Source organism: Lygodium microphyllum, chromosome 26 (assembly GCF_053477565.2).
Source record: "Lygodium microphyllum isolate KBCC chromosome 26, Lygodium_microphyllum_v1.1.10, whole genome shotgun sequence".
NCBI classification, from domain to species: domain Eukaryota; kingdom Viridiplantae; phylum Streptophyta; class Polypodiopsida; order Schizaeales; family Lygodiaceae; genus Lygodium; species Lygodium microphyllum.
Genome location: NC_141160.1, coordinates 105,124,368 through 105,268,546, shown reverse-complemented (window position 1 = coordinate 105,268,546; position 144,179 = coordinate 105,124,368). Strand labels below are relative to the sequence as shown.

The 144,179-nt window shown below is 41.3% G+C and overlaps 3 protein-coding genes across 14 annotated transcripts; 2 read left to right on the top strand and 1 right to left on the bottom strand.

Moving 5' to 3' along the window:
• Window positions 1-15,430: 15,430 nt before the first annotated feature.
• On the top strand, window positions 15,431-34,501 carry LOC148013637 (uncharacterized). Of its 12 annotated transcripts, none has more exons than XM_087668640.1 (8): window positions 15,431-15,776; window positions 15,856-15,973; window positions 16,121-16,164; window positions 16,245-16,355; window positions 16,478-16,570; window positions 17,400-17,450; window positions 33,680-33,849; window positions 33,926-34,501. In XM_087668640.1, the coding sequence occupies exons 1-8, from the start codon at window positions 15,649-15,651 to the stop codon at window positions 34,048-34,050; spliced, it is 840 nt and encodes a 279-aa protein (XP_087524766.1). In that variant the 5' UTR covers window positions 15,431-15,648; the 3' UTR covers window positions 34,051-34,501. The 12 variants fall into 12 exon arrangements, with proteins under 12 accessions (XP_087524766.1, XP_087524773.1, XP_087524767.1 ...); XM_087668647.1 differs by lacking the exons at window positions 33,680-33,849; window positions 33,926-34,501 and adding exons at window positions 18,603-18,730; window positions 19,813-19,827; XM_087668642.1 differs by having other exon boundaries at window positions 15,433-15,776; window positions 33,731-33,849; window positions 33,926-34,499.
• Window positions 34,502-36,832: 2,331 nt separating this feature from the next.
• LOC148013636 (uncharacterized) lies at window positions 36,833-38,015 on the top strand. The gene is made up of 2 exons (XM_087668183.1): window positions 36,833-37,067; window positions 37,493-38,015. Exons 1-2 carry the CDS (start codon window positions 36,938-36,940, stop codon window positions 37,813-37,815), a joined length of 453 nt encoding a protein of 150 aa, XP_087524309.1. The 5' UTR covers window positions 36,833-36,937; the 3' UTR covers window positions 37,816-38,015.
• A 37,531-nt stretch (window positions 38,016-75,546) lies between these two features.
• LOC148013635 (uncharacterized) lies at window positions 75,547-120,617 on the bottom strand. Its single transcript, XM_087667992.1, has 7 exons — window positions 120,600-120,617; window positions 119,843-120,510; window positions 112,023-112,096; window positions 111,768-111,917; window positions 107,257-107,542; window positions 106,888-107,121; window positions 75,547-76,289 (listed from the first exon to the last, which is right to left on the bottom strand). The coding sequence occupies exons 2-7, from the start codon at window positions 119,987-119,989 to the stop codon at window positions 75,774-75,776; spliced, it is 1,407 nt and encodes a 468-aa protein (XP_087524118.1). The 5' UTR covers window positions 119,990-120,510; window positions 120,600-120,617; the 3' UTR covers window positions 75,547-75,773.
• Window positions 120,618-144,179: the final 23,562 nt, after the last annotated feature.

The window sequence follows — 144,179 nt, the reverse complement described above, 5'->3', positions numbered from 1 at the left end:
TCCCCCTCTCACCATATATTTAGAAGTTGTGTGACCATTTCCAGGCGGAGGGCATGCACCCCTCATTGCCACCATGGGCATCCCTGACCAACATCTCTGATGATGTAGGCAGGGTGCAATGTAGGCAGGGTGCAGTCCCTTCCTATACACCTTTCCCTTTCCGGTCTATCCTTCTGAGGATGAGCCATGTCCCAATCCATGACCACCAGTCCACGTAACTCAGCGTGAGCCAAGATCTGCTAATGGCTAGAGGCTAAATGAACATCATCACGAGGGCCATCCCTCTACAACAAGCACTGCACGTCCCACCCCTCCCCTTCTGGTCATATGCGCTTGATAACCCACAGTATAATCCCTCCCATGTGAACGGTTTTATTCCATATCAAGGCCTAACCCTTGGTTCGCATCTTGTAGGTCCCCCTACGAGAAAAACATGGAGAACCTAGGGCAGCTGGCTTGCAGAGACGCTCTCCGCGGATGACAGGAACATGCAGCACACGTCCCTCCGCTGATGCGCTACGCGCCCACACTCAAAAGGTATGCAAATAAATAAGGTCCCAAGCGACACCGCCCCGAACAAAGGCCGAAGAATCCCCGGGCTGGGAAAGTCGAAGCTCAAAGAAGCACACAAGATGTGGCAACACCAATTGCACAAACCCCCAACGGACGCTCGGGAACCAGGTGCTCAAGGGCAGCTCGGGACAGGGAAGAATTCAATGAATTGTTTAAAGTCATTTTGGAAATGGTGGCGGCCAGAGACTACACCATTTATGTCCCGGCCGACATGTTCCCTGCCCAACCTCACAGGAGCCCCAGTCGCCTGACCACCCAAAACTCACCCTGCCTTGTGCAAATTGACTAAGCCCCTATGATGTACAAGTAGCTTGACAAGTCATCATGCCATAACTTTTTGTCTTTTGATGAGTAAAGGAGCAAGCTCCCCACTTGTGCACACTTCCTTTACCTATCGTTAATGTATACCATGTCTTTAACAAGCAATGGAATAGGCATCGCAATTAACATCATAGCATTTTGAAAACTTATGTCTTAACATGATTGCATTTGTTCAATGTACTTAATGTAAGCAAGCATATATTCTCATGAAGAAGTGACAAGTGGATGCAGGATGACACAGGTCTTCGTGCAAACGTGTTCAACGCCTAGGTCACCGCAAGACCACCAACCATACAAAGAACCGCGACAAAGCCACACTGCTGAACGCAAAAAATCACCCTTGCGAGTGCCCACATCGCACGAACCAAAGCATTGTCATGGGCTAAACTCTCTTCTTGGGTCAAGCTCTACAGTGAGCTCACGACGGGTGTCACCTCAATCGCACCAATATCACAACAACGGCTCCTCTAACAACGAGGCTAGTGCACAATCATTACTGTCATATCCATTTCCTGAGCCTTCGAAGCTTGACATTTCCCAACCCATTGAAAGGCTCATAGCCTCAACATTTTGCAATGGTTGTACTTAGGCAAAAAAAAACAAAAACAAAAAAACAAAAAAACGAAAAGATAAGAAGCACCCACGATCACAGCACCGCACCTAGGGGTCCTCAAATTAGGTGCGTCCAGTGACCTTGGTTGGCTGGCTCCATCCCTAGTCCCCTAGCATCCCCCACAATAATTTCGGCACATCAAGGGCAGGACAGACCTAAGTGAGCTTGTCTCACCTATAGTTAGACTTGTCACCCTGACCCATTCTCACAATTCCCTATTGCACTCTGCCTTAATACCATTGCAATCAATTGTGGTAAGCACTACACGAATGGCCATGAATAGTACACTGTCCTCATCACACAGGCCCAATGCATACGAGCTACCGATAGTGCAGTATCTCTGTGTCCTATTCTATTACGTTGTGCAATCACAATGCACAGGATGTCGCATACACTTTCACATGTACTTCTTCCCACCATGGACGACTTTGCTTCATCCACATGCCGTTATGAGAAACCCGCCCGTGGTCTTCTACCTACGTAATATCTAAGTATGCACGAGCACTCACATAATATCTGCACCCAAGTATATACATAGTTTGGGTCCTCGAGTGCAGGACAATACTCTCAGCTTGCTTAGAGTTCCGACCTGTCTCCCAAACTAATTGAACTATGTCTTGTGCATGATAAAGAAGACTAGCACTGCCCCTAGGGAGAAATCACCTATGAGAGGTTTTCAATTGCAGGTATTAAAGACTCCAACGAGGGTGTCGTTCCATCTTCATCAACACTCGACTCCGCATTCCTCTCCGTATCACCCTGTAAACTTACCATTATACTCCATCAGGGAAACCCCCCAAAGAATAGCCCTACCACCTACCACTTAACCCACCAACGTGCTCTCAATGATCTTCCTCCCCACCTCTACCAACACTCCGCCATGGCAACCACAAACGCCCTTTGCACCCACGTCTTCGTGCATGCTAACGCTTGCTACCTATGACGATGAGTGCCATGGGACTGCACTCGTCTAGGAGGGGGTAATATTAACCCCAACACGAAGAAAGCAAAAGGAAATAAAAAAGACGCAGGGCAAAGGCAGAAAAAAGATAGCCCGACAGAAGAAAGAAGAGGAGAAAAGGCCAAAAGCACAGGGGCAACCTTAAAAAGCCCAAGGCAAATGCAAAAGGGGAAATGTGCATTTTAAAATACAAAGGCGTACCCTGAAATCTTGTAAAAGAGTGCCAGGCGGTGGAAAATCCGGAAAGATAAAACAGAAGACAAAGACAAAGGCCAAGGCAAAGAGAAACGGAAGACAAAGGTGCACAAGGAAAAGCACAAGTCAAAACTTTTGTAAAAGAGCGCAAGCGCATCATGGTTTAATTCAAGGAGCGCCCGGCTCTCACCTATGCAATTTGTAAATGTAGACGGGCGATGGAAAGGAAGCTAGGAAGATAGAGGGACAATGGGAAAAGGGCCTAGGCCATGGCCGGCCATGTAAAAAAGGGGATAACCGCCCAAAAGGGATTTAGGGTTTTGTATATAAAGTTAAAAAGTGAATGAGAAGCTCATTCTTGTGTGTGGCAAAAAGTGGCTCTCCTCTTCTTCTTCTTCTTCTTCTTGTTCTTGCTTGCTTGAGCTTGTGCTTGAGAGAGGGAGTGTGAGAGTGTGATGGAGTGAGTGTGTGAGGGTGAGGGACCGTGGGGTGGAGAAGCTCTCCATCTTCTCCTCTCTTCTTCTCTTCTCTTCTCTTATCTTCTCTTGCTCGCGGTGATGGAGCAAGAGCGTGGGGCTTGAGGATGGAGCTTGCTTGAAGCTTGCACTTGGATCGTGGAGCCACCGGAGTGCGCGAGAGAGGAGGTAACTCGAACGGCATGGAGGTAAGCTCACTACACCCGTAGATATGGATGGCGCGTCGGCTATGTGAGAGGTAGCCATTAGTGCTCGGCTTGGAATGCTTGAAACAATAAGCCGTCCGTGGGTCTTGGCAGTTGAGCGAAAGCTCCCACACAATGCTTCATTACATCCTATGACAAGAGCATTGTCCTTGCCCCATAGACCAAGAAACCTAGGAGTTAAAACAGCTCATTGACATCGACTCCTCTTTCTTGAGGAAATGGTATGCTCTTTGACTTTAATGGGAGCTAGAGGGCTACCAAATCATGACTAACGTTGAGCAACGACGTGCCATCAAAACCTCAAAGTATGACCCCACTTATGTAGCTCTAACCCCCTATAGGGTGTTGACTACCATTCATAACTAACCCCTAGAAGAGCACCTCCTAACCCACCCGTATTTAGATCGAATTCTAACTGAGTTATGCATTGCCAGTCAAGTAGACTCTAGTGGCTTCCTCATGGATATTCTCACCTACATCACTCAAGTAGGCACCCATCCTTTTGGCATGGACCATTATGCTAATCTAGAATACAATCCAAATTTATATGCTTGGCTCATGAGGAAGTAAAGCACCAAGAACGTGCGTTGAATGCCCTTGACCTCTCAACCTCCAATCCTAGGAAGAATTATTCTCATTCCCAAGGGGGGAGGGGGTAAGGTGAAGTAAGGTGAAATCAAAAAGTGAAATCAAACATGTAAGGGAAACGAAACATGCAAGGAAAATTTTAATGTCTCAATCAATATCCAAAATAGATGAAAATTAACTTGTAATTGAGAAAAAGTGTCATTAAATTTTGAAAATGGATAGAACTTCTCGAAGGAAAATTCTCTTTTTGTGCTTAAGAACGTTCTTCTGTCCATAAATGCATGATCAACTCCTTCTTATCTTCTAGTAAGAGTGTCTTAAGAACGCTAATGGTGAACCATGGTTTCATGACAGGAGTTGAAGATGGCAGCACAACAGGATTGTGCCAACTGTCTTTCGTTCATGAATGAGAAAAGAACGAAGTATGGCCTTTCCCTTGAAAATCGTGCCTATAACCAACTCAAGTTTCGAAGTATCCACAATATTGAAGAGATGATGGCTAAGGAGGAGGCTGCCAAAAGGGTTGTTAAGTAATGCAACCTAGCCAAGTACCTTGAGAAATTTGAACATGAGCCTGACCATACCAAATGTGTGGAATTTTTGAGGACGTATAACCATGACAGGGAATGTGGAATGATGAGATTGTGGGGAGGGGAGAAGGAGCTAAGCAAGTGCAGATTCAGCTCAGTGAGGCCTTGGTGGAGAAGGCATTGGGTCTAGAATCCAAGGTGGAAAGGAGATAAAAGTGAGACGTTTATGTCATGTTGAACATGAAGAGGAGCAAGTCTTGACAATTGATGGCATAAGAATTCAAGACATCCCTGACCCAAAAATCAAGATGCAAGCAAAAGTCATCCATTCCCTCTTCTCTAGCCAAAGATACAACTCCCTCATGCACAGAATCAATGTGCCCATGCTGGATAGCTTGGCAACTCACTTGTTGGATGAAATAGACTGGAATGGCTACGTGCGGAAAACCATCGATCAATCCACTAAGGCACTAGCCCTGGGAAGCAAGCCAATTGGTGGAGAATCCCCGGCATAAAAGGGAGCTGAGAGAAAGAAACCGTCGTCCAAAGCTTCATTCATCGGATATGGGGAATTTTTGACTTCTCTTATCTAGGAAGTAGTAAAGGAGGTGCAAGATGGAGAGGGAATTGATGAAACACCTGGAAGGTCACCTCCCCATCATGAACGAGAGAAGTCAAGCAAGAGAACGATTCGTGAGGAGGAGGGAGAACCAGAAGCCTAGTCCAACAAAAGAAAACCAAAAATTCCCAAGAAAAAGACGACACAGAAGTAGGAAGAAGAAAGCAAGAAAAAGGAGAAGGCAGACTTGCAAAAAGCTAAGAAAGAGTCGAAGAAAGAGGTTGAGGAAAGGAAGAAGAAAGAGAAAGAAGAGTCTGAGAGATTGAAAGAAGAATCGAAAAGAGCTGAAGAGGAGAGAAAAAGAAAGTCTATTTGAAAAGGAGGAGGAATTGAAGAGAAAGGAAGAGGAGGACATCGTGCTAGCTACGCGCTTGTCTAGCAAGGCAGGCAAGACGAGCTGGTTGCCTTAAGCCTACGAAGAGATGAAGGCCTGGGCTCGAGTGCACATGTACCAAAAACTACACTACCTACCTGCAGGTGACTGAGGGAAATGGCAAGGCCCCTATCAACCCCATCCCGCCCCTCTTAATACCCATCACCGCAGCAGCAACTCCTACTCAAGGCACCCGACCACTGTAGATGCTAATTATCTCATGGTTTGGGTGCAGTACTTTGTCAATAAGGAACTAACACAAGGGAAGAGTGTGGAAACCACAACTGTTAGGCAAAAGAGTCTGACAACAATAGATGCCAAGTCAAGACAAGATGCAAAACGACAAAAAGTGAAAACCTCCACGACTCCCATCCCTACAACAATGACGCCAACTGCTGACTATGGTGAGTATGTCAAAGAGCTGCTTTCGCAGTAAGAGAAAGTGGAGAAGAAAATAGTAGTGTGGCCGAGTTGGAAGCTGAGAGGTGACTGTCTTCTAGGCATTGTAGAAGATCAGATAGGTGACCATGTGTCAAAGGGAAATATATGAGCTGAGAGAAGAGCTCAAAGAAAAGGAAGGAGAAAACAGACAATGGGAGGCAAGGTTGGCCGAAGAAAACTGGAGCTTCACGAGGATGCAGCAAACTGTTGCGGAGCTAGGAGAGTTATGTAAAGAACTATAGGCCAAAATGGCAAATCTCAAAGATGCCATGGCAACATTGGAAAAATATAGACAAGAACAAACCCTCAAATTACACATAGAAATAGAAAACTTGAAATAGGAAGCATCCTTGGAGCAGGAGGAGCAACAGAGACTGAAAAGAGAGATTGAAGATCAAAAGGAGAGACTAATGGTACTCGCTCGGAGGCAAGGGGAAAGCCTTGAGGAAATGAAGAAGATAGCTGAAGGCTCGACAAACCACAACGAGAGAAGAGTCAAAACCTTGCCACATCATCTGGCACATGTATAAAGAGATAAAGTGCTAGCTGAGAGCAGAGCAGAGGCCGCCCAAGTGGGCTTGGAAACCAACAACATGCCTTCCTCAACACCTTGCTGGATGTCACACTCTTACAGAGGAAGGGGAGGCCATTGTTGACTCCATAAAGAAAAAGGTAGGGATTGCATGCAGGGCCCTGTGAGCAGGCCTGTAGATGCCATCGCAACCCGTTGGAGGCAGCTTAACCCTTGAAGAGCAACGAAGATACTTACTGCAAGTAGGCTTCACACCACAGGAAATAGATGCACTAGGGTTCGCAAAGGGAGCAACATAAGCAGATCAGCAACAAGGAGAAGGGGTTGGACCGAGCTTTGAGTTGGGACCTCAAGAAGAGGAACTAGTCCCATAGCCTCCTTACCTACCACGGCCATAAGACTAGCAGACACCACCACACAAAGAAAGACTGCACTTAGATAAAAGAGGAAACAGATGGTGGAGGAAGCATGGAGGAGAGTGAGTGCTAAACTAGTTGTAGGGCCATCCGCACCTATCCCACCAAGCAAGGACGACTTTCTAGGAAGCTTCCATGGTCACCTAATAGTATGGGAACAATTAAAAACTGCTAGAAACCCCTTTGATCTCAGTTTTCAATTCCCTACCAACTTGTGCAGGGTTCTACCAATCAAGGTGGTGGAAAAAGTGATTAATCGAAAGCAGACTCGAGGAGAAATGGCTAGTTAAAAGAGAGCAGAACCCCATCCTATGGGGCACAAAAGACGCCAAGTTTTGGCAAAATAAAGTTTTTGAAGTGCCTAGATCTGTGCTTGGCTATGAGTGCCAACCCACATGGAGAATGCGCATCTCTGATGTGAATATTGACATTTGGGTGGCTTTTTGTAACATCCTGTCCTTTGAGCAAAACAACCCAACATTCATGTCATACCCTCGAAGAGTAGAAGGGGATTTTGACCCCAATGTCCACGGTCGATACAACTTCCCTATAATCTACAATGTGAATTGTACTAAACTTGAAGAGGCCCTTTTCGTCACATCCGAATATTTGTATGACTCTATAGTCCGCTTTGTAGATGAATTCTCCTCTTACCCTGACCGCTTTCATCACTGCATGTAATTACCTTAGACTACTTAGAATACTACTTAGGCAAGATCCCACTCCACAAGAATGTGGCCTTCCAACCCTCTATTTTGATCCCAATGCCATAGACAGTTGCACCATGACTTGATTAATGATGCGAGCTGCTCTTCTCCCTTCATTTTGCTTTTTCCTACTCGAAGATATAAATGATAGCCGCTTTACGCGTTGCAATCATCCAATTCTTTCTACTACCACTCTACAAGTCTGCCTGAATCTCAAAGGGTACTTGCAAAGTTGGCACTTCTTTAATAAATCACTTAGGCAACATCTCCACCCCACTCAAATGATAAAGGCTAGCTCTCGTCATGACTATGTAATTCAAAAAAAAAAAAGAGAACAAAGAGGAAAGAGAAGCACCTCATGAGCAAAGCAGTTAGACCACCTCACTTCACATAGGCCACAAGCATTGCATCTAGGGGTTCTCAAGTTAGGTGCATTTGGTGGCTTGAGTTGGCTAGCTCCATCCCTAACCCCCTAGCCATTTTGATTTCCTACTACACATGCTTAGGGCACATCAAGGGAATGACATACCTATGGAGGTCACACTCTAGACCTGTCTCCCTAAGCCGCACCCACCGCACCTCTCTTATGCACGAACTGGGTCCTCAAGTGTGGGACACTACCCAGGCATGAGACCTAGCTCCCAGTTCCACTCACATGAGCACAATGTACCACACAGTAAGGTAGACACACCCCCTAGGTAGCGCACTTCTTCTCTTTCAAGTAATGACAGATGCTACAAACCACCAACATTGGAGGCCTTGCCATCCACGCAACATATCCTCGGCCTCCAACAACACAATCATTTGCCAACCTTCTCACCCAGTACTACCCACCCACACAAGGCCCATCATCACCTCAATAACCACCTTTCAAGCACCAAGCCCTCGTTAACAAAGCCTTGCAAGTGCCATGGGACTAGCACTCATCTAGGAGGGGGTAATGTTAACCCCAGCTCGAGACAAAAGAAAAAGAAGTCAAGAGTGCAGATGCAATGGAATAAGTAGGATGGAGAACAGCTAAAAGCGGAAGCGTGGCCTCAAAAATCAAGTTAAAGGCAAAAGCGCATTTTTAAAGGCAAGGTCCCCCCTAAAACTGTTGTAAAAGAGCACTAGGCTCCCTCCTGTGCAAATTGTAAAAGGTAGCGGGCATAGGTAAAGAGATAAGGCAAATAGAAGAAAACGGAAAAGAGGACCTTGCCACAATGGCCGGTCATGTGAAAAAGGGATGGGTGCCCAAGGGATTTAGGATAAGTATAAAAGCCAAAAAGTGAATAGAGAAGCTCATTCTTTGGTGCGAGGCAAAAGTAGACTCATCTTCTTCTCTTCCTCTCTTCCTCTCTCCTCTTTGCTTGCTTGTGTGTGTTTGAGAGAGGGAGTGTGAAGGAGTGAGGGAGTGAGTGTGTAAGGGCAAGGGATCTTGGAGGTGAAGCTCTCTATCTTCTCCTCTCTTCTTCTTTTCTCTTCTCTTCCCTTCTCTTCTCTTCTCTTGCGTGCGGCTATGGAGGATGGAACTTGGAGGTGGAGGCTTGCGGGTGCTTGAGCTTACATCACAAATCGTGGAGCTATCGGTGTGCTTGAGGGAGGAGGCAACTCATTTGGGCATCGAGGTAAGCTCATTACACCCTGGCAGGATCAAAGGCGCATCGACTAGGTGAGAGATGGTCATAGGTGCTCACTTGAAACATTTGAAGGGATAAGTGGTCTGTGGGTCTTAGCGATTGAGCGGTGAGCTCCCTCTACATTGGATGGCACTTGAAAATCCCTTACTCTATAGTGGATAACAATATGCCTCCAGAGCATGTTCCTAAGAAAGATTGTATTACACAAATGAAGTATTTTACCTATCATCTTCAAGTGCAAGAAGACACCATTACATGCATGTTGCGAGATGGGAGACTATTGTAGCAAATTATGGTAGATGCATACTGCAACATTGAGCAGTGTAGGTTAACATGGTATCATCTTAATCAATCCACATTGTGTGCAAAGGTTTATTTGGGCCTTGCGGATATGATTGCTTCTAATGATTGACAATATATTGTTTCTAGGAGATCTGTTGGTAAATACATTGTTCTTACATCCTCGTTTACAAGAGGCCCTTGGCACATGTACTGATATATTAAGATGTTATGGCCGTAGTTCAAAGTATAGGTAAACTTTGATCTCTTCATTACATTCACATGTAATCCAAGGTGGGTGGAGATAAATAATGCTTTCTTTGCCTAGTTAGGTAATGCATGATAGGCCGGACTTGAACGCTAAAGTCTTCTTTCAAAAACATAGGGACATGTTGAAAACACACTTCTGATATTGCATGAAGCTTTTAAGCCAAAGGATGTTGACCATTGCGATAGAATGGTTTGTGCAAAGCTTCCAAACCAAGAGAAATTCCCTAAGTTGTTTGATGTTATTGTTGCTTGCAACATGCATGGCCCATGTGGCCATCTTTGACCAAAAAGTCCATGCATGGTAAACGACAAATGTTCAAGGAATTATCCATGTATTTATGCAAACTCTACGATGGAAGATGATCATGGATACTCAATTTGTATGTGAAGAAACAATGGAAGACATGTTTTTCTTAGAGGTGCTTACATTGATAACCTCTGGGTTGTGCCTTCTTACAATCCTTTATTGTCTAGAAAATACAAAGCACACAATAATGTGGAGGTTTGTTTTACCATTTTTGCTGTGAAATATCTCTACAAATACATGTACAAAGGCCACGATTGCGAGACAATAAAGTATTGATCTACAGGGAGAAACAATTATGATGCTGCAAATGGATCTACCATAGTTGAAACAATTAATGAGATATAGATGTATCTCGATGCTCGATACATCTTTGCTTTAGAGGCATGTTGAAGAATCTATGAGTACAACTTGCATAATGAGAAGCTTGATATCATACACTTGCATGTGCACTATCAAGGGAAAATGTGGTCACCTTCCATGACAATGACAATATAAGACAGTTGGTTTCCGATGCCAATATGTGGCACACAACTTTGATCGAGTAGTTTGTTTGCAATTAGAATCATTCAAAGGAAACAACATTATTGTGCTAGGAGTTCCCTCAACACATGGGTTTGGAATGCAATGAGAAAAATTTGGATAGAGTGAAAAAAGGGAGATGTTAGTGGTTGCATATATTTTGTTTCCCCTCCCATGGGTGAGCTCTACTACTTGAGGATGCTTCTTACAAAGTGCAAGAGTTGCAAGTCATTTGAAGACTTGCATACAAGTGACATTGTTCTATATTCTACTTTCAAATTAGCTTGCATAGCCAAGGGCTTGCTTGAAAATGACTAGGAATGATACACGTGAATGGAAGAAGTTGTGATGGTCCAAAGTAGGAGACAATTGCGCTCACTCTTTACAAGATTGCTAGTTTTTTATGATCCTATGCATCTAAGCTAGTTTTGGGAGCAATCTAAAGTGATATGACAAATGATACACTGCATGGGTTGATTTCTTTGCATGGCCAAGGTTGATCTGTTGAGGATCTAGCATACAACTTGGGTTTGATGCACTTGGAGGACATTTTGTGTCAACGCAGATGTAGTTTGGCCTAGTTTGATGGAATGCATGAAATTGATAAATCATTGGTGGCTATTTTTAGTAATCCTTTGACCTGCAAGGAGTTGGATATTGATATCATGTGCTAGCAAGATGCACCATGTTCTATGGAATCAAGTTTGAATGAGTGCCAAAGAATGGCATACTTGGTTGTGTTGGATGCTATTGCCTCCACACGAAAAGTTGTTTTCTTTTTGGATGGGCCAGGGGGATTAGGCAAAACATATTTGTACACTTGCTAGCAAAATTGAGAGGGGAGGAAAAAGTTATGGTGGTGATAGCATCATTTGATATTGTTGTTGTGATGTTACCAAAGGGAGGTACTGTGCATTTGAGGTCTAATATTCCCCTTGAGTTGAAGAGTACTTTGTCTTGCAACGTTCCAATACAGTGCCGACTTGAGGTCTAATATTCCCCTTGAGTTGAAGAGTACTTTGTCTTGCAATGTTCCAATACAGTGCTGACTTGTGGAATTATTAAGAGTAGCATGTCTAATAATTTGGGATGAGGCACCAATGATGCATCAATATGCTTTTGAGGCATTGGATAGAACATTCAGGGATATAATGAAGTGTGTATGCCATTTGGAGGAAATGTGATTCTTTTTGGTGGAGATTTTTGTCAGATGTTGTCTGTGATGCCAAAGGGGGATCGTGAAGAGATGATTGATGCACCTATTTACTTGTCTCCTCTATGGAAACACGTGCACATTTTGCAGTTGTCTCAGAATATGAGAGTTTCGGTGCAAGATGTTCATAGAGGAAACTATGATTTTGTTGAGTGGCTTCTCTCTCTGGAGGATGGTCGAAATTATTTGGATGGTGATAATCGTGTTGTTATTCCAACATGTATGGTTTTGCAAGATGCAACCATGGATGATCTCATCTCACATGTTTACATGGACATCATTTGCAAGCAATATTACACATATTTTTTCAAAGGGTGTGCTACTCTGGACTCAAAAAACAACGATGTTGATATGTTGAGCATTGCTACCTTGCGTAAATGGCCAAGGGATTCTCATATGTATTATAATGTTGATTGTCTAGCTAAGACTGACACAATTTGTTTCCTTTACTCAAGCGAGTATTTGAATTCCATTGATTTGGGAGGTGGTTTTCCTCTACGTTGTTTGGTGTTGAAGAAAAATGCTCCAGTAATATTGTTAAGAAATTTGAATCCTACCATGGGCCTTTGCAATGGCACAAGATTGATATACAAGCATTTTCATAGAAAGGCCTTGGAGGCTGAAATCATCAGTGGGACCAATATTGAGGTTGTTGTCTTCATACCTAGGATTGTGTTGCTATTCATCATGCAAAGAGGACAGTTCCCTAGTAGGCTCGCTTTTACTATGACTATAAACAAGTCGCAAGGTCAAACATTGACTTTCCTAGGTCTATGTCTCAAGACACCAATGTTCTCCGATGGGTAGGTTTATGTTGCTTTCAATTAGGTGAGATCCATTGATTCCATAAGGGTTTTACTAGAGGACAGATGTAAAAAATCTCTTACCACTACGAACATTGTGTACCTCAAGGTGTTGCAAAAAGTTAGATGATTTTGCCACTTTGTTTGGTGTTGCAAATCAAGCACTTTTCAAATGGCATCATAAGAAAATACTTATTGTATAATTTTTTTTTGAATATTGCTTCAGATGTTTTCTATTAGTTATCTATTCTTTTGTTTGCATGGTTGTCTCTTGTTCTGTGAACTTACTTGTCATGTCAAGGTTTCAACACCTTTTTATTGAAAAGTTACATGTAACTATCCAGTTTTGCAGTGCTGATTAGTCTTTCATATGACAATGGAGTGTGGGAATCCTCTATTCGTACTATGCATGTTGCAATTTCAAACATATGCAATCTTTCGCTAAGGAAATACAAATGCAATTTGCATGCCTACATGATATTCTACGTGAGATGAGAAGTGTACATCTTCACCTCGAAAGGATTGTTAGTGAGTTGCACTGTGAATTGAAAGGTGTAGTGGAGGGAGTGTATGAAACAAGGTAGTTGGTAGATAGCTAGTTGAAGAGAGATGGGCTTGATTTAAGGGGATTAGATAGTGGAATGAGCACATTTCCCACTAGGGAGTTTGTGGAGCAATTATTGATTTTGAAAAACGAAGTGGCATGATTGAAAATGTCAATTGCTTGATTTAAGGGGCTTTTGACACAAATGAGTCGATGTCTGCAATCAGCGTCTCCAAATGAAATGAGGCATAAGATAGGCTCTGCATAAACACTTATGGAGCTTTGGTGTCTATTTCTATGTTCAATGCTCTATTCCTCTTGCACCATTGGAATTCCTTATTTTGATGTGATTTAAATTGCTATTTGTGAACTTGATCAAAATTTAAAATCATATAATCATTTTATGAGGCAAATCTTGCCCCTTGCAATGTAAGTTGCTAAGTTCAATGAATTTTTGGCATGAATGGTGTTCTTTGAATTGAATGAGAAAGTTTTCATTATATATGCTTTATTATTTTCCTTGCCAAATAATGTTCGAATTAAAGGTTTGCTTGGATTGTTTGTTTTTCTGAAAGCCACTTATTTGCATTGGTGCATTGTACAATATGGATTGATAATGTCAGTGAATGATATGATTGACATTATCGATAAATGTGTGTAATTAGGGTTTGCTTCAAAAAGTTTGACCTCTCTTGCTTAGTTTTGCACTCCTCGGTGTATTCTAAATCTCTCCTTTAACCATTGGCTTCTTCAAATGTCTATGCATGTCTACATATATTACCTTGCATTGAAAACTAAACTACGTCTCCAAGAAAAATTCCTCTCTATTGTCTGATCCCATTATGTGTAGGACCCTTGCTCCCATTGTAGAGAGCAGTGATTGGCTCTTCCATATGTAGATTCCTCCTGTACAACATTTGTGGAATTTCAATGTGGGAATTATGTCCAATGTTTCTTCCCCATTGGGAGAATTCTCGGTTCAAAAAATATATTCATCACACATCTTGTGACATTGGGAGCATCATGATTTCTTTGATCATTCATACTTGGTTAGCATGCATCAATTAGACCTTGGCATTATTGTATCCACTAGTGCATCAAAGATGCATGCACCTACTTCTAATTCAAGTGACTACAAGTATATTTTCTATTTCATTTCGGTTCTTCTTTGATACAAGTATCCTTCTAATAAGCAATCTACGTGTTCATTTCAAGAAAAAGGAAGTGAAGAGAGATCAATGATTGTGCCCATTCATGTGGAATAAGCACGCAGAGTTTACCTCTATATAATGTGATGGATGCTCTTGTGCTTGGTGTCCTAACGCATTTGAGGATAATAAATTTTTTTTGAGTTATTTTGATTTCTTTTCGTGTGAGTGTGCATGGTGTCATCTTTTCTTTGAGCTCTACTACATTCTTATTGTGGTCGCGTTGTTCCAAAGAACTTTGAGCTTGTAGTGATTTAGATAGTCTATGTTTGCTAGTGCACGCGTCTTTCATTGATATGTAATGTGCTCTTAGAAGGAGAGCAAGAGAGAGGGTTTCTTTTGTGATCATCAATCTAATCTAAATATTATTATTTTGCATTTTTATGTTGGAACTAACTCCTTTTGGTAAGCTTGTTAATCAACTATTTTGGATCGATCCCTTGACACACACACACACACACACAAAATGCAATTGAGGAAGAGAGGAATTGCTCGCAATCATACCAAAGGATGTTGTACTAATGTTCTAATTGCATGGGTATAGTTACATGGCATAAATACTCACTTATTTAGAACTTTGCAATTCAGAGCAATATGTATTATTTATGACCATGAGAGAGAGAGAGAGAGAGAGAGAGAGAGAGAGAGAGAGAGAGAGAGAGAGAGAGAGAATGTGTGCATGCACGTGCGTGCACATCTATGCTATATAGGTACCTTTGACATTGTTGCTTGCATGTAAGTAGCATGGTGTTGTGTATTTGTTATGAGAGGCAAGCTACAAATTTGTAAGACAAAGTTAGTAAGGAATGTGTTTTAAGAGAGATGTAGAGAGAAGTAAGGGGGATGTGTAGACTACATATTCTTGCTTTATAACGCTTGCATGCTGGTTCTTCAATATTTTTACTTTTTAATTGTAAACATGTATTATTTTGTTGTGAGAAAGAATGAGAGAGAAAGTATTATGTTGTTTAAGTGTTGTAAGAAGTAAGTTCAAAATTTGCGGTATAGTTACCAAGGTGTTTAGAGAGAGAGAGAGAGAGAGAGAGTTGCAAGAAGTAAGTTCAAGTCGGGTATAGTTACCAAGGAAGGTGTTTAGAGAGAGAGAGGGGAGGAAAAAGAGTGTGATGGAGAGGCAAAGAGGAAAAAAGAGGGAGGTTGGGAGAAAATGCGAAGCGAGCCGAGCCAACCACGCGAGGTAGTGTGTGTGTATATATATATATATATTCAAGGCAAAAAGACGGGGAAAACTTTTTTTTTTGGCATCCCATGGAGAAGGTGCAGTTGTGCTGTATGTGCATGGATTGTCATCTTGTGCGCGCCCGCTAGCTCTTCTTTATGCGAATATATCTGCATTCAGTGGAGATGCTGTACAGTTTCTTCTCCCATCAGCAAGTTCGAGCTGGTATTGCAGATGCTAACTTACCTTCGCAACTTTGTGCTTTGCTCTCAGGCCCTCCTCGCAGGTGTTTCTCCGCTCTCTCCAAACGTTTAATTTTTTGAAATGCCTTCTGCCATTGGCTTACCTGTTTTCCTTTCTTCAAGTGGCAAAACTTCCCTTCTGTATCAGTTTGCTTACAACTGTGCTAGACAAGAGTCCTCAGAAGTTGTCTTCATATGCAAGCGGCAAGTTTCGGAGAGGAAACCTCCTGTTTTGTCCCAGGCACAACCCGAAACCTCATCACTTGATCTTTTCTGAAGCTTGCTTTGTTGTATTATAACATCATTTCATCTTATTCAGGATGTTGATACTGATTCGGAAGTATTTGAATGTGTTCACATTACTTTAACATAATTTCATCTTATTCAGGATGTTGATGCCGATTCAGAAGTATTTGAACGTGTTCATATGAAGTGAGTAAAAAAGAGCTTGTTTGCCTCATCTGCCTCCACTACCTTGGAGCCTTCATCTATATTTAGGTGCTCCTTTGCAGGTATGCTGAGGATCATGAGGATATTCAAAAATATTTTGCAGCATTCCACCTGCATGAGAATCCACCGAGAGCAGTTATCATTGATGATTTCTGCGAGTTTTTTGATGACTGGTGAGTAATCAAAGCTTCGTCCGATTTATCATTCAGAATTGATACTAAGCATTATAATGCAAATTGTTTATTCGTATATTGAGAAAGTGATAATTATTTGTCTGTCCTTCCAAATTGGAAAGGAAATGCAGAAAATTGTATGGACATCTGCGGTCAAGGGAAATTGCTATAATTAAGACCCTGGCACTTTGTAGAGATGCTGTGGATTATGCAAAGTAAGTGATCTTTATTTATGCTGTTAAAGTAAAGGCAAGATATGGATGCTTTATAATCATGACAATCAGAAACATTTCAATCATATGTACAAACTTCCTCTCTTCAAAAACAGGCAATGTTTGGAAACACAATAGAGTAGTTGACCTGCTTGCTGCCCCACCGGCCAGGTCCAACATCTTCATGTGTTTGCTGCCCTGTCTAGTGCTGCAGCATCCATGGCTGTCCCTGCCATGTAAGCTCTTGCCATGACATTAGGGGTGATGCTGGTGACTTTCTTTGTTCCCCTGATGCTGGTGACTCTCTTTGTTATGTCCTTGGACATCTAGATGGGCACTAGTAGCATTGGTCACAGTGGTCATGAGGTGGCTTAGTGCGAATGCACCAAGGGCACCTTGGGGTTAGGGCAGCCGAGTCCTATAAGTAGGACTTAAGACCCTATTGTGCACATTCATTGTGTGATCACCACTCTTGGATGCTTGGCCCATTGGTTGACACATCCGTACACTGGGATGGCATGGGCTAGGGGTATGGAACACCAACCCTTGGGATGTGGTTGTGGCTTGGAGTGGTGCTAGCTCCCAGGCTTGGGGGTGAGCCCGTTTGGCTCTACAGTTGGGAGGTGAGTCTAATGTTGAGCTTGGCTTGTGTCCTATCTCGTGTGTAGATTGGATCTTAGGGGGATGTTTTATTGGTATTAGAGCATCAAATTGCAATTGGATGCAAGATCCGATGATGTGCACAAAACCACTTATGCTCACAGAACCATGATGGTTCACGCCTAATAGGTATGCCTTTATCTCATTAAGGGTGGTATGGGACACTTGGCAGGACATGCGCGCTCAGGGGACATGTGTTGCAGGTGGTGGATACAAGAGCAAGGTATGTTTTTTAATTTTGTACCTATGCTCATGTTTTGTATTGGGGTGATGCTTGTGCGCAAGAGTTTTCGGTTGTTTTGATGGTTGGAGTTCAGGGAGCTGCCACTCTAGGACTATGGTAGACTATTGTTGGAGACTGAAACCTTATAGCTTGAATGAGCATTAGAGAATTTTAATTGGTAGTAATTTAATATTTAATATTAATGTTAGTATTGATTTTAATATCAGTGCAATAATAAAGGTTAATGGTGACTTATCATTTAATGTTTATATTAATGCTACAATTAATTTTAATGTTTATGTTATTATTATTGTTAATGGAGAGAGAAAACGATGAAAAAAAATTCATGGAGAGAGAGATGGACTGAAGTTGACAAGGGGGGAGAATTTTTTCTCATTGAGTGGGTACAGTTGTCATTTGCATAAATAGGCCTAGGTGCCATGTAAATAAATACTAGAGAGAGAGAGAGAGAACGAAAAGACCATGGTATGGTTTTGGTTGGCAAGGATGACATGGGCGGATAGGGCAGGAGTATCTTGCACCAAGATCTAGATTGACAAGGGTGACGTAGGTGCATAGGTGAGGAGTGTTTTGCTTGGCATAAACGATCAAATTGGATGCGAAAGAGGAGAGTGAGTTGGTGCTTAGGATGGATTTATTATATTGATGTCTGAGAGACGTCCGTATGGTCAAATGGTAGCACCTAAATCTTCCACGTGCAATACAAAGAGAGGAGAAATGATAATTTTTCTCCATGTTTTCAATTATCCAAATTTGGTGTATATTCGTGTATAATATATAAACTCAACTCTCTTCTTTATAATAGTTCTATCGTTTATAATATTTGAAATACTCTTTGTTTTAAAGACAAAGCAAAAATTTTAAGCTATCCCCTTGTGGCCCCTCAACCCCCAAAACCCCCCTTCTCTCTCTTTCCCCCCCCCCCCCCCCCCCCCCCCCCAAAAGAAAAGAAAAAAAGAAGAATCTAGTTTTGCATTAAATGTATATTGTTTCTGCTATTGCTCTTCTCTCTTGCACTCCAAGACCTTTAAATTGTCACTTTTCTCTCTCTCTTTGAAAATCTCTCCTCTTGTTGATACCATGTTTTCACATATATCTTTCTTTGATGCGTCCACTTTCACTGAACTTCAGTACATGGAGGACGTTCGTTTGGCTTCTCTTGAACTCAAATACACGCATGGACAGAATCTCGAACTTTTTATTCTTTTAGGTTTGAGGGAGACTCATCCTTTGTGGCGGTCCTTCAAGCTTCGGCAAAGGTGATGCAATAGTCGTTAGCTGAGTTACACGCTTCTTATTTTCTATTTGTGCTCACAGCCATGAGAACATTATCTTTTCAATTCCAACTTGATTGCTTTAAAGGGGTGAAGAAGAAATGTGATAAGATGAACATTAATTTATCACTGGCTAAATGGATAGTGTATATTGATTTATATGAGTTCGATGATGCTCAATACATTGGGTAGATACAAATCATGTTATAGGGAAAGGCGTATGCTTGGAGGGCAGGCCTATGTTCTAAGATGGTGACTTGGCTATTTTCAATCCATTTTTTGAAAACATTTCGTGATTGATGATTGGATTAAAAAATTTCAAAAATTATTTGAGCTCGATATAAAAAGAAAAGCTTGGATACATACTTGCAAGAATTTAAAGATTTATTGCAAAAACGAAGGCTTTTGACGATTCTTAAGTGTTGCTCTATACATGATATCTCTTTGGATTATTGTTGTTGGATTACCAAAATGAGGTGCTTTGCAATTCTCTTCACTTGCTCGAGAATATCTAGAGGTATGTAAAAAATTATGACAATACTTTGACTGTAAGTAGAAGTAGCTAGTCGATTGGGGGTTCCCATCAAGCTGTCTTGGTCTTTAAGTTAAAGAAGTCATCTACCCTGGCAGCAACTCATCAATTGATCTCGGAGTTGCATAAGAAGAAGGACGGCAGGCGAAAGATCATTTGTAGTGAGGATTGCTTAAAGGGCTATTATTTCACATGTCAAATAGATGGGTCATTTTTGCAGTGATTGTGGGTGTTCTTAGAACAAAAAAGTGAAACCGACTTTCAAGTTTTCAATAAATACTCTTGAGGCTCTAGGTTTTTTTTTTTGAATTGGAAGAATGTTTTGTTAATGCTAGTAATAGCAACAATAGTGTCATTAGTAAAACTATGTTTGACTCGCATGATCTTTCAAAGGCCATTGGGTTTATAAATGACTAAGGTGTTATAGTTTTATTAGAGAATGATTCTACTCATAATTTTATTTTTTCTTGCTTAATGTAGAGGTCGCAACTCCACATGATAACTGTTGATCGAGTTTATCGTGTTTGATGTGTAGAGGGTCTTACGGTGGATTGTTGAAACTGGATGGTGTCACATTATCTAATAGTATCATTAGATCATAGATTTTTGACTCATGAGCTTTCATGATATAGATATTATTCTTGGCATGCCATGGTTCTTTGAAAAGTATTTTTTGTATATTGATTATAAAAATCATGTATTTTCTTTTGAGTTTGATAGTCATTTTCACGTGATCGAGGAATATTTATCCTTGGGATCACAGAAAATGATGTACATATGATTTCAACAATGGAGTTTACTCAATGTTTTTTTGATGCAATAGTTAGCATTTATATTTGTTTGATTGAAAAAGTTCAATCAACAGATTATTAATGTAATTCAAATTTTTTAATAATAATCTTAATATGCGTTTAAATATAAGTGAGTATTTGGATCCAATATTATTTAAGCAAGTGTTTGGATTCAATATTACATAAGTATATCGATGTTTTTCTGTCTAAGCTACTTGACGTATTTTCGCATCTTGCAAAGACTTAGACCACAGGATCGAAATTTCGCCCGGTAGCCATCCTGTTTCTTGGCAATCTTATAGATTTAGCTAGAAAGAGGAGGACGAGGTAGTTAGGCAACTTCAAAAGTATTTGATTAAGGGTTTTATTGTACTAAGTAAATCCTCATGGGACACGCTTGTTCTTCTCATAAAAAAGAAGGATGACACGATGCATTTCCGTGTCGGTTATAAAGGTCTCAATAAGGTGACTATCAAGAATAAATATTTGTTGTCTATATGGATGATCTTATTGATAAACTTTGTGGTGCATGTTATTTCATTAAAATTGATCTAAGGTCTGGATACCATTAGATACAGACAGCTTCGGAGGATGTTTTGAGAACTGTGTTTTAAATGCGGTATGGATATTATTAATTCTTGGTTCTACCTTTTGGATTGACCAACGCTCTCGCAACTTTCAAATAGATGATGAATGATTTATTTCGTACGTATCTTCAAAAGTGGATAGTCGTTTTCTTTGGCAATATCTTTATTTATAGTAAATCGTTGGAGCAGCATGCTAAACACTTACGTATCGTCCTACGTGTCTTTAAGATGAGAGCAATTGTTGCTAAATTATCTAAGTGCAAATTTTTTTGCATGGAGCTGTTATATCTTGGTCATGTCATCTCAATTGATGGCATTTGGATTGATGTCAAAAATGTATAAGTAGTGCTCGATTGGCCTATTTTGGGGACCTTAAGGTAAGTAAAATCTTTTTTAGGTTTTACGAAGTTTTTCCGAAAATCCATATACTAGACTTTGGCCTTGGTTACCCATTATTTTTTATTGGTGGCATGTTAAGAGTATGGTTGAGTCTTATGTGTGTGAGTGCTTAGAGTGTTGGCTTAACAAAGTTGAACAACATAGACAGGCGGTGATGTTGTATTCTTAACAAATCCTTGATAGAAAATGGAGTAGCATTTCTATGGATTTTGTAGAAGGATTGCCTATATGAATTGAGATCATGACACAATCTAGGTTATAGTCGATTCATTTCTACAAAGATGACCGTGAAAGCCATGGGTCGATTCATTCTCACAATGACGACTGTGAAAACCCATAACACAATCTAGGTTGACGAAAATGGCTTGATTTATTCCTACAAAGACAACTGTGAAAAGCCATGAGTTGGTTGGTCTCTTTGTCGAACACCTTTATAGACTTTATGGTTTGCTCAATGAAATAGTCAATGACTGAGATCCTAAGTTCACTGGCCATTTTTGACAAATGGTCTTTTAAAAATTGAAAACTTGATTGTCCATGTTCTTGGAATATCCAAAAATCGATGGGCAATCCAAACAGACGAATTAAACCGTGGAGGATATGCTTCATGTATATGTCTCTTGTAGGCAATTTGATTGGAAGCATTATCTTCCTTATATTGGGTTTGCTTATAATAGTGCTAAGTATTCAACTATTAGCTATAGCCCATTTATGCTAGAAGTGGTGTAGCAATGGAAGTATAGACAAGTATTTAAAATAAACCGTTGAACACAAGATAGAAAAGAAAGGAAAAAAAAAAACAAAAGAACAAAATGACACTACAAAAGAAGAAAACTCGGAGATGTGCTCGGGAAATGGAATCCACATACTAAACACAAGAATGACATATACAACAGTGAGTCATTGGTTGTGTGGATACTGGCATTGGCTCCTCTCTCCAATACGAAGACCACTTGAAGAATATTGATGAGTGAATGAGAGGGGGAGGAGCCACTGAATAAATATGCCCAAAATATACCAAATATGATAGTTGGTTGGCCAACAAATAATAAATGCCTAATTAATCACTAAGATGACCACCATAAAATGCCTAAAATACCTAGTAATGTCAAGCATAGCCCAGACTCACAGATGAATTGACTAGATTGCTAACACCCTCTCTTAGTTCATGGGTGATCTGAAACAATACAATTCCGAAGAGTTGTGAGGGACGATTGCATCTTTTGGACTAGAAAGTAGCAAAGGAAGGGGCGATCAAGCCCTTCCCGTGGTTTGAAGAAGTGGATCCCTTCTACGCCGCAGACTTCTCCTTGGCCGAAGGATCGGAGTCGGAGTCCAAGGAAGAGGACGATGTGGCGGAGGGGTCTGCATCTTGCTTCTTCTTCTTCTTTCGTGAGTTGCTAACTCCTTACAGTCCTTCCGCAAGTGACCCTTCTTACCACAGTGATAACAGTGGGTCTTCGACTTCTTCCTGTCACTCCTCTTTGAAGCTGTTAAGGTCTCATTGCAACCGCCATAATGAGATGAGAGTCTTTTGGAGAAACCCTTCACTACCTGTCACCCACAATTTTTGTGTTTTTGCGTTTAGGATTTGCAGCCCCAAAAAGGGGCACCATCCTAGACTGACTATGCTTATTTATAGGCCACTCTCTCATTCATTCACCACGGCTGATTCATTCAGTCCGTAACTTCTTCTCTTCCGCCTCTCCACTACCCTTAACCCCTTTAGGAGGACATTGCAGTTCGTGGTTCATGGTTGTCTTCATCATCTTCCTTGTGCTACGGCACCCTTGTTCCGTTGTATCACATTTGCTCCATGTTTCACTACTTCATCATTCCATTTATCAGAGTTTCTTCTCTCTTCTCTTCTCTTCTTCATATTTGTGGAGTTCACTCCGTATTCCTCCTCGCAGACCTTACTGTCTCACTGGTACATCATCTTTTGACATGCTATCAGAGCTGGATCTGCTCACCTAGCAACGAAGATCCTCACCTAGCTACGAAGATCCTCCACTCTAGTGAGGGCAAAGACTGGTGGCGGGTTTGGCATCCACTTCTCTTTTTCTTCGGCTGTATCAACATCCTAATTGGCGGCTGCTCCTTCCTACGTTTGCTGTTTCCAACCTTCCACCTGTAGCAACTGTTTATAGTAGAGTGACTGTTGTTGATTACTCTCCATTCAGAAAATAATCTCGTTTTTGCAGATTTCAGGTATTTTAGCTTGTTGCCCACACCTCGGACGCGGAGGACATTGTGGTTCAAGCTGGCCATTGTTGTCTACAATAGTCTAGTGCCTGTTTCCAGCCTATCACACACTGTTTGTAGCTGATTTTAGAATGCTGATTGCTACTGCTGGTTTTTCTTGCGTTTTTAGTCTTTCTCTCTCCTCACCTACGTTTTTAGTCTTTCTCTCTCCTGCACTGTCGTCTACATCAGGTCCAGCCTTCCTTGGCTGCGTTTGCCCACAAAGATTCTTCTCATTAGAGAAGACAAAGACCGGTGGTGGGTTTGGTATCAACATTTGATTTCTCTATCATTTCCATTGCGCATTGGGAGATATTGTTTTTCTCCCTCCCCCACCCACCCTTCTCCAGTTTGCCACACCGATACCATGGCGTCTCCATCGATAGATTGCCCTTCTATTGGGTGCTCCTACTGCGGCACAAACGGTCATCCGACCAACGATTGTCAACAACGACCTTTGCTCTCCACCCCTCCGGAGTATATGCATCTTCCGCCAGGCACTCCTTGTGCCACCTCTCTTTTTTGGGCCACAGAGATCGTTCTGCATCGGCTATCAGATTTATTATGCCCAAGGCAATCCTTTTCTCTACTCATACCCAAGATCTAGAGGATCTATCTAGATCGTGGCTCTTGGGTCTTCAGCAGCGACTTGGTGGCTAGGCCTTCGTATTCCTTTCAGCATGGAGTCACGGAGCTAGCGGCTTCTCTCTCGAGGTTGAGTTTCGGGTTCTATAGCTCATCCAGTCTTCTAACTATCTTCAAAGGTCTCCTTTCAAGTGGTATTCTTAGATTACAGGGGTGAATCTTCTTCGCCTCTTGGTCAGCATGGAGCCAACTCTCGAGATCGAGTACAGGCATATCCTTATGGTTCTCGACACCACACAAAGTCCGACATGCCTCCTATGCATTGCATGTTTTCATCATCTTTATACTATGGCACTTGGGCAAGTGAACAATTTCCCCACGAGGGACACTGTCTAAGTGGTACCTGCTGCATGAGCATTCTTCAACATGTAATATTGCATCTCCACCTGTTTCTTCTCTTGTTTCCCTTTTTGGGCCTGAGAGGGAGTGTTGAGAAACCCTTCACCCGCAATTTGCGTTTTTGCGTTTTGCGTTTAGGGTTTGTAGCCCTAAAAAGGGGCGTCATCCTAGATTGACTGTGCCTATTTATAGGCCACTCTCATTCATTCCTCACGGTTGATTCATTCAGTTCGTCACCTATTCTCTAGTCTCTCCACTACCCTCATACCCCTTCAGGAGGACATTGTAGTTTGTGGTTCGTGGCTGTCTTCATCATCTTCCTTGTGCTACGTCACTTTTGTTTCCTTGTATCACATTCACTCCATGATTCAGAACTTCATTTCATTCATCAGAGTTTCTTCTTTTCTGTTCTCCATGTTTGCCAAGTTCACTCTGTGTTTCTCCCTACAAACCCTACTGTCTCGCTGGTATGTCATCTTTTGACAAGTCTCCCTTGTAAACGCAAAGATGTCTCATGCTCAAGCAGCATCTAGGATGTGTAAAGCTCATAGGTGTAGAGGATGTGTGCGCTCTCAAAGCATTTGCCACTCCATCAAACTCTGGGGGGAGCTTGTAGAGTATCGTGTCCACTAAATGTGCCTTTGGAAGGGCAAATTTCATGTGTTGAAGCCGGTCTTGTACCTGTGTAACATGGAGCAAAAATGACTGTCATTGGACTTAAACTTCATTTGCTGAAGCTATCCATAAAGGTTCATAGCATGCATGGGGGAAGGGGTCTTATACATATGAAGCTTCAATTATATTTCTAGTAATGTCCTACAAGAGGTAACCGCTAGTAGAACTTCTTTAGAAATACATTGAAGCAATGCAGAATACACGCGGGTATCGTCCGAATCCCATGTAAGCATAGCTTTCTCATGGTTGTCCTCATCAAAATCTTCGGGAAAAGGAAAAGGATGCTGAGACCAAGGAATAGCTCCATATATAATGTACCAAATCCGCTTTTGCACAAACCAAGCTGTCATCATAGCACTCCATGTAAGATAGTCAGGTCCATGTAACTTATCATTTGTAGAAGTGCACGGAGGAGCCATTTGGAGAGGAGAAAAAGAGAAAATAGAGGGTATACAGAGAGAGAATACAGCCAAACCAACAACAAAGACTTCACAAAATGAGAGTTTATATGCAGTGTAACCAAAAATTTGATAAAAAATGAAGGCCAATTGTTGCAAAATGAAGGAAAAACAGTCAAAAACAGCAAAAACAGCATGTACAAATAGTCGCCCAGCCACGGTTAGGGTAAGAAAGCCAAAAATACAGGTTGGTTGAGGATTGAATGCAACAAACTGATGATTGTAGGCTCAGGTGTAGACTCAAAACGCAGGTTGCTGGTCAGAAAAACCAGGCTTGAAAAGCAGGGGGAAGAAAGACTTGTAATCAGCAAAGAAATCACAACAGAAACCTAGATCTTGCAATCTAATACCATGTCAGAAGTTGTGCAGCAATGGAAGCATAGACAAGTGCTGAAATAAACAGCTGAACACAAGACAGAAGAGAAAGGAAACAAAAGAACAAAAGAACAAAATAACACTACAAAAGAAGAGAAGTTAGAGATGTGCTCGGGAAATGGAATCCATATATCAAAGACGAGAACGACGCGTAAAATAGCGAGTCATTGGCTACGTGGGTATTGACACTTGCTCCTCTCTCCAACAGGAAGACCACTTGAAGAATGATGATGATTGAATGAGCGGAGGAGGAGCCACTAAATAAATAGGCCCAAAATATGCCAAATATGGCAATTGGTTGGCCAGCAATAAATGCCTAAATAATCACTAAGATGACCATCATAAAATGCCTAAAATACCTAGTAATGTCAAGCATAGCCCAGATTCACACGAGCTAACTAGATTGCTAATAGTTTATGCTTATGTATGGTTATGAGCCAAAACCATGGGTTGCTACAAAGCTTTGGGGGGTGAAAATGCAGTCTGTAGTTAACTTTCTACACAATATGCAAGAGATGTTGACAATTGCTAGGGAGAGCATTAAAATGGCCTAGAATCGTGCCATGTTTTATGCATTGGAAGAAATTGTTCTTACAGGGACTTGTAATTTGTTACATCCAATGGATGAAGGCAAAATATGTGTAGGACGAAGCCTTGCTAGTGAAGCTAACGTTGGTGTTATAAGTAAACACAAATGGATGAACACTTAGGTAGAATTAGAGCAATAGAAGTTGCTTCGTCTAATGCTCCATTTGTTTGTGGACAATACAAAGATGAGAGCTTGAAGAAGTACCCATATTCTCAAAATCCCTCTCCAAAATAACACATCATTTTGGATCTATATCATTGATGACAAATTGTGGCATACCATGATACTTGAAGTTGTTATATATAAACAATTTTGCCATATGGTTTGCTTTTATCTTCTTTCTCATTGGAATAATTGAGCATGTTTTCTAAATTTACTTATGATAGTCGAAATCCCACCATTCCTTGTAGGTATCCTAGGAAGGTCAACAATAAATCCATAGCTCTACTTTGCCATGGTCTATTCGGAATAAACAATGGATGTAGCAATTTGATGCCTTTTGTTAGTCATACTTAATCTTTAATACATTGCATGTATGCACAAAGGCATCAACATTACACCTCAAAGCCAGCCAATAAAAGAAACACCCCACTACTTTTAGTGTTGCATCAATGGCTTGATGCCCTGCATATGGTGGAGCATGACTTTCCAATTGCTAATTTTGATTGCAATTGCTTTGTTATACATAGCTGACTATGCATCGTAAGAAAGTCATCCTTGAGAGTACACATGATGTAACCATTAGTCCATGGATCATATATCCTTCCAAAGTCTTCATCTTGCACATATTTTGTCTTCATCTCATCCAATTTGTTACGATAAGTGATGGACACAAATTGGAATTTGTGGCATCTTGGATAAGGATCATTTGTAACATTATTCTTTTCATCCACATGAATAATTTGGAAGTGGAACATGGACTATCTCATATGCTTTTGAGACAACTTTGTCAAAGTGACAATATCACAAGTTTTGATGATTAATATAAACAACAAAATCAGCTTCTAGCACATAGTTCTTCCACATAGGAGGAGCATGAATGATACATAATAGGTCTTTCTCATAAACCTACAAGTTCTTTTCAGTGTCCCCAAAACTCTACTCTCATAGACCACAATATAACCGTCTTGCACAAAAACTTCTCTAGTGCTGCCCACATGCTTCCCACTATACCGCAAAAGCTTTTTGATGATCAAGCAAAGTCTAAATTAGTTGCGAAGTAAGCTTTTTCTTCAATTGGTTGAAGGCTGTCATCTCTTTTTCATCCCATTTGAAAGGTGCTCCTGTCTTATGCAAAGCATGATGAGGCAAGTAGTCTTTGCAAAATAGTAGATGACTTGGTTGTAATAGGAATGTGATTCGAGGAAATTGCAACATTATCTAGGTTCTGCAAATTGGGCCAAATACAAATAGCCTTCACTTTAGCTAGATCCATCTTAACACTATCCATAGAGACTATGTGCCACAATAAGCGAATCTTCTTCAAGAAAAACTTCCTATTTTGCCATTGATGTCCAATTGATGCTCGAGAAGTTCTTGAAAGGCTATAGGTAAATGCTTCTTGAATCTTGATATCATTAAAGAATGTCTCCGAAGAGGGACTATGTTGACGAAAGTGTCATAAGTAGATGTAGCAATGAAAGCATAGAAGAATGTTAAAATAGACTGTTGAACACAAGATAGAAGTGAAAACACTAGAACATTGCAACTCAAAGATTGGCTTCGAAAATGGAATCTATATACCAAACGTGAGATAGTTGCATACAACAGTGAGTCACTGGCTCTCACGAGGACGTGAAATGTTTTTGCTTTGCTTAGCACTTATTTAAAAGTTAATCAAATGTGCTATGTGACTTGCACCTGTGAGGTGCAAGTTAATTGTTTCACATTGTGGGACCCAGGACCCGAAGATATCAGTTGGTCCCAAAGGCAAAAGTTGTAATAAGTTATGCCTGATAGGTACTAGGTGGTACCCGGTGTCAGATTTGGGCCTAGACCAATTTTCTGGCTACTAATGTCAGTGGTGACGTTAGAGACTAGGCGTTAATTAATTAATTAATGCCAGTCTAAGGTGCAGTCAATAAATGCTCAAGGATACTTGAAAGACAATTTGGCCTAGCCAATTTAATTATTGGCTAGTGGAATCAAATTTTTGAGTATGAGAATAGTTATTAAATTAATTATAAAAATTAATTTAATAAGCTAGATAATGCTGAAAAATGGGATCAGAAGGCTACCACTTGGCAAAACTTACCAATTCAAGTGGAAAAAACGTTTTTGGGGTTGGCGGAAATCTATTTCAACCATTGTGAGAGAGGAGGAGGCTGATAGAGAGCAAGGAGAGGTTGTTGATGTGATTTGTAGCCACTAGGGATCAACTTGTTAGCAGGATTGTTAGCCCATGCATGTTAGTTGGACTGGGCACACTAATAATTGTTTAGGCATTATTTTAGCGTTTTTTTGTTTGGCATTTTATGCTAGTCAGCCAGCATTAAATATTGGCCGATTAGCTACCATATTTTGCGTATTTTGGGCCTATTTATTTAGGGCCTCCTCCTCCTCCTCATGTAGTCATCATCATTCTTTAGGTGGTCTTCCATTGGAGAGAGGAGCTAGTGCTAGTGCCCTTGAAGCCAGTGACTCATTGTTGTATGCGTCATTCTCGTGTTTGATATATGGATTCTATTTTCCAAGCAGATCTCTGAGTTCCCTTCTTTTGTAGTGTTCTTTTGTTTTCTCTCTCTTCTATATTGTGTTCAGTAGTTTATTTCAGCACCTATCTATGCTTCCATTGTTGCACCACTTCTAACATAGTATCAGATTGCAGGATCTAGGTTCTTGTTGCAAATTTTTTGCTGATTACAGGTCTTTCTTTCCCTTGCTGATCAAGCTTGCATTTTTCAGCCTAGCTACCTGCATTTTTAGCTTGTGCTTGGATTCTAGAGTGCAACCGTCAGTTTACTGCATTAAATTCTCAACTAGCTTGTGTTTTTCATTTTTTGCACCTGACTGTGGCTGGGAAACTGTTTGTACATGCCGTTTTTGCCCTTTCTGGCGGTTTTTGATTGTTTTTTCTTCATTTTGCAGTAGTTAGCCTTCGTTTCTGATCAGATTTTTGGTTACATTGCATGTGAACTTTCGTTTTGTAAAGTCTTTGGTGTTGTTGGGTGTATTCACTCTCTATATACCCTCTTTTCTCTATATTCTCTTTTTCTCTTCTCCAGATGGCTTCTTTGTGCATTTCTACAGATGATAAGTTACATGGCCTTGACTATCTTACATAGAGTGCTACGATGAAAGTCTGGTTTTGTGCAGAATGCAGAAGCGGATTTGGTACATTGTATATGGAGCTATTCCTCGGTCCCTACATCCTTTTTCTCTTCCTGAAGATTTTGATGAGGACAACCATGAGGAAGTTGTGTTTACATGGGATTCGGAAGATGCACATGCATATATGCACTGCTTTGGTGCATTTCTAAAGAAGTTCTACCGATGGTTATCTCCTGTAAGATATCACGAGAAATATGGTCGAAGCTTGAAATGTTGTACGAGGCACCTTTCTCCATGTGTGCTGTGGCTCTTTATGGACAACTTCAGTAGATGAAGTTTGAGTCGAAGGACATCATTCAATCATTTTTACTCGGTATTACATAAGTACAGGACCAACTTCAACACATGCCGTTGGTCCTTCAAGAGGCTCATCTAGTGGGAACAACACTCTATAAGTGCCCTTTGGCGTTTAATGGAGTGGCCAATGCTTTGTGAGTGTAGATATCCTCTACACTTGTGAGTTTTACACATGCCCTCAATGTTGCTGGAGCATGAGGTATCTTTGCGTTTACAGGGGACATCAGGTTTTCTTCGAGGCATCTTGGTGATTGCTTGATCGCCCATTGCTTGGGTGCCCATGGTTCTACTTTGGTGATTCTATATTGTATGGATTGTGATGAGTCATTACCATTGTATTGTATTAGAATACTCATGATCTGAGAGAGGGTATTAGCAGGATTGTCAGCTCATGTGTGAGTTCATGCATGCCAGTTGGGCTGGGCAAACTAGGCATTATTTTAGTGAAATTTTGTGTGGCATTATATGCCAATCTGCCAGTATTAAATGGTGGCCAACTAGCTTTCATATTCGGCATATTTTGGGCCTATTTATTCAGGGGCTCCTTCTCTTTATGCAGTCATAATATATATTAATTAAAAATAAAATAGTTAAATAAGTTTATGAGTTTAGATTTAAAAATATATTAATTAAATTTTTATATAAAAAGTATTATATAAAAGAAAAATTTTAAATAAATTAAAGTATTATCATTTTATTGATATGCTCGAGTTACATTTTTTTTCTCAAATAATATAATTTTTAAATTTATAACTTGGTTATAACTTACATAATATAAACTTATAAGAACTTATAACTTATTCTAAAATCATGTCATCATGATAACTATTGTGTTTATTCCTAGGTCGGAGTACTTTAGAGTCATGTTGAAGAAGGTTGGAGAGTATGGGTCAAACTATGTGCCCCGTTCTTTTGAGACTTTACGCACTACCTTGTTTGATAAGGAAAAGTGTGTTGTGGAGCAAGCTGCAGCAAACATAAAGAGAGATTGGGAGAAAAATGGTGTCACACTTATCGCTGATTGGTGGAGTGATACGAGAAAGAGGTCTATCCATGGCATTGTAGCTTACTCTGAAGGGGAGATGTATTTTATGTCATGCCATGATGCTTCAGGGATTGGGAGGTCTTCAAATCAGCTTGCAGCAGAGTGGATCTCTGCCATTGAGATTATTGGGCCACATTTGGTGGTTGGTTTTGTGGCTGATGGTGAGCCCACAAATAGGGCAGTAAGTGCCATTATTCGAGGACTATATAAGCATATCACATTTTCTTATTGCATGGTGCATTACTTGAATAACCTTTTGAAGGATATTGGTGAGTTATCATGGGTCCATCTTATGATACATGATGCAAATCAAATGGTTACTTTTATTTTAAATCACTAATACCTTCGCTATGAGTTTACAAAAAGGTCAAGAAAGATGTTGTTAAAGTATTCAGACACACGGTTTGCTAACAACTTTTTGATGTTGTGATGCCTCAGAGAGTGTATGGGTGCAGTGAGATAGTTTGTCAGTGATAAGTTTAGTACTTCTTCATTGGCAGTCACTCCCGTGGCCATGGCATGTAGAGAAAATGCAGAGAGCAATGAATTTCGGGATAATGTAAAAAAAATTGATGCAATGGTTGTGCCTATTATACAGTTGTTGAGACTCGTTGATGGTATGCAACCATGTATTGGCAAAGTGTACAAGGCAATGGATAGGATGATTGAGAACTTAAAAGATTTAGTGCATGATGCTGACCAATATGAGGAAATACACGATTTGTGTACTGAGAAGTGGAGTGCCTATAGCTCACCTTTGCATTCAGCTACATTTGTTTTGAATCTCGAGTTTTAGGGTAAGAATCAAGAAAATGATGCTGAGGTCAATCTCCATTGGAGGCAAATTCTTGAGCGCATGGTTCCGGATGTTGACACTTGCTGGTTATGGGAGTATTCTAGAAATCATTGTTGGGCACAGATTTTATGATCAAGTACAATTGTCAGAATCTCATATGAGTGTAGGCTCCAGAAGATTTCCTGAGAAGCGATGTAGCAGGTAAACCTAAGATGGATCCGCGTATCAATAGATAGACAAACAAAGCCTTTAAATGAGATGGTCTAACTTTTCTTGTATGACTCACATGCACTCAGTCTGTGCACATCAATCTTACACCAGGTAAAAAGAATGTAGAAGTAGATGCCTTGTTTAGAAGATCCTGCTGTCAGAGTAGGAATTGATTAATTCAGTTGCTACTCTGAGCTGTCAAACCAAAATCAAGGAGAATCTCTGTCACATCTTTTCATAGCTGCCATCAGTGCAGTCAATAGGGATTATCATGCTACCATCAGTGCAGTCAACAGGGATTATCATGCAGATTGCATGAGTGTGAAGGATATGCTACTACTGAGAATTGGCCAATTGTATGATATGGGAATGTTCTTGGTCATGATGTTGTTACAGACCATTTGCCACATAGGGTTATAGACTATGTATTGCTAAAGCTGTGGCCAGGCCTAATCTCCAAGATTATTGTTTTGGGAATTTGTCTGTTGGGTGAACAAGAAGATTGAGCAATCAATAAAAGTGATGACTTCGATGAAATTAATCAAAGAACCATAACCTGTAGTGTTTGTAGCTGTTGATTTAGATACACGACATTAATGACAGTGATTGAGGAGCAAGATTAGGGAAAAGCGGATGTAAGCTTGTGCAAAAGAGAAGTGATTGTGTGCACCTCTTCAATAACTAATGATAAATCAAGTATTTGTAGTGCTGCTAACACTCGATTTAGTTACATGAGTTTAATGACAGTGATTAAGGAGCAAGAATAGGAAAAGCCGGCATAAGCCTGTGCAAAAGAGTTATGTGTGCCTCCTTTTTTCTTTTCCTGAGAGAAGACACACACAGCCGAATGCCCACAAGGGGGGGGGGGGGGGGGGGTTTGCCTTCCCTCCACATATCAGTTGAGAGAGCGGGCAAAATCTACGCATGCAGTTTTCCTGTGCACAGATAGGATAGCTCACAAGCTGAATGAACTGTGGAGCTTAATCGCATTGGGACGCTCATCTCTTGATGACCCTGCCAAGGAGGACCAACCGAGTGTTTTGAGTGGGCAAGAGCTTGGACTTACATGAATATACGAAGTGAACATAGGTGTCCAACGAAGTGATGCACCCAGCGAGACTTGAACCCCACAACCTTACAATTGTGAACTCAAGCGTTAACCACGAGGCCATTGCCTTGGGGATTAAGTGTGCCTGTTAAATAGCTAATGGTGAATCAATTACAGTTCAAAAGGACCCTATCTTTTCCACACACGAAGGCACCTCTTGCCCAAAATTATATCGTCAAATATAGGTTACAAGAGGACTCCACCTCTCGAAAAACCAACAATTACAGTGACTCTCAAGACTCTCAGAGGACATTGAATCTTTTCTTGAAGCAAGGAGATCTACTTATACGAGGGATCTTATGACTAAATCAACTTAGCTTCTCCGTTGCTTTCATATCGTACCTATTTATCGTTGAGCTATTCGATGCAAAGAGAACGGGAGGGGCGCTTTCGAAAACATGTCGTCATTGGTATACTGTGTGATTTTGCTTTATGTACCGCTAATTATTGGTACTTGAAGTTGGCGAGAATTGACATCAAGATTCTGAATACTAAGCGTTTCAACACTTTTTAGAAAAATGAAAGAGGGCCTAAGCTGCTGTCTATACGGTCGGATATCTTGCAGTAAAGTTTCTTCGAAGGATGGGGGCTGCAAACTCGTGGTTTCAGATACACATGTTGGACAAGGCCCCCGCCTACTTTACATGTATCAACGGTGGCTTCCCACAATTCTGACGATTGAAGGTAATCTGATGATCGATCTTAGGCTGTACCGATTCTTATGCTTCTCATGCGTAGTAGGCTGGCTTGCTTGTTGCAGCGCTTGGGTCGAGTTTCGTTTTGAGAACCCATCGATTTGGCAATAGCCAAGAGGACACTCCTGCTGCAAGCGCGCGATATACTCTAGCACAGGAGAGTTTGAAGCTGGAAGCGCTCTGCCCATGAGCGAAAAATACAGCATTGCTTGTAAATTTTTTGGAGCGTTTAAAGGTCTTAGGAAGGCAGATCAGAAGTTACTGTGGTGGTCAATGCGAGAAGCCATTTCTGTGCGCTCACAACCTCTTTTTCTTCCATAACCTCAGCAGAATTCAACATTCTAGCTTTCTGCTGTACTTACTTCCCCGAACCATGAGGAGTGCAAGTGCAACCCACCAATCCACATTAGAATCCGTTCAACTCCAAGCGTAATAGCGATCGTTTATTAAATCTGTTTCGAGCCAATTGTAACACAATTGTACACATTTGTGATATGCATCTTGAACGATTACATTGCAAAACTCTTGACGCACCGAGTCATTCTTATATTTATTGCACATAATATGTTCTATTTCAAAGTTGCAAGATTTAGGTTGTAGTCCAAGTGGTTTGAGCATGTGGGTGTGCACATGGAGTCATAAGTTGAAACCTTAGATGTATCCTTAAGGCAACTCTCAAGTCTTTATTTAAAAAAAAAAAAAAAAGAATACAGAAAAGTGTGGAAGTATAAGCTCGAGCTTTGCTGGAATCCATGAGTAATGGAGATGCAAATGTTTCTTGCTTGATGTGCTTGTGAGTGTCTTGCTAAAAAATTGAATGCATGAATAGTTAAATCAATTTGGCAATGAATTGGGCAAAAGAATTGCGTTCTTTAGGTAGTATGTTAAGCTACAAGTACTATACAATATGCATGGTTGATAGTGTGCATCATTATATCCAAAATCTATGAAATCGAGGGTTGTTTCCTCCCTTGTTCAGGAAAGTGCATAGTTGATTAATAAATTCACTTGTTTCAAGTCTTTAAGTATTGGCTTCTAGACTTTGGTTTATGTAATACTTGTCTCTTTGCTATTGTGTCTAAACCCTTTTAGTTCTCTCTCTCTCTCTCTCTCTCTCTCTCTCTCTCTCTCTCTCTTTCTCGTGGTATTATGTTAGCCTTGTGGTAAGCCACTAGATCATGAACTTGAAGACATAAGTTGAAATCTTCATTTTTAAAACGGTTTTTATTACTAAACTATATGTTGTAAGTGTAAGAATTGAACTCAAATATGTGGCGATGAGCTTGTGATCAACTTGTTGAGCTATACAAGTTTGGTCAAAGAGGAGTCCTAGCTTGGGCCCCTTTAATGTGTTCAATAGAATCATTTTGTCGTCCCCATGACATCGAATTACACTTGCATCTGACCCTCATCTTTCATTGTTGGTAATGACATAATCTAGATAGTACCAATCATTATTCATATATTCTTTACTAGGCAATACTCAACTAATTATTGAACTAGCCTTGCATGGTTAGCCCTTTGTAGGGGTCTTTATTTTAGATAGTGCAAGTAAAAAAATTGGAAGGGTGTAGAAAAGTTGTGGAAGAATGAACTTGAGCTTTACTTAAATGAGGTGGTTGTAAATGCATTGTTATAAACAAATCAAATGCATGAATGGTTAAAGCAATTGACGAAAAATGGAAGCCCCTTACATGGTCACATAAATTGGCAAAACTAATGGGAAAAAGATGCCTTCTATAAATGTGTAGTGTGCAATGTTGAAATAGATTAATCACTTTAGTTAGCTTTAAAGATGTTGATCATGGAAATAGAAGTTCATGTGTGAGTAGATAGTAGATAAGGACAGCAAAGTCCTAGCCCCACATTAAGTCCAGTTCCTTGCCAAAGATTGTTTTGACGAGTGCAAATATTGTTTTGCTTTGCCCTTGTTGGTATACACATTGCTAGTATTTTTGCACATGTTGGCATATCCATAGGTGTAAATATTAATATATGTCGATGCTACACCGATGTAAATTTCAACACATATATCAATATACTCGTGCGGATAGTTATGGTGAGGTGCATTGTGATGGGGTGGGGCTTTATATTATAAAACATTCTCATGTGTATTTTCATCGTAGAGTTTGCTAGCATAACTTTCATATGTTGTATTGATCTCGCCCCCAATTTAGTGAAATTTGCATAAAAGATGCATTTTTTTAATGACATTGAAAGTTCTTATGTATTATATATTAGCTTAATGTGAGTCATTGTGCAACGTAATTGTTTGAATATTTTTGTAAAACGTTAGAATAGTACATCCTTGAATGTCGGTCTATTGGCCTCTTATTATTACTCTTTTGTAAACACTTCATTTATATTGAGGTCTACTTTGACAAAATACTAAAAGCACCGCAAGGTTTTTTATTTGAGTGCCATACGACACACACACCACATAAAAACAAAATTTCACGGTTATTCTACATGTCATTGACATATTACTTTTTGTTTTAAAATGCCCAAAAGCATGATTTATGATCGTTGGCTGGCTTGGTTGTGGAGTTTTTTCTTTTGAAATGCGATTATTATGCCTGTCGGCAATATTTATTAATAAATATAACAACCATTTTTCAGCCGTATCATGTATGTGGGACACTTTGGAGGCACGTAATTGTGGATCATGTAATGTGAACATTTGACCTCGCAACTTCCACTCTTTCATGACTTCATTATGGGGTTACGCCGACGTGTATATATTCGTGATTGATGATGTAATGGCGCCAGCTCAGCCAATCCATGCATGCGCGAGCGGATCGATGATATATCAAATGTAATGCCTCACGAGCAATGGCAGGCAGCTGACCCGGCGTGGGATAAAAGGTCAGGAATTAGGAGCGAGGTAGGTGAGATACAAGCAATCGCTCTCACACACGCATTTGCAAAATGGACAAGCTCCCCCGCACCTTATAAATATATGCATGCGCGTATGGAAATTTGACTACTGCACCCTCTTAAACCTGCCTCTTCTTCGTAGCAACTGATCATACAGGCCCGCCCAGCTCGTTCATAGCTCAATTTTGAGAGACGTTGCAATGATCATGATCGGTGTTGGGCAACGGCGCGGTATCATGCTCAATATGGGTCATTTTCTTATTAGTCTGCTCCTCGTCTTCCTGCTGATGATGATCACTATTCCAACACCATCCCTGAGTTTGCGCCCTGGTAGGCAGCTGTTTTGAGAGAGAGAGAGAGAGAGAGAGCGCTCTTTTACTGTTAATGTTGTTTGCTCGGTTTTGAGCTCCTCATGTGATGGTATGTCCGCTTTATGTTGTTTGCTCGGTTTTGAGCTCCTCATGTGATGGTATGTCCACTTGAGTGACTTAGGAAGTATCATAAAAGTGACGTGCTATACATGGACATATCCCCAAAGGAGAGAGTGACCACTTTTGCTTAGTGGTTACCATGATTGGTGATATTGTTTTTGGCTACACTGGAATAGCCTTGGTGCTCAATCAAGAAACTATATAGGGAAAAGTAAAATCGGGACTATACCACAATTATAACTTTGAGGTGGTCTCTAATTTTGTAACCACTTGTTTGACCAAAGGCTAACTAGTATTATTATTGTTGTTTATTATAATATCTAGGTCGAACAAGACAGTTGTTGCAGGAAACTAGTGATGGTAGTACCACTTGGAATTGGAAAGCTACAATGATAAAGGCATTGAAAGATAACAACTCACTTGGAAACATCATGATCAACCGTAATGGACAATTGTGGTGGGATCGTAAGGTGCCCTCCACCTCCATCCTTGAGTATGACATTCTCATCAATGGTGACTCCTTCCATGTCTGCACCTTCAAAGGCCCTGCCCAATTCCAGACCATGGGATGGTATGGCTGGCAGAACTGGGGTTTCCAAGGCAACTTTAGTCGTGTGGACAAATTTACTGTCGTCTTTACATCCTAGGACAATCGTCATTTCTGATTCAATGCTATTAGCTCTTCATTTGAAAGATACTTAGTATGAGTACTATAGTGCTATCATAAAAAATGTACCATACTAGTAAGTTTTATAAAAAGGCATATGCTAATAAAGCTTTATTGTGGAGACAATACTGGTATTGTTACTATGAACAATTTGATTCACTTTATGAAAAAAAAGTTGTATGCTTTTGAAGTGATAACACTATTACCAATTTTTTGTATAATATTTGGTCTTAAGAGAAACTTTTGAGATCCTTTAAAGATTCCTTACGAAATTTATTTTTGTCCACTATTACAAACATGTTAGTGACATGATGTGGTGCTTTAAGTTACCTTAAAAAATTATCAATATTTTATGAAAATTTTATGCATAGTATTGAGGCCTAAAATTTTAAGCAAGTTTACTCGAGATGAGAAGATCCATCTAGGTCTCATTTAGGTTCACCCAAAATTGATGAAATTCAAAGGAGAACTTGTTGTATTACATTGAGTTGTTCTAAAATTTTCTTATTTTCAAGGCAAATTCGTATACTGCATCAAGTTGGCTAGAAAGTTTACAAAAGTATAAGCCATGAACCCATTAGGGAATATAAGATGAAAAAGAACGATGAAAAGTCAAGTTGATACACAAGTGTATGGGTTCTTCCTTTAAAAGACTAGCTATCTTGGAAAGTCAACTATTGCAATCTTAAACAAGAAAGTTCCTAGTTTGCAAAAAGATGATGATGATGACAAACCCAAGAGAAGCAAATGTCCTAGAAATAAAGGTCATGATTTGGGAAAGCATAGTTCACAATGTTTAGATAAAAGCAATGCCACTATAGATAGTAGCGAGGAGGATGCATCATTCAACTCATCATGTGTATGGATGGAAGTTGACACATAGTGCATATTAATAGGAAGACAATACAAGTGATAGTTGTTGTAGCAATGAGTATTACTTACTTTTTTAAAGTTTCTAGATAAATCCCCATGATTTTTCATCTAGAGAAACTATCAATCATTTGTAAATTACATTAACACCCTTAAATAGAGTTTCACAACATGTTTCCAATCAAGGACTTGTAAATTCAAGTTCCATTAGGACAAAAAGAAACTCAGAAATGGGCCTTTTAGCACATCCATTTCTTCCATCTCCTCCTTAAAATAAGGAAAAGAGGAGGGAACAATAGTAAAATAATCCTCGTCTCTCCACTTTTGCAATCTCGTTTTGCTTTTTTTATATTATCCACAAAGAATTTGCTTAGATTTCTTCTTTCTCCTCATCTAAGAACCTGTTTTCAACCAAATTGTATATTTAAGAAAGAGTTAGTGTTGCAAGAGTAGAGTGCTTGCTTTTCAATGCAAAATGATTAATAGATACGAAGTAATTGATATTTCAATCGCAAACAAGAAAAATAAAAATTTGAAAGTACATTTTAATATATTTTGGGTATTTTTAATATCCTAGCTTCTAGTAAAAAAACAAACATTTTGGTGAGTTTTCCAGTTTTTTGAAGATGTTTTTAGAGGTAAAATTAAAATTTCTAAAATACAAGAACTCTTGGATACCCCTATTCATTAAGCCATTTCTCGCCATTTCTTTGCTCTCTCATGGATCCACTGTGACATCTTCTTTGTGATTATGCAACCTTTATTAACATACAGAACTACTTACACCTCTCTTGCCATAACCACTGTATGCAATCTATCTATGCCTATCTATCTATCCTCCCTCACCGTAGTAAGCTATCTCCTTCCTCTTGATACCTTTGTGTGCCTCTCTGTGCATCTCTACTCTATCTCTTGAGACAACGAAGTAGGATTTTTATTTCTATTAATATCTCTATGCATCCCCTCCAACCTATCTCCATATAAACACCAAACTAACTATTTCTAGTAACCTCTTTATGTATCTACCTAAGTGCCTATACCTATTCCTCTCTAGTTTATCGCTATAATCTCAATAACTCTATTCCTATTGCTATATAATTGTGTCATTTGGCTTCTTTCTAGTTTAACTCTCTAGATACTAAAGCTCATATTCTTATTAGCATCTCTATGTAATAAATTCATATACTTTGTAATTGGAGCACAAGCAATAAGTACAATGGATACAAGTAAGGAGCTACATATTGAGGTAGAGGTCAAATATGCCCCATTGTATAAAAGGATTGAGTATACCATTGATAACCCTCAAGTTCTATAGAGTTATGGGTAGATGGGACTAAAACATGTAGACTTATGGGTTGATGGGAGAATCTACCCAATTGATCCCCAAACCAATAATAGACCTCCAACTTTCTCAAGAATTACAATTTTTTTGAAGCATGTATGTGGGGGTGATAATGGGTTACTCCGTTACACTAAGTGGCTTAATGATCATGCTATTAAAATGCTTATAATACTTTCCAAGCAACCATTAAAATGATGTCATCGCTACATATAAAATTTATATACAATAGCTCATATAGCATGTGGGGCAATTGAACGAGACTATAATTCAACAAAATAATCAGCTTATCACAATATAAGATACTATCCATGACATTGGCATCTCATACGAGGAGATAAAGGTACAATCAGATGACCTTAGAAAGATCAACAACAAGCTAACATAGAAGTGCAAATGAAAGAAGAAGCCAATCAATGAGTTAATTGTGAATAACAACCAATGGAAGTGACATATTAAAGCAAGCAAGAAAGGTCAGAATGAAAACCTAGATGATGAGCTTGGATCATCTATTAGACGATTGCTAAAGACAAGTACCTTATACTACAATATGTCTGTTGAGAAATGTAATGGCATACTACAATTTGTCATAAAATTAGATAAAAGTGAGGTCGTCAAAGAAGTAAATCTTAAAAGAGTTAGTGTAACTTTGATAAATAGAGCTTTACAATTTGACACGAATAACCTAGGGAACTTTAGTGTTCAATCAGAGTGCCATTTGTGGTGGCTTGCTGCATTTGAGGTTCCTAAGAAAACATTTTAGTTGATATATTTGTTCTTTACATACACAAGCATTCCAAAAATCGTCCGTCGTCAGGAACATGGCAAGGTATGGTAAATACTTGGTGGAATGGTATCTTGCAAGAGACTTGAAAACTGCATAGCTTCTACGAAAGCATGGTGGAAGTGTGGGGCAAAAGTTCTATTATATCTTACATGGTGCATACTAAGTCAATATTTTAAAAGTATATGAATTGTATAAATTATTGATCATATTTTTACTCATGTGTAATATGTTTCTTTATAGCATATCCTTGAGGTGCATGGGCCATACTTTGCAAAAAAGGAAGCATCAGAGTTTGGTCCATGCAAGGGATGGAAAATTTATATTGGATAGTGCATGGTATATACCAATGAAAAACCAATCATGTTGGACGGGTGAATGGTAGCAATCCAATGATCCATTTTCTATCTTGGTGGTATAGGATCATAGCAGCAGATGAAACTCAACTCTCGCAGAAGAGAGCAAATGAAACTACTGATGAATCGATTATAGACATGATTGAATTACTTCAAGTCACTAAAAGAGTGCATTATAAATCCTCAAGTGCCAGAGAAAACTATGCCAAAAGGCTTTAAGAAAACAACAAATGGATTCGAAAAGAACGAAGTAAGATAAAGAATGTATTCTCTTGGTGTGAACGCAATCCATTGTTTCAGATAGAAAGAGAGAGTGTATATATGTGAATGAGTCTTAAAGTTTAAGCACTATATAAGAGACTTTCACTTTTTATCTTATTCAATGAGATTTTAATCTCTTGTTATGTAGGAAATATGGCTAGGTCTAAGGTAGCCGTGAAGAAGCTTCCCCTCATAGCCCCGTATCGTATTCAACTCTATGGAGTATTTACTAGCTCAGATGCAATCTTGGACAATGACACAATGAAACAAAAACCAAAGTAGTTCCATCTTAAAAAATCTAAACGTTAAACCATGGAAGGGCTGTTCTTATATGATGTTTACATTAGGAAAAAAATGAACTCACAAATGGACCTTTTAGCCCCCCCCCTCTCCTCCTTAAAACAAGGAAAAGAGAAGATAAGAATAGTAAAATAATCATATTATCTCTCCACTTTTTCAATCTTGTTTTGCCTTTTTTATATTATCTACAAAGATATACTTAGATTCTTTTCTCTCCTCATTCAAGAAGTCTTTTTCAACCAAATTTTATATTAAAAAAGTAGTTATGGGAGTATGGTGCTTCGTTTTCAATGCAAAATAATTAGTAGATACAAGATAATTGATTTTATAATTGAGAACAAGAAAAATGAAAATTTGGAAGTTCCTTTTAAGATAATTTGGGGATTTTTTATATTCTATTTTTTTTGTTAAAAAACGAACCAACTAGTCAAACTTTATGTTTTTTGAAAATGTTTTTGGAGGTAAAATAGAAATGTCTAAAATACAAAAAGTCTTGGATATCCCTACCCTCTGAGCTATTTTTTCCCATATCTATACTCCCTCATGGCTCTATTTTTCCTCTTCTCTGTGTTTATGCAACCTTCATTACAGATTGAATTACTTACACTCTTCTTTCCCTTGGCACCTTTGTGTGCCTCTCTGTGCATCTCCACTCTACCTCCTGTGATAACCAAGTAGGCTCCCTGTTTCTATTAATAGTAAAATGAATACATGAAAGAAGGAGCTGCATATTGAGGTGGAGATTGAATACGTCCCATTATTCAAAAAAACCCAGCATACCAATGTCAACCCTCAGGTTTTGTAGAGTTACAGGAAAATGGGATTGAAACATATGGACTTGTGGGTTAATGGGGGAATCCAATTGACCCCTTAAACAATAGACCTCCAACTTTCTCAGAAATCACAAATTTGGTGAAGTATGTGTGCGAGGGTGAAAATGGGTTGCTCGGTTACACTAAACGGCTCAATGATGAGGCGTTCAAAGTATTTACAACTTGCCAAGTAACCATAAAAAATTGTCATGATGTGATCGTTGCACATCAACTTCATATACAACAGCTCATAGGACAAGTGGTACAATTGAATGACACTATAATTCAACAAAATAATCAAATTATTTCAATGCAAGACATTATCCATGACATTGGTATCTCATATGAGGAGGCAAAGGCACAATTGGACAACTTGAGAAAGATCAACAACAAGCTGATATAGGAGCGCAAACGAAAAAAAAAGCCAATCAATGAGTTAATTGTGAATAGCGGGCAGTGGAAGCGACGTATCAAAGCATGTAAGGTAGCTCAGAAAGAGAACTAGGTGAGGGTGAGGTTGGATCATGTATTAGTAGATTGCTAAAGGCAAGTACATTCGAAAACACTTTGAGAAATCCTAAGTTTAAGGCTGTGAAGGAAAATGTGATTGAGTGCACATTAAAAGATGTGTCAAATGAGTTCTCAATTGTGGATGTACAATCCATTTGTGATAGGGCCGGTATTAGCACAATGACTTACTCAAAGATATTCAAAGGTGTGAAGGCTGGGTTTGGTTGTGTGCTGAAGAGAAATAGAATCGTGCCTCTTCCTCAACCTTCAAAGTTAATAGAGGCCCAATGGCAACTTAATACAAAGGTTTTGGAGCTGATATGAGATCCCATGCATGCTCAATGCATGGAAACACTAAAGGTTGGAACAAAAATGCATATGAAGTTCACCGAACTCAACAATTACTATTTAGATTTGTACAAGGTGCAGTCGACAATGGTAATGTACTACAATATGTCTGTTGAGGAATGTCATGGTAAATTGCAGTTTGTTATAAAATTAGATGAAAGTGAGATCGTGAAGGAGTAAAGCTTGAAAGAGTTAGTGTAACTCTAATGAATAGAGCTTTACAATTCGACAAGAACAACCCATGGAAGTTTAGTGTTCAATCCGAGTGCATGTGTGGTGGCTCATTGCATTTGAAGTTCCTAAGAAAACATTTGAGGTGATGCTGTTCTTTATGCACACAAGCATTCCAAGCATCTTGTAGAAGACTTGAAAACTTTAAAATGCATGTGTGGAATCTCCAATGGTGCAGATACAAAGAATCCATACCTATATTGCTTGATAGAGAGGGTAGAAGGAAAGGACAGAAAGAAGAACTGGAAAAGGGTGACAAGTGCTGCACTGACACGCAATGGAGAAGATCCCACTTGGAAGCCTATCTTCAACATTCCATTGGATCATATTCACATTTGTTCATTGCATGCTTTTGTCAGAATCATGGAGAAACTTGTATATGAATACATTTGCTTTGCTTATAGGATGCAACTAGAAAAAGAAGCTATTGCAACGTGTAGGAATGTGGAGCGAGTGCTATCAGAAATTAGTCTACACAAGTATCAAGTGACGATTGAAAAAGATAATAAGAGATCAGAAAAATCTCGTAACTTTCCAAAAAATACTTGCTTTGGAGGGGCAAAGGCTAGGAAGTTTCTCTCAACACCCATCAATGAGGAAGGGAATGTCATAGTTCATAGGCCGTAGGACTACGATGGGTGGAAAAAGTTACATTTTGTAGACTGATCAAAGTAATGGAGGAAAACAAAGGTTGGCCAAAGCTAAGTTTTGGATAAGTCTTAACAAATTGGCTCCCTTACTTCGCAAGATGGTTTTTAACAATGAAGATAAGCAAGAATTTATCGATGTTGAGCATAGCTTCTATGAAAACATGGTGGAAGCGTGGGGCAAAAGCTCTATCACACATTACATGGTGGGTACTAAGTTAATATTTTAAAATTGTATAAAGTATTGAGCATAGTTTTACTCATATGTGATATGTGTCTTTGTAGCATATCCTTGAGGCACATAGACCATATTTTGTAGAAAAGGGAAGCATCGGAATTTGATCCACACAAGGGATGGAAAATTCACATTGGATAGCGTGTGGTGCATATCAAAGAAAAATCGATCATGGTGGAGAGGTGAATGGTAGCAATCCAATGATCCAATTGCTAAACTCTTGCAAAAGAGAGCAAATGAAAGTGCTGATGAATTGGATGTAGACATGATGGAATCACGTCATGTCACTAAAAGAGTGCGTTATGAAGCCTCAAGTGCCAAAGAAAACCATGCCAAGTGGCTAGAAATAAGGCTTCGACAAGGCAGCAAATGGGTTTGAAGAGAGCTGAGATAGTAAGATGAACAATGTGTTCAATGTGAATGCAATTCATACTTTAAGAGAGAAAGAGAGAGTGTGCAACTATGTGAATGAGTCTTACAGTTTAGGGTTATATAAAAGAGGGCTTTGCTTTCTATCTTATTCGTTGAGTTCTCATATCTCTTGTGCAGGAAAGATGGCTAGGTCTAAGGTAGTTGCAAATAAGCTTCCGCTCAAAGTCCCATATCCTGTTTAGCCCCTTGGAGCACCTACTAGCTCAGATGCACCCCGTTCTCAACATAACCTAGCTTCCTCAAGCCACCCTCACAAGGGTTCTCCTCAGCATCCCCACAAGAAACGCAAGTGGAAGTTTGGTACAGTGGTCCTGAGAGAAATTAGGGGGCATCAATGCTCTTTTGATCTCATCATTTCGAAGGTGAGCTTCTCGAGACTTGTTTGCAAGATTGTGTAAGACCTCTACCGCACAGAAAGTAGGAGGTGGTTTTTAGCACAAGGTCAAGATATAGACCTGATCGCTTCACCAAAGAATGTCTTTATGCTCTACAATGTACTGTAGAGGCCTTTTTAGTTGACTTGATGAGACTGATGCTCAACATTGTGCAACACATGCAAAGCACATCATTGTGGCTCCCAAGGACTTTCAACTTGTAAGAAATCTTCAAGCAGTGAATGATGCATTTGTTTCAATGGAATGAACACAGTTTATAATGTTATCTTTTTTGACATAGTGTTCTCCTCGTGCATTGGACATATGACTATGTCCCAGTGTAAAACTATTATACGCGCCCTTAAAATATGAATTAAATTTTTACTTTTGTCCTTCGCTCTCAACTTTAACTGTGCATCTTCATTGTATTTTCAATTCTTACTTACAGTTTTTGCTGGCATTGTCAATTTTAATAGGAAAAACATGAAAAAATTTATCATTACTTGTTGCTGACTTTACTCCCAATGCCTCTGTATAGTCTATGTGGTGCGAAGTTTCTAAGGGCCAATAGTCGCGATGTTGATTTCTCAATTATCAATCCATCCATAATTTTGGTGTGGGATAATTTTTAAAATACTAAACTCTATTGGAATGCGATGAAACTTCACATGCGCACTCGTTAGATGGCTAAGAGCCCAATTTTTTTTTTTGAAAAAAAAAGCCTTAGACCCCTGGTCCAAAGTCTGACAAGAAAGTGGCTTCAAATGCCAAACTTTGAGGTCTACATGCATTTTTTTCCAAAAAAAGGGGCTCTTGGCCACCTAACGAGTGTGCGTGTGAAGTTTCGTTGCATTTCAATAAAAGGCTATGGATTTACGATCACATGATGGACAATACATATGAAGTTGCATTAACTCAATTTTGGGGTTTAAATGGGTTAAAAGTTCATTCTTCTTCTCATTTTTACATATTTCTTTCTTTGCTTCCTCCATTCTTACACCCCTACCTCTGTCTCTTCTCCATCTTGCCCTCCTCGAGCTTGCATGGCATGCATCGAGCAAGCATGTCACCGTTTCGGCCTTGAGAAGACATCACACCAAGGCCCGCTACTTGGAGCACAAGGTAGAGCTGCCTCTAGTGCAGCAGCATGTGTTCCCTATAGAGCACAACGACCACCATAGAAGAAGAAGAGATTGAAACCGGGCATTGTCGCCCTTCTGGAGATAAGGAGAATCCAATGGGGATACGACCTTCTCATCCCGAAATTTTTTTTTCATAAGGTTGTTTGGAAAGTGATGCAAGACTTGGAGCTAAAAGGAATGGGAAGATTTTAGGTGCGAGTGTGGGACGACCCACCAGCAATAGGAAGGTGGATTGTTGCAGCTATGGAGGCCCTACAAATAGCTACAGAGGGGTTTCTCATCGACTTGTTCAATGATACACAGCTAGTGGCCATCCATGCAAAGTGTGTCACAATCACAGATAAAGACATGAACTTTATCATTCGGCTTCGACATGGCAAGGGGACTCCTCCATAGGTTATGAGATTAATGATGCAAGGTTTTGTAATGAGTGTTATAGCACCATAGCATCTTGGAAGGCCAAAAAATTTTGTATACTCTACCACATTGGAATATTTATATATATATACATAATATCTCATGTGATGTGTACTGAATTCAAATAATTGAGTAAAGTTATTTTGTTTAGTTTCTTGAAACACACGACTCTTAATTTTTGTTTAACATACGCATGTATCAAAAGTAGTAATACGTATGGATACAAGTTACGTTATTGCTTATGCACAATTGTAGGTGCAGTACTACGCGTTGACATAATTAAATTGGATTATGTTAACGTATGCAAATGCATCATTCACGTACCACATATTATCATCACACTTACATGAACCACACATTTATTCAATAAATATTTATTTATAGAGACAAAGTAAAATATCTTATATTCATTAAAAAAAATACATGCGATGGTTGATAGTGATGTCAGATACAAAAAGTCGATAGCTAACAAGAACTCTCAATTGCTCCTTGGCTTTTTCATTGGTGGGAGAGGAGGGGCTAGCTTCTGATGAAAATATAAGTTCCTTCTTTGCTTAAAAAATGATGCACTTCCCCTTCAGCTCTTTCTCCAAGAGAAGCAAATGTGACACTTTAGCAAGGTCACCTAACATAGTAAGCACACACATTCCTCCACCATGTGTTTGGTCAAACAAGTAAAGAAGTTTTTACCGCTTGATTAGCACCACCTTCTCCAAGCTAGATATCACACGTATCACTCGAAAATGTCCAAACTTGGTCAAAGCTCAAATTTTCATGATTATTTCTTGCTCTCGTATTGAGTACTTCTTCTGGAAGACCACCAAGTCTACAATAAGGTTGCCAACGTACTCATTTAGAGGTGAATCCTTCCGTCGATCTGCATGCCGAGCTCCTCCTTGCCTTGATGCAAACTCATCTATATACAATATGTCATGAATGACAAAGTCAAATCAAACAATATAATTAGCAACTAACCTAGAGTTATCAGAAAGTGATGAAACTTGAGGGTAGGGTGTGTCGGGTCCCTTGAAGTCCACCAGTGAAATATTGGCAAAAAATGATGCATGCATCTGTCCTGTTCGAAGTTTGGCAGACGGGTCCCTTGGAGTCCACTGGTGAAATATTGGCCAAAATGATGCCTACAGTTGTCCTGTCTGAAGTCTGGTTGCCAAACTTTGAACAGGGCAACTGCAAGCATCATTTTTTGCCAATTTTCACCGATTCTGCCAAACTTCGGACAGGGCAGTTGCATGCATCATTTTTGGCTAATATTTCACCAGTCTGCCAAACTTTGGACAAGGCAGCTACAGGCATCATTTTTTGCTAATATTTCACTGGTGGACTTCAGGGACCTGATGCACCCTACCGTCAAGTTTGTTGCATAAAAATATATGGTAGTTAGAAATCTCACCTTCTCCAATCATCTTGTATCTTCATTTTCTCGTGTGTCAACGAGACACCTCTTTGGGTAGAGGGATCTACAAACTCCTTGGTAGGAAGCTGGGGCCTTGGTCCAAATAGATCATGCTCGAGTGCTTCAAATTTAGCATCTGGCACAAGATAATATTCTTCAACTGAGGTAATATGCTCTTATGCTATTATGATGGCACTCACTGTATCTAAGCTTGTGACATCATATCTTCCAAACTCTGCCATCATCGGATGTACATCCATGTAATCATAATCGACTAGGTCTTCCATCGAATCCTTGACTTTTATGGAAAACAACTCATATTCCTTCATTTCCAAGTATTGCAGCACATCTGATAGAAGCAAGTATTATACACCATCTACTTCAATGGGCATCAAGGAGGTAACGATGGGTTTGTCGACTTGTGGCTGTTCTGAAGAAGATGGCACCTTGGGAGCCAACCCTTGCTTTGCCACCACTTGATGTTTCTCTTCAACATTTATGAGCTCTTCAATCGGTTCTTCTCCCGTGTATGTGATAGCAACAACATGTGGAGTTGTATATTCATTGCTCTCCTCCTCTAGGGGTGTATCCAATGCAAGGAGGTAAATTGCCAATGTGCAATCACACTCCACAAGATCCAAAGGTGATGTACCTAGTGCATTGCCCATGGGAATAGTCCATACTTTGTGCAAAGGATCCACATGGGGGGCCAGACGCCTATTCACCACTTTTTCATAATTCTTCCATGCCTGAAATACCATGAGCTATTCCAGAGGCACCCACTCTGCAGCACTAATTTTGAGATGTCTCTTTGTGCAACCACTTTGAGTCATAGATAAGGAGAGTTCATTAGATTGCCTTGGGCCTCAACCTTAAGATTGAATTCCACACAAAAGCTTGTGTTATTTTAGACCTTAGAAAGAGAAAATCACTTCTCTGCTCACTTCCAGAGGATTACGCCTCTCATTTTTCTTAGTGAGAGAATTCTCTCTCTCGTCTTTCTTAATGAAAGAAAATACCTTAAACCTTGACTTGTAGGGAAAAGGATGACCCCAAATGAATGCAATGCTCATTACACACAAGTAAAACATTCCCAGGCGTCCCTGGATGCACACATAAATACATAACACAATGCTAATGCACTTCATCTTCTTAGAACTCAATCCATATTCATTTATATGTAACTCCTTGGTTCTTGTGTGCACTCTTACACTTGGCAGACACTTCTTTTCCCCTTCATAACTTGTACTACTTGTACTAGATATCCCCATCATAGTGCTCTGATCACCCCATTAAGTGATATACTAGGAATACTAGTCTCTAAATGGTCTCATGGCCATGCTAGATCATCAACACTTAAAGAAAAGTGAGTCATTAATTTATTGACATGAATTTATTAAATAGAGAATGTGTAATAAGAAATCAATTTAGTAACACATTTTTTAAATTAAAAACCCAAGATTTGGAGAGAGAAGATTCACTCTCCATGGATGTCAACATCTAGCCTTCTTATTGGATAATCCAAAAGGCCCATATCTTAAACTATATTATTTTTAAGGGTCCATTTGTGAGTTTATTATTTTCCTAATGGTTATGGCTTTACTTAACATATTTGTAAAGTTCATATGTATATGTAAACTTCTTGATGTGGTAATCACATGTTGTATCGGTTATGATCTAGAAGGAGTATCTACACTTTCCCCTCGTTATGTGGGTATGCACATGTATCCCAAATGTCAACAAAAAAAGAATATTATATATGTTCAAAAATTTTATTGCAAATTGCAAGACTACACACGCACTCTATCAATTAACATGGAAAGGGAGATGCATTCTTCCCGTTCTTAGTGGATGCTTGGATATACACATCTTATCTTGATTTAAAAAATGTATATACATATTCAAAAGAATCAATCTTAGGGTAGAACTTCCTTTTTTCCCCCAGTGTGCAATTGGATGCATGCATCTTATCTCAAAATTTAAGTACGTGTACACATATACATGTTCGAATAGTTTTGAATATAATTACAAAAACACATGATAAGTTAAAAAATAATAAAAATTTAAAATCTTACAAGTGTATAATTTTGCAAAGCGATAATATTCTATCAGCCAAAAAATTTTGAAAGTTTATAAGTGTTGGATATTATAACTTATAGAGCTAAAATTGTAAGGAGACTATAATTTCTAAAATATGTGGAGCCATGCACTTTCCATTGGGTATGTACCCTCATCTTGGTTTCAAATATTCTTACCATCTAGTTTAAAATAGAAGCTAGCAGGTGGATTCTCCATTAACATTGTGATTTTTTTGCATGTTATACTTAAGGGCCAATCATCCTCTATTCACAACACTTACGGCTCACGGCCCTCACAGATGATAGTAACATCCACAACTATACTTTCATGTGTATCTTGATTAAGGCACAAGCATTCACCCTTGAGCATCCTCCATCTAGGGTACTTAAATAAACATAAAAAAGTACCTACAATTAGGAAGAAAAGTTAGCTTATCCATCCCAAAGTAAGAAAATAGTCGACTAAGAGAATAAAATTTTACTTAAAATCCATGTCCCTTGTTGTGACTTGACACTCTACTGTATCAAGACTGTGAGTGATTTTTAACGTCCAAGTTTTGCCTAGAATCCTTGTTACATAATCCTTCGATGCACTTTTTATGACGTTTGCTTTTGGTACGTCTCAAACCCTCACATTCCTTGAACATATACACAAAAATTTCAATTGGTATTAATCAACTTATGTGTACATTCTTTGAGCTGGTGCTTGGCTTCATAGAGTTCAATATGTTTGCTGAAATTTTTGTGCTATACATGTGTAAAATGTCGCTACTACACAATGATCATTCTATGCTATTGAGATTCGGTACTTTACGTGTATAGACTCAAGGGTTCCATATTCAAGGCTCTCTTGGGCAATATGTACTTGGAGTCATAGAAAAATACAAGGTTCACTATGAGTTGCTGGTTGTATGCCTCTCAAAGAGCAGTCTACTAATTTTGAGGTGGTAACACTTAAAAGAACCTATGAAACTCTCAATATTTTTCCACTCATAATAATTAGAAGGGTATAATATTTTCAATATGAGACAATTAGTTATATGGATATCATAAAATTTATCATTCTCAATGTGTTGCAAAGATATATTGTTTGCAGTGTTTCATTAAACAGTTACAATAGGTACAATATGTATTTGTTCTTGCATAAATACATATACAAATGCCTCTATTACAAGGTAAGGATCAATCTTCCTTTTTCTGAGAGCTAAAATTTTACCCTTCTAATTCTTTGATATACCTGCAATTGGAGATGCTTTCACCCTAAAAGCTTCTTTCATACTTGGACACATATGTACCCAAGATAAGCAATGATGCATATCCATGATCCAATTTCCTTCTTGATCTTTCTTGTTACATGCTTTTATCAAGTGAATGCATATTCTTCTCTTAGGCATTATAACCTAGGCAATAGATATAAAGAAGTATGCATTAAATACTAAACAACAAGAATCTTAGGTCCAACCAATAATCACCACTATACCGAATAAATCAACATGGCATTAAGATATGTTTACATTTTTGTAAACAAACACAAACATTGATATTAAAATGTACATAGATATGTACATCCACACAAAGTGCAAATTCAATTTCTAAGCATCACTTTAATCGCATCATTTACATAAAATAGAATGGAAAGAGTAGTACAAGAATATTTGAAGAATTTCACAAATAGAAATTACATTATATTTAATAGGAGTCTAATCTAATTCAATACACCACATTAAAATGTAAGTATTAAAGAGTAGTCATTATAAGGATGGTAGCCACATGGCATGCAAATCTAAATATGCATATTGGATTAACACTTGAGATATTCTATGACTTAGCACATTGTGCATTATATGGATGATATGATACAAGAGTTGCATGGATCATAGCCAATTGGCATGGAGATCCAAATGGACACTTAGGACCAACAAGTCAAAAGATTTTTTAACCTCAACTTTTAGTGGGACCATATCGTCCAACACAAAGGAATCACTCGCTAAAACAAAATAGTCGATTGAGGGTTTTTCGCTTCACCTAAACCTTGCACAATAGTTATATATCATAGAAACATAGCACTTTAATTAAAACTAGAATAACTAATTATTTATGAGTTCTTGCAATATAAAAGAGAGAATTTACCTGTAATGTAGAATATATGCACTACTATATTGATTGAAGTAACAACAATATATTTAAAACTTATGATCATAAAAACCTATTGAAATAATAGACATGAGAAAACTATGACTAAATGGTTCAATTGATGAATCTCTTTTAACAACAAAGATCTAGATAGTTGCACGAATAAAGGTAAATCAAAATTGGATGAATTTACCTATAAGCTGATCTATTGAAGATAAGATTGAATCGTTTGCTAATCAAAACCTAGAGCTATAGAATCTCTACTCTACCTCGTGTTAAGTGTTGCAACAATGATTGATTTGAAAGTTAGAACTAGCATTAAACCCTATAGTGACGATAGCATAAAAGAGAAAACACGAAGAGGAAAAAAGAGTGTGTGTAAATGAGTGGGAGAGAGAAAGCAATGAGCACCTATCCAGTCTTGTCCAAATTGATCTTTGCAAAAAGACAATAGTAAGAGTTAGTATTTACATGAAGGTATATTGAAAAAACACTAGAAAAGATGAAAACAAACAGAGAGAAAAAGATAGAGGGAGAGAGAGATAAGCACTTATGCAAACTTATTGAAAATGACGATGCTTACACCAAGAGGAATGGAACATCTAATGAGCCCATCGAGGAACCCATGAAGGCCACAAAGGTGAAACTTGCCAAGGAAGGGTAGCCTCCAAAGCCTTGTAGATTGTTGATGATCTTTTAAAGGAGGATGAGAAAAAGCTTACGAGCTACTCATAGAGTTTCAAAATGTATTCTCATAGCAACCTTAAAGGGGTACCACCAACATGCTGATACCAAGGGATCGCAACATCAAGCCCACAAAACAAATACCTTACCCATTGAATCCAAAATATGAACATCTTGTATCAAAAGTATTAGTTAAGCTCTCAAAGTAGGATTTATCTATCAAATAGAGCTCATGGATTGAATGTCATCATCCATAGTAGTGGTTCTCAAGAAGAATGTATAAATTAGAGTATATGCAAACTATACAAAGGTGAGCATGGCTACTAAGAGGGATCACTATCCATTGCCAAACACCAAGCACATGATCAAACAAGTGGCATGCAAGGATGTGTACAACTTTCTTGATGGATTCTCAAGCTATAACTAGGTGTAAGTCTACCTTGAAGACTAGGATAAAACTACCTTTGCACCTACCAATTTCAAATGCTTGATGTGTACCATATTCAAAAACATGTTGCACAAATACTTGGACGTAATCATGGATGACCTTTGTGTCCAAGTCCACCTAGAGTGAAGCTCAAGGTAGCCTTAAAAGAGTACATGCAATATTAGCTTTCTCTAAATCCCCTAAAATGTCAGTTCTTGGGAAAGCATGAGATCATCTTGCGCCATGTAGTGTCCAAGAATGGAATTGCCCCACAGACACAACAAAGATTTGGAGCCATGGCCACCAATTAATCCCAAGGACATTTAGTTCTTCCTCGGCCACATCGGTTACTATATAGATACTTTGTGATGAACTATGTGGCCATTGTCAAACCCTTGTACAAGCTCTTAGTAAATTGAGAGTGCACAGAGGAGTCCCAGTATAGGCATATGAAACCTTGAAGAAGGCTCACATTAGTGTATCTATCTTGTGAGCCCTAGACTATAAAATCACATTCCATGTGTATATTAATATGTCTAAGATCGCAATTGGGATGGTGCTTGGCCGGCCTAGTAAGCATAAAATGGAATTTCTTGTGAGGTTTGCCACTAGGTAACATACAAAAAAATATGAAATACTCCACAATAGAATACAAGGGGCTTGGCATGTATGTGTTATCTATGAAGAAGTTTCATCATTATTTATTAGTCACTCTCTTCACCTTTTTTGTAGACCATCAAGCCTCGTTGCATTTAGTGAACAAATCATGCACCACATATCATATTGCTTGATGGCTACTACTACTCTTGTAGCTTAATTTTGATGTGGTCATATACTAGGTGAAGCAACATTAGTGAGTCACATGTCTAGATTAGTGAGTGGAGAGAGAGTAATTGGGATTGATGACTATCTTCTAGACTCCCAATTGTTTATGATGTAATAGGTGACTGGTTGACTTGACATGGTGTTGGATAGACCAAATTGTGAGCATATTAGAACATGGACTACCAAAATGCCCCCAATAGAGAAATCTCATCTTACATGCCTCCTCATCAAGATTAGATCCTATTGGTTGATTGCAATACAATTGTACAAGCTAGGACATGATGGTTTATTAATGAGGTGTGTTTGTGTGCATGAGTTCAAAAAAGGACTATAGAAGGCACATGGGGAGAATCTTAGGATAGGCAATTCAATGTTGTTGGCAAAGCTTGAAAGGTATTGCAATCGCAACTTTGGTGGCTAACCCTATTCAAGGATGCAACATATTTTTGCCAAACACCATTATTATGAGTGCCAACATATCAAGGTTCCCATCAAGAAGGATAACCTGGCTCATGCATGTGTTCTAACCTATCAATCCTTTGAAAAATAGAGAATTGACTTCATGGGTTAATTTGGCCTCACGGTGTAATATCCCAACCACAATACATCATAGTCATAATGGACCCCATTGAAAGATGTCAGAACACATACTCTCCATACTCCTAGTTATCCATTAAAATTGACTCCCTCCTACTCACAAGCCAATAGCCAAGAAAAATCAATGAATAAAACTCTAACCAATGTATTGACAAAAGTAATTTCCAAGTCACGAACCAATTGGGCTAACAAGTTCATGGCAATACTATTGGCATACTAAATTGCATATAAGGTAGCCATATGTCAAGTGTTCTTTATTTTGAACTACAACACTAATGCAAACATGCATGTAGAATTCTAAATCCCTAGCCAACACATAGTAGTACAAGAGCGATGGGAAGGGAATGAGGTGTGGACGGCCTAAAACGCCTCATGGAAACCTAGCCCTTCGCCATCCATGCATTGATAATTGAGAAGGTCCATAAAAAGCCATGGTTTGATAAATTTGTGTAGCAAGAAAAATTTGACCAAGGGGATTTGATTCTCCTATACTCACTTAAGTAAGGGACACTAGCTGATAAGGTTATGTTGCTTAAGAAAGCTTCATGAAGGCATCCAATATCACTATAGGAAGGTCACTTCCATTAGGTTTTAACAAAAGTCGCATCACAAAATAGTATCCTCTAGAACATCCAAGGCACAAACAACCCCTAGATCCTATCAAGTGTGATGACTTAGAGAGGCAAAGCTAAGCTTCAAAGTAAGGACAATCATGAACAACAACTTGGACGATGATGAGGATCCAATTATACCACCCACCCACCTTAGGATTAAACTAATAGCTACCTAAGAAGTCTTAGTTTCGGTGCCCTCAAAGGCTTGGACTTCAACACCTTGCCCTATGACTTTGGGGATCAAGTAGGCTAACCCTTGCTTGTATCAACTAATGCCACAATCCATACAGAGGCCAAACCTACTTGTTGCTGGGAAAATGCAAACATGTTAAAAATAGAAATCGTAGTATGCCGATGGTATTCTATATTCTTTTGAACACAGAAGATGTAGGGCATGAAATTCTGGTTCAATTGTTTAAATTTCAAGCCAAATGCCACATCAACTATGTGGAAAGATGTATCCACTTGACACTTTGCAAAACCAAGGTGATCTTCACCTTCAACACTCGAGATTTGGCCAAGAAATGCCCACAACCAAGTAAACCAATCATGCAGCATGCATCTAGCAAAAAACTTGAAGCCCTACTACAAAAACTACTAGTAGTACAAGACAAGAAGCTACCCCTAGTTATAGCAACAAAAAAACCGATCACCCATGTAAGACACAAACCAAATGTCAATGGCTCCTAAAGAAGTTGAGGGAACCATGCAAGCACCGTAGGAAGCATTAAAAGGGTAGCACACAAAGACATGCCACATTGAGGTGGATTCTTAAGACCCTACTTAATGACACAATGATACTACAAGGGTAATCACCACATTTGGATTTCCAAGCATGATTACCACACCACCTAAACTCCCAATCATAAAGCACACCATAGATTGTTGAAAAGATGCTCAATTCCAATCAACACCTCATAAAGCACACTATAAGTTGTCGAAAAGATGCTTAATCCTATCCCAAATCTAGAGTTTCTAGCTAAGGAGCACTAATTTGAACAAACTATTTGGGTGTGCAAATGCAAAAAAATGGAAATTCCCCATAACAAAGAGCTAGTCCCATGCATGCCCAAAGAACCCCACTTCTTCCAACCATCCATTGTGTGTGCCCCTCAAAACTCTAATCAAAATGAAGAGTCACCTACAAGGACCATTGAAATGTAAGCTAAAGCCATGAACCCAACTAGAAAAGCACACTTGAAGGATCCAACCAAGGCCACACTTGTGATAATGGAACTTCAAGTCTGATTTAACCTCAAACTAGCATGACGAAAACACAGCCTTCAACTACAACTCAAACTAGCATGATGAGCTTCAAGTTTGATCTAACCTCAAACTAGCATGATGAAAACACAACCTCCAACTAAGTTGAAACCAAATACAACTCGATGATCAATCTAATAGATGGCAACATCATCGGTTGAACAAACTTACCTTCCAACTATTAACTACTTTGCCATCTTGATGCCACATTCAAAATACTTGGCATGGCCTACAAGATGATTGACCTAGAAATTGAAAAAGACCAAATGATTGAAATCATCTCTTGCTAGAAGACCACATGAGAGGAATCGACCACATCTTTTGCAAAAGTATGATAGGTCAATGAGAGATACTAAAAACATTTTAGGAAAAGAGTGCTAAAGCAATGCAACTTATCCCCAAGTGGGCCTTAGTCACAAAAGCTCACCATCCATCCGAGGAAGTGACTAAGCTCAAGAAAAGGTAGGCATCTCAACATCAATCTCCCTAAACATCTAGCATGACCATCACAATGTGTAGTAGCAGCTGCCTCATGATTACTGCTAAGTTATGGCATGATATCAAAACTCTACACCATGACCCTACTCATTGTGACGGCCTCTCACTTAGATTAATCTTAATTTCACGAGGCTTAACCTACCCTCTAAAATGGGAGCACCATCCCTTCTTAAACAAAATGCTTGCACCTCACAATTCAACTTGAAGGGCCATCCCTATTTGACATCGTCACCTATCTTTGCAAGCTACTTAACCAACCCTTCGACTTGGATCCCTTGCTAAAATCTAGTATATACCATGCTTCAACTAGTGGTGGTTCCCGAAGGATGCCATGAGACCAACTTGTATATAAATAAATCCAATACCCTTCATAGATATGCCAATAACACTTTGCATTCATCACCACACACCTAAAAATCCAATAATAAATAAATCCAATACCCTTAATAGATATGCCAATAACACTTTGCATTCATCACCACACACCTGAAAAACCAACAATACCTTATTCTTGCTAGGAAGTTGTCCATTGTTGTCTACAAGGGGTGTGTGTGTGGGAGGAGGGGGGAGAGAGAATAAGAACAATGAGAACAAGGAAATGTCAAAGAGGGTTATTGAAGCAAATTATTGAAAATGTAATGAGTTGGAATACTAAGAATATGATTATTCAACATTTGAACTATTACATTTAATCATCTAAATGAGCAATCCCTCGTGAGTCTATTTATACATTAGTCCATTATCGATTATTTGATTAAATAATATTTTCTCAACAAAAAAATCTTCACCTTGTATCATTTTTTCTGTGCAAATGGTAGAATGGTCATCCACTTCAAAGATGTTGAGATATTGGCAATCACACCCAGCTTAGCCTCTTTGTATGGAGCAGTGTGGGCTTAGGATGCAAAATCCCACATGCACAATGGTGGAAAGTGTAGCTTAGTCTATCCCTATAAAGCATTGTACTTTCTCTCTTTTTTAATGATATATCATGATTCTTTCCTCTTTTAGTTAGTGTCATTATCAATCCATTACACAAGATTATGTTTATGAGTCCAAGCTTCCATCTTGGAACCTAATTCACTTGTGTAACAGTTGTCTACTCATTGTCTATGTCAACATGAAGCTAACCTTCATCTTCTATCCACCATTGCTTCTACCATGCTCTAGATCTGAAATTCTAACATGGTGTTAGAGCTCAGCTGAGCATGTGCCAACTCTCCTTTCACTCCGTTTAGCTCCTCTTCATCTTAATCCAACTCAATTTGAGTGTATGACCCCCATTTTTCACTTGAATCTCATAATCACCTTGTGGAAACCATAGCGAGACTGTACCTACCTCCATTAGAGCTCTTAGATCTCCCTCTAGAAGCCATATCTCCACAAGGTTCCTTCCAAGCATATCTTCTTGGACTTCCTACCCTCCTCTCTAGCACCTCAATTAGTAACATTGTTGCTCCGTGGCTTCGACATTGCTAAAATTTGTTGTGCTCCCCTAAACTGCACTTGCAATATTTCATACATTCTGATCTCTCTCCATCTAGTGTGATTCGTCTTGCAAGTTCAAGGCAATTGAAGGTTCATAAATGAGCTACATCCCACATAAATCTTGTGTCATATGATCCATTGTAGCAGCTGCAATCATCAAAAAACCAGTCATGCAGAAAACCCTTACAAACATAGCATCTTACTTCAAAATCAAAACCACTTCGTTTTCTCACTCCTCTAAACTCAACAAAGCTTTTACCACTTTGATCTAACTGAGAATTGAATTTTCTAGCAAGCATTTCCCATCAAATTAGCAAAGGAGGGGAGAAATCCAAGCATTAAACTCAACATCAAGTGCTTGAAAGCATAGTATCTATTGATACTTATCAAGTGTTATTTGACACTACATTCCTTGTGTCTCTTGACACAATTAAATCTTCTGCTGCTCAAATTTGAGAGTTTTGGTGCTGATTTGTTGCTCCAGCAGCATGGGCAAAGACTCTCCAATTGTTCGATTCAAAGGTCGGGTTTCACACTTGGCAAACCCACATCAAGCTCATCCTAATGAAGAAGGGTCTTTGGGCCATTACAAATGGCAAAGAGAAGAAGTCTCTAGATGCAGAGCTTGTAACTACTTGGCAAAATAATGATGAAAAAGCACAGGCCATCATTAAGCTAGAATTGGATGATAGCTACATCTACCATGTGGATACCTGTGAAACCTCTAATAATACATGGAAGAGATTAGATACTTTGTTTGGTGCACAATCAAGGTCATCTAAGTATAGATTATTGATTGAATTTTTCAAGCTAAATATGAAATCAAACACATCTCTTGCAACTCATTTAAACTACATGGAAAGTCTCCTAACTCAACTTGCTGGAATTGATCTCAAGATGGATGAAGATATTTGTATTGGTGTATTGTTAAAAAGCCTACCTCCTGACTATAATAATGTGTCAACATGGAAAGTCCTAAACTGGTTGACATTAAGGCCTCCCTTCTAGAAGAAGAAAAGAAGATAAAATCCAAAGAAGAACCAAGCACCTCTAAAGATGAACAAATATTATATGTCGATAACAGGTACAAGGGCAAGAAAGATCAACTGGTATGTGACTTTTGTAAAAAGAACGGGCACACAGAAAAATTCTATCATGCCAGGAAGAGGTCTCAAAAGGCCTACCTAGCTGTTATTAAAGAAGAAGAAGCCCACCAGGAGTAAGACAAGCCTCATCCATCCTTCTACTCCTATTCTGATAGACTTTTTTAGCCTTGTATTGCCTAGCCCTAATGATTCTAACATAAGCTTGTAAACTCCTCATGTAACCTTGTACTACAGCCTCTGTACACTTTGTAAGGCCCCTGTTACAACCTCTAGATGTCCGCCATGTCTTTGGTACCCACAATCTCTGGTGTTTACCATGTTTATGGTGTGCCCACACTTTGCAAGTGGTTGCTCACTAAAGCCTCTACACACTTTGTACTTCTCTGGTTGTGATTGAGGATAGGTGTTGAAATATTGGCAATCACACCCAACTTACCCTCTTTGTATGGACCAATGTGGGTTCAGGATGCAAAATCCCATATGCATAGTGGTGGAAAGTGCAGCCAAGTCTATCCCTATAAAGCATTGTACTTGCTCTCTTTTTTAATGATGTACTATGATGCTTTCCTCTTTCAATTAGTGTCATTGTCAATCCATTACACAAGATTTTGTTAATGAGTCCAAGCTTCCAACTTGAAACCTAATTCACTTGTGTAACAGTTGTCTACTCATTGTCTATGTCAACATGAATCTAACCTTCATCTTTTATTCACCATAGCTTTTGCCATGCTCTAAATCCGACATTCTAACAAAAGATAATGCCCATTTTCAAAAAAAAGAAAGGTCATGAGACAAGGTTGTCCTTAGACCTAAGAAATAATAGGCTTTCAACCTCTAACCCACTCTCTTTAGTGTGGGATATTTGAAATTCTACTAGATGCACACCTTGAAAAGGCCATAGCAAGAAGTCCAAGGGCCCAAATAAACTAATCAACGGAACGCAAACTTGAATAGTATATCAAGGCTATGGACAAATGTTAACTATAAGTACAAAAGGTCTCCACAATTTTGTAGAATTTTTTAAAAGAAACCATTGTATTGATCAATTGGATATTTTATTGAGAATGGGACTCCCTCTTCAAATAGTATACAAAATTTGTGACATCATAAGACAAAATGTGTACGCTTTAATTTTTATATAAAAAATAAGATTTATGTGTGTGAAAAAGAAAGGAAGACCAATCATATGGCCACAAAAGCAAGTGGGATGTCCAAGAGGAATGGGAAAACCCTAACCTTAACAATCATGTATAAAAAGGATAAAAAAGAATAGAAGAGGCTATTCATGTGTGTGCCAACTTGGCTTCCTACATCTCTTATTGCCCTATTATCCAAGTGAATGGAAATTAAAGAGAGGAAGTGAGGAAGAGTGTGTGGAGTGAGGGACTCTTGTGTGTGGTGGAGCTTCAACTATTATTTTCTTTCCTCTATCTCCACCCCTCATTCTCAATGATTGAGCAAGAGTGTGTGGTACTAAGTGTATGACGGAATGAGAGACATGCAATGCAATGCTCTTCTCCATCTCTTCGTCTCCTCTTGTTCGTAGCACTAATTCCTCTCAAGCACATGGACAATAACAGAAGCAAGGAGACAAGTGAGCAAGTGCATGCATGGATATTGGAGCATAGCTTGCTAATGCGAACAACAATTATATGGTAAGTATTGGTAAGTTTTCTCACTACATAGTATTGGGTGAGAGATAGTCATGCCTTCATGTGTCAAACCCTTGAGAACAAAGGGTCTGTCCAATGGTCATGACATAGAGCTTGTAGAGAATAACATCAGGCCAACGTAGATGCTTGGTTCCACAACTTTCATTTGGGAGTATAGGCCGGAGAGCAAGACTCTACAATGTGTGTCAAACACAAAGGGGAAGAGAACTTTCCAAAGTCATACTCACGCTAAAGTTGGTGGAGTGTGTCTTGGATATAAGAAGGTGACATGAAAAGTGTGACTGGGCCAAGAAGGCAATAACAATGTTAAGAACCTAGTAGGACAAGCAATAGCTAAAAAATGATGAGTTGCTTTTCAATACTATTCAAGACGATAATTTGAGAGTAGCATTTCACATCCTTTGCAAGCTGAGGCCCTACTTGCATAAGGGGGTTGCTTAAGAGAATTGTCCCAAAAGAAGGGGGCATGCTTCTATAGAATAAACAATTGACTTCTATAGAAGCATCAAATTGACTACTAATTGAGGATGCCCTGACTTGAATCGACCAGACAATGGCATGTAAGAGATCTCATGAATTTGTATCATTTTCAGAACAGTCAGCTACTATCCATGATTATCCTTCTTTTCTTTATTTTCTTATCCCCTTTAAACCTTAAACATTAAGGTTCAAGAGAGGCCTCTCATAAAATTGCTTTCACACTTGGGTTCTTGTGTGAACTAGTTTGCCTACAAGTCCCCCATTCACAACAATATGGTTTGTATTCAGTTCTTGTTCACACTCCACACTCCACACTGATTGAGGAAATCTTGAATTGAATCTACTAGGTGACATCACTTGTAAAAGAGAACTCATGAATTTGTACCATTTTCAAAATGGTCAGCTTCTATCCATGATTATCCTTCTTTTCTTTCTTTTTCTTATCCCCTTTAAACCTTAAACATTAAGGTTCAAAAAAGGCCTCTCATAATATTGCTTTCACATGGGTTCTTGTGAGAACTTGTTTGCCTACAAGCCCCCATTCACAACGATATGGTTTGTACTCAGTTCTTGTTCACACTGCAGAGACCGATCTATGTTTCCATTAACAAGTTAATTGTCGAAAAGCACTATTCATTTGCATTTTGTCGATCTGTAATTTGTTACTCTCTCCCCCTTGTAAATTGGAGTTGGACACTATCGTGGAAGAAAACCAAGTGAGACCTCTCCATTGAGTAAATTCAACTTAAGATGTAATTGATAAATTCAGGGGGTTTGGATTCCACACTTGGCAATCCAAAATGATCTATCTGCTTATGTGGAAGACCTTTACAGGGCATTATCATTGGGAGAGGGACAACAGGCTCAGGAGAGAAATATGAAAAAAACAACGAGAAAGCATTGGGATACATAGCAGTAGGCTTACATGATGAATGCATAGATCACACTGATGGTGTTCTAAGTGCAAAATCAGCATGGGAGAGCTCAACAAAGTTTTCAACACCAAATCCAAACACTCCTAGGTGAAACTACTAATGCAACTTTAGAGTCTAAAGTTCAACCCAAAAGAAGATCTCACAAGTCATTTGAACAAATGTAAGGACATTAAACAACAACTAATTGTTTTGAAAAGAAAACTAAATGAAGATGAGGCCAAAGCTATATTATTAGCAAGCTATGATGTAGATGGTTATCAAAATCTATTTGAGATATTATCTAACATGGAAATTTTGAAGCTGCACGACATTGAGGCATCCAAGAGAGAGAGAGAGAGAGAGAGAGAGAGAGAGAGAGAGAGAGAGAGAGAGAGAGAGAGAGAGAGAGAGAGAGAGAGAGAGAGAGAGAGAGAGAGAGAGAGAGAGAGAGATTAAATCCATTGGGAGCACTTCAACCACTACTCATGACAATGTCTTCATTACTACAAGAAACTCAAGGCTCAAATGCAATCATTGTGGATTAACTAATCATGAAGAAAATAATTGCAAAAACAAAGGTAAACATCAATACACAATTTGTAAACACTTTGGTGATTTTGAGAGAGATTGTTATTCCAACCAAGCAAACTATGCAATCAAGCCACTTCAAAATCTTAATGTATCTAAATTAAATGAATCTCATGATGTATTTCCATCCAATGGACACCTATTCTAGATTATCCTACAACAATGCCCACTATTGGCACCAATGATATAGCCAAGGGGACAAACTCCCAAATCAAATTTAATACCATTTGCTCACATCTTGACAGTGTCACACCACATACTTATGAGTATGATAGGAGACTTGGGGGGGTAGCAATCAATCTTATTTGTAATCGCATCCTTGATGATAGTAGCAATTGATAATGATTGTTAGCATATTTGATGCATATGGATGTGAATGATGTTTATGAGAGTGGATGGATAAGGTTGGATGAGGTAGCAATCAAAGAGGTCATACACAAAAGGATGGAATGCATCCCATAAGCAAAGAGAAGTGAGTGTTTCAAATTGAAAAAGTTATAAAATCATGTACTTTCTCAACCATAATTCATTCTTCTTTTCTTGCATACATTCTTTTAATGAATGGATCTGTCTTTTATCCTCCGTAATTTCCTCATGATGGAGGTTCTAAAATCCTCCACTCAAAAGGTGATGGACCTCTCGCTAGGCATTCCATAAGCCAAAAGAAGAAAAAGGAGACCTTGGAAAACTATCAAGAAAGGCACTCATCACACATTGTGGTGACCTCTAATTTTAAGGTGCATGAGGACCCAAAATTTAGAAGGTGTCTCCCCCTATCAGTGACACAATTACCTATTTGGATGGGGGAGAGAATAGCCCAAAAGTGGCTTAATCAACAGGATATAGAAGCCTTCCATAAAATTTGTCACCTCAAAGGCACTATGAGCAATTACCTCAGCATGCAGCCTACAGACACATGGCTAAGGCAGCCTGAGTGGTGTTACCCCCATCCTAGAAATCTATTAGTATGCCTAGCCTTCCTACTGCTACTTGCACCTAGATGAAAGAGCCGCTCTAATATACTACACCTATCCTAAAACAAGACACAACATTAACTTTACTTTTGTGAAGGGGAGCATGGAAAGTAGAATTTTCCCAAAGTCCCACAATATTCGAGTCATTGAATCTACGAAGATGTATCTATTCTATCCCATGGACTTTGTGCCTTCATTCACTAATTTTTTGCAAAGAATTAGCAACTATCCTAACCCCTCATTCATCACCAATAAAATTGTGTACAGATACTAATGAACCTCCTCTACCAGCCGATTACATCCTATGAGGACAAGCTCCCACTCTTATTTCTTGATATGAATATTAGAATTGATTGAATGGTGATGCTACGGTTGTATATCTAGGCACTACTACTACCTTTGTACTGCATAGTTATACTTGGAGATATATTAGATAGTAAGTTTGCCATGTGCACCCAACCCTTTTTCTGGAATCCTCCTTTAGCCTCCATGAAGCTATTAATGACTACCTATTGTGAGTAGAGAATGACTCCAAAGAATGTTGTGCCCTCTCCCTAAGTAATAATAATATATTCATTCAATAAATGAGAAAAAGAAATAAATAAAGAAGGGGCGAGCAGCGTAGGGGGGGGAGAGCAACCACATGCACTATACATAGGGGACTTATGGAACCCTGGCCATTTTCATGTTGCATTAACTCTGAGTACATCAAGGATAAGACCCCTTGGCCATATCGAATGATCTATCACCTTGAGCACGACGTTGCACACTCAATAATTTATCAATTAGGTTCTCGAGTGTGGGATGCCAATTTGGGCTTGCCCAAAGTTTGTTGGCCGAACTCTCAATCCACTACACTAAGAGACACACATACCTATAGTGAGTGCACAAAAAACTGCAAGTGCCTAAAAATCAAAATTTTAATACTGGTCGCCATGCTCCCTCCCTCTACCACAAGTCAACACAATCCAAGATCATAGTAGCAAAGCCTTCCACCCCCAACTAAATTGCAATTACTACCACTCCAACAACTACCAACATCTAGCCATTTTCCTACCATTTGATTGACCTTTGGAGAGAGTATTAAGGGGAGTGGCAGTTATCTAGAAGGGCGTAATGTTAACATTTCACTGAAATGGAAGAAGAATAAGAGTAAGGAAGAAAAGCTCAAGTGCCCCGATTTTAGTGGATATTTTTGAAGTTCAATTCTTCTCCAATATTAGATTACTTAGGTTGCAATGTAATCAATACCTTGATGTAAGTAAATTTGTCACAGCCAAGCTCACTCCCATGCAAATTGTAAGAGTTTCCCATAGAATTTTAGTCAAGAAAATCTAAGGTCTATCAAGGTAAGTTTCCATCATCAAGTGCTTATTAATAGAAAAGGGCCAACACAAAGGGGCACCCAAATGAGAGGGATGCCCCAAAAATAAGACCAAGTATAATACCTAGAAAAAAGGAATTAAATATCATTCTTGTATGTGTCAATTCGTCTTGAGCATTCTCTTGCTCTTGTTTCTCGCATACTTACTCGCTTGCCATTGTGTGTGTGTGTGTGTGTGTGTGTGTGTGTGTGTGTGTGTGTGTGTGTGTGTGTGTGTGTGTGTGTGTGTGTGTGTGTGTGTGTGTGTGTGTGTGTGTGTGTGTGTGTGTGTGTGTGTGTGTGTGTGTGTGTGTGTGTGTGTGTGTGTGTGTGTGTGTGTGTGTGTGTGTGTGTGTGTGTGTGTGTGTGTGTGTGTGTGTGTGTGTGTGTGTGTGTGTGTGTGTGTGTGTGTGTGTGTGTGTGTGTGTGTGTGTGTGTGTGTGTGTGTGTGTGTGTGTGTGTGTGTGTGTGTGTGTGTGTGTGTGTGTGTGTGTGTGTGTGTGTGTGTGTGTGTGTGTGTGCACGCGCGTATACGCCCATCCACCCATGCGCATGCTTGTGGGTGGGGGGTGGCTAAGAGTGTGAGGGACTAAAGGTGAAGCACTCATTGGCTCCACCGTCTCCATCTCCATCTTCTTCTTCTTCACCTTCTTCTCCACCTTCTTGCAATGGTGGCTTGAACTTGAAGTGGACTTTTAGTACGAGTCGAGCACTTGGATCAAGGAAACCACACAAGGATCATGAAACTATCTTCAACTCCAAATTGGATGGACTACAATGAGAGAGAAAACAAGGTGTGTCTACTACAATCTTGGAATTGTTGGTTTTCTTGTATGCTTGTGGGAGTAAAATAAATGGTTTGGAGAGGAGAAGAGAGTGACTAGGTTAGAGATCGTCAACCAAGGAAGGCTGTGGACTCTTGAAATAATTAGAGTTCTACTCGTGTCTTGTTGTTGAGTGTTCAGTAACCTCTCAACAAAGACACTTGTGGTAAAAGAAAATTAAATGAATCCTAAGAAAATAATATATTTTATAGAGGAACTATATTTTCCATCCCCCAAGCAACTATTCCAAAGGGTAGTTAAAGTAGTCTATGACAACTTGTCATTAAACATGAGATGGCAAAGGGAACATCTTTTGACTTTTCACAAAGCTACAAAGAATTTCCTAGTTGATCTCTTCTAGGATACCATGCTTGTGGTTACTCATGCACATATAACAAGGATGGGGACATGGAAACACTCAAAGAATATGCTACACATACAATATCCTACTCGATCATGTTGACTATGTAGACCTAAAGATGAGGAGCATGACATTTGTTACAAACAATGCTAAATAGGGCAAAGCAAGAGCATAAGCAATAGTGGAGAAAGGAATGAAGAAACAAGACAAATATCATAGTTTTATTATCAAAGATTATGAAAAGGGAGAAGATACAAAACATAACTACACAACCCTAAAATGAGCTACAATAAGGCATGCACAAGCCTAATGGAAAAAGATTGGCTATATGAAGAGTCTTAAAGGAGCAAGAAGAAGGTTATCTCTCCATGTTGAACAAACCTTGAACACAAGATATTGGGAACTTCACAAAGTTTTTAGCATATGGATCTCTCATTGTCATTATGGAGGAGGATGTTGACACATCTAAGTCAAATCTTTGCATTTATGCCTTGATGTACCAAAAATAAGAAGTAACATGTACCCTATTCTATTGTATTTGATAATAATCTTGTCTAGTTTATCCTTAAAAGTTCCTTGTTTCTATAGTATTTTCAAGTTTCTATCAAATGTTTAATATAGGGTCCATAGACTTGATTCGCATATATCTTTGAAGTTGAGAGTCCGAGGGAGTCCACTTCTACACTTACAGTCTGGGCTCACTAATGTTAATTTTAATATATTTAATGTGGTAATCTCTCCTTACCACTCAAAACTAGGCGAATTGGTGATATTAGTACATTCAAGTTTTATGATTTCATGAATTAAAGTAGATATGTGACATTGTATGAATAAAATGCTTTGCTTTGACTCTTATCACAAGGACACATACAAAATTAAAGCTACATGTTCCCTTTTTCTTATCAATCTTGAGCTTTAAGAGATCATCTTGAGCTTTAGGAGATCCCTTCTATTGTCCACCATTGAGAGGATGTCTCTATTAGGGATGTTGAAGAGATGTTCAACGCTCCCAATCAGTGCTCATCAAACATCCACTTGTTGCATTCCATGGTGCCTTTAGATTTGGAGATAGGACTTGACATGTTTTTTCTTTAAGATAATTTAGTTAACATATTTTGGAGGAAAATGACAATCCCTCGTAATATTAGTATGAATACCACAATAAAACAATGGATATTCTTGTGTGCAAAAGAAACTTGCATTCTAGATAGTTTTTCTTCAACAAAAAGAAACTAAATTATTGAGAAGATTTACTATTATGTTTGTTATTATTTTGAAATTTTTGTCACTACTTAAGAAGGACAATGATCATGACAAATGTGTAGTGAACTTTAGAGCTAGAGTAGTAGAGGAGCTTCATCGATATGTCTTCAAAACACCAATATAAAAAGCTTGGTGAGGTCATTAAGTCATATAAGAAAATAGTTAGTCTTCTAGATTTTCAAATTGGACTTTTTTATCAACTGAAAATTCGAGCAAATCCCCCCAAAAACAAGGCACATAATTGCACTTTCTTAAGAACTTGAAACATTGGACCCACAGTAAGGTGGGAGGTGGTGCACATGGCATGTGTGTCTGTACGCATGTGTGCACGTGTGCATGTGTGGGTGCATGTGCGTGCGTGCGTGTGTGCGTGCGTGTGTGTGTGTGTGTGTGTGATTCATTAATCCATCCAAAAATTTTCACATCCAAGAAGGCTTGTACCTCCCACCTTAATATGGACCCAACATTCCAAGTTCCAAAGAAAAGTGTAGTTATTACATGCCTTGCTTCTAGTAGGATATATTCAAATCTTCTCTCTCAAAATATCCCGATTAAAAACAAGGCTTAGGTGGCTTAGTAAGGGGGCATTTTTTTCATATGTTTCGATAAAGCAGCCCTACAAGACAAAGGAGAGACCTTTAGAGCACAACAACTAGCAATAGCATTATAAAGGAAAAAAATACAAAAGGAGTGAGTGCAACACTAACACATCAAGCAAAAGCACACACAAAAAGAGCAAGTACAAGATCAAGAGTTGTTGGAAGAGTAGGTAGAGTAGGTGGAAGAATAGGTACACTAGGAGCCGGTAGAGGAATAAGTTCAAAGAATAGGAGGAGCAAGTGCACTTGAAGGAGGTGTAGGAAGAGTAGGTGTTGGAGAAGCCTTTGGCATTAGATTAGCATTTAAGGAAAAAACCTCTAAAGCACATCAACACTTAACTAAGGAAGCATTCACAACAAGAGACCAACGAGTGTAAGTAGGCACCTATGATTGAAGACCTACCTCCAATAATTCATGACCATTAATAGGGTACCTAAAATTTTCTTATCTCAAAGGCCTAATCCTTTTTTTATGTTGAATACCTATTGCCCAAATTTTGTACTGCAAAGATGATGTATGTAATCACATTTAGTCCTTTAATTATCCCATATACGTTGTTCACAAATCATGCTTTATGTTGTGTTAATAAGGCATGTATGCTACCAAAGGACACAAAATTTAAATGAGAAATATGTGAACTTCGTGCAGCCCTTAAATTTATTTTTTATTTCTATTTTTAGTTAAGCCTCATGAATACTCCATTGATAAACCAACAGCATTGCGAAATAGCAATGAACACTTGCACTAGAAGGAAAGAAGTGATATGAATAAAAATTGATTTATATTAAAACAATAGCAATATACAAAAGAGAAATATCTAAAGCATGATGCAATGTGTGTGTGTGTGTGTGTGTGTGTGTGTGTGTGTGTGTGTGTGTGTGTGTGTGTGTGTGTGTGTGTGTGTGTGTGTGTGTGTGTGTGTGTGTGTGTGTGTGTGTGTGTGTGTGTGTGTGTGTGTGTGTGTGTGTGTGTGTGTGTGTGTGTGTGTGTGTGTGTGTGTGTGTGTGTGTGTGTGTGTGTGTGTGTGTGTGTGTGTGTGTGTGTGTGTGTGTGTGTGTGTGTGTGTGTGTGTGTGTGTGTGTGTGTGTGTGTGTGTGTGTGTGTGTGTGTGTGTGTGTGTGTGTGTGTGTGTAACTTATCAAAGATATTAAATCTCCTTTACTAACTTTGGTAGCTTAAGGGAAGTATGAAATGTAGACACGTGTAGTTAACTTATCAAATATATTAGATCTCCTTTACTAAGTTTGGTAGCTTGAGGGAAGTATGGAAATGTAGACACCACAACATGATTATATTTCTATGTGCAAAACATATGCCAAGTAAGTACATGCAAGCTAAGTGCTTTGAAGATGCAAATGCACATTAATAAGAGACACACATTAGACTTATGAATAGGTTCCAATATGAAATTCAATATAAAATAAATCTTTATCACAGTGAATTATATCTTAATGAGGATACGTACCTTTTAGTTTGTGGATACTTTAAGAGCTACAATGATAGTTTGTCTCCTCGATTATTCTCATAAAGCACTAGAAGATCTTCTATACAAGGCTTCCTAGTAGAAAATTCACGAGATTGCAATGTTAAAGAAAGAATAGTCTCGCAAGAAAAGAGACAATATAGAAGAACATGCTTTTTCAAAGGGTGCTTAAGGAGGTTTAGTTCATCTTAAAGGGTTTCTCTCAAAGAACCTCTCCAAGAGCCTATATAATAGTAAACAATATGTTACATTAGTAAAAATAGTGATGCCTATCTCTATTGTGGTGAACACATTCATATAGTAGGAGACTAATTGTAAGAAGACAAATGCAACCACTAAGAGTATTTTGTTGATTGATATATCGTATCCAAACTCATGGACATCGAACCACATAAGCATGGACACTAAGTGGTTCAACAACATGCAAGAACTAGAGATATTTGGATATGTTCAAATGTGTTCTCATCACTCTATCAAATGTTCAAAATGCCCCATTATGCGTGAAGGATGGACAAAAAAAGTACTTGTTGGATGTACTTCATGGGGACAAGTATCACAAAAAACTTGGCATCGATTGGTAAATGGTTGACAAAGGGCTTCAAGTGAGGCTTAACCCTTGTTGTCTTACTTGATCATAAAGGGAAACAAAGCTATGAAATTGCATGCAATGGTCTTTCTTGACTCTTAGTTACCCTAATCAATCATAATTGCTATCCTTCCACATTAGATCCTTCTTGCCTAAGGTTTTATAGGTTCTTCCGCTGAGTAGTTTTAGCTTCTTGGGATCTTGTTAAGGGTCTTGTTTTGGGGTCATAGTTTTTTATCTTCTAATCCTCAATCACTTTAGTTTAGTCTCTTGACTCTCTCCTACTAGTAGGATGTTCACATTTGATGTTAGTATGCTCATTGCAAAAGCCTCTTTGTTTGCACATGGTTTGGAAACAATTGTAGATTTAGTTTTATGGCATGTGTATTGGTCATATAAATTTGTAGTGGCAAAATTGATGCCATCTCAAGGAATTGTTAGTTTGGAAATAGTTAAAGCATTGATTTTCACATGATAGAACTGTCAATATTGGGGCTATTATATTGTATTCATGCAAATATATGGGGTTTCACAAAGGCAATTTCAGTTAGCAGTAGCAAATATGATGTCATATTAGGAGATGATCACACGAGAGAATTGTTGGTCTATTTCATGAAACACAAGAGTGAGTTGTTTACTCACTTTCACGTTATAAGGCTACAACTCAAAATGAGAAGGGAATGGAAATTACAAATTTACTATCAAATGGTTGGGGAACGCATTTTTCAAATGATTATAGTAGTTTCTAAGATTCTAGGGATTAGAAGATAACTTACATGCAAAGTACACCATAGCAAAATGGTATTACAAGAATATAAAGTAAATTCATTGTAGAAATTTGATGTGAGTAAGAAGAATATGCCTTAAATTATTGGGTTGAAGTTCTACATACACGTTTATATGATAAACAAAATGCTCACTATAGAAGTGTGTGGTATGACACCTAAGGAGAAGTATAGTTGCAAGAAGCCAAATTTATCACTTAAAAGTATTTGGATGTATTTTGTATGTCCACATTTCAAATGAATTGAGATCGAAGCTAGAAAGAAGCTAGATCCCAAAGCAAAAAATGTGTTTTTGTTGGGTATGCACTTGAAAGGGCATTATTGTTACAATCTTATGACATGGGTTATGACAATAAGCAAGGATATTATATTTGATCAAATGAGTAGTTGGTATGCACCAACCAATGACTTAGTAAGGAAAATAAGAAAAATGATGTGGCTTAGTATATGGAGCACACTTATTGCACAAGATGTTGGAACACAAGTCCTTTACTATGGCTCAAATGTAAGTCCATGGCAGGGAAATTACAATGGCAAGGAGACTACAAAGGTTGACAATTCAACCAATTCACATTGTGTATGTAAGGGAAAGAGAAGGTTGACCAATCATCTTTTGGGGTTCTAGCCTAAAGACTAACTCATGATGTAAGGAGAAAATGGGCTATAAAGACCCTTGCAAGTGATAGTGCTACGCAAACCTAGGATAAGGTACCCTATTCAAATATCTAGTTTTGATAAATATGTAACTCGTCATCATATGCTTGTCAAAATTTATTAAAAATGAGTAGCCTTACATGTCATAGGTATTGTATCAATGAGAAAATGGCTATGCATCATAGATATATTGTGGATGAGGAAATGGCTACATGGATATCCCAATCATGCACATAAATTGGATGCACCTTGTAGATAGCACAAAGAAGAGTCTTCGAGGATGAAGCATTGGGACAAAGAAACAACTCCTAGAAGTAGTAGCTCATTAATGTCTTAGATCATCCGAGCAAGAGCTACTCAAGCTCTAAGAAGACCATCCAACAATCTTTAACCATGTGCCATTTAAGGAGCTGCACAAGCAAGAAGCAAAATTATGTCGCGGGCCACGAACGTGGCAAGGCTAGACTCATCACCTTCCAAGCACCAATGACATTATTATAATGAAATGAAACAAAAAGCGCTCAACGAGGTGCCAATCTCAAAGCACTCTCAAAATGTCGAATATTTCATTAGTTGTCCCCTCTCAAACAACACTTCCCATGATTCTACCTCTACTTGAGTGGATCTAAGAGAAGTCCGCTTTGGCGAAAGAGACCACGTTGGCCCCGATCATCTACAAATAAATGCATCGGAGGAGATGTTGCAAGGCAGCAACTCCCTTGAGCATGCTTGTAACCTCTGCACGTCTTTCTTCGAGCTGCTTGCAAGCTTGGTATGCTGTACTAGATGATATCATTAATATAAATTGAGAACCTTCACACATTTATCGTTCACTAACCAAGATAACACGACGCAGGAGGCTAAATGCACAGGCCCTTGCCCACGCCACCAAAACTAGATGCTGCTGCCGACAACAGGAGGTGGGTATGCCATGTTCTGCAGAGGGTACGCCGGTGCACCCCTGGTCGACCTAAACTGTGCTTGTCGTCTTGCATGCGTTTGCATCATCTCTCGAGTCTCGTCCTCTATATGCTTCTAAGGCTCTTCGAATGTGCTTCCTTGATTTATGCAGGTCGGCCTCGGCCATCGCTGTGGCTGGCTTCTCTGACAGTGTCAATGGATGAAAGGCAGCAGCAAATTGGCAAGGCCAGAGAAAGAAGTGGATGTTATCTTGACTGAATCAACTCGTAACTCGAGGATTCTAAAAGTGAGCCACTTAACTTCATCTAAAAATGACTTTAACTGAACTCGGTGTACTTTCTTTCTTGGACAAGCACCACGTTGTCACCGCATGACTGTAATAGCATATGCCCTAATGGGCAATGCTAGCAAATGTTGCAACCCGCAGCTTCCAATGCAAATCCAAAAGCAAAACACATGCACATATGAACAATGCTCTCCACTCCAATCCTGGCCGAGTTGGGAATGAACAATGATGACCTAAAACACAATATCTCGTCGCTCCTATCTTGCCCTATTTAAAAATCAAGATCATGGTGCTCTTACACCATGTGAGATGTGCTAGGCTCCAGCAAGGTTGGGAGAGAAAACAAAAAAGTGTGTGCACAATGTTGCATGACCATACTCACATCGACAGACGAGTCAATGTAAGGGGACACAAGAACAATGAGGAAAAAAAAAACAATGGATGGCAAAGCAAGCCACCAAGGAAACTCATAACAAATTGGAGCAAAGAGTGAGCACCAAAAAAAAGCGAGTGAACATTGCATGTAGCACCATATCTATGGGGTGTCTTGTAGGGGTGCCTTTTTAATAGGCTTGGAGTGGGATAAGATTCGAGAGCCGTATGGATAAGCCAAGTATGGATAAGCCAAGAGGACTTTGCTATGAGCACCTCACAAGAGGAACCCCAAAAGCGCCAATAGCATCCATGTTTAATAACTCATGAGTGAAGAAATCTATATCACCAACACTCATTGCATTCCATGAGACAAACTTCAATGAATTATATCCTTTAAGGGACCACTTGAAAGGATGACCTCACTACCATGCAACCTTTTTGGAAAATTGTAAATAGTCCACAAATGTACACACTACATTCATGGGTTGTGTTACTTCCGACCATTAATTTACAAGCCCAATCATTAGCACACAAACCCAAAGCTGCGGGATAACTGGGCATCATCTTCTAAAATGAAAATTATCAAGACAATGTACGAGAGCACAAGAGGAAAGGAAGATATGCATGTACTCAGAAGTCGCGAGAAATGCATCACTTCCAGTTATCAATCTCGAAATCAACATCCTTTTGGAGATGTTTGTAATACATCTCAAACACCTCATTGGTAAGGTTCTAATTAAAATTGACTTGTACAGTATTATACATGTCAAAGATGCATCATGTTAAAATAATTGGCATTGCATATGAAAGTATGTCAAGAAATGAAGGAAAGACCAAGTATACACACCCATAATTACCAATGCAGAGCTATGCAATCTTGCATACCGTATTCCCCTTTAGTTTCCATGCCAAAATGATAATTTCAGTGAAATATTACATAATAGATACTCTAAGCTTCAACCTCTCTCTCTCTCTCTCTCTCTCAAAACATGCTTTCCATATCCCTGTCTTCCCTGCTCCCTGCCTTGTCAATATTGAAAAGTTAGCTCACCAAAACCAAGGGTAGCTCAATTAATCAGAGCACTGCATTATGGAGACTTTGAAATTGTGAACAGAACAGGCTTCCAAAGTACAAACTTTTAACCAATGATACTGGATTACTTTGACACAATGATATCATGACCCCTGGGCCCTCCCACACCTCTAGGAGTGTCTCACAGACAAACGCAAGATTGCAGCATAAATTATAGTAGTCCCTCGATAAGATGGATTAATTAGCACCATACAGTATCTTCATAATAAGAGCAATATTATTGCAAGGTGATACTTCAATCACCTGAGATCGAACACATCAAATTCAGCACAATCATGTAAGTCATCATAAATACTCAACAAATCAATGAAAGAGAGGTTGGAATAGTGACACCATGTTAAAAAATGGCCAGCTAAGACATCAGATTGGCTTCAGAGGGGCATTGCCCGCACATTCTCTTTTAAAAACCAGAGAGAAGGATGGCCTTAACTAGTACAAAATGTGAACTTATACAAAAGCTATACATACAACCTGTTTACTACTACTAAAAATGCCAAGAGTTGGGCATAGATCCATGCTCATTATCAACCTCATCTTTGAATGTAGCCTTCCACAAACTGATACTGTTCACCATAAGAATCTGTTTCATCAGCAAGAACCCCCTGTGATGACCTTCTTCTACCGGGTGCTAGCCTCGTGGTCTCCAGAGCCTCATCCCCCAAACTTGTGCGCCTGCTATCACCATTTCCTGCAGCTGTGCCTGACCTTCTTTCAGCCACCAATGCACTAGGAACGGACATGTTTGGCACATGGCCCACCTCATCCAGAGGAGACAGGTCATATGTTAGTGAGAAGGGATTGTGTGGATCGAACAAGAGTGGGTTCTGCATTGGATCTGGTTCCTTGGTTACTCTGGCAGGAGACTGTGTATCTGGCAAACCCAAAGAGGAAGTATCATCTAGCTTCCCAGCCCCAAACATCTGCTTATGTTTACGTAAAGTTTCCATTTCCTGTCCGGTTGGGACAAAAGTACGAACCCTGTATTTTGTCGGAACTTCTTGACTGCCATCACTATAAAGAACATAGTCATGGTATGTAGGTGCGAACTGCAAAACCAACAGAATAAAGTTCAAAAGATATATAATTGACATCCAAAAACCAAAAACACGGTTATGTCACTACAGTTTAGCGACTAGGATATAGAAAGTATATGCAATATGAGTTCTTAACCATGGGCAGAAATGGGAACCCAGTGGGTTTCTGGAATCCTAGCACTTCTTTGAAATGTTTGAATGGGGTTGTTCTTTTTAATGTATTTTGTGAAAGATAGGCTGCTGCCATTATGAAAATCGAGAAAAAGCACCTTTACCAAAAGTCCTGTCCCTTTTCAAGGCTGCTGCATCATGCAGCAAGGTCTTGGGGGAAAAAAAAGAACAAAAAACAAACAGAAGAGGCAATGTCTAAATACATCACCTAAGGACCATGACCCAATAAAATCTATTCACCAGCAAGTAAACATGTAATCAAACCCATAAGCTAAACTTAGACACAATCCAGACAGTTTAATAAAGACTTAGGTCATGCAACCTGAAAATGCCGTAGGCAAGAACTCCAGCATCCCTATGAAACTTGGATCTAGGACATGGTCCCCAACTCTAGCTGCAACCCACCACATAAGCTAAAGGGCAAAGTAATTGAGAAAGCTAAAGCCAAAACATGACAAACATGATTCACAAGTCTGAAACTATCTCCTGGCTAAATTAGCAACAGGCCACCTGAGCCCAAGTGATGAATCAAAGGAAGCTACAGCACATCATTTTCCAGATTCACGGTAGCTAAAAAGGCTGTACACAAAGCAGTCCTGTACATATCATGGCCTTCTGCGACATGCACAATATACGTGTAAGAGTTATGCCAAAATCCTATCATTCAGAGAGGATAACACGCTTGAAACAGTACAGCAACAGTGGCTTGTATGAAGAATTGGAGAGAAGCCCAAGGTGACAACGTCTTAAATGTTTAGAAAGAGGAAACCAATGCTTACAACAGAACTTGCTATTACACTAACTTGTATAGAAAGAATCAGATACAAGCCCATTTCCTACCTACGCTTCCTGGTTGTGTGAAGTTGAACAAGTTTCCGTTTTTTTAAACAGTAAAAATGTGCCTAATTATATTACTCAGAAGAATTTTACAATGAAGTACATGTGCTCAATAGTCTCACTGGAGCTGACTCAAAATCACAAAACAATCATATATACAAGCCTCTCATTGCAGTCTTGGGGTTTGGGCAAAAGAAGCCAAGAAGTGTACCACCACCTGTAAAATCAGCTTACACAAATATAACATATGCAACTTAAACATAGATTATGGAAAGTACAAAGTGTCATGAACTTGAAAGTGAGAGAGGGGGGAGGGGAGAGAGAGGGAGAGGAAGAGGGAGTACAGATGAAACTTGATAGAGAGGGACAGGGAGATGGATATGGAAGGAGAGGAAGAGGAGGCATGGGTGAAAGTGGAAAAGAGAGGGAAAGAGGGACAGGGAGTGTACGTGAAAGTGGGATTGGGAGAGGGAGAGGGAGAGGGAGAGGGAGAGGGAGTATGGGTCATATGAAATGGTCAACTGGCTGAACGCACAAGAACCATACAAAACTGTACAAAACAAACATTCCCTATGCACACAGAATGCAACCTGGGGCCATGGAGTGAGTGAATGATGAACGGCCAAAGCTCTACCAAGGTTGCGTATACAAAGAGGCATTCCCTGCCAAAAATCAGCTGACAGCACAACTTTGAGATATGCCACCTTGTGAGGCTCCCAATAATCTCCCACACCTCTAAATGCGATGCAATAGGCTCCAGTACTTGATGGATGGGTAATGCATCAAGCTGACCACAGCACAAGAACTTGCCTCAATGATTAAGATCGTGTCATGCATCTCAACCTCATATAGTAGTGGCGCCCTTGGCTAGCTGACTGCCCATAGAATGCCCCCAAGATATACTCCTTGGGCCCAGCGCCACACAAAGAATACGATAGACCCCTCTCCACACCAATTGGGCTGCCTCACATGACCAAAGGCAATGCTTTGGAGTTTCCAAACATTGCTGTGGGTAACTCTTGAAAACCCCATCCTACTACATCTTGGTGAGCAAGACCCCATGTGCAAGGGGCCAAATAAAATAGGACACCCTCTATGGCCTCCAACTACCCCGAGCATCACCAAATGGGTAGCGAAAGGCATCCGTGATGACGTGCTATATCCAATGCTTGTTGCATGATGCCCAATCCACCCATTTGTTAGAATTTGCCAATTCTATGCGTAGTGCCCAATGTTTTAGTCTTTAGTTCTTCTTCAGTTCTTAGTGTGAACACAACTAAAGTTACGTCACTAGTCTTAGAGTTAAGAGTTAGAGTCAGTTAACTCTAGTTGAGTTAGAGCTAGGTCTATCTTAGACCTATCTTGTACCTTTCATTCTCATTCTTTCAATTCAACAAGTACACTCTACTCTTTTGCTTCAACACTCTCATTGTCTGTCTTTTCTCTCCTCCGTAGCTGGCTGTCATTTTCCAACATTTGGTATCAAAGCAAGGTTCTACATGTGGATTCAGTTCAACCACCGTCAACCCATGCCACCCTGCCTAACATCTTGTTTCTACCAGCCAACTCTCTGCCCAAGGAAGAGAAGGACGAGCTACTACTGTTTTCAGCCTGAGTGCAGTACTACACGTAGTCCCGTGCACAGCCCGCAAGAAGCCCGAGGAGCTATTGTTTTGGAGGAGCTGCTGTTGCTTTCAGCTCTGCCCCTTATTTTTTCTCACCTCTGCCCACCATATTCTCAGTCCTACCTGTGATTTTCTGCAAACCCTAAAAAGTGTTGAAACCCTAATTTCAGATTCGGGGTTTTTTCAAAATTTCTACAATTTCCCATTCAATTTGGCCATCTCTTTCCAAATCTCAGCTCGTGCCGCCCAAAATCTGGAGCTTTTGTCAATTTTCACTCCCAAAGTTCAAATTGACAACCATTCAAAGAAAATTCTCGATTCTTTAACATTTCCACTAAAAATTTTGGGCTTTTGTCGAATTTGCAATCCCACATGCAAATCCTCATTGGAAATGCCAACATTGCACAAATTCATCAACATTTGCGCAAACAATCTCGTGCTTTTTGTCCTAGAGGCTCCAGCACGCATCATCAAGCAAATTCCAACTACATGTCATTATTGGCATACACCCCGAGGTAACATTAATGACGAAATTCAAAATCTAAGATACAAATTTCTTCATTTTTTTTTAATTTAAGAAAGAAATTTAGGGCTTTTGTCTAACACGCATTCCAAGGCAACAAACAAGCTGTACAGCAACATTTAATTGTTGCAACTGTCAAATTGAGCATTCTGTAAATTTTGGAAAAAATTTTATAAGAATCAGCATTAAGTTGCTGTAATTTATTCCTTCAAGGACACGCATTACAAGGCAGGTGTGGTACAGTGCATTGAAGGTATTTCTTGGCTCAGTACTGATTTGAGTCGAATTGGGCACACTTTGGCATTTGCATGACAGTTTGGTACTTATTGCATAATCCTAAGGGGATTTTTGGTACTCTAAGGAATACAATCTATACTTCAGTAGAGAAGTATTTGGCTATAGGTTTTTGTCCATTACTGACAACATGGCATATCAAGAGACTAATGATCAGAGCAACATCCATGGTGTCCTCACTCAGGAGGACAAACTTGATGGATCAAACTACCTGTTGTAGAGTTTTGTGGTCCGCAACCTTCTTGTAGCAAAGGACTTGTGGAACTATGTTACACGTGATTTGCAGCCATAGCAGCCAGAAACATCAGAAACGTTTAGAAACAAAACGTTAGAAATGTGTTTCGTAACTTTCTTTTAAGAGGGGGTAAAATAAGAAACGCGAGTTTTTTATATAGGGATTTTTAATAGTTTTGACTAGGGAAAGAGGTTCTAAACCTCTATGGAACTTTCTCTTAAACAAAGAATGGCTAATTGAGCTTGAGTAATAATAGAGTCAATTGAGAATAATACGTTACATATCCCTGAACCATTATTGACTTGTCACTTATGTCAAAGTCAGTCTTTGGACAAGCTATACTATGGTTTAGAACTCAAACATTATGATTCATACATATCATACGAAGAAAATTGAGATTAAAATGTAAATAGCCTATCTACAACATGGATTGAGTCAAGTTACAACATCATGATTCTCATTTCAGAACAAACTGACAAAATGTCAAAATTGAGAATAAATCATAGTATATCATAAATAACTCATAAATGAGACTAAAGTCATATAATATTCAACTCTCAAGACAAGAATAGATACTAGATTGACAAAGTCTAATAACAAAACAAATTCACAAAAAAATCAGCCTTTTGTCCAAAATTTTGAGCCCTCACGAGTTATTACACATCATCATGTTTAACATTGCCCAATAGTTTTTGTCAAAAAAACCATGTTTTGGTTTCCAACTCACCCAAAAAAAAAAAGAAAAACGCCTACGTTTTTTACTCTTAGAAACGTTTCGTACTTTAAGAAACATTTCGTAAGTTTCAAATTCCAAAAAACGCGTTTCTTAGCTGCTATGTTTACAACGACCAAGAGGTCTTGCACCTCAAACATCTCAGCGTAATGTTAGACGACAAGTTACTGGTGCTATTGCCCCTCCTCCCCTCCTACTGAGGATCAAAGGAGATGGGACTCAAAAGATACACATGCACTTTCATTGATTGGCTTGTTAGTGAAAAGATCGATCATTCCACACATCCAGTCTTGTAAGACCTTAAAATCAGCAAGGGATGTACTTGAGCATATATTTGCAGCACGTAACGAGACCATAATATCTTATCTCCATAGAGAGTTAGCCAATGTGAATATGGATGAGGGTGATAGCATGACAGATCACCTTACATACAGGATTTGCGCGAGCTATTGCACAATGTGGATGAAACCAAGATGCTAAATTTGCATTCAAGAGATGTGGCAATGCTTTCCAAGTTCAAACGCAAAGGAAAAGTTAAGCAAAATGCAAAAAATCAGCAAAAGGGTGATGTTGTACAGCCATCGAATAAGGGTATCCTGTTAGAGAATCATTCCTTGGCCACATCAGCACTACAGACAGCAAGAGCCACGTCAGCAAGACACGTCAATAGCCACGTCAACAGTCTGCGCAAGTGCCACATGGTGCAATAGGACATATTTTTTATTATATTTTATGCAATTGGCTACATTTACTGCAGCTAACTTGGTGTTGGGTACTATTATTTCTTGGCTATTTATAGTCAGTCAGTAGCACACTTTCAGTTATTCTGATCTGACATCCAACAGAGTTGACCTGCTAAGACTGACTCTGCGCGGACTCACGGAGATCGAGGATCTCAAGGCAGAGACACACACAGATATTTTCTTTGCACGCATGTATATTTCTGCATTCCTATACAACACACTACATTGCAGATTTTCTGTGTTGAACTGTCTCCTCTCTCTCTCTCCTCTTTGTGTTCACTCTCTCTCAGTCTTTGTCTATGCTTCCACATCGCTGCACTCTGATATGGTATTGAAGCGGTGAAATCGGACTGGCTGATTGAAGAACCACCTAAAGAGGAGACTTCAGTGTGACACAAGGCTGTGTTTTCAGCATTCCAGGGCGAGCGGGAGGGCTGCGCATCAAAATAAGACTGAAGCAAGTGTGGGCGTGCGGAAAAGGAGTCCAGCTGGTGAATTTGCTGCAGGTTATTGCTGTTCGAAGGGGAGGAACACTATGTTTTAGGCCTTCCACTGCAAATTTTACCTTTTCATCGCCTCCTACGGCTGAAGAAGGTTCGGGAAGCAGAGAAAACAACCCTAACAAGCTGCGTTTACACAATCAGAGGGGGCTGATTTTGCTTTTGTGCAAGCATTGCAGGTGAACATATCTAGAGAGACTGATTTGAAGTTCTAGGCGATCATGGATAGGAAGGTGCCTGTCCTACCGGCTCTTCCATCAGATCAGAAGCTTGATGGTGACAATTACCGCATCTGGAGGGTGATGATGTTGGCCATTCTAGAGTCTTATGATTTGGTGGAGCTTGTGATAGAGGAGATCAGCAAGCCCTTGGTAAGAGATGGGTCCAAACTCTCTTCCAATGTTTTTTGTTTTGTGAGTCGGGTGTGCACCTTCATGTCATGTTCACTAAGTGAGTATGGTACGTTGATACACGCGCTACCACAAGGCCAAACCCTTACGCCTCCGGCTTCAGCGGACGGATCCGCTTTCCTCCGCTCCCTTCGGTTGATAGCTCCGGGGAGACCAGCCACTTGGCTAGTGAGGATAGGCACCAAGACCCCCATATGGAAGCCCAGGTAGTCCAGGACTTGAGAAAGGATTGCCCTAACTCTCACCCAGTAAAACGCCCCACCACGACGGGTTCCCGCAGAGGGAGTGCCATGCCCAGCTTGGATGTCGGCTCGTAGGAGGTGTCCGTTCCCGCAGGTTACCCTTAGACCTCATTGTTAGCGAGAACCAGTTTTGGTGAAACCAACCGTTTGGTGATATCGCAAGAACATAGCTCAGTGACACGTGTATTTGATGTCTTCAGGGTATCTTCGTCATTTCCCAAGGGATCGGAAGTTATGAGCTATGCAATTTTCGCAGGTATCGTGGTATAGCTTCACCAAGGAATGTAGCGACCGGAACATGTCCAGCTGCCACATCCCTCGAGTGCGGTTTCGGGGCCACCTAGTTGGGTAATCTCTTCCCACAAGCCTCCCATCCAAGGAGGATCACGATAGCTTTCTCATCGGTGCCGTCGAAGCCTAGAAACTCTCTTCCAATGCTCGTGTGGAGTTGACTAATGCCCAGTCTCATTGGGACAAACTAAATGCCAGGATTCGTTTTTTTCTTTTTCTATCTTGCACTACAGTCGTGATAGCTCACATTGAGCACTTGACGATGGCTTGAGAGATATGGCTGGAGCTCGACCAGATGTATAACCGCATGACCCTGATGAAGAGGGTTTCTTTGGAGCTGCAGATTCGGACCTTGTCCGTGAAATGCTTCGAGAACACATCAACAAGCTTCGGCAACTTCAAATCCAGGTTCAAAATGTGGGAAAGCCTATTTTCTCCGAAGACATGGCGATCACTTTATTGTCCCAATTACCGCCACGATTCGGTACTTTTTATTTTGCTCTTACTGCATCCGAGCGGGGGTCGACTCTTCAACGGAAAGAGTTGGTTCCTATGGTCTTGGACCAAGAGGAACAATTGAAGGGACAAAATGCTTCCAAATTGGAGACTTTGGTTGGTCAAGCCTCTCAGAAGAAGGGGAAGGACCAAAAGAAGAAGAAGGAGGACAACAAATCCAAGAAGGACAAGGAGAAGGAATCGACTTGCCCTATTTGTGGTAAGGTCAAACATTGGAAGAAGGATTCCCCCGACAAAGACAAGGACACCAAGAAGAAGAACACGAAGGATTCTGGAGCGGAGGTTGCACCCTCATCAGTTGCTTTTCCACATTTAGCAGTCATTGAGAACCCTACACCGATGACTTCTAATGCTGTGATGACAGCTCCCCAGGCTCGAGAGTGGATCGTGGACAGTAGTGCCTCATGGCACATGACTTCTTCTCCCATTCGTGTTGCCCATTTGCGCCCTTCGCGTGGGTAAATTCTCATTGGAGACAGCTCTTCGATGTCTATTGTTGCACGGGGTGAGATGTAGCTGATTCGAGATGGACGCGGTGATACCTACACTTCCAAAGTGTTGCATGTGCCAAGCTTAGGGTATCATTTCCTTTCGGTCCATAAGATTTGTTCTCTTGGCCTCTTGGTGGAGTTTGACAGTGATGTTGTTCGAGTCCTTGATCATGGATCGAGGAAGGTTCTCTCTACAGGTTATGAGGAGAATGGCATCTCCAAATTGAAGTCTTCTACAGCTCTTATCTCTCTTTTTCTTACTTCTCAGACACCTTCGAGCAACGGCATGCTCGGTTTGGCCACTTGAACTAGGAGTACCTTCGAAAGGCGTCACGAGGATCGTTTGTCCGACATAGTGGTGAGCCATCAGCCATGTATCTCCTACATTCGTGGGAAACTGTATCGAGATGCGATTCCCAACAAAGCTTCGCAGCGGTCTACTTCACCTATGGAGCTTGTATCTACAAATCTTTATGGCCCGATGAGGACCAAGTCCCTGAAAGGGAGCTTGTACTTCATGTTGATCGTAGATGACTATAACAGGATGACATGGACCTATTTCTTGACATTGAGATCGGAGGCTTTCTCTCACTTAAGGGTTGGCTTCTCTTTGAGGAGAACTGATCTGACCGACGACTGAAGACCTTGCGTTCCGACAAGAGCGGTGAATTTATGTCTAATGAGTTTGCTTGTTTTTTTGCAAATAGAGGCATTCACCAGGAGTTTGCTAACACCAGCACTCCTCAAGAGAATGGCATTTTGCAGCGGAAGAATCGAAATGTGATCAAGATGGTGCGCATCATGATGGAGCACCAACAGACACCTCAGTTTCTGCCGGCCGAGGCAATGGCTACCGCAATTCACATCCTCAATCAATCTCTCACTTCAGCCGTTGACAAGATGACTCCTTTTGAGGTGACATACTCCAAGATTCAACGATCGAGGGAGTCCTTGAGGAGTGGGAACCGCAAGATGGACCGCTAAGGTCACGAAGGAACCAGGCACATTCTACAGAGCTTATTTGCTCTGACTATTGTTTGATGACCCATGTTATGTAGGATCGAGAGTCCACTTCAGTGAAGGAGGCTTTGCAGTCTGACCATTGGCGGAAGGCTATGGAAGCCAAGTTGGAGGCTATTGAGAGGAATGGCACTTGATCTCTTGTGTCTCGTCCCTCTCACAAGAAGATGATTGACATCAAGTGGGTCTTCAAGACCAAATACCTTAGCGATGGTTCTTTGGACAAGCACAAGGCTCGCCTTGTTGCTAAAGGTTTTACTCAACGCCTAGGCATTGACCTCCATGATACTTTTGCCCCCATTACTCATGTGGTGACTATTTGAGTTGTTCTTGCCTTGGTTATTCATAGCAGATGGCCTGTCTATCAGTTGGAAGTGAACTTGGCCTTTCTCAATGGTGACTTGCAGGAGGAGATCTATGTAGAGCAGCCTCCTAGCTTTGAATCCTCGAATGGGAAAGTTTACAGGTTGAACAATGCCTTGTATGGCCTCAAGCAGGCTCCGCGTGCATAGAACGAGAAGATTAACTCGTTTCTTCAATCACATTTGGGATATCAACGCTCCACGGCCGATCCGCAACTTGATGTGCACACTTTCGAGGCTGTTCGTGTGTTGTTTGTGTTGTATGTTGATGATTTGATTCTGACACGGAATCATACACAAAAGATCCAAGCGACCAAGACAGCTTTACATCAGTCGTTCGAGATGACAGATTTGGGGCTTCTTCATTTCTTCTTGGGTCACAAGATTTATTAGTCTCATAGGGGGATTTTCATCTCTCAACAGCAACACATTCAGGAGCTCTTGGTGACTTTTGAGATGGAGACTTGTTGGACCATTTCTACTCCTATGGATCCGAACTGGAAAGCCACTTCACACTCAAATTCTCCTGTGACGGATGCTTCCTGCTATCTTCAGTTGATTAGATCCTTGATTTGGCTACTCAACACTCGTGTTGATCTTTGTTTTGTTGTGGGTCTTTTGGCGGGGTTCATGAGTGAACCCAAGCAAGTGCATTGACAAGCTGCCCAGAGGATTCTTCGGTATTTAAGGGGGACCTCTATCTTAGGGATTTCATATCTCGCAGGTAAAGATGCTTCTGATCTTGTTCTTGCAGGTTGAAGCGACTCAGATTGGTGGGCTGGAGATGTGAACTACCATCGGTCCACTACAGGCTCTTGTTTTACCTTGGGTACAAGTGTTATCTCTTGGAGCAGCAAGAAGCAACCCACAGTAGCCCTTTCTTCTACTGAGGCAAAGTATCGGGCCGCGTCTTCCACCACATGCGAGATTGTGTGGCTTCGGAGATTGTTGGAGGAGCTTGGCTCCCCCAGACTCGTCCTACTCTTCTACGATGCGACAATGAGAGTTGCAGTAGCCCTTTCTTCTACTGAGGCAAAGTATCGGGCCGCGTCTTCCACCACATGCGAGATTGTGTGGCTTCGGAGATTATTGGAGGAGCTTGGCTACCCCCAGACTCGTCCTACTCTTCTACGATGCAACAATGAGAGTTGCATTGCCTTGGTACGGAATCCTGTATTCCATGCCCAGACGAAGCACATTGAGATCCACTATCACTTCGTTCAGGAGAAGCTTTTGGATGGGACCATTGATGTGGAGTACCGCAAGATGGAGGATAATCTTGCAGATTTGTTCACGAAAGCACTCCCTCAAGCTCTTCTTTGGCAACATGCCAGATCCCTCATTCTTCTGCCTTGTCCAGGATCTAAGAGGGGGTGTAAGAGAGTCATTCCTTGGCCACGTCAGCAATACAGACCCTGCAGTCAGACAGTTTTTTTATTATATTTTATGCAGTTGGCTGCATTTACTGCAGCCGACCTGGTGCAGGACACTATTATTTCTTCGCTATTTATAGTCAGTTAGTAGCACACTTTTAATTATTCTGATTTGACATCCGACAGAGTTGATCTGCTGAGACTGACTGTGCACGGGCTGATGGAGATCGAGGATCTCAAGGCAAAGACACAAGCAGATATTTTCTCTGCACTCGTGTATATTTTTGCATTCCTATACAACATACTACCTTGCAGATTTTCTGTGTTACACTGTCTCCTTTTCTCTCTCTCTTCTCTCTGTGTTCACTCTCTCTCAGTTTTTATCCTACGCTTCCACATCGCTGCACTCTGACATATCCAAGGCATAGAAAAGTCTAAAAAGGTGAAATGTCATTATTGCAAAAAGCCAGGTCACTATATTGTTGAATGTCGTAAGAGATTAGCCAAAGTGAAGAAAAAGGACTTGGTTTGCCTGTCCAAGAGACGTCAGCCAACAAATCTACTAATGCTGATCCTTAACTTTGTGGAGAACTATGTATTTTTGACTTGCAGTTATGATTCTTCAATGGCTTATTCAGCATTTAATGCTGCTTAAATGCAACAAATGTGGTATTTTGATAGTGGAGCTTCAAAGCACATCACTTCTAGGAAGTGTTTGTTTTCCTCTTTGCATTGAGCCCCTACTGCCAAACATGTTACATGTGCGAACAAGAGCAGTTATGATGTTTGTGGCATTGGGACAATCATTGTTACTGTTGCAGATGGTTCTAACTTCATGCTTCTAGATGTCTTATTTGTGCCTGGCATTACAAAGAACTTATTGTCTATCTCTACTTTTAACAAGCATGGCTATCAAATCATCTTTGAGAATAATAAATGCATTGTCAAAGACAAGGAGATAGATTATGCACTCAGGCTATCTAGGACCCTATATAAGGGTTTGTTTTTGTTGGATACCTATGATGCACAATCTCATGATGCTCTCTGGCAATCACTACTCTATCTCTGCTATGCAAAATGCGGAGCTATGGCATGCCTGCTATGGACATATGAGTTTTGGGAGTTTGTGACCCTTCAAAGATGTCATATGGTAGATGCATTGCCTCCAATAGAGACTCCAAGGGATGTATTTTGGACAAGATGCACAAATTTGCCTTCAAAAAGTATGGTGCAATGCGTGCTATCCGAAAATTGCAACTAATTCACTCTGATGTTTGTGGTCCCATGAGGACACATGTACTTCAAGGTCACTTTGTTACATTTATTGATGACTACTCTCGGTATACATGGGTGTATGGACTAAAAGCAAAATCTAATGTATTCATGCATTTTAAACATCTTGTTGCAAAGCTTGAGACTGAAATTGGCTTGAAAGTGCAAACACTTCGAACGAATAGAGGGGGGAGAGTACATGTCTCATGCTTTTGAGACATATTTGCTTGATCATGGCATTATGCATCAAGCCACTGTAAGAATAACTCCTCAGTAGAATGGTGTTCCTAAAAGGAAGAATTGCACTCTTATGGAGATGACTTGTTGTTGTTAGAGAGTCATTCCTAGACAGTAGTGGGCAAAGCAGTACGGACAGTCGTACGTCAGCAACACAGCATACAGCAGAGTACAGTGCCACATCAGCAGGATGCCACATCAACAGGTGCAGTCGGACAGTTTTTTATTATTTTATTCAGTCGGCTGACCGACCTGGTACTAAGTATTTCTTAATTCTTGGCTATATATAGTCAATTGGAGGCACACTCTCATCATTCATTCTGATCTTGAGATCTGTCTGCTGACCCCATGTATTTTTTTGTACTCTTATGCAGCATACTACACTGCAGATGTTCTATGTTACACTGTCTCCTTTTCTCTCTCTCCTCTCTATGTTCACTCTCTCTCAGTCTTTGTCCCTACGCTTCTGCATCGCTACACTCTGACATGGTATCAGAGCACATCAAATCAAGGCTGAAGCGAGCGTGGGCGTGCGGAAAAGGAGTCCAACTGGTGAATTTGCTGAAAGTTGTTGCTGTTTGAAGGGGAGGAAGGCTGTATTTTAGGTTTTCCATTGCAGATTTTACCTTTTCATCGCCTCCGACGGGTGAAGAAGGTTTAAGCACCGGAGGAATCAGCCCTACAAGGCTCCGTTTACCCAATCAAAGGGGGCTGATTTTGCGTTTGAGCAAGCATTGCAGGTGAACATGTCTACAAAGACTGATTTGGAGTTCCAGGCAATCATGGACAAGAAGGTGCCAGTCCTACCGGCTCTTCCATCGGATCAAAAGCTTGATGGTGACAATTACTGCATCTGGCAAGTGATGATGTTGGCCATTCTAGAGTCTTATGATTTGGCGGAGCTTGTGATGGAGGAGATTAATAGGCCCTCGGTAAGAGATGAGTCCAAACTGTCCTCCAATGCTCGTGCGGAGTTGACCAAGGCCTAGTCTCATTGGGACAAATTGAATGCAAGGATTTGTTCTTTTCTTTTTCTGTCTTGCACTACAGCTGTGATAGCTCACATCGAGCACTTGACGGTGGCTCAAGAGATATGGCTGGAGCTCGACCAGATATACAACTGGATGACCCTAATGAAGAGGGTTTCTTTGGAGGTGCAGATCCGGACCTTGTCTGTGAATAGGTCTTCTTTTCTTTGGGAACACATCAACAAGTTTCGGGAGCTTCAGATGCAGGTTCAAAATGCACGGAAGCCTATTTCCTCCAAAGACATGGCGATCACTTTACTGTCCCAATTGCCGCCACAATTCGGTACCTTTTATTCCGCTCTTATTGCATCAAGGCGGGAGTCAACTCTTCGTTGGAAAGAGTTGGTTCCTATGGTCTTGGACCAAGAGGAACAATTGAAGGGACAAAATGCTTCCAAATCGAAGGCTTTGGTTGGTCAAGCCTCTCAGAAGAAGGGGAAGGACCAAAAGAAGAAGGAGGAGGATAACAAATATAAAAAGGACAAGGAGAAGGAATCAACTTGCCATATTTGTGGTAAGACCGGTCATTGGAAGAAGGATTGCCCCAACAAAGACAAGAAGGACACCAAGAAGAAGCACACGAAGGATTCTGGAGCAGTGGCTACACCCTCTTCAGTTGCTTTTCTACACTTAGCAGTTATTGAGGACTCTACACCAAAGACTTCCGATGCTACGATAACAACCCCCCCACGCTCGAGAGTGGATCGTGGACAGTGGACAGTGGTACATCACGGCACATGACTCCTCCTTCCGTTGGTGTTGCCCATTTGCGACCTTCGTGTGGGTGGATTCTCATTGGAGACAACTCTTCTGTGTCTATTGCTGCGTGGGGTGAGATGCAGCTTATTCCGAATGGACGTGGTGGTACCCACACTTCCAAGGTATTGCATGTGCCAAGCTTGGGATATCATTTACTTTCGGTCCATAAGATTTGTGCTCTTGGCCTCTTGATGGAGTTTGATAGTGATACTATTCAAGTCCTTGATCGTGGATCGAGGAAGGTTCTCTTAGCAAGGTATGAGAAGAATGGCATCTACAAATCGAAGTCTTCTACAGCTCTTACTTCTCTTCTTCTTACTTCTCAGACACAGTCCGAGCTATGGCATGCTCGGTTTGGCCACCTGAACTATGAGTACCTTCGGAAGGCGTCGCGTGGATTGTTTATCCGAGGTTTGTCGGACATAGTGGTGAGCCATCGGCCATGTGTCTCCTGCATTCATGGAAAACTGCATCGGATGCGATTCCCACCAAAGCTTCGAGGCAGTCTACTTCACCTATGGAGCTTGTATCTACGGATATGTATGGCCCGATGAGGACTAACTCCCTAAAGGGAAGCTTGTACTTCATCTTGCTTATAGATGACTACAGCCGAATGATATGGGCCTATTTCTTGACATTGAAGTCAAAGGCTTTCTCTCACTTCAAGGATTGGCTTCTCTTTGAGGAGAACCGATCTGGCCGGCGCCTGAAGACCTTGCGTTCAAACAAGGGCTGTGAATTTATGTCTAATGAGTTTGCTTGTTTTTGTGCAGATAGGGGCATTCACTAGGAGTTTGCTAGCACCAAAGGTCCTCAAGAGAATGGCATTTTGGAGCAGAACGGAAGTGTGATTGAGATGGCACGCACCATGATGGAGCACCAACAGACACCTCAATTTCCGTGGGCTGAGACAGTGGTTACCGCAGTTCACATTCTCAATCGATCTCCCACTTCGGTCGTTGAAGGATGGCACCTTTTGAGGCTTGCTTTGGAACCAAGCCTAACGTCTCGTATTTCAGGATCTATGGGTGTGACGCCTATGTGCACATCCCGAAGACAGAACGTGACAAGTTTGAGGCGGCTTCCCGACGATAGATTTTTGTTGGCTACAGCTCTCAATCCCAAGTTTATCGTCTATTTGATCCCGTCAGACGGGATTTCTACATGAGCCGAGATGTACAGTTCATGGAAGTTTCGGCCATAGAGGGGGGTGAGGAGCATCCTGTTCTTGGAGATCTAGGGGAGAGTTAGGCTCTCGAGATAGTTCCTTTGGAGCCAGAGCCTGTTAATGAGGATTCTTCTTCTCATTCAGAATCTTCCCTTCCACTGGCCACCCCCCGAGGAGCTTCCGCCGGTGGATGTCCCCGAGTCTTCAGCAAATGAAGCGTGGCAAGGAGAAGTTCGTCCGCCTCCTCCTTGGGCACGTGACACATTCCGAGATTCAGGGATCGAGGGGATCCCTGAGGAGTGGGAACTGCAGGATGGACCGCAAAGGTCACGAAGGAATCAGGCACATTCTAGGAAGCTTGTTTGCTCTAACTATTGTTTGATGACCCGTGTTATGCAAGATCGAGAGCCCACTTCAGTGAAGGAGCCTTTGCAGTCTGATCATTGGCGGAAGGCTATGGAAGCCGAGTTGGAGGGTATTGAGAGAAATGGCACTTGGTCTCTTGTGCCTCGTCCCTCTCACAAGAAGGTGATTGATGTCAAGTGGGTCTTCAAGACCAAGTACCTTAGCAATGGTTCTTTGAACAAGCACAAGGCTCGCCTTGTTGCTAAAGGTTTTGCTCAACGCCCAAGCATTGACTTCCATGATACTTTTGCCTCCACTGCTCGTATGGCGACTATTCGAGTTCTTCTTGCCTTGGCTGGTCATAGGAGATGGCATGTCTATCAGTTGGATGTGAAGTTGGCCTTTCTCAATGGTGACTTGCAGGAGAAGATCTATGTTGAGCAGCCTCCTAACTTTGGATCCTCGGATGGGAAAGTTTACAAGTTGAAGAAGGCCTTGTATGACCTCAAGCAAGCTCCGCGTACATGGAATGAGAAGATTAACTCGTTTCTCTAGTCAACATTGGGATATCGGCACTCCATGGCCAATCCACAGCTTTAGGTGCACACTTCCGAGGCTGGTCGTATGTTGTTTGAGTTGTATGTTGATGATCTGATTCTAACACGGGATTGTGCACAAAAGGTCCAAGAGACCAAGACAGCTTTACATCAGACATTCGAGATGACGGATTTGGGGCTTCTTCATTTCTTCTTGGATCACAAGATTTTTCAGGCACTTGGTCTCTTGTGCCTCGTCCCTCTCACAAGAAGGTGATTGATGTCAAGTGGGTCTTCAAGAAAAAGTACCTTAGCAATGGTTCTTTGGACATGCACAAGGCTCGCCTTATTGCTAAAGGTTTTGCTCAATGCCCAAGCATTGACTTCCATGATACTTTTGCCTCCACTGCTCGTATGGCGACTATTCGAGTTCTTCTTGCCTTGGCTGGTCATAGGAGATGGCATGTCTATCAGTTGGATGTAAAGTTGGCCTTTCTCAATGGTTACTTGCAGGAAAAGATCTATGTTGAGCAGCCTCCTGGCTTTGGAACCTCGGATGGAAAAGTTTACAGGTTGAAGAAGGCCTTGTATGACCTCAAGCAAGCTCCGCGTGCATGGAACGAGAAGATTAACTCGTTTCTTTAGTCAACATTGGGATATCGGCACTCCATGGCCAATCCACAACTTTATGTGTACACTTCCGAGGCTGGTCGTGTGTTGTTTGAGTTGTATGTTGATGATTTGATTCTGACAGGGGATCGTGCACAGAAGGTCCAAGAGACCAAGACAGCTTTACATCAAACGTTCGAGATGACGGATTTGGGACTTCTTCATTTCTTCTTGGATCACGAGATTTTTCAGGCACTTGGTCTCTTGTGCCTCGTCTCTCTCACAAGAAGGTGATTGATGTCAAGTGGGTCTTCAAGACCAAGTACCTTAGCAATGGTTCTTTGGACAAGCACAAGGTTCGCCTTCTTGCTAAAGGTTTTGCTCAACGCCCAAGCATTGACTTCCATGATACTTTTGCCTCCACTGCTCGTATGGCGACTATTCGAGTTCTTCTTGCCTTGGCTGGTCATAGGAGATGGCATGTCTATCAGTTGGATGTAAAGTTGGCCTTTCTCAATGGTGACTTGCAGGAGAAGATCTATGTTGAGCAGCCTTCTGGCTTTGGATCCTCGGATGGGAAAGTTTACAGGTTGAAGAAGGCCTTGTATGACCTCAAGCAAGCTCCGCGTGCATGGAACGAGAAGATTAACTCGTTTCTTTAGTCAACATTGGGATATCGGCACTCCATGGCCAATCCACAGCTTTATGTGCACACTTCCGAGGCTGGTCGTGTGTTGTTTGAGTTGTATGTTGATGATTTGATTCTGACAAGGGATCATGCACAGAAGGTCCAAGAGACCAAGACAGCTTTACATCAGACGTTCAAGATGACGGATTTGGGGCTTCTTCATTTCTTCTTGGATCACGAGATTTTTCAATCTCAAAGGGGGATTTTCATCTCTCAGCAGAGGTATATTCAAGAGCTCTTGGTGACTTTTGAGATGGAGACTTGTCGGTCCATTTCTACTCTTATGGATCCAAACTGGAAGGCCACTTCAAACTCTGATTCTCCCGTGATGGATGCTTCCCGCTACCGTCAGTTGATTGGATCTTTGATTTGGCTCCTCAACACTCGTGTTGATCTTTGTTTTGCTATGGATCTTTTGGCGGGGTTCATAAGTGAACCCCAACAGTTGCATCGGAAGGCTGCCTTGAGGATTCTTCGGTATTTGAGGGGGACCTGTACCTTAGGGATTTCTTATCAATAAGGTACAGATGCTTCAGATCTTGTCCTTGCAAGTTGAAGCGACTCTGATTGGGCTGGCAATGTGGACCACCGGCAATCTACTACAGGCTACTCCTTTACCTTGGATACAGGTGTTATCTCATGGAGTAGCAAGAGACAACCCACGGTAGCCCTTTCTTCTACTGAGGCGCAGTAACAGGCTGCGTCTTTCACCACATGCAAGGTTGTGTGGCTTTGGAGATTGTTGGAGGAGCTTGGCTGCCCCCAGACTCGCCCTACTCTTCTGCAGTGCGACAATGAGAGTTACATTGCCTTGGTACAAAATCCTGTATTCCATGCCTAGACGAAGCACATTGAGATCCAGTATCACTTCATTTGGGAGAAGCTTCTAGATGGGACCATTGATATGGAGTACTGCAAGACGAAGGATAATCTTGCAGATTTGTTCACGAAGGCGCTTCCCCAGGCTCCTCTTCAGCAACATTACAGATCCCTCAGTCTTCTGCCTTGTCCAGGATCTGAGAGGGGATGTTGGAGAGTCATTTCCTGGACAGCAGTGGACAGAGCCACATAAATTTTGGTTAGAAGGCCTTCAGAGCGCAAATCATGTGTTGAATCATTCACCTACTAAGGCACTAAAGACAATCAACCCGATTGAAACTTGGGATGGCAAGATAACCCAAGGCTAACTACTTTTGGGTGTTTGGTTCCATAGCCTATGCATATGTTCTGAAAGAGCTTCATGGGAAGCTTCATGACAAGGGGCTATAAAAATGCATATAAACTCGCTATAGTTCAGAAAGTAAGGGCTATCGTTGTATAACCCACGCACAAAGTTTTTGTCACTAGGGATGTCATATTTGCTGAAAATGATGCATTTTCACAAGATCAATTTCAAATGCTAGCCACCCATGACATTGGTGATGTCTTTGAGGGTCTCTTGCCACTTTCTTTGGAGTCCGTGCCTGCTGTAAATGGCCGGACAGACATAATACAGCAAGCTGCTGCTGCACCATATGCACCTAAACAACAAGGTATTGATGATGGTTTGCCACATGCAGTGGAAGATGCAGTACAGCATGAAAGGGCTGCTGTAAATGCAGTAAAAACACTCTCGAGACGGCTGTTACAAACTCTCCAATAGAAAAAAATGGATGCTCCTTTAGCTCAACATACTAGAAGGGCTGCTAAACATACAGCACATGATGCACAGGGAGCCCATTTGACTGCTTTTACGGATGTAGATGATTGCGATGAGAATGTATTTATGAGCTCACTGTTGGATGATGATGAGATTACTTCCTTGGACAAAGCTCAACAAGATGTACATTAGATGCAAGCCATGGAGGATGAGTTAGACTCTATTGCCACTAACTCTACATGGGATCTTGTGGATTTACCACTTGGCAAGAAGGCCATTGGCACAAAATGGGTTTTTAAACTCAAATATAAGGCTGATGGTGCCATTGACAAGTACAAAGCACGGTTCATAGCAAAAGGCTAAGCACAGAAGAAGGGCATAGATTACAAAGAGACTTTTGCTCTTATAGCCCTTATGAGTACGGTGAGATGTGTAATTGCTATGGCTACAAATTATGGTTGGAAAGTACATCAATTGGACATTAAGACAACATTCTTGAATGGGGATTTGCATAAGGATGTTTATGTGTCACAACCTCCAAGGTTTATTAATAAAGGGGAAAGAGCACATGGTATGCAAGCTAAACAAAGCTCTTTATGGTCTCAAACTAGCTCCTCGTGCATGGTACTCTAAAATTGATGCATATTTGGCCAGCAAAGGGTTCAAAAACAGTCAACTACTCCCACTCTATACATTAAGGGGGACTTGCTGATTATCATTCTTTATGTAGATGACATGCTGCTCATTGGACCTTCAAAAGTAAAAATTGCAGATTTCAAGGCTGAATCAAAACATGCATTTGCTATGTCAAACATGAGCTGTCTACACTATTATTTGGGGATTCAATTCACCCAAAATCAGTATGGTATCATCATGTCACAGTCATAGTATGTGGATAAGCTATTACATAGGTTTAATATGCAAGATTGCAAATCTATGTGCACTTCTATGGAGCCAAGCTTAAAGCTATCTATGCATGATAAGAGATGTCTAATGTTGCAATTTACAGCTAGGCTGTTAGCTGTCTTATTTATCTTTGTAACACGTCCTAACACTCAATATGCAATATCTCAAGTGAGTAGGTATATACGTAGCCCACGGACTATACATTGGCGAGCTATTAAGCGGATCTTCAGATACTTGCAAGGTACTTAATCGCATGCATTATTATTTCCAAGGAAGGAAACTTGCAATTACAGGCTTACAATGATTTAGATTGGGTTGGTGATGCACACACTAGGCAATCTACTAGTAGACATTGTTTCTTTTTGGACCATCCATGCATTTCATGGCTAAGCAAGAAACAGCCTAAAGTGACTACCTCGACCTGTGAGGCTGAGTATAGAGCAACCTTCGCGGCAAAAATTGAATGTGTATGGTTGTGCAGATTGTTGGTTGATCTACATTTACCATTGGAGGGTCCTACACCCATTCTTTTTGACAATCAGAGTGCTATTGCAGTGGCACGAAATCCTATGTTTCATGCTCACACAAAACATATTGAGGTGCATTACCATTATGTCCGAGAGAGATGCTATGCAAGAGAGATCAACTTGATGTATGTTCCTACACAAGAATATGTTGCAGACATTTTCACCAAGGCACTACCTCGTGAGAAGTTTGAGGCTTTTCACAAGTCCTTAAACTTACTACCCTTTGGTGATTGAACATTCCTGTACTTTACCACATTGACACTGCAAGGGGGTGTTAGAATTTGCCGATTCTATGGGCAATACCAAATGTTTGTCTTTAGTTCTTTTTCAGTTCTTAGTGTCAACACAACTAAAGTTATAAGTTGTGTCACCACTCTTAGAGTTAGAATTAGAGTGAGTTAACTCTAGTTGAGTTAGAGCTATCATGTACATTTCATTCTCGTTCTTTGAGTTCAGCAAGTACACTCTACTCTTTTGCTTAAGCACACTCTCATTTTCTCTCTTTTCTCTCCTCCATAACTAGCTGTCATTTTCCAACACCGTCCACCTCCTCCATCACAACATGTCTGCCTTCTTGGCAACTATCATGGCCAACCAAAGCCACACTCTAGGAAAACACACCAACCCATCTAGACACCAACTCTCCCAAATCCATAGGCATTGCTCTCACAACTCCACCCAAGGTGCGTACAGGTCCAACTCCTAAGTCTTCCCTTGGAGGCTTATGACACGAATCTTCCTCCAAGGGATGGTTGACATATCCTCATCTTGCTATCCTCTGTCGATGACTAGCTAACCAGCAACCTAAACCACAAGGAAAATGCCGTATGAAGCACCACCCACTCTACCTGATACCCTACAAGGAAACACCTATCAGCAAGAATCAAGTAGTCCACTCCTGGTTGCATAGTCTTTCGGATGCAAGGATCTAGCCACTCCTATGGGATCGCTACATCAATCTATAGAAACTCTTGATCTACCATCCTCTAGACATCCCACCACACCCTAACAGTGCTCATAGGGCTAACCTCCCAACCAGTCCACTAGATACGAGGGTGCCCTCCAAGTTGTAACCAAGAATTAGCTACTATTTCACTTACATGCAACCCTGCATGTGGTCTCACACACAGCCCTGCACACATACCCTCTCTCAACCCTAATTGCCATTTTCTCAATCTTGCTCACCAAATTTCTGCAAATCTCGAAAAAAAAACACAAAAACAATAATTTCTTAATGAGGGAGCCCTCAAAATTTTGTGCACTTTCTAGTATATCTTACCCATCTCTACGTTTTCAAATGTGTCAAAGTACTCCAAAACCCTAAACATGTAAAACCCTAATTTTAGATTATAGGGCTTTTTGAAAATTTGTGTAACTTCTTGAACATCTTGCTCTTCTCATCCTAAATTTCAAAATTCAAAGAAGTTTTCAATTTCTCACACCCGATGGCTAGAAATTTAAGGATTTTCCATCAACTTGCCGAATTTATGAAATTTCTTGAAATTTTCCATAAGGGCCAACACGAAAGAGAGAGTCGTGTCATCAACATACTCCAAATCCACCACATAGGCTTGCTTTGGAGAGATGAGGAGTTGTTTTGGAGGAGAAGCTGCTTCTGTTTTTTTTAAAATAGATCAATTGCTACTTCATCCCCCACGCAATCCTGCACACCATCTCACGCACAACCCTACACATGTACCCTCTCTCAACCTTGCTTGCTATTTTCTTAGCCTTGCGCGCCAAGTTTCTACAAACCTTTTTAAAAAACACGCAAAAACCCTAATTTCTAAATGTGGGAGCCTTTAAAATTTTGTATAATTTTCAATATATCTTAAACGAGGGAGCCTTCATAAATTTGTCTAATTTCCAATATATCTTACCCATCTCTCCCATTTTCAGATGTGTCAAAAAGCTCAAAAACCCTAAACGTGGAAAACCCTAATTTCAAAATCTAGGGCTTTTTGAAAATTTATGTAACTTCTTGAACATCTTGCCCTTCTCATCCTGCATTTTAAAATTCAAAGAAATTTTCAATTTCTCACATCCAATGGCTAGAAATTTAAGAGTTTTCCATCAACTTGCCCAATTTATGAAATTTCTTGAAACTTCCAAAAGGGCCACCACGAAAAAACTCATGGAAAAAGTTATGCATGTCAAAGTGGAGTGCAGTGTATTGTCGAGACTTAGAAGTTGCAAGCATTGTGCTACTAATGGGGAGGAAGATACCAAGGCGTGAGGCATGGGTGGGGGTTGAGAGTAGAATGGAGGAGCAAGCAAGCAGGGGGTGTTGAGAAACCCTTCATCCGCAGGCATTTTTGCATTTTTGTGTTTTGGGTTTGCAGCTCCAAAAAGGGGCGCCATCCTAGACTGACTATGCCTATTTATAGGCCACTCTCTCATTCATTCCTTACGATTGATTCATTCAGTCCGTCACCTCTTCTCTCCAGCCTCTCCACTACCCTCACACCCCTTCAAGAGGACATTGCAGTTCGTGGTTCATGGCTGTCTTCATTATCTTCCTTGTGCTACGGCACCCTTGTTCCCTTGTATCACATTCACTCCATGATTCAAATCTTCATCATTTCATTCATCAGAGTTTCTTCTCTCTTCTCTTCTCTTCTCGATGTTTGTCGAGTTCACTCCGTGTTCCTCCCCGCAAACCCTATTGTCTCGCTGATACGTCATCTTTTGACATGGTATCAAAGCTCGATCTGCTCAAACAACGACAAAGATCCTCCACTCCAGTGAAGGCAAAGACTGGTGGCGCGTTCGGCATCCACTGCTCTTCTTCTTCCGCTGCATCAAAATCTCGTTTTTTGCAGATTTCAAGTTTTTCAGCTTGCTGCTCACACCCCTTTCGCGGAGGACATCACAGTCTCAACTGTCCCTTGCTGTCATCTACAGTCTGGTGCCTATTTCCAGCCTTCCACCCACAGTTTGCGGCTGTTTACAGCAGAACAACCGTTGCTAATCACTCTCCATTCAGAAAACAATCTCGTCTTTGCAAATTTCAGGTGTTTTCAGCTTGCTGCCCAGACCCCTTTCGCGGAGGACATCGCAGCCTCAGCTGTCCCTTGCTGTTATCGACAATCTGGCGCTTGTTTCCAACCTATCACACACTGTTCGAAGCTGATTTCAACATATTGACTATTGCTGCTGTTTTTTCCCTGCGTTTTTAGTCTTTCTCTCTCCTGCAAGCTATCTTGCCTGCGTTTTTAGTCTCTCCCTCACCTACTGCCGACGTTTTTAGTCTTTCTCCTACAGGATGTTTTTCTTGCATTTTTAGTCTTTCTCTCACCTATTGCGTACGTTTTTAGTCTTTCTCTCTCTTGCAAGCTGTCCTGCCTACGTTTTTAGTCTTTCTCTCTCCTCACCTGCATTTTTCTACTAGTTGTAACCTCTTTTTGTTGGTCACATCCTCCTCCCACTGGCAGCTCACTTCTAGCCCTTCCACTGCCCTCCCACCCCTTGAGGCGGACATTGCGGTTAGTGGTTCATGGTGGCTGACCTCTTTCTTCTTCAGCAAGGCACATTGGTATCCATGGCTTCTTTACCAATAGATAACCAGACTACTGGGTGCTCCTACTCTGGCATCACCAGACACACCACCAATGCTTGCCGACTTCGACCTTTGCTGCCCACCCCCCCGAAGTACATGCGTCTTCCACCAAGCATTCCTTGTGCCATCTCTCCTTTCTGGGCCACAGAGATCATTTTATATAGGCTATCAAAGTACTATTCTCAAAGCACTAAGACACATCCGATACGCACTAAGTCCTTTCGAGCACATGGAGGATCGAATGGCGCTACGACCTCCTAGAGATCATCGCCGTACCAACGGCAATCTTCTCCCACTTATTTTCAAGTATAATGGCTTTCACGACCTATGGCTCTACAGTCCGCTCCATCGAGAGACGGTGATTGTTTGATACCATCTCCTCATTAGTCTGCTCCTTCGAGGGACAGTGGCTGCTCGACTCCTTCCTCTTCTTCAGCTACCCAATTTGCTCCACTCGGAAACAGCGACTATTGCCCACCTCTTGCTCATTCTGAGCCCCACCCTTCCCCACCCTTGGCTCATCCTGAGCCTCCTTCCCCCACCCTCTTCCACTCAGGTTCGAGAGGCCACTTCTGGGTGCTTTCTAACTTCCTCTTCGACACCCCAAATACCTTCTTCAGCACGACCAACAGCACTTCGTCATCAAACATTTCGGAGTCCGTGATCCATGAGTTTTTGGATTCCCTATCTACTTCAGAGAAGGATTCAGAGGGGGATGTTATTTCTTTCCCCTCAAAGGGATCATCTACTTCTTCGACTTCAGCGAGAGCCCCTCCACCTCCCACCTCAGAGGGGGAACCTACTCCACATGAAGTTCTTCACCCATCCTCTACTTTCTTGAAGTGGCTGTCTTCGATCAGTTATCTCTTCTACTGATACCCAGGATCTTCAAGTACCACCTAGATCGGGACCTCAGAGGTTCAGCCGCGACTTGGTGACGAGGCCTTCATATTCCTTCCAGCATGGATACACGAAGCTAGTAGCTTCTCTCTCGAGGTTGAGTTTCAGGCTCTCCAATTCACTCTATCTATTGTTCTTTACTACAGGTTACCTTTCAGGTGGAAATCTTGGATCTTAGGGATCCTCTACATCTTTTTCCTCCTCTTCTTCTCGCCTTGGTCACTTGGTCAGTATGGAGTCATCTCCCGAGATCAAATACAGGCATATCCTTATGGTTCTTGGCACCATACAAAGTCCGATATTCCTCCTATGCGTTGCATGTTTTCATCATCTTTGTACTAGGGCGCTTGGGCAAGTGAACAATTTTTCCACAAGGGACATTATCCAAGTGGCACTTCCTGCATGAGCATTCTTCAGCATGTAGCATTGCATCTCCACACCTCTCTTCTCTTGTTCCCCTTTTTTGGGCCTAAGAGGGGGTGTTGAGAAACCCTTCATCCGCAGGCGTTTTTGCGTTTTGCGTTTAGGGTTTGCAGCCCCAAAAAGGGGCGCCATCCTAGACTAACTATGCCTATTTATAAGCCACTCTCTCATTCATTCCTTACGGCTAATTCATTCATTCTGTCACTTCTTCTCTCTAGCCTCTCCACTACCCTCACACCCCTTCAGGAGGACATTGTGGTTTGTGGTTCGTGGCTATCTTCATTATCTTCCTTGTGCTACGGCACCCTTGTTCCCTTGTATCACATTCACTCCATGATTCAGATCTTCATCATTCAATTGATCAGAGTTTCTTCTCTCTTCTCTTCTCTTCTCTTCTCCATGTTTGCCGAGTTCACTCCATGTTCCTCCCCACAAATCCTACTCTCGCGCTGGTTCGTCATCTTTTGACAGGGGGTGGATGGGTGGGTGGGTGGATGTGCGTGCAAGGGATGCTTGGCTTCTGTGGTGGGGTGTGTTGTTGCTACGGAGAAAAACAAGGATAACCAAATATCAAGGGAATTTATTATGGAGCATAAAGCTCTCAACTATGAAGCCGTTGTACCATGGGACTGGGTAGATCACATCCTTCATGGAGACAATGAGGAAGTTGTCAACTAGCTCCTCTACCGCACCCATGGAGATGAGTTGAACCACAAAGATGCCTTGCCCCATCAGCATCGTCTCTACTATCCACGAAGTATCAATGTGCAAAGTGGAGTGGAGTCAACCCTGAAGCTGTGCCTTAGACGAAGTGTTCTACAACTTGTCCAAAGCTCATGGTCTTCTCCAACTTCTCCATGGCGCAGATGGACAAGCGTTGTTCCTTAGTGACGAGTGATGTGTAAGGCATTTGACTAGGGAGAACCCATAAAGTGCTTCGACATCAGATTAGAGGTTTTCATTGCAAGTCTACACTAAGGCCCTTCCAAGAGTGCCACTAAACAACCAGGGTGAATGTTGCTATGGAGAAAAGGAGCACCTTGTATACACCTATTTCAATCAAGGTGGAAAGAAGCGCAGATAGAACAGAAGGGGAGTAAAAGCGTATGGCAACATGTAAGTGGAAAGGGGAGCAATGAAGGGAGGCAAGGTAAAAGATGGTTTGTGATAGACATGCCCTTCTAGAGAACCGCATAGAACATACAACTTCCTATGAACAAGATGGAGTACCACCAAAGCATCCTCGCAGAATGTGCAGGGGTATTTTGTGGGATATTTTAAGAGAGGGGGGACATGAGCGGTTCATCACAGCGCAAAGCATTTGTTGTATAAGCATCAAGGCTGAACCAAGTCAATGGGAGCAGGAGAGTATAGCCAGCAATGCCCAATACTAGAGGCAGTGGTTGAGGGGAGCCACATGCAAGGAGCAATGTGGCAACATAGCTAGCAGGCGACAGTGTTAATATGTAAGATGGGTGGTGATGGCAGTATCACGAAAGGCAACTCACTCATCACTTGCCATTTGAACTACCTTGTTTGGAGTTTAAGTTGAACACATATAGCTTTAATATTTCATAATATACCACTTAGGCAAAGTTACATGCCTATTTTTATCAAAATGGACATCAATGAATTTTTAAGAAAACACATTCATTTGCAACATCTGGGTTTTACCAAGCAAGTGAAACAAGCATAGCTTACTTCCTAACGTTTATTGCTTTAATACTTACGTTTCAAACTTAGAAGCCTTGATTAAAATAGGTATATACAAGCCATGTGTGTACACGAACGTTTCATGATTGGAAATGTGGATGATGCACCAAGTGTGTACATGCATGGTCGTGTGCGTATGCATGTGAGTGCATGCATCCACATATGTGCATGCATTTTGCATTCTAGGAGCTATATGGAATCAAGCCTTGCATAAAAAAAGCAGCACATCTCTATGCTAAAAAGTCTTGTTTCTCTATCCTTTGAGGTTGGATTTCATCAATGGAATAATTATGCAGGTTTTGTGATGTTCCAAAGTGTTGTAGTGTCTGAATGTGCTTATAAAATCTATCTAACTGATCTTCTGCATTTTAGGTAGTCAAAAGCTGAGCTAGAGCAGAGAGGAGAAGAGAAAAGAACAGGGACTCTTCAGGCAACCAGTCTTCACTGCACCACTCACCATATTATGCAGGTTTTGTGATGTTCCAAAGTGTTGTAGTGTCTGAATGTGCTTATAAAATCTATCTAACTGATCTTCTGCATTTTAGGTAGTCAAAAGCTGAGCTAGAGCAGAGAGGAGAAGAGAAAAGAACAGGGACTCTTCAGGCAACCAGTCTTCACTGCACCACTCACCATATCTGCAAAGGAGACTAGCAGAATGGTCCCAAAAAGACAACCAAAGTCCACCAAGTGATGGAACTCCACCACTAGCCTACAAACTGCATGCCACAAGAGGGGAAAGAGATTCTACACGAGAAAGAGAGCAACACCAGGGCTAGCCAATAAGACAAGGAAGCAGCCCCTAGGATGAGATCCAGATGATGATCAAATTCTTTGATCATCATCTGGAAACTAATCAAAATTAATCCTCAAATTTTGGGCAATTGTAAAGGCTTTTGTACAGCCCCAAAAACAATATCTAATTAAAATCAAGTTCAAATACCAAAACCCAAAAAGTGTTGGCAGGACGATTGGCTCAAAAGGTTCTATAAAAGGACCCAAGTACAAGGCTGCTTCTCATCCCCAAATTCTACACTTTTACCACCATATTCTCAAGCATCCATCACCATAATCACTATTGTAAGCTGTCCCAATGACCCTGCCAACATAGGTACTTTAATAAATCAATGCACACAACTTGTTTACTGAAATTTTACACAAGCCTTCGTATCAAATGAACATGTTGCATCGTGCATAATCATTAAAAGATTGAATAACGTTGAGCAAACAATGAGAATTAAGCAAGTAACAAAGCTGCAATCTGCATAGAAAATACATACTAGCAAAGACCATGGGCCACGTGACATAAACCATGATGCCATCACAATATGAGTACATCATAGATAACATCAAAATGATACATCCCAAATACATGATGTCAAGAAAACTCATACTGCGGAGTGGCAAGTCCAAGACACATCGTCTAATCGAAAACCAATGCACATTATAGAATGATAGATCATAAAATTTGACACTACTTGGCACATGTATACGCATCATCTGAGGACCCTTGCTCCATCTCCTAAGGGGATGACGAGGAAGCATTTGGCTCTAGCCCTGGTCACGTGTAGTCCTCGCTCTGAACCTCCTCTAACAAGTGTCATGGACTAGTGTTGATAACTCCTCATAAAGCATGAAGTGGGCATGATGCTTTTGATGTGCACAATGCCTCAACTGAGGAATCTTCCCACTAGCATCTTATATGGCTAATTGCCCTCATTGTCGTCTTCCTCTCTTATGTGGTAGCCCCATTGAAAGAAATGGCATGTCAAATGCACAAAATGAGTAAGCTCTCTAGCTACATTCATAATACATTGCCTTTGAAACCATGCTTGGATACTAGCACTTTACAATGAACTCTTAGGTGAACTACAAGTAGGCAGTGGAGTTCTTTTTGTACTTAAATCAAACACAAGCCCAAATTCACTTCTTTTTTATGTCCCAATTTGGCTAGCCTCAGCTTGACTAGCTTGAACTATGTTAGTTTTGGTCCCCACCATGACAAGAGGATTCTTCCTCATGTGACCCACACCCCAATCATTTCGAGATCATATTTCAAGGCTTGCCTTTACATCCACTAATACATTTGCACAGGGTCTTGTATCGTTACCGGGCATACATTTTAAATTATCTTTTACACAGGATACACTACCCAATTTTTCCAATCCACAATAATTACATCTCCATTTCTTTGATCCGCTTGAGTCATCTATGCCAAAAGTAGAGTGACATGCCTTCAAAAGGGATCCGATGACATGATGCCTTGCAACCATGCACCCATTTTCAAAACTTTGAGGCAAGAGGAAAATAAGGTGTAAGAAAAAGATGAAGAAATGGATGGGAACACTTTGCAAGCTACTAAAGTAAGAATCAATCAATTCGTCATAGTCAAGCATTGCATTAGTTTTCCTCAACCAAGTCATACCCTATAATGGCAATCAGCAATTTCACCATTAAGGTGATCCACATATCCTCTCATAGAAAGATTATCCAATGATAAGACCACACAAATCACAATGCTTTTAAGCGTACATCATTATCTTAGCCCTATGATTGATCCCATATCTTGGAGAGAGAGAAGGTAGTAGTTAGATATGAGACCAAAGATAATGAAAATAGCCTAGCCTTTGGATAACTTTCATCTCCAAGCATTATTTTCTTTGTTTGAAGATGTACTTCATGTTTGGTGTCTACTTCACGTATGGATGGTCTTCCTTCTTTTATACATATTTTATTTATTTATTTATTTATATTTCTATTTGTGTGTGTGTGTGTGTGTGTGTGTGTGTGTGTGCGCGCGCGCGCGTGTACATTTGTCAACTTTCAACACTTACTTCGAAGTAAGATGGAAACTCATCGTGAATGGCTTCTAGAAAGCGGTGGAGATACAACATTGGTTAAAGTGCAAAAGCTTTTGCTGTGGTTCAGTCATATGTTAGCTGACTCAATTGAGGAAGGGAAAACAAAATTTAGAAACTATCAAGAAGCCTTCTAGCCACTACATGTGCTGCTGGAAAAACACCTAGCTAATTCCCTATACATACATGCATGCATGCATGTGTGCGTATGTATGTATGTATTCATGTATGTATGTATAATGAATACATACATACATACAGTCCCCTCTTCAAGCTTGTCCATAGCCCATCACATATAATAATTAATGCTGACATTACTTAACACTTATACATGCTCATTGGAAGTGGTTAAGTCAGCAAGCCCAACATGCAGACCTTGTCTAGCATGCCCAAGTTTTGTATGTGTTCTGCTTCACAATTGGCCTGCTCAACCCCAGATTTTCCAATTTGGTGAGCCTCACCCTAACAGGACCAACTATATTCTAACCAGCACCATAGTTGCCAAGAATTTCGGAAATGAGGAAATGGAAACACGTTTCCAAGTAAAAACTGAAGTTTCTGCCTCAATCCTCAACAACAAAACGGGAACCCCAAAAATATAGTGTGCATGTGTGTGTCTGTACTTGTAATACAAGCTACCGGTCTTTACATCATTACATGCCTACATTGCCATCCATACACATTACAGTCCAGTATTTAGTAGCTACTCACTCCTATTAAGAGTTAAGAGTTAAGAGTTAGTACTAGCTTCATAGTTACACAAAACTTTGTGTGACTCTATGCATCGTCTCACTATATAGATAGTCTTAATGAACAGAAACACGGTGCAAACACATGCAATAAAATTAGAGTTTGAACTTCGAAGACTAGAAACGAAAGCTGACTATCCAAAACACATTGGTTATCAGCCAAAAAGTGGATACTGCTTAAGCACTCAAATTATCTTTCCTTTTTCAAAAATCACAGAAAGATCACTTTATACAAGATCTGTACTATCACACATCCAAGTATATGGCAAAAGGTGTCAGAAATAGAATGCAAAGTCTTTATGCGTTTTCGCACAAGTGAGGGAGGAAGTACCTGATGAACTGTATCATAGTACACATCGTTGAAATTCAAGGCATGTGTAATACTGTCTACCAAACCACCAGAGGAGCCAATGTTGGCCTCGGCATATTCTTTGAAAGGAAATGCATATAGATGCCCAACTGCAGCCATTGCCATTTCAAGACATATTATGAAATTTTGAACATCTGCTGCATCATCTGAATTTTTTATCAAGCCTGACTTTGCAGCTAGGAAAACAAGCACCCCCTGTTCCAACGGCAGAATATCCAGCAGTCAATCACAATCCTTATAAGAAACTACCAATCTAAAGTAAACTCAGTTGAAACTTAGAAAAGACCTTGTGACCATTATACATAACTAACAAGACTCCAAATGGCGTACCTGCCAGTATGTGAGGAAGACAACTGATTTTATGATGATGAACTTAGGCACTGGTTTAAATGGTCGAAGCAGATCTTTGCAAGCCACATAAAAAAGCACCAAGGCATACAAAGCAAGAGAGTATGATATTGTGTATATGATCGTAACATATAAGTACCCTTGTTTAGCACTGAAATTTCCATCCTCGTATTTACCCTTGGAGTAGAGGAAAAAGGTAACTGCAACTAAAATGGGCTTCAAAATTACAAACTGTAACCCACCCTGTTTGCAACGCCGTATGAAACGCCTGTAACCATGAAAATTACTAGATTATTCATCTTCCCTATGGTAGCTTAGTTAAGTTTATTAGCCAAACCAAGGTTCAAAACATAAAAGTTTTCACAGTATTATACACAAGCTGTAGCATTAACCATGCTTTAAAAACAGTAGCAAGCATATTTATGGCATATATGAGAAAACAACATTTAAAATGACTCAAAAACCTCCACTTTTTGAATCTTTTGTCAATATGCCTGACCCCTTAAGAACCTAAGCTACATCAAACAAACGTTTCTTACAAGCCATGACCCAGTAAGGATGTTCCTTCCTCATCAGTTGCTGCTCCCACATTGCAAACATCTGATCAGGGTGTCTAGTGCATCAGGACTTCTAATCAAAAGACAGGAATTGTGGGCGAAATCACCCTTTTTGATCAAGGGGCAGTATATTGATGATTGCCTAGGTTATGTGAGGTTTAACCAGCAGCAACTATGACCGAGCACATATCAAAGACATAGAAGTGCAAGGACAGCATAGATAGCCATAAGCTTAAGGCTGATTCTGGACAGCTCAATAGGACAACATATACCTGACAAAAGCATGATACAAATGTTAAATAAGAATTTATTACTTGCTGGTCTGATCTGTAAATCAGGATTTCAGCAGTTGAACAAAGAAGAGAAGAGAGAGAAAAGAGTTGTGTGAACTGCACAATTCACCTCCCAGACTTGGCAAGTCCACTTTTGTGAAACAGTATATTAATCCTTAGCAAGTGTGGTACATGCCTACCACATCATCCACTTACTTGGCTCTAGCCCCTGAGCACACGCATTAAATGGATGTAACCCCATGCTTTGAATGGCTCAAGCCCTTGGTCAGACATGCCACTTATGTGTGCTATTAGTCATGCGCAACCCCCCCCCCCCCCCCGGGACCCAACATGCATCTATTCTATACTATGCACACGGTCACAACTCCTTAAAATGTTTCCCCCTAAGTGTCATATTTATTAATGACCACTTTTATTTACGTGACATTTTCTTTCCCGTAACAAGCTCTAACTTCAAAATGAAACCTTTTTTGAATAATGCTTGCATTCTCCCTATAAAGAAAGCTCTGAACGCAGAAAACACAAAAACCAATCGTACGACAAAGCACAAATTGATAAACAAAGAACACAATTAGGGTTAGGGTTGGGGTAACTGAGAGACAGTGAACACAATAAATAATGAAGTGAATGAATAATGAATATACAATACAATGCTCATGCAACAAACACACTATGCAGTGAATATTGAAACTCGAACTCTCGTATTTTTGGAATCAAGGCAAAGGTTATGAGTTGTAGAGTGTGTCGTACTCCAAATGGGTTCGGAATTGCAACAAAGGCAACCTCCATGTCGAATACCAACAAACGCAACTGGGAAAGACTCGATCTAATGTAGACAACGGTGCAAGAGAGAGAAAGACTAAACCCGCAGGTACCTAAGGAGAGAGAAAAGAAGGGAAGAAGTAGAATCTCATGAATAAAGAATGAATGAAGAAGAAGATATAGTACGATACTCAAGGAGCAGAGATGTCAAACGGCATTGACTCTCATGGGAGCAAACTGAGGGAGAAGTTCAGAGAGTGTACAGATCTTGAGTGCAGCAATACAACCACCAAATCTGATAAAGATGCAATTGATTGGAGCTGAGGGTAATAAAATGCAGCAAAGAAGGGCCAATCATGATGGAATGTGATTGAAAGTCTGATTTACAGTGTTGTAAAACTGGAAAACGACCTGCTGTAGATGCAAAATACAGATCAGCCTGGGGTGTGATGTGAAAACACAGCTGTCCTTGACCAAAAGGTAGGGTCACAACTGATGAGAACGACTAAAAGCAAAGACCTGGAAGCAGTCAACTGGCTGGAAACACATCGTGGCTGCATGAAAATAGTTTGCTTGGCTGAAGAAGTGGTCCAACCAAGAATTGAATAAGTCACATGATGATGGTGAATGCTAAAGATGCTAGTAACCAGGTCATGGCAGCTGAATCAGCGTAAAGATGCCTCCAAACGGCAGCAAACTACTAGAAGAAGGCTGGTAATGATGATGGAGTAGCAATGGATGCAAAGTGTAGGAAAAGGAATCAAGGGATGAAAGGAATGAAGAGTGATCTGCACACCAAGTCCCTTCTATAAGAATAGATGGAGCTAGAAGATGTCTTGTGTGTGATATGGCCTGCACCTGTCCAAAGTATCCTACCTTCTTGGGGCCGTTTTAGTGAGTCTTAAGTTTGAGCTCATCTTCATGTACTAAGGTAGAAGAAAGAAGGTGTTAAGATTGTCTACAAAATGTAGCCAATAAATAGACTACTCCATTTGTGGCCAATGTTTCCATCAAATGGTACAAAACTTTCCTTTAAAAAATTTTGCCAGTGAAAGGAATGTTCAAACTAGTGAGTCAGCATGGATGAAAGTGGAACAGCCAACAAATGATAGTATGTGCTTGATGATATGGAAGCTAGGAAAGAGACCAATTGTTACATCCTTGGACATCTTGACGTGCACTAGGATCACATCATAACCACGTCCTCGAGCTAAAAAAGGTGCGTTACACATTAAATCTCATTAAAACTGCCCCAACACTCAAAAATTACCAAAGTTTCTATGTCCCATGAGCAAACACCCAAAATTTGGGAGAATCCACATCTATAAATAAGTACGAGGCTCCCCTCCAACCCACTTGTTCCATCCCTGTTTTGCACATTTCAGCCATGATCTCTCTTCACCATGCAACCAGCCATCACCTTACAGACTACTGCCATGCCTTCCACATCAATTAACAACCTATCTACAGCTGGCTGCTGCCCTCTGCAGCCTCCATCAGCTGGCATCCTGTCCTAGAGCCCAAAACTACTGCACTTGCTGTGAGCAGGCTGCCCTAATGTCCAGCTCCTCCTATGCCTGTTTCCACCCTGCATTTGCTGTTGCAGCAGGCCACCTTGCATCAGATTCACATTCCTCAGCTGTGACCAGCTGCGCTCCTTTTCAGCAATATATTTCTGCACTTACCAGTTCCAGCCCTCCAAACTGTTGCATTTTGGTTTCCGACCTGCTGTCCTTCCATTTCAACATTGTCTCAACTTCAACTAGTGGTTATAGCACTCAAAGTCCATCAAAGAGGGACGTCACTCTTCAACTACTCCCTCAACCCCCTCCCATGAGAGTCATTGGCTATTGGACAGCTCTGCCTTTGGGCATCTTGTACACTCTTTCATTCATTTACAACATTCATTCATTAGTTATCTTTCTTCTCTGTTTGTGTTTTTCCATTTTGGGTGACCACAAAATGATGTGCACAACAAGGCCTTGAGTCCTATTCATAGGACTCAGCTGCCCTAACCCTTAAGTCCCCTTAGTGCATTCGCACTAAGTCAGTTCATAGAGCACTGTGACCAATGCTACAAGAGCACCTTGCATAGAACTATTGCCTACAACTCCTACTATCATTGAGCTTCATTGTCTTGAGCTTATTCAGCATGTATGCACTCTCTCTCCAACTTCTGAGATCTCTCCTAAAGACTAGACTTCAAGTCACCAAATGAGTCCCTCTTTTGGCAACCCCCTCTTTCATCAATGCTTCAAGTCACAAAATGGAATAAATGACAGTTTTCATAGTCTCGAAGAACAAAAACTTAGATATGCTTCATACTATCACAAAGTAACTGCAGCTTGTCAAACCTTGACAGAATTTTTTGGTTGTACAAGGATCGCATACTAAAAAGAATAAGCAACTTTTTACATTGTGAGATCCACACTTCCACAACCACCCCTTTTCATCAGTTATACTTTGCACTAAAAACCTAACCCACAACTACACCTTTTCATCAGTTATACTTTGCACTAAAAACCTAACCATTTTCCTCTGCAATTTGATTGAAAACATCCCAATCTTCATATGCGGTGGTGATCAGCACTATCTTCTTTTGTCATCTAGGATAGTCCATGTTTAATAGTTTAAAATACTTATTTGGTGGGGCTGCTTTTCATGGGTGGGTATGTGAGCCCACCTGCACAATGAGAGGGAGGGGTGTAACTTGGACACAAACTATCATGTGCATGACAAATTTGGCTACACTAGGGAAGTTTTTAGACTTGCACTGGCATTATTAAGGCAAAGCATAGTGAAGTATTAATAGTTATACGAAATAAATTTACTGTGTAAAAGTAAATTAAAACATCATTAAGAGCAACTCAAGCACAATTACCCGTCAAGAGGAATGGCAGGCAGACAGCATGTCATCAAGTGCCATGATGGCTTGAGTAACCGCCCACTTAAGCTAGTTACTACAGCCCCAGGTCCTCCAACCCAAGCAAGGCACAATGATAAGAAATTGTAGATGACCCAAGCTTCATATCTGCACATAAACACGTTCCGTATTCACAAAGATCTGAATCATGAATGGACCTCTATAAGGCTGTAATATTTGTTCTATATTTACGATCCATCACATGTATCTTACATGTCCCTTATAGAGCTGAAGTAGATTGATTTGTCTCTCATGATAAGAGAGAAGAACGACATCATAGCATACACCTGCACCCATAAAAGTCACATGTTTACTTTTACTTCAGATCTTATTATTTCTCATAAACTTCTCCCTGACAACATAAGACCCAGAATCTGTAAAAATTGAACCAATTTTTAAACCTAGTTAAGAAGCCAAAAGATGAAGACTGCAAGAGCAAATATTAAACATACCTACAAGAGAATGCACAATGCTTGTTCCTACTGCAAACTGTAGCAAACAGCATTTGTGGAATCTGATTGCTAAGAGGCCATGAGTACAAACAAGTGTGAGCAGAGTACAAGTGCCATGAAGATGGAAGTGGGAGTCAACCTTGCATACCTACATGCTAGCCAAGCTGGTAAGATGGGCTAGCAGAGTAAGCAGCTCATTAGGCGGTTGCATGGCAGGGCACCACATATTGCCAAAACCAATACCCATTATTGCAGTTGTTGTGATCCCGACAACATTACTGTGATCACAGCAGGTAACCAAAGTAGGCATTCTTGCCATTGTTCTAGCCATCAGAATCATCACCAAGTTCATAACCGCCCCAACCTTACAGTAGAATGATAAGTTTGTCATGTCTATCTTTGAACTGACAGTATGCTATTTACACTCCTGGACACAAGGGTTGAGACTATACCAACAGCATGGCCTTCTCTAAAGGCAAGCATTGTCAAATATTCCTTCACTGCTTCTAGTTCATCAAAATAACAAAGTCTGGCTCCTATGGATAGCATGCAGCAATATTTCTTTAAATTCCATCACAAACTGCACCTCATATAGGAACTTGGGATCCAGCTCCTCTAGGGGATACTTAGGTCTAGACCATGAACTCCATCTAAGGTCCCATATCTAAAGTCGGATGAATTTTTCAATGCTCAAAAGCTCCAAATTCAAAGCCACAAGCCAACTACTCACTTAAATACTTTTCTCATAATTTATATGTAGTCATTAGGCAGCTTAGAAGGGATTCCACTTACTAGGATTGCCCCAGATGAATTAAGGCCATGATGCAATTTGGGTCGTGGTAGACCAATTTGACAAAAATGGCTCACTTGATGCTCACAAAGAAATTGTTAAAAGCCACAATTTGTCTAGCCTCTTTGTTAAGCACCTGTACAAACTATATTGTCTGCCAATGAAAGAGCCTATAACCATGATCCCAACTTCACTAGCAATTTCTAGCAAACAGTCTTCTAGAAATTGGGGACCACCTATTAGAAGTGGAGCAACAATGGAAACATAAACATATGCTGTAATAAACTGCTGAAACACAAGACAAAAGAGTAAGGAAAAGAAAGAACACCGAAGAACACAATACAGATGAGAACTCAAATGTATGCTCGGGAAATGGAATCCATACATCCAACATGAGACAATCGCATACAACAATGAGTCACTGGCTGCGTGGGCACCGGCACTCACTCCTCTCCCCATTAGAAGATCCACGAGTGATGATGAGTGACTGACTGACTGAGGAGGAAGAGCTTGAATAAATAGGACAAAAATATGTCCTCAATATGATCAGGTCGGCCAGCAATAAATGCCCAATATGACCATAAAACGACACAAATAAAAATGCCTAAATATCCTAAATAATGTGCCCAGACTCTGCATGCATAGACTCACACATGAGCTAACATATCTACTAACACCACCTGCCTATGTCATCCTTGAAACACTCTCCAAGAAGGTATATAGATATACCACAAATTACCAAAAGACTCAAATATAATAAGCACCAGCAAATATACCTCAAATTACCAAAAGACTGAAATATAATAAGCACCAGCAAATATTATAAATTATCTTCAAGATATTGCAAACAATGCCAAATTACTACAAAGATAAGCAAAGGATATCAGTCATTTGTCTTACATCCGAACGTCCAAGTTAACCATGTGTTCCATGTAAGTTGTTTGAAAGAACAACTCGGACAAGGTAAGCACATATTCCCCATTGAGCATAGTTGCCAAAGGTTTCTTAAATGGGGAGAATGGAACAGGCTTCATAGGTTTCATATGAGTTTTGTAAAACTTTAGAAATGAGGTTTCATTCAAGATGGGAAAGAAACTATGTCATGCCATAAACATATAAACTACGACTCATGTAACATAGAAAAAAAAATAGATCGTGATTCATGACTCTATAAAATACCATGAACAATGAACAATTTGACATAATATCAATATGGACATGCACCATGGTCCATTATCCATGGCTAACATTAAATTTATTTACAAAAGAAGAGAACAACTTAAACAAATTCAGTGAAATCAATACCAACCATTACTAATAATCCATGTCAACTAGGAGATGACCAACATAAAATACAACAAATGCTATCACCCCCCCCCCCCCTAGATACTAGGGAGTGGTTGAAGACTCAATAATCTCATATGATGAAGCATAGAAGCCTAAGACAAAGGCTTCGCGAAAAGATTTGCTACATTGTCCCTCGTAGGACTATAGATAACTACCAGCTTGGAACTCTACAATGTGCTCCCAAACATAATGTTACTAGAGCTCAATGTGTTCCATGCAACCATAGACACCCAAATCTTTGCTAGAGCAAGAGCACTCTAGTTGTCCAAGAACAACACTATAGGACCTATCTATGGAAAGCCAGTATTGGCCAACATGTGGCAAAGCCATATGGCCTCCTATGCGATAGAACAAAGGGTATAGTACTCAACCTTCATTGAAGATAAAGCCATGATAGGCTACTTCTTGTTGCTCCAAGAGAGAGCTCCCTAATCCAAAGAAAAAGGAAATCCTATAAAGGAGCATCGAGTATCGACATCTCCAGCCCAATCAAAGTCACTGCAACATGCAAGAGTGGCTTCCTCTCCATACATGATCCTATAGGATCAAGTCCCTTGTGAACAATGCAAGACACATAGTGGGGCTCTCATATGAGTCTACAATGGAGTCTTCATAAAAGAAGACAATAGAGATACCACATAAGAGATATCTAGCCTTGTCTGAATGAGCCATATTAGGGAGTTGACGAGGCACCTATGACAGGTAGCATCTAGAAGGGAATCACCTACAATAGATAACTTGGAATCAAGTTCCATGAGGCATAAAATGGGCTTACATGAAGCCATACCAAACTCTTGCAAGAAGCTCAAAGGTGTATTTGGTTAAGAAACAAGATACCCTACAAAAGCTAATAGATCTCCAACCCGAGGAAGAAATGGAGGATCTCCAAATCTGTCATATCAAATTCATACCACAAAATGACCTGCGTATGGTCCACCTCTATGTGGCTACTTGTCAACATAACATCAGCCACATAGAATATGACAACACACTCCAAACCATCCAACTAAAAGTAGAAGTTGGGTGTAGTCTCACCAACGAAAGCCGCTCCGAAGAAAGAACCTATCAATATGATGGTATCGAGCCTTCAAAGCTTGCTTCAAGCTGTAAAGGGTCTTCCAAGCAAATACATCTCCTATTGTAAGATGCCATTCAAGAAGGTGGACTTCATGTCCATCTAATATACAAGCCAATGATGGTGGGCTACAAGAGTCAAAACAGCCCAAATAGTAGACATACGAGCCATCATAGCAAAAGCCTCTAAATAGTCCAACTCTATCCTTTGAGCAAATCCCTTGGCAACAACAAGTCTTGCCTTGTGCTTGTCCAAGGTGCCATCAGCCATGTATTTAGTCTTGTAGACCCACTTCATACCAATCACTTTCTACTTGACTATATGCAAAACCAACTCCCAAGTCTCATTACACTCCATAGAATCAAGCTCATCCTGCATAGCATGGTGCCAAACATCCTATGCCAAAGCCTCCTCAATGGTAGTAGGCTCTCTATCCTCTAACATCCAAGTCATAAGAATGTAATTCACACAAAGTGAACACACCTGCTTTGCTTGCAACCTGGCTAATCATCATGGGCCCTTCGATCTCTCTCAAAAAAGGATGTGTTACATCATTGGACATCTAGATGGGCACAATGGTCATGAAGTAACTTAATGAGAATGCATTAAGGACACCTCAACATTAGGACACCTCAACATTAGGGCAGTCAAGTATTCATGATTGTCTAATACCAATGAGATGTCCACCTAGAGTCTAGCTTGCACATGAGACTCCACAGAAAGCTATATCCACATTAGGGCAGTCAAGTGTACATGATTGTCTAATACCAATGAGACATCCACCCAGAGTCCCGCTTGCACATGAGACTCTACAAAAAGCTATGTCCACAAACATATGGGAAACAAGTATCAAACTCACCTCCCAATCATACAACCAAATAGGCTCACCCTTGAGCCTTGGAGTCAATCGCATACTAAGTCGCGACCTCATCCCAAGATCTGACATCCCATACCACCAACCCACACTATCCTAGTGTAAAGATGTATCAACCCACGGACCAAGAGTCTAAGAGTGGTGATCATGCAATCATGTGCACAATAGGTCCTAATCTTGAGGTGCCGACACATCAATACACTAGGCCTAAAAAACAAGCCAACGATGGTGCCCTGCAAGAGCCAAAACAGCCCGAATACTAGACATACGAGTCATCAAAGTGAGTCTCTAAATAGTCTAACTTTATTTTCTAAGCAAATCCCTTGGCAATAAGTCTCGCCTTGTACTTGTCCAAGGCGGCATCAACCGCGTGTTTGGTCTTATAGATCCACTTCATACCAATCACTTTCCGCTTGACTAGATACGGAACCAACTCCCAAGTCTCATTACGCTCAATAGAATCGAGCTCATCCTACATAGCAGAGTACTAAACATCCTATGCCAAAGCCTCCTCAATGGTAGTAGGCTCTCTATCCTATAGAATCTAAGTCATAAGAAAGTATTTCACACAAAGTGAACACCCTGCTTTGCTTGCAACCTAGCTGATTGTTGTGGGCCCTTCAATGTCTTTCGAGAAAGGATGTGTTACATCCTTGGATATCTAAATGGGTGCTAGTAGCATTGGGCACAATAGTCATTAAGTTACTTTATGAGAATGCACTAAGGATACCTCAAGATCACCACTCTTGAACTCTTGGCCCATAGGCCAATGCGTCTATACACTAGGATACAAAGGGCTGATGGTATGGGGTGCTAACCCTTGGGATGTGGTCAAGAGCCGATATGCTACTAGCTCCCAAGCTATGATGCGAACCTCTTTGGCTCTATGACTAGGAAGTGAGTTTGATGTTTGTTTCCAGTATATTCATGGATATAGCTTTGTGTGAAGTCGTGTGTAGGTTGAATTCTAGGTGGATGTTTCATTGGTATCAATGCATCAACATACGATTTAGCGCAAGATTTCATGACGTGCACGAAACCACTATTTGCTCACGGAACCATGATGCTTCACGACTAACAAGTACCCTTTTATCTAGTTTAGGGTGGTAGGGGGTGTACATGGAGCACATGTTGCAGGTGGTGGGTGTTGAGCTAAAAATTCATTACCCGCTGATTGGCTCGTTAAAACATGATTAAAATAGTAAATTACCAAAACTTACATTAAACGGGAAGCGGTTCTAGAGAGTTTCTATGTCCCACATGTAAAAGCCCAATTTAGGAGGATCCTTCCACATCTATAAATAGATAGGCTGCCTGCCATTGAACACCATCCTTCTGTGCAGGTTTCTCGCATTCACGTGCAAATTCCAGCTGTCAACGTTTTACCCGTGGCTATCCAATCCCTCCAGACTACTACCACATCATCGTTTTTCACTAGCCACATGTCCACTGCTGCCACCCATCACATCAGCTGCTGGCGACACCATTCAGTCCCTCCAAACTGCTGTGTTTGCTGATCAAGGAGGCTGCCCTGCTGTCTAGGTATCCACTCACCATCAAACAAAGTGTGTTTTGCAATGCACACCCCAATACGTGTCATTCGACACTCCACCAACTGTTTTGTTCAAATTCGGCAAAAGAAATACCGAAACCACAACCAAAGATCTCCTTTTCAAGATTGACAAAGAGACATTTCAAATCATGAAAAGTTATGGATAAAGTAAATCAAGTTCTTTCCATGCTTGAGCTTCCAAGCCACTAGAATATACAAAATATCTTTCAAGTAAGTTTGCTTAGACCTTATATCAAACCATACCCAAAAGGACCCATCATAGAAAAACCAAGGGGGAAAGAAACTAAATAAGTATTTGACTTAAAATAAAATTACGTTGCAAAATCCCTCAAAGATATGAAGCTTTTCAATTCAGGACAATTAAAGAAAAGCCAAAGGGCTATCACAAATCACAAGTCAATGAAAAAGAAACCTTACATCCTTCAATATAACATACGAATTAATTTAGTTGAATTTTTTTTCCTTTTTTTAAGTCAAAACATATCAAAATAAGATTTTGTGTATTATGAGTCGTTCCTTGATGAATCACACTCAATTTCGATACACATGGAGTTTACAAAAGAGAAAGTATTAGCTTCCACTTGTATGACTCAATTCAACACCCATGGCTAGGACTCACAAGCATCCATGTTGAACTTGCATACAAAACGTACCAATATCTAAAAGTGGGAGCTAGATCCGACTTCTTTTCCCATGCTATCTAGTTCTCTCCATAACTAAAACTTTTCATGTTATTGGATTGCAAAATCAAGCACTTCTATCACTTTCCCGTGTTTAGCAATTTCTATTAGTAGCAAATGAGCTCATACTTGATCTCTACATCGACAAATGAGAGCATCTTGCATCCCCAAATCATATCAAATAGAACCTAGCCACATGACAACACTAAAGTACCACATTGCAAATACCCATTACCATCCACCATCATCAATGACAATGCGTAGTTAGCATACAAATGATCTAGCTATCAATCAATGACATTAATTGCAAACTTGAATCGTCCCAATTTTACTAGTCTTCATAACAATGGCTCTATTTTATACTTTTCACTTGAAGAAATATACAACTTTGAATGATATAGGTTATATCCTCAAAAGGTCACCTGAACAAATGAACTTTGGGCACATCAAAACCCATAAAACAAGTAACAATTCTACTCAATCCAAATGAAGACACCTAGCAAAAAGGCTTCTAAGATGCAAAGCTACCGTGCAATTGGCAAATGCATTAGCATTCCATGATGGACTTTTCTTTCAAAAGTACCATGGTTCAAACCAAGAGAGCCGGAGATGGATGTGAACCCATGAACACCCTTAGGTTCCCCATAAGAGCAACAATTGTTTAAATCTTAGAAATCTTTGGTCATTAAAGTTACGTTGGTCATTAGTGTACTAGAAAGTAAGACATGCCAGCCACTTGCACCCTATATGAGCTACTAACATTGTACAAGTTCAATCGATTCATCTTGTATCCTGTTGGACTATAGCTCAAGTGTTACTTGGCACATTTCGTGGGAGTTATGCTGCTTGCTAGACTGTGAACAAAAAGTAGACGAGTGTCGCTTTGTGTCTCTCTCCTCTGGGCACCCCTCTTTCAGACTCTGCATTGTTCTGTATGCATTTCTTGGCTACAGCAAGCATTTAACATGATTCATTGTTTATCTCCCCTTCCAATCAATAGATATGATAACTGACAGTATTAAGTAACATCTATTTCGCCTTTTATGCTGAGCTGTTCAGCCACTAGACTTACGAAAAACACTCGTGCTCAAAGGCACCTAAGGGAAATGTTGCTAAAGCTTCTTGATCCTGCACTTGTTTACCCATGCTAGAAAACTTGAACAAAACGGACTTGTCATTGATGATGCCGTTTTAGTAACCTACGACGAGAGGCAGCACTAAAGCCCAAGCAATGTGACATACCGGAACCATAAAAATGATGCGCACTGTATACCGCTGGTAGGTTGGTTCTGTGTAATTTGTAAGATGCATGTAAATATGCCATAACGCCAAAACCACTGCTCCGCAGGTACATATTGCTGCTATTCCCACCGCCAGATAAGAGGTCATTTCTAGCGTTTCAGAAGAACACTTTCATAAAAGCTGGCTTCTTGACAAAGTGGCGCCAAGAAACTCGGTTTCCTAGTTGCCCTAACCTCAAGAATCGTACGAAGTCGTGATTAGAGAGAATGTCCTGACATCCTTTCCGTCTGATGCTCGGTGTGATCCCAGCTTGAAATGAGCGGCGCCACTTTATCCGGCAGAATATGCTTTCTTGATCTCGTATACGATCTGATAGACTGAAACCCCGTGCGTTCAAATGTGCTCCGACTGTTTTGTCGCGATCGAAAGAACTCTCTGTCTTTTAGAAGAGGCGGCCAGATTACGATACACATCCGCAGGATGTCCTGATTCCTGTACCATGCTCTCCCATGGGAGCGCAAGCGGGAGCTTCAACGAAGCTGCCGCGACCTTACATGGCAGATCTCGTCAGCAGCAGAAGCAGAAAGAAGAAATGAAGAAGAAGAGAAGCAGAAATGTGTGCTCTTATTCAGGTAGGTACAACTAGTTTTCTTCGTCGATCCTGCAGGCTGTGAACAAACAAACAGGCGAATGAGAAATGTAAGGAACCCCTTCGCTGTTGTACTTAAAGAAGCCTTCACACGCATTTGATACTCACACGATATCCACAAACTCTGGATACACAAGCCCGAATTCCCACGCCATTCAAATCTAAGCTTCCCCTCCTACAAAGAACACCTAGAAAAAGAGACATTTGCACCCCCGCAATCGCACATAGGCCGGGAGAAAGGGGCAGACAAAGTAAAGCACTACATACATCCCTCAACAAGACTACTCCTTTCTTACTAAGAGTTTCTAGGTAGAAATGCCAAGCCTAGCTCCTTGGTGCTAACATGAGATGTCTTTTATGTAGACATTCTTGACTCTGTAAGTAGTAGTCGATGAGAGAGGAAATCATGCACTGCAATTGACAGTTGTCAATAATCCTCTAGCAACCAAGTTGAACTCTAGACTTTTGGAAATTATGAGTGTAAATCATTATTGAATCGAAAATGCACAAACTTTCTTTTCAAATTAAAGTAATATCTAGTCCAACAAGTCCTTAATTTGAAAAACTGATGAAAAAACAAATTTAGGGCAACACCCTAGCACATGCCAATGTGCACTTCCTTTTTTGTAGCAAAGCTAGGGTGATTTGCTTATTTTCTTGCTTTTGCTTATCTTTAGCGTTGACCATTATATGAGGTGTTGGCCTCTATGGAAGCTCAATTATGCGACCTTAAACAAAGATTCTTGGTTTTTTCACAACCTCAATGCACTCAAGACTCAAGTATCTCTCATCTAGTGAAGCTAGGAGGCATATTTCACGATGGATTCCATAAAACTATTTATTTGTCAGGGCTCATACACAAACTAGATTCCTTATGTGAGAAGTGGCGGGGACGCCTGTCCTTTTCGGGCGTCAGATTAATTTAATGTGCACGTGGGTGATTCCATAATGAGTGATTTCGTAAAATACATATTAAATTAATTGGCATTTACAAGTTTAGAGTGTACACTCGAATTAAATTGAGATTATGACAGAGCTCCAATCTATTTAATTATTTTGTAGCTGAAGACTGTTAGGTATTTACTTTTGTTGGGTCTTATTTAATTATTTTCTAACAATTGTGAATGCTTCAGTTGATGTGTAGAGCAAGCAATGGTGGCGTTGGGTAGCACCGAGCGATCGAATGAATCCAAATGCCTAGAAGAATCACTATTTTTTATGGGTGTGCAACTTATCACTAATGGCATGGCGTCAATATTTATTTAAGAGCGCTTATTTATTAAAGCGCTTGATAAAATATTTATTATCATATATGCACATAGACTCTCCGTTCAATATTTCATTATTTGATATTTGTATTTGGGCACAACCCGACTTTTGGATGCCCAAACGCCTTACTTTATATTTGGGCAAACAGAAACACAAAAGCTAAAGTGGACTATTTTTTAGCTTGAAGATAAATAAATCTATAAATACATACCTTGTGAAGCGCTCATGGAAAGCATGGGGAGAGATTGCACCTAATTTGTCTCTTTTATCTCATATCTAGCAAATTTGTTTTTGCTTTGTACTTGAAATTATGAAGGTTTGTAGAGTTCTTTGTTCTTGGGGACCTTCCGGCATTCACTGCGCACACACGTCCAGCATCTGATATGCACACCAGTGGTATCAAAGTGGAGCTAAGATCAAGAGCGTCCAAACGCTTGCCATCTTGCGCGAAAGCGAAGCTCCTAGAATGAACATGCTCTAAAGGATGTCTCACAACGAACTGACAACACATGCATGTTCCTGGTGGTGAAGAACCCCCTGTTGTACCCTCTGATCACAAAGAACCACGTGTAGGAGGCGAAGGATCAGCAGACATACTCCCATACAAAACGTGAGTTTACAGAGAGAAGCAAAAAAGAGTTTATATTGAATTTTATATAAGCTTGAGAAGCTTAAAAGAGGCACAAGCTTTTCAAAATCGACAATTCGTGGGCAGGAGTGTGTCTTCAATGACGATGTTGGCAGTGACATCCTTTGACAACATGCGGATTTTTATAAAAAACACTTACTTAAGCTTTAAAGCTTAAGCCAATTAAGCTACTCAATAAGGCTTAATCATCCAAGTCACAAATCTACTTCCTCAAGTGGCTGTTCACACTATCTTTTACACCAAATTGATTTTCAAGCTTCTTCAATTTATGTTCACACTCGCAGTGTTGCTAAACCAAATTCAGCAAGAGTACTATCATGCACGGGCCTAAGAAAATCTCATTTGTGCTTGAATAAGGCCGTCCCAATTGTCGGGATCACAAAAGAAAATTTGTGACAGTAGCATAATGCAAGCCGCCTACAAAATTTTAAAGTGCCTACTCATACACTGCTTCCTCCTATTTAAAGCCATAAAAAGCAAGCCTTATAAACCCAAATTTGAGCTACGCTCATACTTCTAACAAGATTTTAAGTGTGAGGTTGGTTGAGATTTTTACAGGATGTCAGATCATAACATATATGATTTTATGAGCAAATACGATTTGCCAGAGCCAACTATGGAACAGAAATTGGATCTAATCATGATGTAGCTTTAAGAAGAGCAAAGGAAACGTCAAAACTTGCAAGCACAATTGGTTGCATTTCAACAATCTACTATCGAGCAAGATGGAGCACAACCTGAAGATGTCATTCGATATACTATTGATGAGATGCTCAATGCACAGGCTCTTAGAAAAGAGGCCAAGATAAGTAAAAGAAATTTTAAAATCCACACATTTAATGGGCAACGCGATGGCAAAATTATTCTTGCTTTCATTAGTCAATTTGACGACTATTTTCACAAAGAGCAATATGCTAAAAAAGATAAACTTAAATGTGACACTAACCATTTAGCAGACAGAGCATCATTATGGTGGGTTGTTGACTGAAGCCTTTCAAAAGAAATTTTTGCAAAATTTCCTTCCACCTCAATTCCATGAGAAAGCCATCAAACAGTTGGATATCTTGCAAGAAAGAGATCGTGAATCCATCTCGTAATACATTAAGCATTTCTAGAGTGCCTTACTTCAACTTCAAATGCTTGAGCATATTCTTGAGGGGACCCACAAGCGCAAAGTACATGTCCGATTTGCTTAGTCACTTCTATACGGAAGTAAATATGTTTAAGCCAAGGACTTTGGAGGATGTGATTTCTTTAGCACATGATACAGAGGATAAAATTCGTAGATAAGAAAAGCGACCGCAATAATTTTCATACAAAGCAATTCAATTCTAATTTTTGAAAATTCAATCAAAATCACTTTACTTCTTATTCTTTCTGTAAACCCTGGACTGGACCTCCTACTTTACCATCAACTGCTAATTCAAACCCTAAGCCTTCCCTCCAGCCAAATCCCAATTCAATTCTACATCTTTTGCGTGCATACACAATTTCAAAACCACAAACATGGGACATACACTTACATCTACTTCAATTTGCATACAATAATATACCACACACAACTACTTATAAAGCACATTTTGAAATCATTTATGAACATAGATTGCCTATACTTGTCACATCATTATCTGATAAAGTTAAAGCTGCTGATAATATTGCGAATACACATGCTACTATTTTTGCTCAAGTTAAAGATATGGTTGCGAAAGCCCAACAATCATACGCTAAACAAGCTAATAAGAAAAGAAAAGCCATGAGTTTCAATGTAGATGATTATGTTTGGTTACGCATTGAAAAGTGTTTAAAAATACCATGTTGTTAAATTAGCACCTAAGTTTTATGGACCTTTCAAAATAATTCCAAGATCAATGGCAATGCATTTAAATTAGAACTACCCAAACATTGGAAGATCCATAATACTTTCCATATCAGTTTGTTACAACCTTTTAGAGGCCAATTACCTGTCCACCCTGCCTATGAAAACCCTCATTTGTTAAAAGAAGAAACTGAAATCCTTGAATCTGAAACTATTTTAGACATTGATTTTATGACCACTAGAACTGGCCATAGATATTCTAGGTATTTGGTTAAGTTTTAAAATCACCCTGTTGAAGAGGCCCAATGGATGCACGCTCGTGACTTAAGTGCTTATGCCTCACTGCTGGCTCCACATTGAGCTAATAGCAATCGAGGACAATTGCTATCCACCGGTGGGGATGATGCCAGGAGACATATTTTACGGTGGATTTTGTGACCACCGTGGATTCTGTAAAACTATTTATTTGCTGAGGCTAGTCCACAAGGTGGATTCCCTGTGTAAGAAGTGAGGAGGATACCTATCCTTTTTGGGCATTAGATTATTTTAATGTGTACGTGGGTAATTTCATAAAATACATATTAAATTAGTGAACATTTACGAGTATAGAGTGTGCACTCGAATTAAATTAAGGTTAGGACAAAGTTCCAACCTATTTAATTATTTTGTAGCTGAAGACTGTTATATATTTACTTTTGTTGGGTCTTATTTAATTATTTTATAACAATTGTAAATGCTTCAATTGATGTGTAGAGCAAGCGGTGGTGGCATTGGATAGCATCAGGCGATGGCGTGAATTCAAATGCTTATAAGAATTACTATTTTTAATGGGTGCACGTGTTATCACTAAAGGTGTAGCACCAATATTTATTTTAGCGCACTTATTTATTAAAGCACTTGATAAAATATTTATTATCTTATATGTGCATAGGCATTTCGTTAAATATTTTATTATTTGATATTTGTATTTGGGCACAACCTGACTTTTGGACGTCCAAGCGCCTTACTTTATATTTGGGCAAACACAAACACAAAAGCAAAAGCATGTTATTTGTAAAGTGGGCTATTTTTTAGCTTGAAGATAAATACACGCCTTGTGAAGCTCTCACAGAAGGCATGGGGGGAGATTGCACCCAATTTGTCTCTTTTCCCTCATATCGAGCAAATTTGTTATTGCTTTGTACTTGAAATTATAAAGGCTTGTAGAGTTATTTGTTCTTGGGGACCTTCTGGCATTGGATTTTTATTAAAAATAATATGTACGAGTTAATTAACTAAACTAATATGTGCCAATTACCATTAGAAAATTGCTATCTTTTAATTGGTCAAATTTCCCTCAAATTGTGATTTTTGTCTACTGCTACTAATTATTGCCATTGGATTACAATACTGTTTCGCATTGAATTAGTATATTTTACGATGAATCCTTAATCGCTAATATTGACTAGTTAACTATTATTTAATGAACACGGCCATTGTCATATAACCGAGAAATCCATGAAATTATTGCTATTTAATTATTCTTAGTTAAACGGTGTCATAAAATTGGAGACCTAAATTACATGGAAAATCTCTCTTTAAGAGGGTTAGATGTTATGGGTGACCTAAGCAGGAGGGAATGTTGTGATAACTACTTTGAGAGAGAGGTAGAGAGAATACATGTTAGAGAGAGATGGTTATAGCTGAGGAAGAAGACCTAGCGACAGTGGACCTCAAAAAATGAGAGTTAAGTGCCCATTAGTAGCTATACTCAAATCAAATGAGAGGGAGAAAATCATAAGAGGTGTATTTGAGTGCACATCAAAGTGTGTGATTTGATGCTAGCACAAAGCAAGAAGGATAGTCTCCAAGGATGAGGTACTTTGAGAAGAGAATATAAGAGAGACTGTGTGTTGAAGGACAAAGGGGGAGTTGCATTCAATGCAACTATTCGATAGCTTCCAAGGCCATCTAAGTGTGATCCAAACCAAGAGCCATTCAAGGCACAACAGACTAATCTGAGTGTGTGTTAGTGGAGGCAACACGGACTTGAGTCCTGCAAGTCCCTCAAGTTTACACCCATCCAAGTCACTTAACTCAACAACTTGAACTCAATCCGAGCCAAGGAACACTCTCAAGAGGCCATCTGAGAGACCATTCAAGTGGAATACCATTCGAGTGAGAGACTTGAACCACACTCACAATAGTGATTCAAGTGCAAATGACAACTCGAGAGTGAAAAGCAATCGAGTGGATCGAATGGAAAGAGAATTAAGTGAGAGGCAAATTTGATGTGTTGTTCGAAGAAGAACTCAAATGATCCGAGTGCGGAGGCAGGTGGAGAAGCAAATGGGCCGCTTGAGTGGGAGTACAAATTGAGTAGTGATCGAGCAATCTGAGTGACCCCTCTAAAGTGACCCGTGTGAATAGAACCACTCGAGTCATTTGAGTTTGAAAGAAAAGCCCACTTGAGTGATTCAAGTGTGAGCGAGCTATTTGAGTGATCTCTCTTGAGCCATTTGAGTGCAAGCAAGCAATGTGAACAATAAAGAAGAGTCCACTTGAGTGATTAGCAAGCTATCTAAGTGTGAGCAAAAGCAATTCAAGTGCAAGGGAAAGCAATCCAAGTGTGAGTAAAAGTAATCAGAGCAAAGGGGAAAGCAAGCACAATTATCACTCAAGTGTGGGTGGAGGCAAAGGGAAAGCAAGCATCGATATGGGTGATGCTCACCAATTCTAGCGCAAAGGAGAATAGGGCAAGGAATATTGGCACAAAGGGAGGAGAGTTGCTGCAAGGGTAAGGAATATTGGCGCAAGGGTGAAGGGAGAATTAGCACAAGATGAGGGGCCACAAGGGTGAGGAGAATTACAAGACAAGGCATCTGCATCCAAGCATGAGGACAAGGCATCCGAGTGCTAATCCAAGCATCCATGTTTGAGCATGAGACAAGGCATTCACATTCGAGTGTGAGGATAACACAGTAAGTGCTTTGACTAACCATTCAAGCGTAGTCAATGGTCTTGAACAACCCTTGATTGCTAGGTAAATACCTCAATTGCACAAGGGGTTGTCATTGTCTTCCTCTTCTGAGTCTCGTCTTCTGTCCCCGCCGCCCCCCCTTCTTTCCTTCTTAGCTAGTGTCTTCACCTTACTCTGAGCTTGTTTGGCAATTTTAACTGATGTTAACCCCAAGGCAAGAGGGCGAAAGATGGAGGAAAAGCAAAGAAAGATTAAAAAAATAGCGAAGACACGCAAGCGGCCCCTAAAGATGGACCGAGGCAAAAAGCGCAACCTTAAAAGAGAAGTCGCCTCAAAAACTCGAAAAATCTTTGTAAAAGAGCGCCAAGCTCCCTCCTGTGCCCATTGTAGAATATTAGACGGGTGTAGGCTAGAGGCACGGGGCTAAAAGAGAAAATGGAAAAAGAACCTTGCCACAATGGCCGATCATGTAAAAAAGGGATGCGTGCCCATGGGATTTTAGGGTTTGTATATATAAAGTTCAAAAAGTGAATAAGAGATCATTCTTTGGTGTGTGGCAAAAGGAGTCTTATTCTTCTTCTCTCCTTCTCACCTTCTTGCTTGTGTGTGCTCTTGAGAGAGGGAGTGTGAGAGTGTGAGGGAGTGAGTGTGTGTGAGAGTGAGGGATCAAGAGGGTGAAGCTCTTCACCATCTCCTCTTCTTCTTCTTCTCTCCCCTTCTCTCTTCTTGCACGCGCGGCTATGGAGGATGGAGCTTGGAGGTGGAGGAGGCTTGAGCTAGCATCTAGGATCGTGGAGCTACCGGTGTGTGGAAGAGAGGAGGCAACTCATATCGGCGCTAAGGTAAGCTCACTATACGCGTAGGATCGACGGCACATCGGCTAGGTGAGAGATAGCCATTAGAGCTCACTTGGAACTCTTGAAACAATAAGCGGTCCGTGGGTCTTGGCGGTTGAGCGAAAGCTTCCACATTTTGGTTCCGTTGTCGGGACCAACGGATTCAAGCTTGAGCACTTGTGCGCCTCATATCAAGCATTGAAGTAAGGGATTCATCCCCGAAATGGAGCTTGAGATAGGTAGGAAGTTGGGTGTTTTTAATCTCCAAAACAAGTAAGTATTTTGGATTATTTTGTTTGTTTGATGATTAGGAAACATTGAGAAATCAGTTCAGTATTTTGCTTTCGATTCATGTTGCATTTAGAGTAGGATAGAATTAGGAAATCGCACCGGAGAAGGGTAGGGTTTACTATTGCAAAACAGAGCAAACATGGCAAAAAATCGTGTAAAAATGGCAAAAAGCTCACTTGCGATGCTTAAGAGTGATAAGTGAGTGATTCGGGGCGTCAACACCATACCCCGGGAAAGGGTAGAAGAGCCAAAAGGCCAAGGAAACACTCATTTGCAACAGTACAGTGTGAAAGAGAGAGAGAGAGAGAGAGAGAGAGAGAGAGAGAGAGAGAGAGAGAGAGAGAGAGAGAGAGAGAGAGAGAGAGAGAGAGAGAGAGCTACCGGCCGAGTCGATTCGATCGCACCAACAAGAAGCCCCTCACTCCATCCAGGTACATGAATCCCTTCTCTTACTCCCCTATGTGGGATCTGGAAGGTTATGCTTGGTATGGTGAGTGAAGCAAGAGAAACGATCGAAATTGAGTTTCCGCTATTTAAGTGCGCCGCGCTTGGCCCGTCCGAGTGACCACTCCTGAGCCGAGTCGTAGAATCGGACCTCGCCCACATGTCAAATTCGGCCCATCTGACCAAAACCCTAATTGGCCCATCCGAGTCTATAATTCCGTCCGTGGACAAACTCGACCCTCTGCCACATGTCAAATTCGGCCCTCGGCCCACTTACCTCGGCCCGTCCGAGTCCACCCTGTCCAAGTCCTCAGATTTGGCCCTTGGCCGATGTGCCTCGGCCTGTCCCAGTAACCCATTCGAACCTTGCAATTCAGACCAATTGGGCCGAGTGTAGATTTTTGCGAGATCTTCAGAAATTTGACCTGACCCGGCTAGGACTCAGCAACTCAGACTGTCGAAAGCCCGTAGGGTGCTCAGAACTTGATTCTGACACGCGAAATAGGCAAAATGGGAGGGCATCACTGCTTAGCAGCTAGGAGTGGGCAATTGCGAGACCTAGAGGCTTAGACGCGACCCGCTAAGCTGTAAGGTCTGATCAGACCAGAAATGAACGAGGCAAAATCTTAGGGAAACCCTAAACCCTGACAAGACGGCCAGGAAGTTGACCAACAAGCCTATTCGGCCCAAAACAACGTGAGAGTGCGTAAGACGACTAGGAAGTGGTTGCTGCACTCACCCTGGGTTTTTACACTTGAAGTACACTTAAGAAAACTGAAAGCCTAATTGAGCACAAGTACACGAGGAAAGACACATTGAGTGGCCATGAATTGAGGATTGTATTAAATAACTGAAGGAACTCACCTAGATAAACCACTCAAGGAACCCACCAATAGGAGAGAACCCAATACAGAGACAAACCATCAACGCTCAGAGGTAGAACCAAGCAAGGGACGCCGACGAAGTGGATCTGACGAGCCTACTAAACCTAATCGATAGCTTGGTGGAGCACGACAACTCGACAATGGCAGAAGAAAGTTCAGACCACAGATACAACGAGGAATTCGACTTAGGAGCCTTTCCAGATTCAGTTCAGTAGCTAGTCAGTAGTTATGACGCTCATGCTCGGTACGAGCATCGTAGTAGGACGGAGGACGCTATCATTGCAGATCTAGAGGAGGAGAGAAAGTTGGCCCACAAGGCATTGCAAAGCATGGCTGAGTACAATAGGGATCGCGAGGAACCAAAGGCAAGGCATGGAGTTGCGAGAGGTGCAACGGGTACTGAACTTGGCTGGCAGGAATCGAACGTACCATGAGAGGGCACTAGAAGGAGACTTAACGCTGAGTGAGCTTCAAATGAAGCGACTGCTCAATAACACGGCTGCATAGCAAAGTGCCACGGCTCTAGCGACATCATTGCTCGGCAGGATTAGGAGCAAACCAAGGCTCAAAGAGCCAGACTAAAATCCCTATTGTTGCCAAGCAACTCGATAAGTACCAGTCCCATGATGATCCCTATAGCTTTGTTGAGCAATTCGAGCAAGTCTGCGAAGCCAACGGCCTCAACGACCTAACCCAACACTCGCAAGCGTTTGGGCTTTGCTTGGGCGACAAGGGTAGGATGTGGTATACGAGCCTAGATAACGTAGAGCAAGCCAACTTCGATGGCCTCAAGGATCTCTTCATTAAGAGATTTGCTGAGCCCGGATACTCCGATAATCTACTCGTATGCTTGATGAACGTCAAGCAGAAAAAGAAGGAGGACATTCGCGATTACATGCCCATGTACAGAGTCTCTTTAAGAGAATCCCTACTGGAGAGTGACCGATTGCGAGAGCAGTGTCAACTATATTCATCAGCAGGATTTAGAACGAGGAGCTATACAAGGCTTTGGCAGGCAACTTGAGCTTGCAACAGTGGGACACGCTAGCCAGGGTCTTTGAGGAGGCCATCTGAGTGGACGATCAGCTGAAGGAGCGGAGCTCCAGAAGTGCGAATGTAGAAGAGAACAATTCGCGAATCTCAGAGAGAGCGTCAGCCTCGAGTGAGCGATCAGCACCATCAGCCCAGGATAAGGGAAAAACCATCGAAACCAATCAAGATTTGGCTGATGTTAGAATGGAACTAGCCAAGTTGCAAGATATGTTGAGATGACCAACGCGCCCACACATCCAATGCATGTATTGTGGTGAAAACCACTTGCCAGCCGAGTGTCAAGACCCTAGGTCACGACCTTGTGCTAACTGCGATAGGTTCGGTCATGACGTCGCGTATTGTAGACTGCCAAGGAGACTTCCATACTCACAACCATACGGCTAGCCTTACCTAGTGAGCAGGCCATAGCCATTCTTCGGAAGTGAAGCCCCATTGGCCCTTCCTGCGCCCAATGACATTAAGCCGGCTGTTCCTAGGATGGAGATAAATCCTACAGGCATTCCTAGGCCACCTAGTCCTTATGTAATCCATCCACCGAGTGACGCTCCTGTCCACTATGTGGAAGAACCAAATGAGGAGGAAGCTTACATATGCCCTTATGTTTCGCATGATGACGAAGGCAACAATGTCCTCATGGACTATCGCCCAGTCCCGGTGATGGCGTTGGGAAGAGGACGAGGTAAGGGCCTAGGAGGGCAGGCACATGACCCAATCACCTATTGGACCTGTGGCCACCCAGGTCATGTCTCGTTGCACTGCCTTGAGAGGGAGCAACAAAACAGAGATAAGGATGACCAGAGGTGCACTGAGTGCAGAATCATCCATCTTTTCGTCGACTGCCCAAGGAGAAAACCGTCACCTAGTTCAGCCAATGAGCCGTCTGTCCCATTAGGGTTGTTCGGTATTAAGAACCACGACGGGAAGGCCACGCCTATCCCGTTGCGGGTCATGACCCGTGCCCAAGCAAAGCAGGCTGGCATCTCTGTGCCAGGACCTAGAAATCTGGATGTAGCCTTGATAGGGAAGAAGAGTCGTAAATAGCGGAAGCGGAAGTCGGAAGCTAAAATCGCATTAAAGACGGAGAGTGTTACAACTCTGCCCGCTGGAAAGAAGGTCTCCGACGCGAAGCAGAGATGTCAACCCCTAAGACGGTCGAAAAGGGAAGTACTAAGGTAGGGGAATACCTGCAACCGAAGCGACAATTAGAGGCCATCAAGAAGGTGAGAGAATGGGTGAAGGAAGCCTAAGAACACCTAAAGGACGCTGAGCCCATCATCGAGGATGGGATCGATGACCTCTCTAGCATAAGTACACCGACCTCACTCCCACAACCAAAGTTAAGAGAGGCAACTGCACCACAAACGGTACCTCTAAGGCTAAGCCTTGGCGCTGCTACAGGGCCATGGTTCAGTCACGGTCACTGGACAGGACAATCTAGGTTAGGAGAGAGAACACCCAATGATCTCCTGACCACTCTAGTGACCACCCCTATAACACTCAGTCCGGGAGATCTGCTTAGGCAGCACCCCACCCTATGGCAGGACCTTAAGCAGTGGGTTGAAGGCACACAAGAGCAGGTCACGACAGACCCTCATGACTACGAGGCGAAAACGCAAATACTAAGTTTAACACTGCACTCTATGCCTAAGTCCTTGCACATCAATGCCTTTTGGGAAGGCTCCGATATGCATGCAATCTTACCGGTCTTAGCCCTAGGCGATACCACGAGGAAGGGAATCGTAGACACGAGGGCCGGGGTTAGTGTGCTTAGCCACACAGTGCTTTAGACTTGGGGAAACCCACCGGTTGAGACTACTAGGTTTAATGTCACACTAGCAAACAGTATGAGAGTTAAGCCATTCGGGGTGCTTAAGAATTAGCCAGTGAAGATCGCAGGTGTCCAGTTCTCCGTTGACTTTATAGTCATGAAGGGAGTGGACTACGACATCCTATTAGGCCGCCCTTGGATGTGCAACGCTAGGGTCATCGAAGATTGGGGTAATGGCTTAATCTTCCTTGGCAATAGGACGGACGCCGTTAGAGTAGAGATGGACACCTGGAAGACCTCATCCGTCGACTTAGATGCCATCTCTGCTATGCGCAAGGGTAATGCTCAGGCCAAGAAGTCCTACTGGCCCTTGACCAGGTATATCCCATACCCAGAGGATGAGCGGGATTGGATGCATGTCCTTGCTACAATCGACCTGCCGTTCTCTGATCACGAAGCATATGAGCAAGCCATCAAGACAATCGGCAAGGCTGACGACATACCCTCCGTGCCAGTCTGCGTGATGACAGGAAGCCTTCAAAGAAAGCCGAAGCCCATCAACTCCCATGTTCCAACCAACAAAAGAAAACTCCAGAAGATACTGGAATATCTATCGAACAAGCTAGCTGGCAATCCAGCTACAAATCTCAACCCACTCCAGGATCTCTTAGATGAATCCAAGTGGCAATGGACCAAAGTGTATGACTTAAACCTCATGTATAACTGGGCCCTGGTGCTTGACCAACAACCGGGGATAGACCGAGTCCTAGGAGATGACGAGCAGTCTGATGAAGAAAATTCGAACGACGAATACGAAGACTGCCAATCCTTCAATGATGGAAGTGACGGTGAGATGGATACCATGGAATACGACACTGAAGGACAAGAAATAGAGCAAATACGAGCGAACTCCAAGCCGCAGAGAAAGAGTATCTCCCGGAGGGAGCGAGGAGTCATGAGATTGGAATGTGACCGCGCCTGGTTGGAACATATAGGAGCCATAGACCTCGAGTAAGCAGGACTAGCCTGACTAGGAATGGCGTCGGTTTTTAGAACTGAATCACCATCTGAACTACGCCCACTAGGAGAGACCACCTCTTCTAGCGAAGGAGGGGGATTTGACTCTGAATCAGAGGTTAGCTCGGACAGTGATCCAGAGATCCCTAGGCCACCCACAACCAAACGCACCAAGGGTGACCTACCAGTCCACCTAAGGCGCAGGCGATTGAGACAGAAAAGGCAAAGCATCCCAGGGAGGCCCGAACGGAAGAACAACTAAAACCACATGACCCTCCTAAACGATTCACGAAATTCAAAAAGGGGGATAGGGTGGTAGTGTTGTTAGGTGCCAAATATTAAGCACAAACAAGCGAACCAATCGAGGGACCAGCCAGGGTCAAGGAGGTGGACCTAGCCCAAAAGAGGGAACCACCCCGACCAGTCTTCATTGCTGATGATTTGACTAATGAAGAAGATACGAGTCTTGTCGCTCTCTTGCGAGAGTACATAGACATGTTTGCCTAGTCCTTAGGAGAGCTTAAGGAGATAGACCCAAGTGTCGTGACCCACAACATACCCATGACGCCGGACGCAATACCGATCAAGCAACGACCGTACCCTATGAATCCTAAACATGCTCATGCTGTCAAGGAGGAGATTGATAAGCTAATGAGAGCAGAAATCATTTATGAAATTGAGCACACAGACTAGGTATCACCCATAGTCATCGTGATGAAGAAAAATGGAAAAATTCGAGTGTGCGTCAATTACAAAAAGGTGAAGGCTACCACCAAGAGGGACAACTATCAGTACACTAAGCACATGTTGGAGAGAGTGGCAAGCAAGGAAGCCTATAGTTTCCTGGACGGCTTATCACGGTACAACCAAGTGCAAGTGCATCCTGCGGACATGCATAAGACTACCTTCGCCACTGAGTGGGGTGCCTTTGCTTACATAGTCATGCCCTTCGGGTTGACTAATGCCCCTGTCACTTTCCAACGCCTCATATGCACCATCTTTAAGGACATGCTTTGTAAGGAGTTAGAAGTCTTTCTCGACGACCTCTGTGTCCACTCGACGTGGGTCAAACACTTAGACAAACTTCGAGCAATCTTTAAGTGGTGTCTTTCTCGACGACCTCTGTGCCAGTTTTGGGTGAAGCATGGATGCATTCTAGGGCACATGGTGTCAAAGAACGTCATTGCCACTGACTTCTCGAAGGTTAGGGTCATTGTTGACCTTCTACCCTCGAGCAACTACAAAGGCATTCAATGCTTCCTAGGCCATACCGGGTACTATCGGCGGTTTGTACTCAATTACGCGTTGATCGCCAGACCATTGTACAAGCTGCTTATAGTCTTCGAATGGACTGAAGCATGCCAAAGGGCATACAAAGAGTTGAAGAAGGCTCTAACCATATCACCATTCCTACGAGCCCCAGATTGGACCATCACCTTCCACGTGCATATTGACGCTTCTAAGTTTGCCGTGGGGGTAATGTTGTGCCAGCCTGGCGAACACAATTTAGACTATCCAATGAGCTTTGCTAACAGACAACTCACTGACACAGAAATGAATTACTCAACGATGGAAAGAGAAGGACTAGCCATGGTATTTGCAGTGAAGAAATTCTGGCATTACCTCTTGGCCACGCCCTTCACCTTTTTTGTGGACCATCAAGCCTTGCTATATCTAGTAAACAAACCTTGTGCTACAAGATGCATATCTCGATGGCTTCTGCTATTAGAGTTTGACTTCTCCGTAGCGGTATGAAAGGGAAAGCAGCATTACATGGCTAATCACATATTGCGCGTTCCCACCGGAGAAGCTGTTGGACAAGGTGTTATTGATGAACTGTCCGATACCCATCTATTTAACCTCTCCAGTGAGAGAGACCTGTTTAAGATTGATCTAACACCGTATTGGGCAGATGACATAGTCCAAGTGCTTGAGCACGGATTGTCTGACCGACCAATAGAAAAAGCCCGGCTTAGGCGATTAATCCTTTATCCAGCCCTATCAGCTGATTGCAGGCCAACTCTACAGGCTGGGGCAAGACGGATTGTTGCGCAGATGCATGTGCGAATATGAGATGCATGATGTGCTCTCAGAAGCGCACGGCGGCATTGCCGGGGGGCACTTTAGTGGAGACACGACAGCACGAAAAGTGTTGCAGTCTCAACTGTGCTGGCCCACGCTTTTTTGCGACGCAACACGATTCGTTAAGCACTGTGACGAGTGCCAGCGCGGACAAAGGTCCCAGTTCGCCAAGATCGAATGGAATTAACCTCGGTTATTGCTCAACAACCCTTCAAAAAATGGGGAATTGATTTCATTGGGCCCATCAGTCCTGTAGCATAGTATTCGCAGGCTAAGGACATCATTGTGGCCACGGATTACCTCACTAAGTGGGCAGAAGCACGAGCCATACGAAAAATGACGCTAGAACGATGGCTAAGTTCTTATGGGAGCAAGTGATCTCACGATTTGGTTGCCCCATCGAACTTGTTAGTGACCAAGGCACGCACTTCATCAATGAAGTGATCACACACCTCGTGTCAGCCTTCCTTATCATCCATCGTAAATCCTCGCCATACTACCCTCAGGTAAACGGCCAGGTCAAATCAACAAATAAGGTTCTCATCAATGTCCTAACCAAGGTCGTCTCTGCTTCACGCAATGGCTGGGACAACAAGTTGATGGCAGCTTTGTGGGCTTACCGAGCCGCTTATAAAATGGCTGTCAGCCAAACCCCCTTTAGGCTAACATATGGGACATAAGCGATTCTACCAGTAGAGTTCTTCGTCCCTAGCATGAGAATAGTGCTTCAAGAGCGATGGGAGGGAGGCCTGGACGCAGTGACTAGTTGAGCTCGAACGTCTCTCAGAGACTTGTCTTCTTGCCACCCATGCACTAATCTGTGAAAAAGCCCGACGCAAGAGCTAGTTTGACAAGCACATCAAGCAGCACGAGTTCGAACAGGGTGACTTAGTGCTCCTCTACTCAATTCGAGGGCATAAGCAGAAGATGAAATTTAGAGGTCTTGGACCATTCAGGGTTCGTGCAATCAGTCGAACAGGCAACGTCGAACTCGAGACCCTAAACAGTGAAGAAATGGGCTTCTTCAATGGCAACCGTGTCAAGAAGTATTATCCTCCTATGCATCCTTTGCATGAATCACCGATGTTAGAACCGCCTATCAAAGTCCAAGTAGCCACAATCACTAAAATCGATGACGAAGACGAGGAAGCCGTGGAACTTGCATACCTTCGTATCACGGTCATGGCCAAACAAACATGTGCTTTCACCAGCTTGATCAACGAGGGAGTGGACTTCAACGTCCTGACCTACAATCGTTGGACCCAACTTGGCCAGCCACAACTTCAACCCACCACTGCAAAATTGAGCCCATATGGGGCTCATTCCTATGCACTACTCGGCAAGTGCAAGGCAGCCATTTCTATCAAGTCTAAGACTATTCCAATGCTTTTCTACGTGCTGCCAAATGCTAAAAACGCAGGCATAGGGTCATTGCTCGGGCGCACCTTCAAAGAGAAGACCCACTGCAATGTCGACTATGTATCGCAGCGCATCCACCTAGCAATAGGCAACATTCGCATTGTTACAGCTTTTAGCAAGGGCTGCGCTACCTCATCTCGGGCCACCCAGCCACCATTGATAGAAACACCTGTAGACAATTCTAAGGAGGGGGTAGAATGCAGCCGCCACTCCCCGAGTCTCATCGCCCGCAATCCATACCAGCCCAAGCTAAGGCCCCACAATCCCGCCTCCAATGGGTGCCTAAATAACCGCAATAGCCGCCTAGGAGTCGAGACTCCTACCCTCAAAAGACCAAAAACTCTAAACCTAGGAGGCCCAAATGCAGCCACAGGAATAAACGTGTAATTAGTCAGAGATGGGTCCCCAAGGCTCTCTTGCACGCACAAGGCTAATGAGGGCAATGCTTGGCTATGGATACCTAAGGCCCACGCGGCTAGAGGCACCACTCGCACGCCAACCTCAAGCTCAATCATCCCAAAAACCGTAAGACCTCGAAACCACGAGCCACAGAGCTTCCCCAATCCGGAACCATTGAGTCCATCTACGCACGAACTAATGCAAATCACCCAAGCCTGTCAGACCAATCAACAACTGCCAGCTCGAGCATCATTACAAGCAGGAAACGATCCGGGTTTCCAACTCCATCCTAAAAGCAATAGGCTATCACACAAGGCCGCTGCTAACCTAGCTTCCGCCCCAGCAACCCAATCACAAGCTCCTGAAGTCCTACCACAACAACTCTTCGTAGTCAAAGGTTCAAGTTCTACCAAAACCCAACCACCTGCAAGCCTTAGGCCCTCTTACGAGAGGAAATCCTTTCTCTCACTAGCGGCTGATTTAGCTGAGGAAACAGGGAATGATGTGGTGGATTGCATTAAATGACTGGACGCTACTTTTGTGTCGCTAGCTCTGAGCTACAATCGCCTTGACTTAGGCCTGTTGGATTAATCCTTCGCAGCCGAAGTTCAAACAATGCCTTGTTCTTGGGAAACGTTTGAATTTGCATTTGTAAAAGCCCATACCTCCGCTGCTAAGTTGTTCAGCGGTGAGATCTCAAAAGAGCAGGCAATCAAACAACACCTCATTACGTCATATGATCAACGAACCACCTCTGCCATCACTGACCAAGAAGTGCCTGAGTTGTCAAAACTGGCTAAGACGAAATCCGAGTTCTTAAGACATTGGTACGATCTTAGACTGCAATGGAAAGTTGAAGGATGCCGAGTAATGACCAACGCCAAGCAGCGACATGCTATTAAAACGGCAGAGTATGACCCCACATACGTTGTGCCGAAATCATATTGAGTGTTAACCATGCTGTGAGGCCGTCCTATAGAAGATCACATCAAGGGACACCGCTACCTCGACCGCCTGTTGACTGAAGAAGAGTTACACATCGCTAGTCGAGTCAACTCAGGCGACTTCCTAACTAATGTTCTCACATACATCACTCAAGTGGGGATTAAACCCTCCAACCTGGACCGCGAAGCCCATTAGGAGTACAACCCCAATTTCTATACTTGGCTCCTTCACAAGTAGTCGTCCATGCCGAAAGACCTACACTTTCTAACCCTCATTCTAGGAAGGATTATTTTCATACTAAAAGGGGAAGGGGTAAGGTGAATCAGATCATAAGTAATAAAGCAAATCAAAGCCATGAAGTATGTAGACATACATTGTGAAAAACGGATGGGGTAGGAAAGAGGACACAAAAACTTTGAATTAAAAGGCAAAAAGTCAAAGTCTGAAAAGCGAACCTGCACTAGACTTTAATGAGCTCATTCAAAAGCATAAAGTTTTTTCTATTTTAGCGATTACTATGTCGTAAGCACTAAAGAAAATTACAGTTATGACAAGAACAAAAGATGTCGTAGCAGGACTGAGCCCACTGACTCCCCTTCATAGAGGAAGAGAGAACGCGGTACAACATCAACATGGAGAACCGCACCTATAATCAGCTGAAATTCCAAACTATCCATAATTTGGAAGAATTAGTGGCCAAGGAAGAGGCGGCCAGGAGCATCGTGGAAAGTTGCAATCTTAAAAAGTACTTGGAAATCACGAGAACCTGAGCACACGAGCTGTGTGGAATTCCTCAGGACCTATAATCCCGACAGAGAGTTTGGCACTGTCACAGTGGGGAGAGGACAAAATGCTAAGCAAGTGCTGGTCCATCTAACCCCGACCTTGGTGGAGAAGGCACTGGGGCTGGAATCGAAGGTGGAAAAGAAGCAAAAGAGGGACGTGTATTCCACGCTGGGGATGAGGAAGGAGGATGTGCTGACGAATGATGGCATCAGTATCCAAGACATCCCCATCATAGAGATTAGGCTATAAGCAAAGCTCGTACATGCGCTCTTCTCTAGCCAGCGCTATAACGCGATGATGCACGGGATCAGCGTATCAATCCTGGAAAATGTAGCGGCCCAGACCCTACACAAAGTCGATTGGAATGGCTACGTACACAAGACTATCGATCAAGCAGCCCGAGCTCTAGCATTAGGAAGCCTGCCAGTAGGAGAAGAATCATCGATGTCGTAGGTTGCAGAAAGAAAAAGAGCTTCCTCCAAAGCCTCATTCATCGTATATGGGGGCATTTTAACGGCGCTTATCCAGGAGGCCATAAAGGAAGTAGAAGAGGAGGAGGGAGAAACACCCGACCGATCACCGCTCCATCAACACCAGGATAGGTCTAGTGATAGGACGGAGACAGAGGAAGAAGGGGAAGAGCAGAAGAGCAAAAAGCAAGTTAAGGAGACTAAGAAAAAAGTAGCGCAGAAGAAGAAGAAACAGGATGAAGGCCGTAGAAAGGAGAGGGAGGGCTTGGAGAAAGCGAAATGACAATCCCTCAAGGAGGCAGAGGAGAGAGAAAGGAAGAAGAAGCAGGAAGAAGAAGAGACAACGAAACAAGTAAGGTAGGCTGAAAAGGCGTCCAAGCGAGAAGCCAAAAGGATAAGAAAAGAAGAGCAGGAGAAAAAATAAAAACTAGACGAAGAATGCAAAAAGGCCGAGGAGGAAAGGAAAAGAAGAGTCGTGGAGGAGGACAAGAAGTTAAGAAGAAAGGAGGAGAAGGATCTGGCATATGACCTAGAAGCTTGGAATCAGCCCAGGGAAGAGAGGCCTAGCTCCAGCATGTAGGCCCCAGAACCCACGCCCCCCGCAGTTCCAGAAGGAAAAGGCAAAGCACCCCTACATCCCATCCCCACCCTCATGGCACCCCCTACTGAACCCACTATGCCCACCCCTAGCATCCCCACCAACTTGGAAGTGTCCAACCTGGTGGCCTGGATGCAATACTTCATCAGCAAGGAAATGGCCCAAGGGAAAAGCATGGACACAATGACCATGGGACCAAAAAGGCCAGCTGCAGATACTGAATCAAGGCAGGATCAAAAGCTGCCGTGCATGGAGGCCTCAACCACCCCCACCCCCACCCACACAACAATGACGCCACCAGCCGGTTACAACGAATATCTTGTTGAGCTGCTCTCCCAACTGGAGAGGGCGAAGGAGAAGAAAAGGATGGCTGTGGCTGAGTTCATGGCAGAAAAAGAGTCAGTGGCAGCTTTCCAACTGGAAAAAACCCGCATCATCGCCATGCAGCAATGCCAAATCTTCGAACTCAAGCAAGAGTTGAAGGCCAAAGAAAATAAGGAAGAGAGTTACAAGCATCGGCTAGAGGACGAGAACCAGGAACTCGTGCAAATGCAGCGGGAGTACAAGCTTCTCCTAATGCAATATAAGGAATTGGAGTCAAAGTATAAGGAACTGGAGTCAAAGACCGCTACCATTGAGCAGATGATGGGGGAGCTGAACGCCAAGGAAGAGGAGAGGAGCCAAGAGAGGGAGCAATAATGAAAGAAGATCAAGTCTATCTCAAATCAGCTACGTCTTGGGAAGACAGAACAAGACAACATGAGTAGAGAGCTCAAGGCCCAAGAGCAGAAGCTCATAACCCTAGCTCAAAAGCAGGGGGAGAGCATGGAAGGAATGAGCAAAAGGGTTGAGGAATGGGCTACGCAGAACGAGGCGTGGGTGAAGGCTCTGGCACGGTGCCTCGCCTTGGTGGAGAATAAAAAAATATTGGCAGAAAGCAAAGCGGACGCTATCTAGACAGCCTTCACTACCCAACAACAAGCCTTCCTCAATACGCTATTGGATACAACTCAACCATAGGGAACGGAGCCGTTGGAGGTGGTAAAGAAGAAATTAAGCATCGCACATAGAGCTCTGCACGCGGGGCTGTAGATGCCACCCCAACCTGCAGAGATAAGGCTAGGCCTAGAGGAGCAGCAAAAGTATCTACCACTGGCCGGCCTAACCCCCCAGGAGGCAGATGCCCTCGGCTTTGAGGAAAGAACACTACAAGAAAACCAGCAGGGGAAGGAAGTCGAATTCAAAATTGACATGAACAGATTCAGAGAAGATGTAATCCCGCAGCCCCCCTCGCCGCACGAACAAGATCAGCAACAACCCGCCCCGCCCCTGGATAGACAGGCCATCCTTAAAGAGTGGCAGAAAAAGCTGGTGGAAGAGGCTTGAAAATGGTTGCAGGCCAAGCCTGTCGTGCAGCCATCCGCTCCTCTCCCACCATGCCCCGAAGACCTACCTATGCAATTCCACGTAGAACTGGTGGTCTGGGAATGGCAAGAATTTGGAAAATGACATTTTCTCCTTCAGCTTCCTCATGCCTGATAGCCTGAGAAGGGTCCTGCTGATCAAGGCGATGGAGGAGGTGATAGCGGCTGGCAGGCCGACTAGGCCAAAGATGACTGGAGGACAAGGCAAGAATCCCCACCTTGTGGGGCACGGAAGAGGTCGAATTCTAGCAAGACAAGATATACGAGGTGCCACACACGGTAAGGGGCTACGACTGCTAACCCCTCTGGAGGAGGCGAATATGTAATACCAACATGCTCGCCTGGATGGCTTTTTGTAACACCCTACCCCACGAGCGGAACGACCCCATGTTTATGGCGTATCCCTGTAGGGTAGGTGTGGATTTTGTCGCCACCCTCCATGGGAGGCACGACTTCCCCGTTATCTACAATGCCAACGCCACTTCCTTTGAAAATGCTCTACTTTTTGATCTAGGAAGCTTGCCCACCTCCATGACACGTTTTCTTGCAGAGTTCTCCTCCTGCCCAGATCCCGCATTCATAACCACGTGTAATTACCTTAGGCTCCGTAAACTCCTACTTAAGCAAGATTCGGCACTGCAAGAAAGCGGCTTGCCTCCCCTCTTTTTTGATCCTAACGCTATCGATAGTTGCGCCATGACCCACTTAATGATGCGGGCTAGCCTTCTACCTTCATTTTGCCTAGCGCTTTTAGAGGATATGAGCGACAGCCAATTCACTAGGTGCAACCACCCCTTCCTATCCACCACCTCTCTCCATGTCCACATGAACCTGAAAGGATACATGCATAGCCATCAATTTTTATGCAAATCCATCTGCCCGCCCTCCCCCCCTCATTCTGACGACGAGAGCTAGCCTTGGCTATCTTGCTTCTCATGTAATACTATCCAGCAATGTGGCCCAAAAAAAAAAAAGATCACTGCACCTAGGGTCCTTAAGTTAGGTGTGTCCAGTGACCTCGGTCGGCTGGCTCCACTCCTAACCCCCTAGCCCCTTTCGATTCCCCACGTCATGCTTAGAGCATATCAACGGTAGGACACACCTAGGGAAGTAACACTCCCCTATGGTTTGACCTGTCACCCTAACCCACTAGCACCACTCCATCTTGGCACAAATGGGGTCCTCAAGTGTGGGACATGACCCACTTTCCCATTTCACTAGCATGAGCACACCGCACCAACACGCTGACGACAGCACCCCCCTAGGTAGAGCACTGCACTTTTTTCTTCAAGTACACCACTTCCGCCCAACCACCAACTTCGGAGGCCCTCGTCCACCCATGCAATCCACTGAGCTACTCCGACGATCGTCGTTCTCGAGTTTCCACAAACCCCTGAGTCTACATGTGGCCCTTAACCTTACACCCACGCCAAAAGTGCCATGGGACTGGAACCCGTCTAGGAGGCGGGTAATCTTAACCCCAAGGCAAGAGGGCGAAAGATGGAGGAAAAGCAAAGAAAGATTAAAAAAAAGAGCGAAGACACGCAAGCGGCCCCTAAAGATGGACCGAGGCAAAAAGCGCAACCTTAAAAGAGAAGGCGCCTCAAAAAACTCAAAAAATCTTTGTAAAAGAGCGCCAGGCTCCCTCATGTGCCCATTGTAGAATATTAGACGGGTGTAGGCTAGAGGCACGGGGCTAAAAGAGGAAATGGAAAAAGGACCTTGCCACAATGGCCGGTCATGTAAAAAAGGGATGGGTGCCCATGGGATTTTAGGGTTTGTATATATAAAGTTCAAAAAGTGAATAAGAGATCATTCTTTGGTGTGTGGCAAAAGGAGTCTTCTTCTTCTTCTTCTCTCCTTCTCATCTTCTTGCTTGTGTGTGCTCTTGAGAGAGGGAGTGTGAGAGTGTGAGGGAGTGAGTGCGTGTGAGAGTGAGGGATCAAGAGGGTGAAGCTCTTCACCATCTCCTCTTCTTCTTATTCTCTCCCCTTCTCTCTTCTTGCACGCGCGGCTATGGAGGATGGAGCTTGGAGGTGGAGGAGGCTTGAGGATGCTTGAGCTAGCATCTAAGATTGTGGAGCTACCGGTGTGTGGAAGAGAGGAGGCAACTCATATCGACGCTAAGGTAAGCTCACTACACCCGTAGGATCGACGGCGCGTCGGCTAGGTGAGAGATAGCCATTAGAGCTCGCTTGGAACACTTGAAACAATAAGCGGTCCGTGGGTCTTGGTGGTTGAGCGAAAGCTCCCACAACTGAGCCACGGCCAAATCTGGCAATGCACTCTTTCATGTTTGCAATCAAATCATGTTCCCATTTGTATTGTTTCATCTGATTTTCTTCCATCTCTACCATGGTCCACACATTTTGATTAGAACAAACAAGTACTCAAATGAGCTACCATACACATAGACATACACATGGGTTATTTGTGATTGAGTACTACTCAGCGAATATAAAATTTTAGGATGGAAGCAAGCAATCAAAATTTCAAATTAACAATTCAAACTGAACGGCAAATGAAAAGACACACACAACGGAAAACAAATTCCTAATGACACTGACTAATGAGTTCAA

Bases quoted from the DNA above. Each gene is read 5' to 3' on its own strand.
- LOC148013637 (XM_087668638.1), top strand. From the start codon at position 15,649: ATGCGAATATATCTGCATTCAGTGGAGATGCTGTACAGTTTCTTCTCC. The intron at 15,777-15,855 runs GTGTTTCTCCGC...CCTTTCTTCAAG, and splicing joins CTCTCAGGCCCTCCTCGCAG to TGGCAAAACTTCCCTTCTGT. The intron at 16,571-17,399 runs GTAAGTGATCTT...GACACTTGGCAG, and splicing joins GATGCTGTGGATTATGCAAA to GACATGCGCGCTCAGGGGAC.
- LOC148013636 (XM_087668183.1), top strand. From the start codon at position 36,938: ATGATCATGATCGGTGTTGGGCAACGGCGCGGTATCATGCTCAATATG. The intron at 37,068-37,492 runs GTAGGCAGCTGT...TATAATATCTAG, and splicing joins ATCCCTGAGTTTGCGCCCTG to GTCGAACAAGACAGTTGTTG.
- LOC148013635 (XM_087667992.1), bottom strand. From the start codon at position 119,989: ATGACCTCTTATCTGGCGGTGGGAATAGCAGCAATATGTACCTGCGGA. The intron at 107,122-107,256 runs GTACGCCATTTG...CCGTTGGAACAG, and splicing joins TCTTCCTCACATACTGGCAG to GGGGTGCTTGTTTTCCTAGC. The intron at 76,290-106,887 runs GTACTTCCTCCC...TTGGTTTTGCAG, and splicing joins ACTATGATACAGTTCATCAG to TTCGCACCTACATACCATGA.